The 144,179-nt window shown below is 38.5% G+C and overlaps 1 protein-coding gene, 2 non-coding genes and 1 pseudogene across 10 annotated transcripts; 3 read left to right on the top strand and 1 right to left on the bottom strand.

Moving 5' to 3' along the window:
• The first annotated feature begins 35,509 nt into the window (after window positions 1-35,509).
• Window positions 35,510-35,616, top strand: LOC112312036 (U6 spliceosomal RNA). Its single transcript, XR_002975495.1, has one exon. It is a non-coding gene; the product is annotated as a U6 spliceosomal RNA (small nuclear RNA).
• A 1,035-nt stretch (window positions 35,617-36,651) lies between these two features.
• Window positions 36,652-113,141, top strand: DDHD1 (DDHD domain containing 1). Of its 8 annotated transcripts, none has more exons than XM_024567489.4 (15): window positions 36,656-37,979; window positions 60,861-61,034; window positions 61,650-61,670; window positions 69,536-69,637; window positions 71,502-71,630; window positions 72,894-73,041; window positions 76,486-76,592; window positions 82,067-82,173; window positions 90,101-90,363; window positions 91,752-91,827; window positions 95,188-95,337; window positions 101,130-101,382; window positions 102,363-102,554; window positions 105,306-105,389; window positions 112,207-113,141. In XM_024567489.4, exons 1-15 carry the CDS (start codon window positions 37,142-37,144, stop codon window positions 112,386-112,388), a joined length of 2,826 nt encoding a protein of 941 aa, XP_024423257.1. In that variant the 5' UTR covers window positions 36,656-37,141; the 3' UTR covers window positions 112,389-113,141. The 8 variants fall into 8 exon arrangements, with proteins under 8 accessions (XP_045057359.2, XP_024423257.1, XP_053784010.1 ...); XM_053928035.2 differs by lacking the exon at window positions 112,207-113,141 and adding an exon at window positions 108,774-110,350; XM_024567490.4 differs by lacking the exon at window positions 105,306-105,389.
• A 7,065-nt stretch (window positions 113,142-120,206) lies between these two features.
• LOC112312037 (U6 spliceosomal RNA) lies at window positions 120,207-120,313 on the top strand. The gene has a single exon (XR_002975496.1). It is a non-coding gene; the product is annotated as a U6 spliceosomal RNA (small nuclear RNA).
• A 6,511-nt stretch (window positions 120,314-126,824) lies between these two features.
• On the bottom strand, window positions 126,825-133,201 carry LOC112310986 (NADH-cytochrome b5 reductase 3-like; annotated as a pseudogene).
• Between the last annotated feature and the right edge of the window lie 10,978 nt (window positions 133,202-144,179).

Here is a 144,179-nt window from a genome sequence, read left to right as displayed (position 1 = left end):
CCGTCCATAGACCACAAGTTAAGTTATAGGCCAGAGTTTACAACAGGGGTTCTCAGCCTTGACTGTATATTAGAATCACCTGTGGATTTTTGACAGCATAGTGCTGAATCCATTTCCCAGACCAATTAAGTCAGAATCTTGGGTGTGGGCCCCAGGCATCAGTGTCTTTTAAAAGCATCTCAGTAATTCTAATGCACAAGAAGACTAGAGTACACTTGATATCTAAGTAATCACACATGATACAGTCAAATTACCTTAAAATCCAAATGTGCGTGGTCCAAATTATTGGAGTTTAATATTATTTATAATTTATTGTATTAATGTTGATACTACCAAATATATTATTTTATTCTCTTTAAATCACTTAACATAAACTCATACCCTTATCCAGTAGATATCGTTATCAAAACCCAGCTAGAAAATAATTTTCTGACAGCTTTTAAATAAAGCTTTATTGCCCTGGCTGGTGTGTCTCAGTGGATTGAGGGCTGGCCTGCAAACCAAAATATCGCTAGTTTAATTCCCAGCCAGGGCACATGCCCGGGTTGCAGGCCAGGTCCCCAGTTTGAGACTTGCAAGAGGCAACCAACTGCTGTACCTCTCACACATTGATGTTTCTCTCCCTCTCTTTCTCCCTCCCTTCCTCTCTCTCTAAAAATAAATAAATAAAATCTTTTAAAAAGAATAAAGTTTTACTGAATGTTTACTTAATATTTCTAAAACTACAATATTACAAAATATCAGTAACTATATAATTATAATTATGATATATTTTTCTTGTAAGTAGGGCAATATACCCCTAAATATAAGCTGTCAACATTAATGGATGCCGGATGTCAAATTTCAAGTACCTGGCCCTGAAATGTTGGCTTCCAGAGTAGACCATTGTTTTCACACTCCGTCTCAGAGAAGTGGAGTCAGGCTCTTTTAAAAAGTCCATTTTAAGAAAAATGATCAAGGAAAAAATTCATATTTACACAGATGATACATTAGAGTATCTTTCACAATACAATAGAAAGATCTTAATATATTCTTTCCTATGAAGCTGCCAGAGTCTCTCTTTAAAATGTGATAACATAGACCATTTAATATCTACCAATTTTTCACAAAAATATCTGTGCCACAATATAGGAATGCCTTTACGGTTGACTTTAATCTTGTTGTTTCAAAGACCCACCCAGATAAAACTAAGCCTTCCAGAGCTGAGGTGATCTGTTTTCACATTGCTCTAGAAAGAGGCTGCATAATCCACCCCAGGTCCCTGATTCCTGCACTCCGAGCAGCAGGTTCCAGAGTCACCCTTACCAGAATGCGTGTGTAAATACCAGACACAGGGCGAGATATTTGGCCAATGCTTTAAACTCTAGTGTTCTGCAGCTGACTAGCAGGATGATAAAGGGAAGCTCAGTTGTACATATGAGCAAACCAAAACTAAGTACAGGGAATTAAACCTCTTGCAGGTCTCTCTCTCTCTCTCTTTTTTTTTGTAGGTCTCTTTAAGAATAAAAGATTGAAATGAAAAGCTTTGAAAGACTAGTTGAAACTCTTCATTAGGTACAACTCTTATGATATTCCTTTTCTGATAATATTTAGGCAATGTTAATCATTAAAAACATATTTAAGAAGCATGCCCTACAAAGGACCCATAGACAAAGTCAAAGGGGAGAAGGATTGAGGATGGGAGGTTAGGATGAGTGGGGCAGGGGAAAGTGGTGGCAGGAAAATGGAGACAACTGTACTTGAATAACAATTAATTAAAAGAAAAGAAAAGAGTGACCTGCACATAGGAAAAGGTAAGAATGGTGCCAAGTTCAATAAATTGTGCAGTTATGAAATGACCACCAGAGAGAAAGAAGTACCAAAAATAAGTGTTCTAATGGGCTGAAATTCTTATTCTTAAGGCTGAACTCAAAACAGAAAGAAGCTTTGAACATATTAAGAAAAAGCAGCATGAATCAAAGATCTGGCTTTTATTCCCCTCTAGTTAACTCCACACCTTAAAATCTGGTTTCCAATTTTCTTCCTTTGCTGAAACTTTTCTAAGATCATCATCAATGGCATCCCACAGAAAAGAATGCCAGAAATATGAAGAATACCTTTTTTAGTCCTGATTTTCAACAAAGGGAAGAATACGGATTCCATAAAACCAAAGTGGTGGTAGGTAAGCCCACCATTAATTCTAGGAAAAATTCTAGAATGGGTTATTTAAAATATATTAAAGAGGCAATTGTGATCACTGGGAACTAACCTGAATTCAAAAACACCCACGACAAAATTTTTTTTGTAAGATTAGTTGTGTGGTAGGAATCAGAGAGCAACTATAAATATAAATCTGCACTTCAGCAATCATGGTACCCTTGTGGACGAGACGGATAAATGTCGACTGCTTAAAGGTACAGGTAGAGCCAAACCTGAAGAATGCTGAGTCATGAGTCAAAGTCACCCCAGAGAGATGTCCAAACGCATTCAGCAGAGCTTTATTCTTATCCCTACTAGTTCATGTTTTACAGGCTACTTGGATGAGGGTTTCTGTGGCCTGACGATCAAATTCTCAGACAATCTGAAGGTGGAAAAGAGAAATGATGGTGAATGACTGAATTCGATCACAAAAAGGTCACAACGGTGTGCACCAACAAATCTAACGAGGTTGAATTTACCAGGATAAACATCAAGTTCTTCGGTCCAGCTCATCTAGTGCGTCCTGGACCAGAACTGGAAAGCATGAATCGCTCAGGGCCGACACTTGGGAGAAAACACTGGGCGGGAGAAAACGCCAGGGGAGTGCTCAGCACGGGGCCTGGCACGTAGTAAATGCCCCAAAGTGCTAACTACTGTTGTCATCTTGATTATTCATTATTATTTCTTTTACCTCAGGAGGCGCTTCCAGGAAAATAAATCCACCTTTTAAACACATTTCTAGCAACTGAAAAACAGGCGTGCCCTTTGGTCTGTGCCATGTTTCAGCTCTGGGGAAGGTATAAATGAATGGCCCCTTACCTGCCTTCCCATACTGGAGCGGGGGAGAGGTGTCAGTCATGAACTTTGTATCTGTGTTAAGGTGTTAAATAGCTGGCCTCCCACAGGGTATTTGTATTTTCTGGAACTGCCTGCTATATAATTATTCCTAAGAAAATCTGAAAAACATTTATGATTATAATGGCTACCATTTACTCAGTGTTTCTTGTATATCTAGCACTCAGCTAGGCATTCATAGATTATCTCTAAACCTCACCAAAACCCAGAGGGCTAGTATTATTACTTCCATTTTATGCATGAGGAAACTGAAAGTCTAGGATCTTAGAGACTTATATGTTCAAAGAATTACAGTTCGAGTGCTCGGTCATTTTATTTCCCCTCTGGAAGGCCAGATAATTACCTTCAAATATGTTTGCCACATTAGAATAGGTAGCCCCTATTCTAAGCCCCAAACCATCAGGATTTCCTAACCTTAGATCCCCGGGAGTTCCTAACCTTAGGACAATGCTTCTACAGTCATATTTCACATTTTGTCACCTCAGTGCAAAATGGTCATAGCTTCACCTGATCCCTGAGGATCGCCTGAACCCCAGCTGTAGTGAGACATCCAAGATTCTGAAAGAATTCTTCCTCCGAGCTCCAATTCTCATCTTGCTGGACTCACAAAGTACATTCCTTACTGAGACATACCTCGTCACCAGGGTCACAACAGGGCTTCAGAACTAAGGCCTTCCCTTCCCGTGTCTTCTCTCCCCCAAATATTAAATTCCCCCATATGAGAGTAGGAACTGCTAGCTGAAGACTGTGTTCGAGGCCCCAAACCCACGTCAGTGCAGAAATAACTCCCCTGAGGAATTGATTTAATTGAGTTACACAGAGAGCGTCGTGATAATATGCAGAGCCATTATTCAGCTGAGAGAGCCATTTTCAGCTGAGATTCCGTTTAGGAAGTAATTAAACACGATTGGGAAGACCTCTTCGTCACTGAGTGTCACAGATTGTGTATCCGTGGAGACTAAATCCAAATATGCACAGACATCTCTCGTGAGAGTCAAGAGCTAAAACAGCCAGGATTCCGGGCTGAAAAATTAAAGCTCATGGTTTCCTAAGTCTCCAGCCTTCTGGGTTCACCCTCTGTTTTAACATCCAAATACACTGGCTGAAATCCCCATTCTAAGTACTATAGGCAGTTCAGAATCTCTGGTGCAATTTTTATTCCTTCATTCCAACAACTTTTTATTGCACGACTACTGGATGTCAAGCTCTGTTCTAGGCGCAGAGGTAGAGCATACAATACAGGTAAAAAGAAGTCCTACCCTCAGGGAGCTTCCATTCTCTGTGTGTGTTAGGAGTAGGGAAGTTGGGGAGGGTGTAAACAGTTCTGGTGGGTCCATTCGAAGCCCACTTCCCTGCAGTTCCCCATATCCTGGCATCCTGCTGCCATCTCTCTCTGCCCTGGTGGGAAATACCACCCTCACTTTCTTCCCTCCTGTAGAGCACCACTAACACCAACTGGTGTGTGTAACAAGCTTTTGTAGGAGTAAAGGGTAACAGAAGGAGATCATGGCATAATGAAAAGCAAGAAACAACTTAAAATGGAATACTAAAGATCGCTGACCTAAAAAGCCACTACTCACTCACCCTGGTGGGCAGTTTCTTGCCAGTGGTATTTTCTCCCTGGCACTCTGGCTTGTTGCCATCTTCTCCCATCTTTCCCAGGATCCCTTTCCCAGCCGCTGGTTCTGCAAGTGCCAACCTCTGACCCTCAGTTTCCTTTCACTTTTCTCATGCAAAGCACTTCGCCCACAGCTTCTAGACTATGCCCTGGGGTGAGGTGGGTGGAGAAAAAGGGGCTTCACCTCTCCCATCAAAAATGTCTGCCAAGATATTTTTTAAAACAAAGAGCCATCTTTTCTGTTGTGAATCATGCCACTCCCCTGCAGTCTGTTCTAGTTTCAATAGAATTTTTTTCTCATTGGCCATCAGCCAGCATTTGGAAAACAATATGCAGAATGAATTGCTAAAGACTACCCCGACTGTCAAATTTAAGCACTCTTATTAGCAAAGACTTGGTAAAACAAAGTTAAAGATGCCAAACAAGTAACCAATCAATCCCAGTATACTCAATATTGAACAAGAAGAAAGTGAAAAAATAAAACTGGATTATTACTTCATATATTACATCAAAATGCCTTTCAAATTTATCAAAAAGTCAAACATAAAAAGGGATCATGAAAATAATAGAACTGAGGTTTTTAAAAAATGATATTCTTGGAGTAAAAAAACTTTTTATGTATAACACTGAACCTAGAAAAATACAGGAAAAAAGGAATCTGAAACAATAAAGGAATAAAACAATCTGACTATATATATATGTATTAAACTCTCATAGATAGAAAATCACCACAAACCAAGTTTTAAAAGTGCGAGAAAATATTGTAACACACACAACTAATTAAAAAACAATTTCCTAAATGGACAAAGAGTTCAATTCTCACCAAAATGACCAACAAATTTTTTTAATGGGCAAAGATATGAGCAGGCAGCACACACACACACACACACACACAACTGGTCACTGAAGATATGAAAGTATGTTCAGCTTCACCTCCACCTAAGTAATTAGACTGGCCCAGATCCTGGATTCTTCTAGTTTCCTCAAATATTTGGCTGCAGCTGTCCAAACTAACATTTCTAATTTTCTCCCATCCTTTGACATGGAGTCACTGAGAATTACAATTGTCCTTTTTCCTGCAGCCTTGCAAACAGCCGCTAGATGACTGGATATAAACTTCAGAGAAACTGACGCAAACGATCACACTTAGACAATTTCAGTGGCTGATGATGAGTGAGCTACTAAAAAGTTTGCCTGGAGACCCAATGACATCATCAGAGGCGTTTCAAACTGCAAAAGATTCTTTGAGTCTGACGCCTAGCAATCTTGACTGGCTCTCCTCCAAGCTCAGAAGCTGGTTTATTATTAATCATTAATTTTTGTTTTCCTTTGGTTTCCACAGAAGCGCCTCTTATTAAATACCTGATTGCTTGCTTACACAATACAGACCTAACTTTGGGAGCCTCCCTCCCTGCATCACCACCTCCTGAAATGACACAATGCATTTTAACTGAACTGACCTATTCTTAGGACTGAGTAATTGGTTCAATGAAATATGGAGCAATCTACCAACTTAGAGTCCGAAATGTGAAAATTCTTATTCAAAGTTTCAAAGGCAAGACTAAGGGGAAGCAGAGTTTGCCACCCAAAATATGCCTTTTGGGATATTGACTATTTTAAGCTAGTTATTTTTTTTATAAACAAGACTCAGAACTTTTGTCCCTGTAGTAGCAAACCCAAATACTGTTTCATCTTTGGTGCCTATGAAGTATATTTTCTAGTTGTACTTCTGTGTTCTGTTTTCTTTAGTGTCCCTTTTGGTCAAAACAGCACTTGTTTGTCACCTCCCGGGAAAATCAATAGGAAATCTGAACTGTTAGGCCCCGGGGGCTGACTGAGGTACTCTCCTACATTGCACAAGTCCCCACCCAGGCCCTGGGATTCTGCTCTCACACAGTGTTGGGATGACCTTTTTGTTGTGCTGTGAAGATGAGGTAAGCGCTAAATCTAACCCTTCTATTGGCCCACTGATTAAACTTAGAAAGACGTAACATTTCCAAAGGGAAGATACAATTCTGTTATTAGCTAGAACATGGTTTACCCAGAAGAAAATCCCTTACTCTTGACAGACTATAAAACTATTTAAAATTTCCCAGCCTAGTAATAAATAATTAAGATTTCTGGATTTCACCGGCTCCTGAAAGTGCCATGCCATGATAGGAGGTTAACTAAGTCATAGGTAACCAAACCACTTCCCTGTGAACTTAAACACTAACAGGTGTGGGCTTGCCTAAGTTTCAATCTTTCTACCTTTTTCTTTTTTCTTTTTTTTACTTGAGAAATCTAGATAAGCCCTTCTTGGAATTCATCAAACACTAGCTTCCTACAGTCTCTTGGCCCAGTGGCAAACCCTACTGGCCTCGTCTAAGGGCAGTAACTACAGCACTTACCTCGTGGAGGCTTCTGTGGACCTGGGCTTAAGGTCTGCTTTAATCCTGGGCATCATGCTGTACAATCTTTGTTGCACACTAAAAATTCAGTGTTCTCAGCTAGTAGGGTTATTGCCTATAAAATCCTACTGTGTTCTCCCAATCGTCATGTGGTCCTTTAAATCATGCTACTCTTCAGTTATCTGAACAAAAAGAAACTCATGGCTGATCCACCTCTTTTTTTTTTTTTTTTTGGAATTATTTGTGCCCCAAACAGATTTACTAAAAATCCATTTAGAAAATTCAGACTTAATCTTGTTTTTTGACAGGGCAAACCTTAAAACTGAAACAGGAAAATACCAGGCAAGATATACTCTAACAGATCTCCCATCATCTCCAAAATATGACCCTTTGCCAGAGGCAAAAACCTGCGCCAGTGGCAGAACTCATTACATTCATCAGAGCTTGTCAATTAGCTAGGAATGAGAGAGTCGATACAAATACACATTTGGGATAAGTCCATGCTCTGGAATGCTTTGGGTACAACACAGGTTTTTAACTTTAGTATGAACTTCTGATAAAAAGTGGTCAACAGTTTTAAGAACTGTTGAGTGTCCTGCTGCTTCTTGAGGAAGCAGCTGTTATAAAGGTAGGAGTTCATGTGAGGGGTGAGAACATGGAATCTTGGGGGTTAGGATTTCAACGTATGAATTTGGAGGAGAAACAAACATTTAGACTATAACGCAACCATAGTCAGTGCCATGTAAGAGGCAAATATCAAGGAAGACTATCAAAAAGAAATGAAGAATTTGGAACATAAAAGTAAATTCCCTGAGTTGTTAAATTAGCAAAACTAAATCTTTAACTCACTTGAATTTCAGAGAATTAGTAGGCAAAAACTTACATTTGCATGCTATTTTGAAAGAGTTTTGTTACTTATATATAATGTTAACTTAAAAATAAAAAAGCCCTTTCAAAGTGAGAGGCAAACAAGCATTTATTTGAGATCAATAATAGCTATTTGGGAATCATTGATTCTGGCAGGAGCCCAAATAAAGTTTTGATTAGGAAACAAAGGCAATGAGTATTTGTGAGAAGGGGAAGGGGAATAATTACTTCAATAGAAGGAAGGCATTTCCCTTTGTGCAGGTATCATAACATAGTGATATTAACTCTTAACAATGTTTTCAGCATGCTAGTCATTAGTCCTAACAAATGCTTTCTTCTTATCCTTGCAAACAGTTTTTGGAGAAACAAGTTTGCTTAGATCCAGTCCAAAGGTCATTTTGCCCTGCTTTTAATATTCCAAGGTTTGAGGTATAAGATGTGCAATGCCATTCCCCAGACATGGCAGCTCCCGCTCCACTTTAAAGTGGTCCCATTTATATTATTGCTTGCATTAGCAACCCTTTTAACAGAATGTCAAGGCAGCCTTTCCCCTATAAGAACATATTTTAGTGAGTAGAAATTAGCATATAAACAAGAACTGAGTCAAAGCCCTTATAACACCCTTTTTCAGATACAGGGAAAAAGTAGATACCTAAAAACATAATCTCTATAGTAACACTCATTGTTTAGTTTGATAGCACGGCCCTAACAAAGTACCATCAACCAGGTGGCTGAAACCACAGACATTTATTTTGTCAAGTTTCTGGAGGGTAGAAGTCTGTGATTAAGGTGTCTTCAGGGTTAGTTTCTTCAGAGGCCTCCCTCCTTGGCTCATAGATGGCTGTCTTCTCCCTGTGTCTTCACATGGCCTTCCCTCTGCCCATGACTGTGTCCAAATTTCCTCTTCTTATAAGGACACCAGTCATATTGATTAGGGCTTGCTCTCATTTTATGCCCTCTTTGAAGACCCTACCTCCAAATACAGCCCCACCCTAAGGTACTGAAGGCTACCACTTCAGCATACGAATTTTTGAGGACCACAGCTCAGCTCATAACACTGATAAAATTAAAATAGAAAGATGTTTGTATTGAGAAGGCATAAAATTAAGCTAGATCCCTCTGTAGATGAGCCTCAGAAGACAAGGAAAATAAGGCACAACACAGGTCTCTTTCAAAATCTATTGTAAGTTGTTAACTTTAAAGTACACAGTTAAAACAAAGTTTAAATTCCTTCAATATTTTTTGCCTAAAATTGTACATTGTACCTAGATAATGCTGTTTTGGAAGGGGATTATTTGAGCAACTTCTGAAACTTTGAAGAAGGGAATATTACTGGAGGAAGAGAATGCTTTTTTAAAAGTACCACCTATTTTTTTCTCTTAAAAATAAAGAAAATGGTTAATTTCTAAATATCGATATCTCTCCTGACTTTATATATTTGCAAAAGAAATCGGGCATTTTTAAATCATTTTTTGATTCAAGATGTGTGTTATCTTCTAAAAAGTCATTATCAGTAAGTAACATATCTTTGGTCCTCTAAGCATTAGTGATCCCCAATCTCTAGAGTAGTTGTGTAGACCTCCCTATAATAAAAGGAAATAGCATAACTACTATATCATTGTAGTGAGTCCCTATTTGATTGTCTGCCCTGCCCAACCTCCTTTCTGAGAGTTGCCGTTTCCCCCACTTCACATTGTTATACAGGAAACAATTGCCAATGGTGCTCCATCACCTGAAAAGTGGACACCTGAGCAAACAAAACCAGTGAGGCTCTGGTATCTGGGTCAAAAGTCTATTTAAAAATCAAAAAATAAAAACATAATCCCCAGACTGGAAGAGAAGAATATTTGCAAATCATATATCTCATAGTGGATTTATATATAAAATATATAAAGAACTCTGACACTCAACTAATTATTCCAATTTTTAAAATGGGAAAGGGAATTGAATAGATATTTCTCCAAAGAAGATATACAAATGGCCAAATAAGCACATGAAAAGATGTTAAAAAGCAGTAGTCACCAGAGAAATACAAGTCAAAACCCAAAGAGATACCATTTCGTACCCACTAGGATGGCTGTAATAAGAAAAAAAAACAAGTGTTGGCAAAAATGTGGAGAAATTGGAACCCTCATACACTGCTGGTGGGATTGAAAATGGTGCAGCCACTTTGGAATAAGATGGATGAACCTTGAAAACATTATGCTAAGTGAAAGAACCAAGACACAAAAGGCTGCATATTGTATGATTCTATTTACATGAAATGTTCCAAATAGGCAAATCCATAGAGACAGAAAATAGGTCCGTGGATACCAGGAGCTAGGGAGAGAGGGCAATGGGAATGACTGCTGATGGGTGATTGAAGCATAATTTTGTGACTATACAATAAAGTCTCATTTTTCATGGTAATTATGTTCTATAAAGTTGTCACAAACACTGAATTAATAAATACGGAAGCACTGCTCAGCATTGGGAAATGTAGGATTAGATTCCCGCTAGCTTCTGGTCATAACATTTCTTCAACTACTCATATATAACCTTGTTTTATGTGTGTTTCTATTTAAAGTCAGCTTATTTAATATATGTATTTCTTATAATCAATTATACACAGTATTTCTTTGTCTTGAAACACTGGCCAAAAAGAGTTGAACATTTCCCTCACCCTGGGTAATGTGACAGTAAACTTCATTGGCTTTCAGCCTCATAACAATGCTATCCATTATACTTTATGCCTTTCAGAACAGGCTACCATCTCGTGAGTCCACAAAGTTAGCCGCTTTCCCATCTTCTCCATAGCTTCGTCACATGGCATGGGTGTTACTTTAGCACTTTCCAGAGCAGCCTCGTGGAAAGACTGGCAAACTTTTTCTTCCTTGTCCTGGATGGACTGCATTGTTGATTCATTAACATTGAACACATAGCCAGTAGCACTATAACTCATGCCTGAAACGAGCTTATCTAACACATGTGTTTTTCCATCAGGCACATCACGGCCTTCTTTGCTTGAGAACAAAGCACATCACTGTAGCAGTACACTGGGAGGCCATTTAAAGTAGGAACATCACCGATAAAAAGCACAAAAACACAAAAAATGTGTACCTCATAGACCACAAAAAGGGCAATTATCTTTAGTATGAAAATGTTTCAACATTAGGTAGAAATGTGCATATCCAACAATTTAAACTTTTTACCACTCTGCATGAGTCTGTAAGTAATTAACTGTACAAAAAAAATCACTGAGTTGTTCACTTTTGAAGTGAAGTTTATAGTGTGCAAAGTTTTAATTATATCTCAATAAAGCTGTTATATTTCTAAAACTTAAAAAAAGAAAAATAGCAAGTGTTTCAGTGGGTAGTTCTACATGCAACATGAAACTCATGACTATTTGTGGATTTTTTTCACTCATGTATCCTATGAAACAAAAACACCACTCCGTTCCATGAGAAAAGAATGAGGCTGGCCAGGCAGAGAAAGGCGGGTGGAGAAGAAACCCAGAGAGAGGACCTCCCAGGCTCCGGACCCCAGTTTCCACCCTCTTGAGGCCTGCTTGTCCAGCTCTTCTTTATCAGTCCCACTGTAATCAATACTCCCTTTTTGTTTAAGCTGGCTCAAGTGGGTTTCTATTTCTTACAACCAAAATAGTTCTAACTAATACTGTTAAGGAGAAAACCACAGGCACCAAATGGTGTCCCTTATGCTAAATCTACCAATCTTAGATTTAATACTTGGCCTAATTGCTGTTTTAACCTCTCCCAGAAATATAATCTTAATGACCAATAAGTTACTCTGTCATGTAGGGCCTCTCCATCGCCCCCCAACCCCAACCATACACATAAGAGACGATCTGCATGATAAACAACCCCCACGCCCCGCGCGGCCATTGCCTTCCCCCTAAAAGATGTCCTAATCTAAAAGTAATCCTTTCTTTTCTTTTGTTAAGAACTCCCTTATCCCACCCTTTTTCCTATAAAACCTTCTATTTTGTCCAACTCCTTGGAGGGCCCTTCTAGTTGCTGGGTGGGATACTATCTAATTCATGAGTAGCTTAATTAAGCCAAATAGATCTTCAACTTTACTTGGCTGAATTTGGTTCTTTAGCAATGTAATAGATTTTTAGAGAACTTTCTGGAATCTTTTGATAATAAAATGAATAAGTGTAATCAGTGTTGCCAGTGATGTTGGACCTTGATTCTTGAGTTCCGCAAAGAAAGAATTCAGAGCCAAGGACTCTAACGCAGAAGACAGTTTATTTAGCAAGAAAAGTGAAAGTGCACTGAAAAGAAGAATCAAGCAGGCTGCTCAGATTGCTGCCTTGGCCTTTTAGAAAGAAAGCGAGACAGCTAGGCTGTGTGGACTCAGGAAATAAGTTACAGAGGCAAAAGAAGGTCTTTTGGAGACAGCTGCAAGGGGTTAGCCCGGAACGCGCTACCACCGCCCGCTTCTCCCCTGGTTGCAAGTCTCGTGGGGATCCTAGGAGCTTAGGAGAAATAAAGCAAAAATATACATTTGAAGAAAGAAGGAGTGGGCAAATGAGAGAGAGAGACACAGAGAGAGAGAGAGAGAGACAGAGAGAGAGAGAAAGAGTACACTTGTGTGTGCTGGATCCTTTTTCTTAGGGTTTTTACCTGTTTTCTGAAGGCAGGAATTTTAGGAGAGGTCTCAGGGAGGGATCTCAATAGAATATTCGTCAGCTTTCCAGGTGTGTCCTTTAATACACTGATTCATCAAAATGAGCATGTAGGATCAGGGTCATGGTCTCTAGTGATTGGTTGGCGCTAGTGTAGGGGGTCATTGGTCATTGCATCTGGTCCTGATGTCAGCCATGTCATGGTTATCACAGTTGCTCTGTCTGGTTTTGCTGATTTTGTGACCTTGGGAGTGGTCTTGCAGAGGAAAGGAATGTAAATTAAACATAATCTTAAAAGAGGTCATATGTTAATGATTGTCTTATTGTACTCCTCCTTTGTGGTCATCACAAAAGATAAATGTCAGCTCAGGCTGACTCAGCCCAGTGCATGCAGGTCAAGTCACAGTGTCTAACTAAGCACTATTCCAGCTGAACTGGCAAATCCCTATTAAGATAAGAATTGATAGCCTAAGTGTTATTTTGGTGGAGAGATTTTCAGAGTATTTTTATTTTAATAGGACAAAAAAGGAGAATGAGCTGCATACCCCTCACTACAAACATTCATTTTATCCACTTTCTAGAGCCCAAGGCCCAAGTCATCTGAGCCATTAGTAAGTAGCAATTGGGAGGGTTGGCCTGCAGAAAATTGTAGCCTGAAGCAGAATCACCCTGTAGGGGTTCATTTGAAAATAGACTGCTAGTTCCTGATGTTAGTGGGAAAGCTTTTAGTTTTTGCCCATTGAGTATGATGTTGACTATAGGCTTCTCATATATGGCCTTTATTATGTTGACATATGCTTCCTCTACTCCTACTTTGCTGAGTGTTTTTATCATAAAGAGGTGCTGTACCTTATCAAATGCTTTTGCCACATCTATTGATATGATCATGTGATTTTTGTCTTTCCTTTGTGTGATGTATTACGTTTATTGATTTGTGAATATTGTACCATCCTTGCATCCCTGGGATGAATCCCACTTGGTCATGGTGTATGATTTTTTAACATATTGCTGGGTCTGGTTTTCCAATATTTTGTTGAGGATTTTAGTGTCTACCTTCATCAGTGATATTGGCCTGTAGTTTTCTTTCTTTGTTGTATCTTTATCTGGGTTTTGGGATTAGGATGATGCTGGCCTCATAAAAAGAGTTTGGAAGTCTTCCCTCTTCTTGGATACTTTGGAATAGTCTGAGAAGGATAAGGGTTAGCTCTTCATTAAATGTTTTGTAAAATTCTCCTGCGAAACCATCTGGTCCAGGTCTTTTGTGTGCTGGGAGTTTCCTGATTACTGCTTCAATTTCACTAGCTGTTATTGGTCTTTTCAGGCTTTCTCCTTCTTCTTGATTCAGTTTTGGAAGATTTATTTTTCTAGAAATTTGTCCATTTCACCTAGGTTTTCAAATTTCTTGGCATATAGTTATCTGTAGTAATTTCTTACAATCCTTTATATTTCTGTCTTGTCAGTTGTAATCTCTCCTCTTTCATTTCTGATTTTATTTGGGTCCTTTCTCTATGGAATTTCCTCAAAATAAAAATGGAACTGCCTTTTGACATGGCAATTCCACTGCTGGGATTATACCCTAAGAATCCTGAAACACTAATCCAAAAGAACCTACGCACCCCAGTGTTCATAGCAGCACAATTTATAATAGCCAAGTGGGGGAAACAGCCTAAGTGCCTATCAGCAAGTGAATGCATCAAAAAATTGTGGTACATTTACACAATGGAATTCTATGCAGCAGAGAGGAAGAAGGAACTCCAACCCTTCACAACAGCATGGATAGAACCGGAGAGTATTATGCTAAGTGAAATAAGCCAGGTGGTGAAAGACAAATACCATGTGATCTCACCTATAAAGGTAACCTAATCAGCAAAACAAACAAGCAAGCAAAATATAACCAGAGACATGGAAATAAAGAACAAACTGACAATAACCAGGGGAGAGGAGAGGAGGATAATGGGGCAACGAAGGGGAAGGGTTGTCAAGGAACATGTATAAAGGACCTATGGACAAAGACAACGGAGTGGAGGGGAGGATTGAATGTGGGAGGTGGGTATGGGTAGGGCAGGGGAGAGTAATGGGGAGAAAATGGGGAAAACTGTAATTGAACAACAATTATAAAAAATAAATAAATAAATAAAATTAAAATAGACTGCTAGGCTCCACCTCAGAGTTCCTGACTCAGTAGGTCCCAGAGGGTCTGGCATTTCACATTTCTAGCCACTTTCCAAACAACAGGAACCATTCGCTGTTGGTCAGAACCATACTTTGAGAACCACAGAGGTAGAGAAGCACAAGTTGTTGATACTTAGAATCAGGTTATATTGTCTCTGAGAGGTTGTCACATTGGAATGTTATTGTATCAGAGGTTTCAGGTGAAGAGAGCCTCATAAATGCTTTCATTGTGGCCTTCACCTTTCCTATTTTTAGCTTTCCTAGAGAGGTTGGGAACTTCTCCCAAGAGCTTTCTAAATCATTAGGTGTATCTACTTTCAAAGTCCCATGATATGACATACCAATTGAAAGAAACCTGTTCCCTCTTGAGGCATCTGTCTAATTGCTATGTAATGTGAGAATAGTTCTTTAATGAAACTGAGTACATTGAAGCCTTGCATTAATATTTTATGCCACATCCTTTATCAAGTAGTGACATCCCTCCCCTTAGGTTAATCAGTCTTCTGGCACTCCTTTATGATTGCCTCCTATGCACAAGGTACCAGATCATTAGGGGTAATGGGAAGAGCAGACACTTAAATGCACAGGCCACAGCACATTTACATGGCACTATCGGATTAAGGGTACAAAGTAGAAACTACAAAGATGACCTTAGAAGGGCATGAGCAAAACTGTATCCAACTCTAGAAGGGGTCCATTTTGAGGAGGCGATCATGGATACCTTCATAGCAGGAAGTTTTTTTCTTAAGGTTTTGAGCTTCTGGAAATTTGGCCTGTTCTCACTTGGTATTTAATGCTTCTTATGATACTAGTAATAATTAATGTAACATTAGTGGGATAACATTTTCTCCCTAGGAAATAAAAAGAGAGTTAGCTGCATAGGACAGGAAAAAGTAAGGGACTTGTTGCCAGATGAAAATTTGGAAGCATTAGTAAGGTAACTGGTTGTCCACAGTAGTTCAACAGAGCTCCCTTCTCTCGCTTTTTCTCTTCTCCTTTCATCACACACACACACACACACACACACACACACTCAGGTACTCAGACCTCCACCCGCACTGCCTCTTTTTCAATTTACTCATGGGTTAAGTTAGCTGAGCAATTTACAATTTTAGAAAGAGCAAAGAAGAAGAATATAAAAACAGGTTGCTCACCTTATAATTGTTTTTTAATTTTAGAGAGAGGGAGAGAGAGAGATAGGTCAATTTTTTGTTCCACTTATTTATGCATTCTTTGGTTGATTCTTATATGTGACCAGATTGAACCCACAACTTTGGCATTTTGGGATGACGTTCTAACCAACTGAGCTACCAAGCCAGGGCATTCACCTTATAATTTAAAGCTTTGGAGCTGTTGAAACAAACATACTTGCAATTCCACTGGGACTTGCATATAATTAATATTAGAATAAATAGCACTATGCACACTCTTGAGTATTACAAAGCAGATGTAAGTGAGAATGTGTGAATTCCAAACTGTGACACAACTTTCCATTCAGTATGTATTTAGTTTGATTAAGTACAAGTTTCTGATCATATTTAAAATTGAGATGGAAGGAAAAGTACCTTAAAATTTTAGCAGCAGTTCATGGGGAAAGGTAACTATACTCAAACTATTATATTCTAAATGAAAGTTTCAATGCAATCTCAATACACAATTCTATTTTTTTATCCTCACCTGAGGACATGCTTATTGATTTTAGAGAGAGGAAAGGAGAGAGAAAGAGAGAGAGAGAGAAACATTAATGTGAGAGAGATACATCAATCAGTTGCCTCTCCTATGCACCCCTACCAGGGACGGAACCCACAACCCAGGTATGTGCCCTGACCAGAATCAAACCTGCAACCTTTCAGTATGTGGAATGATGCCCAACCAAGCCACACACTACTTTAAGTATATTTTATTTCAAAAGTCAGAGTAGAACAAAAGAGACTATATTATGGCAAATATAGTTCTGTTTTATAAAACAAGTGAATGATTTTTCAGTATCCTTTTGATTCCAAACTTTAGGAGACCACACCAATATAACCCTATCTTTTATTTAAATGATTGTTTGAGGCATTATTATCATACTTGCTAATTGCTGCTGGTGATCAGGCATACTGGTCCATGAAGAGCCAAGCTTCCCTCTTATTCAAGAATGTTTCCTTCAAAAACATTCAAGAAAAATATTTTTTTAAGTTAGTTAGAGAGCAAAGACTGTGTCATTGAGATTGAGGCCATGGTAATATTAGCAAAAACATGATTATTGATATGATATAATAGAAAGGACAATATTAAGTTTTGTCCCTAGCTGTGAGACTTTGAATAGTTCACTTCAAATCTCTGGGTCTTAGTTTCTTCATCTACAAAATAGAGCAAGTGGACTGGATCAGTGGCTCTGAACTAGAATAGGCATCCGAGTCATTGGAGAACTTAAAACCCTTCGTGCCCAGGCCCTGTCCTCCAGACTATTGCAGCTGAGGCCGGGCAGGGACATTTCTGGAAAAGCTCTCTAGGTCGTTCTGAATGATCTTCTGCATCCTCCCTCCCTACCCCCAACTCTAAAATTCTCTAAAACTATAAAATATATCTTTATTTTTATTCACTTTTTTCTCAAAGTGGAGCCAAGTAAGAGAAGCACTTAAAGCAGTTCAATGAAAACTTGGCTATTCACTAAGCAAAGATGCCTTCCTATCTTATTCTGGTTGAAATCTTAGAGTTTCAAGCTCCCACAGGTTGTCATAAATGTACACTACCCTCAGAGCTCTACAATTAAAACAGGTTTCTATATTCTTTCCAAATTTTCAAATCTTTACTGGTCTCAACACTTGATATGTTTTAACACAGAAATGTCCTTTTTTAAAAACTTTGTCCAAAAAAAAGTATCCTTTCTAGCTTGGCAAGAGTCATTTAATTATAATCAAAATAGCATTTGTTAAGTGACTCTTTTGTGCCTGACACAATGCTAGAAGATACATAAAACAGGGAAAAAAATTGCTGCTGCTCTCTGAAAATACATTCCAAAATCAGTAGCATAAATAGCAAAACTTGAAGGTTTCATGATTCAAGATATAGAATTTTCTCTTGATCCATAATGGATTCTTTATTGTCCAAAGCACCTGAATATTCATTACCTATTTTTATCCACTGGTCAGGCTTTTGAAATATACTCAGAAGGCATTTTTATTCTGATTCAATAAGTAAACTAAAAATCATATTGGATCCCTTGTCTTCTGTGAGCAATTGGAATTTAGAAAATGTGGATGATCTTCGTGGCTGCAATGCCTACCTAGCACACTGCCTGCCATAAAGTAGGTGCTCAATAAATGTTTGGATAAATGAATAAATGGATGTGTTATCTCCTTTCTCTAGCAAAGTCTCCCAGGCAAGGGCAGAGAGAGCTATCCAGGCAAGAGTCTGTCTCAGCTGCTCACCGGCTGCTCACAGCAGGTACTGGGGGGATGAGCATCCACTTTTCCTAGTTTGGGGTTCCTGATTTCTACGGTTTCCTTCCAAGTGGTGATTCAGTGAAAAGCCCAGGTGAGACACTGTGGAAATGCAACCACATGATTTATTATTTTCACTGACTTTGACTTTAGGGATTCTTTTCATTGCCTCCTGGCAAACTCACTTTGCCTTTTGCAGCAGTTGCAGAAGCTACAACTTCTGAATGGTTCACAACTGCTAGAGCTGTGTACACTTACTCATCTTTGTATGCAGGGCATCTATCACAGTGCCTGGGTTTAGAATCTGTGGGGGTTTAATAAATGTTTGTTAAACTGAATTGCAGAGGCTGCTGTGTCTAAAAAATATGGATGCTTAACTCTCACGCTTAGCGATTCTGACTTAATTGGTCTTGAATGAAGCCTTACATTAGAATGTTTTGAAGTTTTTCAGGTGACTCCAAAGAGCACGCAAGGCTCAGAACTATTGGACAGGCTTTACACACACTCCCTTTTATTAAGAGGGAGATGAGTAGCTGGTCAAAACCACAAGGTGTTGAAGAGAGATTAGCACCTAATAGAAGTGTTCCCTTTAAGTAGTCAGAATTCAGTGATTACAAACAGGGGATGCTACAGAGAGAAACAGACACAATTGTCACTCCCTTTATTTGCACTTATCAGGGGCATCCCACTGCTCCTGAGATAAGATGCAAAATCCTTAGCACGGCCTGCAAAGCCTCCACAAGACCCCGACCTGGCTTTCTAACCTCATTGGTGCCACCTCTTCCCTCACCTTCTTTGCAGAAGCAGTTTTTTTAGTTCTGTAGACCACCATACTCCTTCTTACTTCAGACCCTCCCAGCTGTTGAACCCTCTTCCTGGAATAATGCCCACTCCTCACCCTTACTCCCATCCCACCCATGCGCCCATCCCTTTGCCTTGCTCACTTCTACACACTGTGGAGGTTCACAGTTGAATGTCACTTTGTCAGGAAAGAATGTTTTCCTTCACCCCTCAATCAGAGGTTATGTGTTCTGAGCACCTGGCAAGGCACTTGTAACAGCTGTCAGCAATTACACCTTTGATTGATTGTTCATTGTCTATCTTCTCCGTACAGGGCTGGGACGGGATCTATCCTATTCACCCTTCCATGGGACTCTGAGGCTGAATCATTCTGTAAGGTTGGGCATACCATTTAACTTCTCCAAGTTTCAGGTTTCTAATTAGTAAAATGGCAGCATCAATAGTGACCATCTTATAGGACAGACGTAAGAATTAAATGAGATCACTCATGTCAAAGGCTTGTGGCCCAGTGATTTTCTTATAGTAAGTGCAGAGAAAAACATAATATTAAGGATGATTACTCTATAAAAGTTTTTAGCTTAATTGTAGTTCCACCTTGCAATTGTATGATGCCGTATAGTTTTCGATTTTAGAGACTTATAACAGCTCCTTTCTTCCTTTCCAAAATCTGCAACGAAGAAATAAAACACAGGAGATAGAAAAGCTGTTAATTTTATAATAGAAAAAGCTGATTGGATAATGTGACTTTAGATATAAAGCCAAAGGAGCTTGTAACAACACCCTCTCGAATTGAATTCACCCCAGCTCCAAAATAGCAGGCCTCTTCTTAGGGGTAGGGCTGTCTCAGTAGGCAAACCACAGAGAAGAGCAGAGAGGTAGGCATTTTGGACAGATTGGATCTGAAAGATAAACCCAAAAGGCAGAGAGCCAAGCTGATTCATCAATCAGGTAAGTTATTTTACTTCCCTGGAGGAGAAGAGAGTTGGGTTGGGGGGCAGCAAAAGATAAAAGGGATCCTGACAAGCCTACCCTTTCTGTAAAGGAAATGGATGTGCATGCCCGCATAGAAACGATGAAGAATGGGAAATAAGTACTCTCTTTCCCACAATATAGTTTCAATGCCAGGAGAATGATGCTTTTCACAATGTAATTACAAAATTAACTTTGAAAAATATCAATTCATACTGTGCTGTAGGCGGTATGTCTAATAATAGAATGCAAGTAGAAAGAAGTTTGGTGAACGGCTTCTTTGGCTATCTTTTAAACCAGTTGTTGCCTCTTTGTGTATATATGTATAAAGATGTTTGAAGACAACATCAAAGTCTGAATTTGAGGCCCCTCATGAAGCTAAGGCCCAAGCCTACTCCCTCTCACTCTCACTCTCACCAACTGCCTCTGGTACCTTCTTATAGAGCAGGGGTGTCAAACTCATTGTCACCGGGGGCCACATCAGCCTTGCCATTGCCTTCAAAGGGCCGAATGTAATTTTAGGAGTGTATAGATGTAACTACTCCTTAACTAGGGGCAAGGAACTCGGTGCTGCCGCTGGGTAGAAACAAGGTGCCAGGCCGGATAAAACAAGGTGGAGGGCCGGATTTGGCCCGAGGGCCTTGTGTTTGCCACCTGTGTTCTAGAGGTACACTGATGTTCAAATTAGTGCAGGTCTGTGACCAGGTTTTCACCTGTTGCTATCAAAATTTAAAAAATAAGTTGTGTAACAATTTTTATAAGTAAAGTTAAATGTATATAAGACCTTAGTAAGGTTAATCACATAGTTTTGAAAACCATAGACTCTGGAGAAATGAATCTAAACACTACCATTACTAACTGTGTTACATTAGACATAGTACCTCTTGGTACATTAATGTGCTCATCTGTAAAATGGGAATAATAACAGTATCCATCTTACAAGGTTGTATGAGCAAAATGGTACATTCAAACAGCTTAGAATAGCACCTCATGTATATCTTTGATAAATGTTAGCCACTATTACTCAATTTGAAAGACCATTCTTCATTTTGACATTATATTCACCCTTTAATTTTTGTATTCAAATGTCTTTCTTCATGGAATTATTGCAAACATGTATAGTAACTCTCTTTTTTAATTTCCTTACTTGACAAAATTTGCAAAAAAGTTGGCAATCTTATATTAATTCCTCCAATTGTTGTTTTCAAATTTAATTCATAAAAAACGTGTATCTAAAAACCACTGAACTATAGTACGCTACCTCCCACTTTTCTTTTTTTAAGACCTTAACAGTGAAGAGATACCAATATACATTTTATAATTAAATAACTTTTAGAATAATACCAACTCTCCTGCTCCTTTATTTATGTAGTTTGCCTCTCTTGCAAATTAACATCCTATCAAGATCCTGTTGCGGTATTTCACTGGAGTCTGGAGGGCCCTGTGAAATGACCTGTGGGGGACCGTTCCAAGCGTGGGAAATGTGGCTCAGCCCCCACTTGGAAAACCAGTGGGGAGCCAGGTTGGCGGGCAGGACCCATGTCCATGGATAAGTTCTCCAGTGGGAAATCAGGCCTGCATTGTACTTAGACTGCTATGAGACTTGCTCTTGCTAAAAAACTCCCTCACCCTGAATTGAGGAAGCAAATGTTTACTGAGTATCTTTATCTTTACAGAGTCTGGGCTAGACCCTCTAGGTATGGGACAAAGCCTTTTCGACCATTTCTCCTTTTACATTGCAAATGTCCTCCTTTGATGTATTCAGTGACTTCCTCTCCTGTGTCTACAAAGATAACCACCCAAGACAAACCTTTGTATAGTAAAGAGGACCTTTGATGTTAAGGGCCTCAAAAACCTATAAAGGCTGATCACCCCATGGCTCTTGGCCCTCCCCCCTTGAGGGAGTGGCCGAGGCGCTGAGAGGTGCTCTCCTCTTGAGAGAGTGGCGGCGCCGTCCCTTTTCCCCCACAGGTCATCTGTAGTCCGTGTGTATGTGTACTGGAATACTGAAACCTCAACAGCAGATCTTTCAGGCTGAGATCTGCGTCAATGACCTGTGTGTTAAACCGTCGTTCCCAGTGGGCAATTATTTTGCCTATCTGCCTTGCGTTGGCATTGTGCAGTGATGAAATTATGATAAATACTATTCAATAATGACAATATCTGTGGTGATGGCGATTCTAATATTCTCTGTGGCTTGTCTTGAGGAAGTAGAGGCACTGAACGAACAAACCATTCCATGTGGTTGACTGAAAGACAGTGGAAAAGACCAAGTGAAATCCAACCTCATGACCTTATGAAATCACTGTCACTCTGAGGGTCACTAGTGGGAGGTAAACTCGCATTTTGAAATAAGTTGGTAAGGAAATAAGGAAATGAATACTCTTGTAGTAAGGAAGTGAGAATCCATGCAATAACACCCAAAAGTTCTATAAGTTTTATTGAGATGAATTTTAAAAGGCTCAGGATTCCTGTTTGTTCATACTACAGCACTGTAGATTAAAATTGTAATTGATTCTGGCTATAGTCACATAGAAAGTAATAGTTATCAGACAAACGTAGCCTTTGCTTCAAATTGATGTATAAAAGTATCTTTTACTATGAAAATATCTGGACTCCTCCAGCCTGTTCCTCTAAGCTACCTCGGAGTGTCTGGCATCTCTTGTGAGTGAGCAAAGGAGCAACGCCAAAGCGGCAGTTCCTTGTGATCCGACCTCTTGATTTGCCTTCCCTGATAGCCCCGTGTGGAGAGAAACAGCGAGATTAGGGAGATGCCTGGCTTCTGGGAATGTGACAAGTGACAACTTCCATTAGCATTTATCTCTAGATACTTGGCAAAAATAAGAAAGTCTGGAAATGCGCCTTTGTGAAACACGTTGGCAATCACAGACCATCCTGAGCAGGGCCTTCGAATCCGGGAATACACATGTGTTATCCGTCATAACCAGATAAAGAGCCTGCCAGCTGTGAGGGTGACTAGAATATAATCTTCCTTCACTGAATTAAGAGCAATCGTTGAGTGACCAAGACATTTCCCTGCATCATCTTTGATCATCACAATACCTCTCAGATGAGTGTTACTACCCCTGCTTTATGGTTGAAGAAAACCAAAGCTGAGAAAGATTTGGTCACCTCCCACAAGAGCACACAGTTGGTAAATGGAAGAGTTAGGATTCCAACTGGGGCCTTTCTGGCTCCCAAACTCAGGCTCCGGCCCTTGTGATAATTGACCTCTTGCTCTCTGAGTAGCACTGGGTAAGTAAGGTGAGACTGCCCTCTGCAAGACCGGGCTGTGTCTGTGCAACTGTCTCTCTAATTAACCTCTGTCTGGAAATGTTCTCAGAAAGGACCACCCTACTAGGGATTCTTAAGTGTTTGGCTGGCTGATTTGCTCCCATCATTTTCCCAAAATCCAAAGCTAGAAATAGTGTGCGTAGTTGTTTTGGTGCATCAGTTCTGTCTTTGGTCTGAAGTTGACTCATCTTGACGTCACTTCACAGCAGGAAAGGCTTCCAAGCAAGCTGTGTTAACCTTCAGCCAATAACCCCATTTGCTAGTAATTCTTAAGAAGCGCTTGATCCTAAAACTGTGTTCTGCTTGCTTGTCATCTAGGAAAATGGAAGCATAGAAAATTATTTCTCTTACTTTAGTTAACTAACCATCAGTGATGGTAGGTCTACAAACAAACTATAAAAACTAAGAAGTGTTTGTAAAGTTATGTTTAGTATCCAAAATATAGTATCATTTTCTTTTCTAATTTTATTTCCCAATTATAATTTACATTTAATATTATTTTGTACTAGGTACAAATTATTAGGTATCAGCATAGTGGCTAGACAATCATATACTTTTTAAGTATGCATTTGGCACCATACATAGTTATTACAGTATTATTGACTATATTCCTTATGCTGTGCTTTTATATTCCTGTGACTATTTTGAAACTACCAATTTGAACTTCTTAATCCCTTCACCTTTTCCTCTCAGCCCCCGACTTCCATTCACTCTAGCAACCATCAGTCTGTTCTCTGTATCTATAAGTCTATTTCTATTTTTATAGTATTTTTTTCAATAAATAAAGACAAGTAGAGAATCCCTTAGCTTAAATGTCTATATTTGGGCTCTACTCCTACTCCTGACTCCCCACCCTAAAACCTTAACTGAAGTCCTCGTGTCTGGGCAATAATATACCAAAGTGAGGCCCTGGGGTTGGCACATGCATCCAGAATCTGGCCAAGAGCAGAGACTTGCAATCAGGAAGACAGAGGACACAGTGCCAAGTTCAGAATCACAACCAGTCAATCATCTGGAGGGTTGGCCAAGCAGATGCAGATGCAGTGAGGCAAGCTCAGCCTAGCTAAGAGACACGGGATTAGCTGCAGGCGTATCAGGCTAGATAGTAGGTGCCTGAGAATATTCTAGGCCAGGGATGTCAAACTCATTTTTCACGGGGGGCCACATCAGCCTCACAGTTGCCTTCAAAGGTCCAAAACAATTTTAGGACTGTGTAAATGTAACTACTTCTTAACTGTTAAGGAGTTGAAATTACATTCAGCCCTTTGAAGGCAACCGCGAGGCTGATATGGCCCCCCATGAAAATGAGTTTGACACCCCTGTTCTAGGCGATTGCTTTTGGCCCTACTTTGCTGGGCCAAAGGTGGGATGGAAGGATTCCACTATGTTGAAAGATGTTAGAGGTAAGACTGTGTAATAGACTGAATGTTTTTATCTCCCTGAAATCCATATGTTGAGATCTTAACTCCCAACAGTAGTGGGAGGTGGGGCCTTTGGTAGGTGATTAGATCGTGAAGGTGGAACCCTCAGGAATGGGAATAGTGCCCTTATAAAATAAGGCCAACGAGGCTCTCTTTCCCCTTGTGCCACGTGAAGACACAGCAAGAAGATGGCCATCTACGAACCAGGAAGAGGACCCTCACCAGACATTGAATCAATCTGCCAGTGTCTTCAGCTCAGACTTCCCAGAATACAAAATTGTGAGAATAAATTTCTGTCATTAGAAGCCGCCCAGTCTATGGCACTTTTGTTATAGCAGCCCAAATAGACCAACACAGACTTTTTACATCTTTTGTACTGAGATTATAGTTCATAAGAAGATACAGCCGAAAGCCATTATATTAAGATGAACTTGGCTTGGTACTTCAGGAGCATGCCAAATATTTCAATAACTCTTGAAAATAAATTCTGACTGTATTTCAAAATGCAAGAAATAGCACATTTTCATGGTAGGGACTTTCCAAGAACACTAAAGAGAGTATTTCCCTCATCATATCGTCATGACCTCTAACCAGTCTGGCTCTGTTCCTTTCGCCCACTGCACACACCAAGCACTACATAAAGCAAATCTCCTTCCCTGTTCCCTGTTGCAGACCACATCTGGGAAACCTCCAGCCCCTTCCATCCTTCTCAACCTGCCCTAATGGTCCATTGGACCAGCTGGGTTCTGTGCCTGCCTCTAATTGGCTCCTTCTGACAGCAGCCTGCAGTCCTGCCTCTCATGTCCTTGCAGACACTCTCACACATCAGCTCACTCTGCCTGCGGGTGCTCCTTTGAGTTGTTCCTCCCATACCTGATTTGTCCCAGCCACTCAGGGAACGGGGAGAGAGTGCCCATTCCTTTATCCTGAACCATGGAGGGGTTCCTCCCGTAGTGAGAAAAAGTTAAAAAATCTTTCCCCTACAATTTTCTTAAATTCCACTTTAAGTATGTTAAACATTGAGCTATCCCTACCACTTCCTTTTAAAATTTAAATACTCCTATAGCACAAAGACTTTTTACATGAATGAAGTGATCTCAGTTTGCTCCCTGGAACAGAAGAAACCAGGATGATAGAAGCAAGAGAAAGCATCAAAGAGCAGAAAAAAGAGAGAAGGAAAGAAAGGAAAATAGAAGCACCAGGCAACATCACCCCTTTCCAGGTTCACTGTTCATATGGACAACATTGGACTTTTGGAAATGATATCCTATCTCAGCTACATCTTTGGAAGGAAAGAGTCAAAATAGTTTACATGTTTATTATCACTGTCTTGTTCCAAAAATCAAAAATTAAATATCGACTCATTACTATTGGTGCAGTGGGGTAATATTTTGAAATATTAACCTAGAGTTCTCCCCCTTACTCCAATGCCCCTACACCCTTTTCTCTCCAACCCCCCACCTAATACAGTTGATCCTTGAATAACATGTGGGGTAAGGGCACACACATGTGCATGTACACATGCTTAGTTGAAAATCCATGTGTAACTTTTGACTCCCCCCCAAATTTAACTGCAGCTGGCCCTTCACACCCACAAATTCAACCAACATAACAAGTATTTAACTATAAGTAAACCGTATTTATTGAAAAACTCTACACAGAAGTGGACCCATGCAAGACAAACCCATGCTGTTCAGGATCAACTGTGATTCCTAGTATCCCTAACCCCCGCCCTGGACCCCTCAGCTAGGATCTTCTTCATTTTCTCAGGGGAAGACCAAGCCCACTCAGCCTATGGTGCAAGAGTAGAGGTGGCTGCACAATGTCACCCCTTGCCCAGGGGGCCTGACATATCTTCACAGAGTCCGCCACTATGGTGCTCAAGCTGAACAACACCTAACACACAACTGAGCAGGGGCTAGCCGGCATGAAGAGGGCTTGAGATTCGAACAAGCAGACACAGCAGCGACCCCTGGATCAACTATCGAATATATGACAGAAATATAGTCATAGATGCTGAATTTGGGAATATAGAAAACAATCATAAAAGGCCATAACTGGAATTACCCTCAGTTCAAATTTCTCATATTGCAGATGCGAAATGTCAGACCCTGTGAGGGTAAAAGGGTTTCAGAGGTCACATGTCTAGTTAATGACCAACCTGAGTCTAGAATCCAGGTTTCCCAATTTTTTGTCCCATACTTATGCCACTCCTTGATTCTCATATGCTACACATCTTGAAACACAAGTGATTTCCCTGATCTCTGTCAATAGTACTAACTTTTTTTCCTTTCCTTTCTAGGAAAAACACTGTTAAAGACAGCTGGGATCAGCAAGGCCTACTGCACCCACCTACAAAAAAGTAAGGGAAAGTTACTATAGCCCAAACATTCTGGTTTTCCATGCCTAGAGTTTTGCCTGGAAAAGTTCTGAAAAATACTTTCATGCAAGAGCAATGAACAATGAAAACTATTAATTAGCTCTGTAGTCACTCGAGCACAGCGGATGGTCTGGACGGCTGTAGGCCTCAGTTGGAGAAAGGGTAAGCCGCCATTGCACCACCACGTCCTTTGTGAGCCCTAGGGAACACAGTTAAAGCATAGGAAGGAAACAGAAGAAATCTCAGCAGGAAAAGGGGTGGAGGGTTGCTCAATGTTATTGCTAAGTACACAGAATTGTTGCTCAGTTATTTCTTTGAAAGTAGGAAACAATATTTATGTCCATTTAGGGAATGGCATCTTCTAAGAAGGTTGCAGTATTTTAAAAAATATGTATCAGAAAACTCTTTGTCCTTGGAGTAAAGCCAAACTTCAGGAAGCCTCATTACAGTAGGCTACCTTTGCAATGAAGCAGGCCCATTAAAAATGGATGGCATAGCTGTTTTAAGGAGGCTGAGAAAATTGTTCTTCATGGGTCACAGTCACTGAGAAAAAGAGGGGGGAAGGCACTTTCTGTAAATGGAAATCCCCTAATTCTTGATGCTAATGCCTCCTAATTTTTGTGGAAAGACAACGTTTCTTTAAAAGGATGACTGCTCTATTTGAAAAATGAGTTCTGGTCTGTTCTTGTGGGATACCAATTTATATAGAATTTCGTGGTACATTAGCATCACTTATCAGGCAGCAAAGTCTACTGAGAGACAGTATAATGGATGGGAGAAATCAGTGCCTAATTCAATCTTTCCTCAGGGGTTTTTCCAAAGCTAGATCTCCAACAACATTCCTACAAAGATCATTACTGGAACTGTTCCCTCATCTTTACAATTATGGCAAGCTATCTCAGCTTCTTTAATCCATCCTATACTCCATTGACTAATCTGCCTTTTTAAAAACGGGAGGGAGCTGAGATGATGTTACTCTCCTGCTGAAGAAAAATCTGTCAATGTTTTTCTATTATGTACAGAATAAATTCGAGCCTCATGAGCATCACTTGGCAGGAAGTGACATGCACCTATTGTTTTACTATATATATTTTTTATTAATGACAAATGAACCTTTTAGCCTATTCTTTTAACCAGTCTCAAGTTTTCATTTCCTCCTTAGCTAATTTTCTGTCCATAACTCCTGTCCAGGTTTCTGATGGGGGCTTATTAATTTTTCCAATCTATGACTGAGAACTCTACCTATTAAGATTTGTAATCTTATGTCAGTCATATGAATGACAACTTTTTCAGAGTTTGTTGATGATGTTAACTTATGGGTGACTTGGAAAGACAAAATATTTACAGCTTAACTGAGTTTGTCTTCCACACAATTGATGTCTAGAATCTCTTTTTGGAAGACTTTCATCTCACTTCCTGCCTTTCCTGTTTTCCACCAGATTCACAGGGGACTGTCCAGAGTTTTCTAGTTCCAGCTACTTCATACACTGACATTGACTAGTCTTAAGAGTTCTGTGCTTCTACCAATCTGAAAAACTATGGGCAATTTATTGGGTTAATGGAAAACTTCCTTCGTGCCCACATGCCCTAGCTGGGCCTGGGCCTTAAGATTTTTGAAATCTGGGTGAATGAATATAAATAAGGAAGTAGTCATTAAAGAGTTGCAGGTTATTGTTGTACCCAGAAGTAGAGACTCTTTTATTCACGTTTGGAGGAGACTAGTCCTTTCTTCTTGGGAAAAACTATTAAGACGCTTCACTTTGTCAATGTGTTAACTTGACCACAGATGCCAGACGATTTAATGTGATCACATATTGTTCTGTGCTGGTTAACCCCAAACTTTATCTCTGAGGCACTTTGTGATTTTATCTGGGGAAGGGAAGAGGACACAGAGATGAAGAAGGGGAGCTGAGAGTTGACACTGGGGACTGGAAATTGAAGGGAGAGGTTGAAGAGGAAGATTTGTGACTAGGCAGAACAGAGGTGTTCTAGGTTCCAGGTGAAAGGTGTGGCTCAGAGCTGGGAAGAGGGCTGATCTCTCCTTCTCCCAACTCAGACTGACAGTGTTCTGTCTCCTAAATGGTGGAGGCATAGGAGGAGTCAGAAGACAGCGCCTTGGTAAGGCCACCACCAATATAAGGAGGGATCGGCATCATTAGCAAGGCAACAGAAAGATTTCTTCAAGCTACCTGGAGGCCAGAAGGAGCACGTGGGTAGACAATGTGTTGCCAGAGCAGGAGAAAAGGAACAGAGTGGGCAAGGATGATTTTGTAGTGGATTATTGCAGTGGGTGATACTGTAGAGCAGACTGTGAGCTGATGGAAGCCATCCTTTTGGGAACAACAAGAAATAGGACCAGCAATTAAGTCAGTGGGGTGGGGGGAGGCAGATCAAGTTACAATTCGAGCAGAAAACACTTAATATGACCTCATTTATTCTCAGTGAAAAGCCTGGCTGTACCAGTTGCACACGTTTTAAGGATACACCTGAGGACGATGCTCCTACCTTTATCATGCTTCAAATTATGGGTGTACAGGGTGGAGCAAAAGTAGGTTTACCATTGTTCATGTGGAAAATAATGGAATAACTAATAAATAATGGTACAAGAATAAACTCTGTTTTATGTACTCACAACAACGGTAAGCCTCCATTTATCTCACCCTATGTAATCAGACCAGACAGGAGAGGAGGGCCCCCATGGAAGACTATTGAGGAAATATCTTAAAGCAGCTTGAGCTTTGTGATGCCCTTCCTATCAAAAGCAGAACTATAACTTACGGAGCATGTGAGAATGAGGATAATATTGGTACAAGCCACAAAATGAAACAAATACCTGGAACTGCTCTAGTTACGCAATGTAGACCCAGGGGCAAGGCTCTGTGCTCGATGATGCAGGAGCTATCAAAGCGCTGCCAACTGGAGTGATTTAAGGAAGGTCCTGTCTCCAATCGTTGCTAGGGACTTAAGCCCACTATTTAGGTACAATGTGATGTGATCTTCTCAAAGAAGCACACATGAAATAACACCTCTTTTTTTTCTAAATACCTTAGACACCTACAGAATCTATGGTTATTGTTTTATGTTGTTTAGCTTTTCTAATAATCTGTATTTGCTCATCTCTCCCACTCACTCTCTATCTTCTAGTTCTTCAAATTCTTTCTGTGTTCTCTTTCTGACTAGAATTTTCTTTTGCATCCCATTCCACTTCCCTTTTCAGCTACCTTTGATTCGTTTTTCAGGTTCTGCTTTAGGCATCTCTTTGTCTAGGAAAGCTTCTGTGACTGAAAAGCCCCATCCTTGCCCTCCCAGATGGGTGGGGCATCCATCTCACGGCTCCTTTCAACCTGACCACTGCATATTTAACGGTCTGTCCTTCCCACTGGAGTATAAGTTCCGTCCCTAATACAGTGTGTGGCTGACACTTAATAGACATTCCATACATGTTTGTTCATTTGAGTTGATCTTTTGTCAGTTTCCCCTAATAACCTATACCCTTTGAGAGAGAGAGAGGTCATTTCAATTGTCCTTCATTTCACAAGTAGGAAAATATTGCCTGACCATTATTCAAAGAAGCCAAAAGATGCTGCTGAAGATAAATTCTACTTGCATCTCTTTCTTCCCTGAGAATTATAATAACAAATTTGAAGACTACTAAGCCTTCAAATCAGAAAACTCCAAGGAAGTTTCACTTACCTTAAAATTCATTTAGTTCTAACAGGGTTCTCATAGTTTTCATGATATTTGAGGAAGTTTGTAGGTACCAAAGAATCTCGTGAGTCCCTGGACTCCTCAGATTTCAAAGCACATTGAAGAGTGTGTTTAATTTTAGTTCTTAACCCCACAGGCTGTGTCACCAGGGTATTAAGAAAGCCAGCAGTATTAAGTAGGGGAGAGGGCAGACTTGCAACAAGGACTCCATGTCACCTAAAATTCAGGCCAACAGCTTCTCCAAGGAGTTGCACTAGGGTCAAGGGGCCGAAATAGGTTTATGAACAATTCCAGAGAAGACGATATGAGTTACAGGTCCTTTGACAACGTTGAGGCTGAATCCCTTTCCTTGACCTCTGTGTGGATTGGCCAACAGTTCTGAGAACAAAGTTAAATAAGTGAGGAATCACAGGGCTAGTTGAAATGTAAATAAATAAGGTACTTATTATAAATAATGTACTTAACATAAACAAATAAGATGCTAAATACCATTGCTTCTACTTTGTAAGGCTTATGGATAAATAAAAAGAAAGCTAAGGCAAAAAAAAAAGAGAGAAAACTTTTGAAACATAGGAAGGTCTTCTGTCACATAATGTGTTTCCTGCCAGCTATGGCAGGTGATGATAGTGAGAGGCTCCATAAGAGCTTTTGTAAACTTTATTTCATTTTGTCTTAAATAATGCTCACCACATCCGAGTGAGGCAAGTGTTGTCATTATTCTCATGGAACTGATGGTGGGTCTGAGGATCACCTCTCACACAGCTAGTCTTTGACAGAACTGAGAATTGAGCCTAGGTGTTGTCTGCAACTTCTGGGTCACTTCTGTCACTTCTAGGACACCTTTGGACAGTGATTTTATTCAAATGTGCTAATCAACTAGCTTGTTGTGGAAAAGAAAAGCCTCTAATGCAGGTGGGAGTGATCAATGCTAAGCAATATTATCCTCCACTTTATTTTCCTTGTTTTAAAAGTTATTTTTTTAATTATACAAACAACATACAAATGTATCTTAACCACATGAAGTTCAAATAACAGAGAACTTCATTTTTTCCCCATGTTAAGACATAACTAGGTGGGTAATCTGTAGCTTATCCTCTGAAGCTTTTACCATGAATTTATGTAAATGTAAGTGAATACGTACAAAGATATACAAATATGTGTTTATATATATGTGTAGAATGTGTGCTTATTTGTATTTTTAATGTAAAAATAAGATCAAACCACAGATCATTTTTCTGTAACTTGCTATTTTGACTTAACGACTTGGAGAACTTTCTGTGTCATACGTTCTTCTTAACTGCTCTTTGCATAGATGTACGATACGTTATTTAACCATTGTGTTACTTTTATTCCAATGTCAATATTTCCTACTGTGGACTGTTTTTGGTTTTATTATTGTTTTGTTTTCAAAACAGAGATAATGCACAGAGGAAGACACACAAGGAAGGCCGTGTGCTGATTTTGGCAGAGACTGAAGAAACACAGCTGTAAACCAGGGAGCGTGAATGCCAAGGACGGCCAGCAAGCACCAGAAGTCACGAGAGAGGCATGGAACAATTTTTTCCCCAGAGACTCCAGAAGGAGCCAACCCTGACAATACCTTGACATGGACTTCCAATATTCAAACTGTGAGATGATAAATTTTTGTTGTTTTAAACCTCACAGTTTGTGGAAATTTGTTATGGCAGCCCTAGGAAATGAATACAGTGGTCCCCTACACCTTCATTAAAATTATCTCAAGAGCAACTGTGGGTTAGTTTCTAACCTGGAAAAACAGTAATGTGAGTGATCAAGGTTTATCATTTCTAAGTTGAGAAGAAGGGTAATATGAATAATCAGGTGAAGGACTGTTTAGAAGGTATTGATGATTAAGAATTAGTTTGACTCTGAAGTTCTCAACTTATGAAGAAAAATAAGTTATAGATGCAGGGCCACTCTTACTCATTTCTCATATTTAAAATACAGGTTGTTTAGTCTTGAAGATGATTACATTTCTGTAGAACTTTGCTTTTCTACCATCTCGAATTGATTTATTCACAATGTGACCATAATAGCTGTCTAGTATGGTTTAAAAGGCCAACAGGAGACATGTGGAAGGGCCTATGGGCTTTTGGGTCCAGAATCATATATTGTTCAAGCTGAAACCTTACTTTTGAAATACTGACAGTGCAGATAAACACGCTTGCTTAAGCAGCAGTTGCAAAAACAGTTAATAATTTTGCCATTCCGTTCTTTAAAAACAGCAAATTACCCAGAGGTGAACTAGTAGAAATCTCTGTTGAAACATAGCCTTTTTCCTTTCCTTTTTCACTTGTTATATGAAAATTAGAATAAACTACACACATATAAAAGATGCTACTTCTGTCTTTCTCAGAACAATATTATGGTTACATTTGTTGAAGAGCCATATGAGTTATATACTTTGTGACAAATAAAGTTGTACTTTCAATTTGTCTCTGGGGTGAAATAGGAAAAAACCCTGGAGCACAAAAAGGTCATCTACAATGGATGCACAGTGTGAACCTCACAGCAGCCTGTGCTATTGTCTAACTCACTTTTTTTACTAGGAAAGATCAGGAATATAGCCCAAGCTTCTCTTTCTGATAAAAGTAAGCTGATGAGGATTTTGTGGCTGCCTTCATAAAGTATGCATCAATATTGTATGATTGGGGTTTGGGTAAGAACAGTTTTGTGGGCAGAACTCTTACAAATCTTTAAGTAAATACATTTGATAATTCTACATTTTGAGTGATTTCAATTAAACATGACAGCAAAAACAAACCATCATCAAAACAGCAGCAAACAATGAATTTTTGTTGAATGAATAAATAGTAGAAATGACTCTATTCATTATGTATTCCTGTTATCTCCGCTCACCTAGCTACCTTTTGATTGTAATTTGTCTTCCTCTATTGATCTGTCTTTAGCAAAAGAATGACTCCTGTGGTCATTCTGGCATTGCAATTATACCTCATAAGAACTAAAAAATTGGCCTGTTGGGTTTATTTAAAGACACTTCTAGCCTGTGAATGCCTCGCTGTAGAGCTCAGCATGTACCTGAAATTTGGTAGTCACCTAATATGTGTTAATGAAGGTTCCCTCCTTCAGTCTAGGTTACCATTCCATTTAGACTATGTACCAAAGAAGATATTCTCTGCTACGTGTCTTCCTCAAAATTCACATCCAGAAATCCTAATCCCCAAGTGATGGTATTAGAAGCTGGGACCTTTGGAAAGTGACTAGGTCATGAGGGCCCCCAGAAAAGAGGCCTCACAGAGTTCCCTAGTTCCTTCTGACATGTGAAGACCCAGCGAAAGGATGACCATCTGTTAATCAGAAAGCCCTCACCAGACACCAAATCTACTGGAAGAAGCTTCCCAGGCTCCAGCATATGGTATTTTGTAGAGAGGCATAACAGACTAGACACTCTCATTTTAAGAAACTGGATAAATAATAATACTAAAAATAAAAATTAAATTTAAATTTAAAATGTAGTGGATGACTTATCAAACAGGAGACACAACAGATGGGTGTACGGTTATATGACCGCCCTCTTTCTTCATTCTAAATATTCCATTTTGTACTTTAGACAAAGCCATTTCCAGGGCAGGTATGGGTTATTGCCTCAGACTAAATTACATGGCATAAGGCTACTATAGGAGAATAATAGCAGGAAGAATCAGATAAAGAATGACCTTCTAAAGAAGAAAAGAAAGTTGAGAGCAGCTTTGCGGACTTTGCATTGATATGGCTAAGGAATAACAAGGAATATAACACACATAGTTAAGTGATATTACATATTATACTTTCAAGTATCTTTTGCTCACTGTCAGCATGGGGCTGACTACTTGAGTCTGTCCTTCCAGCCCCAGCTCACCAACAGGGGCAGAAGCAACCTCAACTCCCACAAACACTGATTGCCATCTCTCATCGCAAAGATCTACTCCAAAATAGGTCAGGAGAGAATCTGGGGTTCTCTTCTCCTGCCAACTGGATTGTGATTCGTTTGAGTTTTGTTTTTTGTTTCATCATCTTTGAGGATCAACATCTTCAAGACTTTAGGTACACAATGGACCACAAAAGGATAATCTTCTCAATATAACCTAAAAAGCACAACATTTAAACAATGGAAACCTTCATTCGACACAGAGCAGGGAGTAACTTTTTTTTTTATAGAGGATAATATTCATTAATGGGGATTGACTGTACTTAATAGTTAAATTTTGGTGAAAATAATCTGACCAGATAGCAACACAGGTAGGTTATGTTCCATCAAGAAACCTAAAGGGATAGAGGTGTTTTAAACAGCATGATATCCCTTATTTTAAATCCCCTTTATAGTACACTTCCCACTGTATTTCAATGTCTCTGTTCACTTTTCTGCATCTCCCTCTAAGCTCCAAGGTCCGAAAAGAAGGAACTGAGTCTCTCCCATTCTCTTTGTATCAGAAACTAGCAGAGATGCCTGACATATTGGTGACCATCAAAACACTAGAATGAATGCTTTCATCAGTAGTAAGTGGATCACAGCTCACACCCAATTTCATATTCTGCACATTTCCACAGAACAACTAGAGAAGAAATTGATAAGCAAATACTCAGAAAGCGGTATAAATGGAAACTCTGATCTTAGATGCTTTGAGTCAGGGCTGTAGGGTCCAGTTGGCCAGGTTGTTCATTGTACAAGATTATTCAGTCAAGAGCCCAAATTGGGGCACAAATCCAGTCCATGAACACAGCTCTGTATCCGCCCACAGGAAACACCATCTTTTTTCTCAAACTCATACAAAGACACCATACAGTGCTCACTTCAGCAGCACATATACTAAAATTTCAACAATATGGAGAAGATTAGCATGGCCCCTGCGCAAGGATGACATGCAAATTCATGAAGTGGCCAACATTTTTAAAAAGCAAAAAGAACTCATGGACTTAGACAACAGGGTGGTGATTGCTGGGGTGGGGGAGGGCAGTATAAGGGGGCTAAGTAGTAATGGGAAAAGAATATAATAAAGATTAATTAAAAAATAAAGCTGCAGTAGATGAATGTATAAAAGACACTGTACAAGCTTTAAGATACTGCCCTGCTTTAAATAACTATTTAATCTCTGACATGTTAGATCCCAGCAATAAAAACTGTCCTGCAGATCTGACTCCACCTGAACAGGAGGGGGGAAAATTGAATATTGTCTGATCTTGAATTGAGAACACTTTGCTTGGAGATTTTCTCTGGATTCTCAACACAGGGTGATAGGGTTATAAAACTTTTTTTTGCAATACAAAAGAACTGTACAGGGCAGCCTCAGCATTCCACCTGAACCCCAGAAAATGAGCTACAAAATCAGAGATACATAAAGAACAGGAAGAAATCTCAAAGGTCACAGAATTCCATTGCTAAAAGAGACTTTAGAGATCAATCCACTGACTTTATTTTACAGATGAGGAACCCAGAGATCAAGGAAGTAAGTTATTTGCCTCCGGCTAATTAGCAAAAGTAAGTCTAAAACCTAGTTGTTTTCTGGTTTTTAATCAAATAATCTTTGTATCGCAACTGGCTGGACTTGCCATCATTAAAATGAAGTGTGTACCTACTGTGTGGGACAGGTGGACACATACAGACTTTGTCACCATCAAGGGCCTTACACAATGAGGTGGAGAAAACAGGAAACAAATATTGAAAGATAAGCAATCATGTGGGGGTGGCATATGAAGGGAGGTTTAGACTTGGGTTTCTGAGTGGGAGTAGTGACGCCAACCATAGGAATTGGTAGGCATGAGGCGTGGGGCGGAGTGCCCTCTTGTTGGCCGACAATTCTGGAATGACCAGAAGCAGGTGACTGAGAAGGTCCAGCTAGGGCCGCAGGCGGGTCTAAGGTTACAAAACCAGGGTCAGGAGAATCCAACAACCAGAGCCCTCTCGATTCGCATCTTCACTGAACCTTTGTTCTGCCGAACCAGATTGCAAAGATCGGTGTAGGCCTCTCCACACCTGGGTTCTGACCCCCAGGGGGGCGGGGCCTAGGCAGCGGTGCATTCCGCAGAGAAAGGAATCAGAAGAAAATTGAGAAATCAGAGGAGCGGCCGCGCGCCCTGAGCTGACTCCAACCAGCTGCCAGCAAAGGGTAGTACTCGTCCAAGGCGCCTAGGGAGACCGGGCTTCCGGGCGGCGCACGCGCTGGGCGGGGCGGGGCCGGCTCGACCAACGCCTACGTCAGGCTGCGTGACAATGAGGCGGACCGCGGAACGCGGCGGCGGCGGCGGCAGCGGCCCTCGTGGGGGGCGGAGCCACCGCTGCTGCTGCCGCAGCAGCCCGGGTCGGGATTTGAAAGATTAAGAAGCCCCGGCGGAGAGGACGGCGTCCTTGAATGAGTGGCGGAAGCGGTGGGGACCGCGGCTTGGCGCGGGGCCGGGCACCGGGCAGCGTCTCCACAGCATGAATCACTCGGGCCTCGGGTCCCCGCGGAGCCTCGAGCACAACGGCCGGGGCAGCGGCGGCGCCGCCTGGGAGCTGGGCTCGGAGGCAGACCCAGCATTCCGCGGTAGCGTCTGCTGCTTCGACCACCTGCCTAGCGGGGATCCGGGCGACGGGGAAGTGCCCCTGGCCCTGCTGCGCGGGGAACCCGGGCTACACTTGGCGCCGGGCGTGGAGGATCCCAACCACCACCTGGCGCTGGACCCCTGCCTCAGTGACGAGAACTATGACTTCAGCTCCGCGGAGTCCGGCTCCTCGCTACGCTACTACAGCGAGGGCGAAAGCGGCGGCGGCGGCAGCTCCTTGTCCCTGCAGCAGTCGCCGCTGGTGCCGTCGAATTCGGGGGGCGGCGGGGCGGCTGGAGGGGGTCCAGGGGAAAGGAAGCGCCCCCGGCCTGGCGGCGTAGCCGCCCGGCACCGCTACGAGGTGGTGACGGAGCTGGGCCCGGAGGAGGTGCGCTGGTTCTACAAGGAGGACAAGAAGACCTGGAAGCCCTTCATCGGCTACGACTCGCTCCGCATCGAGCTCGCCTTCCGGACCCTGCTGAAGGCCACGGGCGGCGGACCCCAGGACCAGGACCCCGACCATGACCAGGTGTGTGGCCGGGCCTCCATCACGGGCCCGGCCTCCAGCTTCGGGGAGGACGACGAGGAGGACCGCGTCTGTGGCTTCTGCCCGCGCACCGCGAGGCACGAGCCCGAGATGGAGCAGCTGGTGAACATCGAGCGGGTGTGTGTGCGGGGCGGCCTCTACGAGGTGGATGTGACCCAAGGAGAATGCTACCCGGTGTACTGGAACCGTGAGTAGCCGGCCGGGGGAGGGAGCGGGAGGGGCTGCTTCTGCAGGGGCCAGCACGCACCCCGGTGGCTTTGGGACTTGATCTCCACGGAAAAGGAGGCGCGTGAGGCCTGGTGTTTGGTCCGAGCGGTTAGGAGATTCTGTAGGCGGCGCCGGCGGGTGAAGGGTAAACGAGCGGATGACAAAATTCAAGCTGCCTGGGGTCAGGAGAAGAGGAAACCGCCGGGGTAGCACCTCCTCGGTGAGCCGGTGCTGCTGCCATCCCCTGGAGACGATCCAGGAACGGATGCCCTGCCCAAAAGGTTTAATTTCTCGTGATTCTACCTGAGCTTTGTGCACCGGGTATCTGATTTGGTCTCATTTACCCTGAACTGCCTATGATTTAAATAGCAGCCTGTCCTCTGGAGTGGGAATGTTTGAGAGTATCTGCTTGAGAATCAAAAGTTTAGTTACAGACCAGGGAAAAGAAAGTTAATCCCTGGCGGGAGAGGAAAAGAGGTTGTTCCCTCTGGGTGCGTTCGGGAGAGGTGTAAAGCATTTCTGGCAAGTGCGCCCGCCCACTCTATCAAATACTCATTTTTTGTCTCTTAGGCCCTTGTTTACGTATTTTTATTTTTGTCTCTGAAAAATTACAAGGCCTGTGCCCTGATTTCCTCATCTGTAAAATACATGTATCTACCTCATAGGATTGTTGTGGAGATTGAATGAGATGATACACCTAAAGGGCTTGAAACTGCTTGGCACATACGGGTGATAATATGTTGACAGTGGACCCTTATTCATTAGGCGACAACTCAGTTAGGTATATAATTGTAGTAAGGAGGGAGGCTATCAACTATCTGCCATTGCATGTAGCAAAATATGTAGTAGGTGTATGGTAAAAGGAGCTATTGGCCACCAATAATTTGTCATATTGCAGTTTTAATTTTTAGAGCCCAGTGCCCTAACTCACATGTCTTCATCGATTGTCACTAGCCTTAGGTTCTCCATACACACAACATTCTGCTTTGTATTAATTATATATATATAGATGACTTAACTTTCTTTTTGTATGTTTAGCATTTTATGGGCAGAGTCCATCACCTTATTGTTGTACTCTTATAGGGCTTAGTGCAGTAAATATTCAATAAGTAGATACTGAATTGAATAAGTGATTGAGATAATATTAACATTCATATGTTAAGCATGAGTCACTAAAATAGCAATTAAAACATGTATCAAATCCCCAAATAAAGTAAGCATAGCAGGACATTTAATTTCTTGCTACACTTTAAGATGACATAGAAAGTGGGAAAACAGTTCATAGTCTAGTGCAGTCAGTGTCCAAAGAGCGTCTGATCCACTGAAGGGTGAGGGTGTAGGGAAAGCTTCCCGCATAATGTAAGACCAAGTCCTAAAGGGTTGTTTTAATCAGGCAGAAGAAATGGGGAGATGGAAGGAAAGTAACTCCAGCTACAAGGGGTCACATATGCAAGGACACAGAAGCATAAAACTGCATGGCGTTTTAAGAAAATTAGGGCTGCACAGGGTAGGTTTAGGATTTGACCACCACAGAGACAGAGGTGTTAGTTCAGGAACAGGAGGAGCTTATGAAAGGAGCACCTGCCTGAGAATGGCACATTTGGAAGAGAAGCAAGAAAAAGAAAAGGGTGGACCCAGTGCTGAGGAGTCTAGACTTTATCCTGTGAGTAAAGGGGAATCAAACACTTGAAGGTTCTCTGTTATTTAAGTGATTAGTGACAATACAAATGTTGAATTGGAGAGTTGGAGAGTCTCTTAGAATGCTAATATTATAAATCAAGTGAGAAACAGAGGACCTACAAAAGTTAACCTAAAAGGAAACAGTCTTCTTGAATAGCAACACTTATTTTGAAATCATTTTAGCATTTTTTAAATAGCTTTCTGCATGATAAAATCCCGTGGGTGTCCCAGATCTTCATATGAGCTACAGTGAAAATGCAATAGTGCTTTTGGTCCATAATTTCCCACTTGTCACAAAATCCTGTACAACTTTGATCCAATTGATTCTTCAAGTCTCTGTGTATTCTGTTTTTACACCCTCTCAGGAAGGTTCATTCCCAGTCTGGTCTCTTCAGCCTTTCTTGAAATGGAAGGACTCTTAGGATACTTGGCAGCTTTTGACCTCTGTCCTATTTTACTTTTTTTTAAAACCTTCTGGAAACTTCTGAATAGTGGTAATGAAAAGTTTTTTTAAAAAGTCCAACAAGTTCCTACAGAGAATGGTGGAAGCATTCTAGCGGCCATTTAAACTTTTGTGACCTAATGGAGCCCACTGCATCTGGGTGTCAAGGCCAACAAATTATCTATGTCTAGTCTAAAAGAAAGTTGTTGATTTAAATTTATATTTACTTTTCCTTTTGAACTCTTACTAGCAGATAATATTTGAAACAGTTTGGGGGGTGCATGAATCAGAAGGGTACAGAATTCATCTTCTATAGATAGGAAGCAAGTATTATATATGAAAAATATTAATTATGGGAAATTTTGTTTCATTGTCTGTGCAGATATTTTTCTGACTGCATGTGGACATTTTAGATAAAAACTGATCACTGCTGAGTAATGCTTAAGTGAACTCCCTTGTTCCCTGTGTTCTTCCTAAGCTGCTTGTAGCTATCTCATAGGCTTGTTTTGATAATGTGCTTAGAATATGGATCTCAGAAAACTATACCTTATTTGTACATGAAAGTTAATAAGGCTAACCAGAGTAAAATTGTACCTTATCACAGGCAAAACACTATAAAAAATATTAGCAAGAAAGTGGCCAAAGCATTTTAGTAATAGCTCTAGGAAAGCATATGGAAAGGAACATTATAGAGATATTTGAGGAGTTTAAAATAGTGTATAGCAGTTCGGATAGTCATATGTGCAGTGTGCACTGGAGAATATGTAATACCCACTCACTGACTAAGTTTATAAAGTTATTTAATTGACCAAATGTGTAGTTTCCAGAAGCATTCATTAACTATAAGCTTTCTTTCCCTCCCTTTTCCGGTGTATTTATAAGGCCTCTTGCATTATTATGATTCTAAACCATTTTAAGTTCCAGTTCCCTCCCTCTCTCCTCCCTTCCTTCCTTCCTTCCTTCCTTCCTTCCTTCCTTTTTTATTGATTCTAGAGAGAGAGAAAGGGAGGGAGAAAGAGAGGGAGAGAATCATCGATGTGAGGGAGAAACATCAATCAGTTTCCTCCTGACAGCCCAGGCATGTGCCCTGAATTGAACCCGCAACCTTTCCATTTGTGGGATGATGCCCAATCAACTGAGTCACACTGGCCAGGGCAGTTTCAGACACTTTAAAAATTAACTAATATTCATAACATAGGGTGGGGCAAAAGTAGGTTTACAGTTGTGAATTCTTGTACTTTTTCCAACTGTAAACCTACTTTTGCCCCACCTTGTATATTGAAGAGAAAATAATATTCCCAATACAATGAGGTATAAAAATTGGGGTTTTTTTTCATGTAAGTATGCAAATTATGTGATGTTTGGCATAGTGGAAATCATCTCTTAGGTCTTTTTCATTGTAGGGTTAATAACGTTAATGATTAATAACCCTTTATGAGGCACAGGACATCATGGGAAAGTGATGGAGTCCAAGCTTGAAGAAGACATTCTTTCCTGATCAGTTTCTGCCTCCAATAAAGCAGAACGATAGGGAATAGCAACCAGATATTGATATGCTTACTGAAAAAGTGTTAGACACTTTTATCTCTTACTCTTTTTAACTGTATTATCTCCCACTAGCCCAGACTAGAAAGCACTTTTGAATGGCACTAAAATCCTAGCTGCTCAGGTTTGTGGAAGCCTGGCAGTCTTCTGAGAACCCCATTCTACATCAAGCCTGCTTTAGACAGCATTTTTCATTGACCTACTGAAATAGTCCAAAGATATAAATGACTAGTGAGTGACATGTATGGAGCACAGGACTTGGTACTACCTGACCAAGGCTTTACTTTCTCTTTGCAGTGTTTATAAGCTTAAAAACTCATCTAGTATCAGTTACTTGTTTGCGTGTGGCTCAGATGTAGTATTTGTGTCATGCAGGTGCTATATATAAATGTTCAAAGCATTTAGCACAGCTTTCTTTCCTCCATTTGTTCCCCCCTCCTTTCTTTTCTCTCTTACTGGATTGGGTTGTTTGGAATTCTGATTGCCTGACAGGATTCTTCTGTCAGGCAATCAGAAGAATCTGCTGGGCAATAGACAGATGGAAAATCCTTCAGAATGTATGGTAGGTGCCACGTGAGGGTGGACTTGGTTTACATTTGTTTTCAGATCAGCTCTTACCCTACCTCAGCTCAACAGTTTCATCTCTGCCACCCCCATTTCAATTTTTACTAGTGGTTCTAGAGAGGTAGCATTGTGTAATGTTTATGGATGTAAATAACCACTGAAGGTAGACTGTCTTGGCCCAAATTCCAGCCCTGCTGTGTACTATTTGCATAACTTTGGGCAACTTAAATTCTTTGTGCCACAGTTTCTTCTGTAAAATATGGATAACAGCATTTATCCGTATTTTAGGATTGTAACAATAAATGAGTTAAAATATTTCAATATCTTGAAACATCCCCTGATAAATAGTAAGATCTATGTAACAACTTTATATAACTTCTCCATTTTCCTGCTTCTTCTATCCTTTCAAATTTATAACCCAATTTACATTCTTAGCTTTCAACTTTCACATTTCAATTTATTGTCTCTTTACTGACTTAGCATTTTTTTGGCCTTGACTCTTGGCAGTCCACTCTTAATTAGGCAGCCCTAGAACCCCTATAACTGTTGTCTGCTTTTGTGAGAAACTGTGACATTTTTGCCTAGTCTTTCAGGCCTCAGAAAGAGCTGTGCTTTCTTGATTCTTCCTGGCTTGGACCCAGAAGAGTGCACCAATCATTCTTAAAAATCTATTGCCTGTGGGAAAGAAGTTTTTTCCCATAAAAGCATTCTAAATTCTCAAACATCTACTTTTATTGGTATGCAGATCCTGTCACCAGATGTGGGGAGATATCACTTCATCCCCAAATCTCATTTATAGCATCTCTAACCAGCTACCAGGACTTTTGATACAATAGAGAACTTTACAGGTTTCTAAAACACTACTCATTTTTTCAGTAGTGTTCTTGGCTTTCCGCCATGTTGGCAAGACAGAAAAGACCCATAATTCCCCTTACAGTGGAGACTTCGGCATGAAAACTTGGAGAGATTTTTCTTAATTGACCTGCAGTTGAACCAGCAGAGGTAGGGATGACAGTTGGATTCTGGAACCTGGTGCAACATTGAGCTTCAAATATCAATCTACCTTTAGTCCAGGGATTTGAAGCAGTGATTCCTTATCCAGTATTGGCAATAAAAGCCAAGTGGGCTCAGAGAACAGAGCTTTGTTGTTAAATCCCTTAGTTTGAATCCTTGATTTACCACTGTCATATGACTTTGGGTAAGTTATAATCTCTCTGTGGCCCAGTTTCTCTGTTGTAAATGGATAATTCCTGCTTTATGGGGTGGTTATGACTATGTCATTGGAATACACATATGTAAAGCACTTAGTATGGTACCTAGTTCAATAAGTGTTAGCTATTTTATTTAAGCCAGGCTGGTATATTGTCTCTCAGACTAAAAGCCTATCTTCTAGAAATTAAAGTGTGTGGTTGACCAGTTTTATTTGTTAAAAAGAAGAGTAGGAAGCTATGGCTCTAGCAAAATTACTTCAGCCTAAATTTGATGACATATATACACATAACACCATATATAGACACCTATTCCCTCCACCTCACTTCCCCACCTTTGCTCTTTCTTTCCCTTCTCCTCTCCCTTCGTGTGTGTATGTGTGTGTGTGTGTGTGTGTGTGTTTACTTCAACCTGCTTAATCTCACCCCCTGCGAGTTCTGGGAATCACAAAATATCACATTTTGTTCCACTCTGAGGTTGAACAAAATGAAGACCTTTCCAGGTGAGGTGAGGACAATGGAATACTCTTCAGCCTCTGAATTGTCTCTCCTGGGTTCCCTTGCCTGGAGAATGGCATCCTATGTTAGATCAGTACTTTGCAGATTTTACTGAGCCTAACAGTCAAGTGCAAGATGGTTAAGAATGTAGATTCTCAGATCATCTTGGGATATTACATTCAATAGATCTGATCCTGGAGTGTGAGAATCTTCCTCTTTACTAGGTATCTCAAGTAATTCTGATTTCAGGGTTTCATAGACCTCACATTAAAAACAATTCAGCCCTGGCTGGTGTGACTCAGTGTTTTGAGTGCTGGTCTGCCAACATGAAGGTCACAGGTTCGATTCCCAGTCAGGGCAGGTGACTAGATTGCAGGCCAAGTCCCCAGTTGGGGGGATGTGAGAGGCCACCAATAGATAGATATTTCTTTCCCTATCTTTCTCCTTTTCCCTCTCTCTAATAAACAAATAAAATCTTTTTTAAAAAACCAACTTAGTGAACTTAGTTCATTAATTCCTCCAGTCTAAATGGCTCAAAGCTCCTTCATCCTGAGTTGTTTCCACTTATACTCAGAGAATTACCAGTTCAGCTAGTACATGGTTGAATTTGAAGGGGTTTTAGAGGAACTAGCTTTCAACTCAAAAATTGGTATCTTTATTTCATCTCTGTTTTGCTTTTACCTACCTATTTCAGCTCTGTCCTTTCAATTTAAAACTTTCATATCTTTACTGAGTTCCTGTAAACTCATTCTAGCAATTAGTGAGGAGAAGGACGAAGTCCCCTAGTTATAATTGTATGTTTATTTATTTATTCTTTTAGTTCTCTTGGTTTTTATTTTGTGTATTTTGAAGCTGTTTTTAGGCACATATACATTTATGATTGTATATCTTTCTGATGAAACAATGCCTTTATCATTTTGAAATGGCACCCTTTATCTATAGTCTATTTCTTGTATTGAGGTCTACTTTGATACTTATTTAGCTGCTCCCAACATTCTTTAGATTAGTATTTTATGATGTATCTTTTCCTGCCCTTTTACTTTTAAACCTGTATATGCCTTTACCTATCTATTGTTGCTTTTTAAAATCCATTTTGACCATCTCTGCCTTTTATTTTGTGTTTTAGGCCATTTACATTTAATGTGATTAATGCTGTTTGAGTTTAAATTGACCATCTTGCATGTTTTTTATTTATCCCATTCTCTGTTCCTTTTCCCTTCTTTTCTTCTTTTAGACTGAATATGTTATGATTTTTTATCTCTATTATTGCCTTTGAATATTTTTAATTTTTTTAATTGTATTTATTTATTTTTAGACAGAGGGGAAAAGAGGGAGAAAGAGAGGGAGAGAAACATCAATGTGTGGTTGCTTTTCACGTGCCCCCTACTGGGGACCTGGCCTGCAACCTAGGCATATGCCCTGACTGGGAATTGAACCGGCGACCCTTTGCTTCACAGGCCTGTGCTCAATCCACTCAGCCACACCAGCCAGGGCAAATATTGTTAATTTTCTGATGTCATTGTAAATTTTCTGTTGTGTGCATTTTATTCCTTTAATATTGTTGGGCTTTGTTATAGTACACAGTTAAGTTACTTCACATTAGTTTGATCCTATTAAGGCTTTCTTTGAGCTTTATGAGGGTGTTCAAAAGCAGCCTTTAGTTTTGGGATAATTTATCCCTACAGCTGGGACAGTACCTTTCTGAGGACATTACTCAGTGCTCCATGGATTAGGTCTTCTTTTTTTAATTATATTTTATTGATTATGCTATTACAGTTGTCCTGATTTTTCTACCTTACTCCCCCCACACCACCACCCAGCAACCCCTCTCCCTCAGGCAGTCCTCCCTCCTTGTTCATGTCCATGGGTCATGCATGTAAATTCTTTGGCTACTCCATTTCCTATACTGTACTTTACATTCCCATGGCTATTCTGTAACTACCTATTTGTACTTCTTAATCCCCTCACTTCTCACCCATTCTCCCACACCCACCCTCCCATCTCTTTATCTTTAACCTTTGGCATTTTAATTATGATGTGGCTTGGGGTGGGCCTCCTTGTGTCCAACCTGTTTGGGACCCTCTGCTTCCTGGACTTACATGTCTATATCCTTCACCAAATTAGGGAAGATTTCTTTCATTATTTTTTCAAATAGATTTCCAATATCTTGCTCTTTCTCTTCTTCTGGCACCCCTATGATGTGAATGTCAGACTTCTTGAAGTTGCCCTGGAGGCTGCTTATACTATCCTTGTATTTTTTAATTCTTTTTTTTTCTTGTTGTTCTGACTGGTTGTTTTTTGCTTCCTTCTGTTCCAAATCATTGATTTGATTCTTGCCTTTATCCACTGTATTGGTTTTTCCCTGTAAAATTATTCTTTATTTCAATTACTGAATCCTTCATTTGTGGCTGGATCTTTTTTATGCTGTTGAGATCCTCACTAAGTTCCTTGAGCGTCCTTATAACTAGTGTTTCGAACTCCTGAATCTGATAGAATGCTCACCTCCATTTTGTTTAGGTCTTTTTCTAGAGTTGATCTGTTCTTTCATTTGGGCCATGTTTCTTTTGTCTCCTCGTTTTGACAGCCTCCCTGTGTTTGTTTCTATGTATTAGGTAGAGCTGCTTTGACTCCCTGTCTTGGTGGCGTGGCCTAATGTAGTAGGTGTCCTGTAGGATCCAGTGGCACAGCCTCCCCTATCACTCAAGTTGGGTACTCAAGGTTCACCCTTCATGTGGGCTGAGTACACCCTTCTCTTGTAGTTGAGCATGGGTTGCTGTTGGCAGGTCAATGGGAGGGATTTACCCAGGCTAGTCAGCTGCAAGGATTGGCTGTGACCACTGACAACCAACCTCCACCTTCTGTGGTGGACCAGCTGTGCAGGGGCAGGGTGGTGCTCCGACATGGTCTGTGATCTGTCGCTGTCCACTGGGTGTGCTGGCCCCTGGGATTTCCCAGGTGTTTCAGACCAAGAGCAGCCCCCACCACCTGTGTTTTTCCCTGGGGGCCACCCTCCCTGGCTGAGTTATAAAGCAGTCTAATGGCTGCTACTTTTTTTTTTTTTTAATTAATTAATCTTTAGAGAGATGGAAGGAGAAAGAGAAGGAGAGAAACATCAATGTGTGGTTGCCTCTTGCGCACACCCCCTACTGGGGACCGGACCCACAACCCAGGCATATGCCCTGACTGGGAATGGAATAAGTGACCCTTTGGTTTAGCAGATCCACACTCAGTCCACTGAGTTACACCAGCCAGGGCAGATGGCTGCTACTTGTGGTCTTAGAGATTTCCTGTCAAAGCCAACCCGTGAATCTATGCTGCTAGTTCTGTGCCTAGGGCTCTCTGAGGCCAGCTGCTGCTTGTTTGAGAGGACTTAGGAAGTTGTGAAGCATGAGCCAAGACCATTCATGTGGAAAAGCAGAGTGGGTGGGCCTGTAAGTTGGGTGATGGAGTCTCTGGGGATCTACAAGGCAGGTCAAACAGTGTTAGCCAGGTTGATGGAATCTTATGGCACCAGTCTGCATTGTGTGGGGAGGGTTTAGGTAAGGGACAGTGGCCTCTGCTCACCTTGATGCCAGATACCTTTGCCTCTCCCTGCACACCACTGGTGCCCTGCAAGCTGCCACCCCATCGCCAGAGCCCAGACATAGTTAGTCTGAGTAGGTGAGTCTGTGTGTGCGTTCTTTAAGAGGAACTGCTTGGGGTTCCAGAAGTTTCTTCCAACGACTCAATCCCCACTAGTTTTTGCAGCCAGAACTTGTGAGGACTTATCTACCTGGCACTGGAATCCTGGGTTGTGGGGGCCTGGTGTGGGGCTAGGACTGCTCCCTCCTGAGATATTCCTCCCAAGTCTTACCCACTACACATGGATGTGGGACTAGTCCGTTCTGCATCTGTGCCCCTTCTACCAGTCTAGATGGATGTGGTTTCTTTAATTCTGTAGTTGTCAGACTTCAATTCAACTCAGTTTCTGTTGGTTCTGACCAATGGTTGTTCTCTTTGGTTGTAATTTATTTGTGGTTGTGCAAAGAGGCAAGCCATGTCTTTTGTGCCGCCATCTTGACTAGAAGTCCCAGATTAGGTCTTTTTTACTCTGGCTTATTGGAAGTTGAACTATTCCCAGCCTTATAAGAGCTCTGGAGATTGTTTGACCTATTCCTTCTATAGTCATTTTCCCTGCCCTTAGGTAGTTTTCTTCAATGTATGTATAAGTAAGTATTCAACCAAAGACTCAAGGGTATTCCTCCAGAGAGGTCTCAGCATTCTTTCTGTAGAGCCTTTTATTTTGCAGTATTTTACCCCACAGGTTCTAGCTCCCTTGACATCCCTGAATACATCTGATCAAAACTGCTAGACTCTGTCTGGGTTACTCTTCCTGCATGGCAGCCTGGAAACTCTAGACATTAAGCTTGGTCAGCTATAGTCATTCTCTTAGCATTCACTGTCCTTTTCTGCCTGTATATTTTATCTGATTTTTCTAGTTGTTTAAGCTGGGACAGTAAACCCAGTATGTGTTAGTCAGTCATGGCTAGAAGTAGAAGTCTGTCCATCCCATGTAGCAAACTAATTTACTCTCTCCATTCTTGGTGGTCTTGTCTTTGTTTCTCTCTGTTAGGCACAACCCAGTATTCTCATATCCTACAGCCTTCCTGCCTAGGAATGTTGAAATGGACAGTGATAATACCTTTATAGAGCTAATGTTGATCAAATGGCCATTTTGCCACACAGTAGAATTGGGATGTATTCTGCAGCTGCTTTAATGGGTGGTAGGATAGAAACTGTTGTTAGACTTGTACCTCAGAACTCTTTGCTGCTGCCTCTTTTGTTGGCATAATACCTGCGGCCTACCAAACCAATTGCTGCATTTAATTTCTCATGCTTCCTAATTTCCACCTTTCTTTTTCTCTTTATTTCTTACAATTCATTGTAAAAAACCAGACTCTTAAGGATCCCTCTTTTCACATGAAAAGACCCACCTTTTACCACCAAGAAGTAAATCAGGATTAATCTGCTGGTCACAGTGTGTCTATAGTGAGCTCATCTGCAGGTCTTAGCTCATATTTAGTTTTTTATATTCTCAGCCTGCTTCTCCTGTTGTCGAATTGTGAGATCTTCATTTTGGAAGAAATGTTAGGGGAAAAGGGAGTTAGATAAGCCAAATGGATGAGGAAGGCTAGTTTTAGTTTTGATAATGGCCATATTTAACCATTGCATGTAGTTTTAGAAACTTGAAAAGATACTATGTGAAGTAGAATAATGCCATAATTTGGAATAGGATTTTATAGTTTACAAAGTGCTTTCACATACATTATTTTTTAATTCCTAGTATACCCTGCAGTGAGATAGACTATCCTTATATTACAGATGGTAAACTGAGGCCCAGAGAGGTTAAGGGATGGGACTGGAATTAGAGCCTATGCCTTCTGAGTCCTTAACTAACTTCCTTTCTCCTGTGTACGATGTATGAACTCACAGCTTATGCCATCTGAGCAGATATGAAGATTATGTGCCGACAGTACCTAGTACCCTGGATTATTTTACAACCAATAATTCTATGTAATTAATATATAATTAATAATTGTAGTAGTAATTCTATGTAAGAATTGCCTACTTTTACTGCTACCTATTCCTTCTAGTTGGTGATTTTCTAAATATATTCCTCAAATTGGTTTTTTGTGACTTTAGTCTTGGAAAAAATGTTTTCCTCGCTTCTTTTTGCATGTGTTCAAGTTTTTGCGTTATGCTTGCTGGCATTCTGAACTTGAACTATACAATTTTTTTTTCTCCTATTTCCCCCTGTTCCTCTTTTTTACAAAAGATTTTTGTGTTGTGTTTTTTTTTTATTACTCTTAATCCATAAATATCTATGTAGTGTCTACTAGGTAAAAGAAGGGAGTGGACTACCTTGAGTTTACAAAAAGCTTTTCAGAGAAATTTATGCTTGATTTGGGTATTAAGGAAGGGCGTTATTGCCAAAGAGAACGGCATGTCTAAAAGCTTGGAGTGAAGGAGGATGCATGCATTCAGAGGACTCCAGAGATCCTGTTTGGCAGGAGCATTGGGAAAATAGTAGAAAAGGGTAGAAGAAGGAACTGGGTATGTAGAGTCTAGATCAGGATGGGCTTTCATACAGAAAATTTAAATTTTAACCTATGAAAGTGAAATAATTGGAAACTATAAAATGGAAAACTGATCAGATTATATTTTAGGGTTCTCATTCTGGCAACAATGTGGAATGTAAATGGAAAGCTAGAAAGTGATAACATAATCAGGGAGACTTGCAGTATTGCAAGTGAGAAACAGTTGAGGGTCTAGGCCATGCTCTTTGAATGGTTATTGGAAAGATGGAAGTAGATGTCAGGGAAGTAGCATATGTACACTATTGGTACAGTATGAGTAAGTGGAAGGGTAGTCCAGGTTGTCTCTAGTGTTTTAACTTGAGTGGATTGTGGTGGTTTCCCCCCAGGTTCACCTTAGAATGTCTGAGGGATGCTAAATAATAATTTATTTTGACATACTGCATTTAAAGCACCTATTGCATATCCAGCTATAGAAGCACCTAGTGAGTATTTATTTGCAGGTATAGGCATCGAGCTCAGAAGAAAACAGCACTGAAATTAAAGATGCAAAAATCCTCATAATTTAAGCCAATGGTCTCTAAAATGGGTTATGCAAATGCTTTATTGAAGTTGTTACAATGAAAATGTTTGAATTTATATTTACCTTGTATCTCATCCTTTCAGAGCTTTTATTCTGTATGTTTTATAATGTATAAAACATTTTAGAACAGTAATACATATGTGTAGTTTATAAAAATACATATATATGAGAATGTACTTAAAACATTTTTGGAGATTATTGATTTAAACTGAGTAGTCACTTCTGGGCATATGCTTTCCAAAAGCAACATGGTGACACATTTCTGAACCCTATCTCCAGAGACTCCGTGTAATTAAGTATAGAGCAAGGAGTTTGAAAAATCCCTCTTTTATTTAATTCAGATGATTCTGACAATCAGCCAAATTTGAGAACCACAGGTTAAAACCATAGAAAATATGCAGAGTATAGAATGAGAAGCTATGAGAAGATAAGATAGATCCATTCGAATGATACTCTGTTGATTCTAGAATGAGAAGATAGGATAAGATAGGTTTGAATGACACTCCGCTGATTCTAAAAGTTCCAACTAATTCATTTTTTTATTTTAATCTGATAGAATGGCCATAGTCAATATTGCAATTATTATTATTCCACTAAGCTAAAATTAACATTAAAAATTCAAAAGTCTGTTTTAATGTTATGTACTCCATTTTTGGCACAGGTTTCTCTCCCATATCTATGCAGGTTATATGCAACATTTTTTGACTAGCCAAGTACCTAGAGAGAATTTTTTCCTTAAGCTTGTAAAATTCTGTATTGCCTAGAACCACCAAAATATTAAACTCCCAAGGGTAAGGACGAAGGGCCTATGATTTAAAGCGTGTTTTTCGTTGTGAAACATTGCTACCAACATCTAAAATCTGCTTTCTGTGAATTAAAATTTGAGAAAGGATTAAAATGTAATGTGAATGCCAACTTCAATAAAGCATTTGCATAACCCATTTTAGAGACCACTGGCTTAAATTATGAGGATTTTTGCATCTTTAATTTCAGTGCTGTTATGGACTGTGTCCCTTCAGCAGACTCGTCTGTTAAAGCCCTTACTGCCACTTAGACTGTGACTGTATTTGGAGATAGGACCTTTAAAGAGATGATTAAATTTAAATGAAGTCATTGGGTAGGCCCTAATTCAGTCTGACTATTGGCCTTATAAGAAGAGGAAATTTGGACACACACAGAAACACCAGGGATGCACAAACACAGAGAAAAGACTCTGTGAGGCCACAGTGAGAAGGGAAGGGGGTCATCTGCACCCCAAGGAGAGAGGCCTCATAAGAAACCAAACTTGCCAACACCATATTCTTGGACTGCTAGCCTCTAGAACTGTGAGAAAATGAGTTTCCCTTGTTTGAACCGTCCAGAATGTGGTGTTTTCTTATGACATCCCTAGCAAACTAGTGCAAGGACTGTAAGCCACTTATGCAACTTTAGAGTTACACTAATGAACAACTAAGAAACAGATGCAGGTTTTAAAACTCTGTAGCCTTGGCTCTTGAAAGAGAAGAAGCAAACAATATTTAGGGTATAATTACATTGTCCAGAGTTTCTGACCTCTATGAAATTGGTTTAAACTTTGTGAGTTTAGATATTATTTGTGAGTGGTAGATATTATTACCTAAACATAATTTAATATTCTTAGTGTAATTGTTACTTGCAAATATGATCAAATGAGGTGTATATATATATATATATATATATTTCATAAGATAGAATTTTGTGTGATTGCTAACTACTAACTCAATTTTGCAGTTATAACATTGTAGACAGGCTAAATGATGTTGAAGGTAATGATTTATTTTTGTCTTACATTATTCCTCCAGATTATAGTTCCTTTCTAGTGAATAATCAAGTAAGTGTTCAGGTATTCAAATGGAAGATGACATTTTGATATGTAGTTTCTAATTTACTGCCTTTCATTTAATTTACCAATTAAACATTATAATTTTGTGCCTAATGTTTTATCACTCACCTTTTGAGAACTATCAGCTTATTTTTAATTATTGATTTTATTATGAAATATCTCAAGTATAGAACAGTTTCAGGGGTGTCAAACTCATTTTCACCCAGGGCCACATCAGCCTCGTGGTTGCCTTCAAAGGGCCAAGGAGCTCGGTGCAGGGCTAGATAAAACAAGGTGGAGGGCTGGATTCGGCCTTTGGGCCTTGTGTTTGCCACCTGTGGTCTAGATAACATAACCAACCATTGGTAGTACTTCCCCTCACTTAGCCTAAGAAATTAAACGTGACAAATGTAATCAAAATCTCTTGTGACCCCTCCCTCTCCCCTTTCTTCAATCCAAAAGTAACTGCCCTTCTAAATTTGCTGTTTATTCCCATGCATTTTTTAGATTACTAGGTTAATTTGCGCATTGGCTTTATTTTTCTTTTTTGCTTTTTTTGACTTTATACAAATAGTGCCATTCTGTTTGTATCTTTCTGCAGTTTGCTTTCTGGTTCAGGTAAGGTTTTTGAGATTTATTCGTGCTGACACATATAACTCCAGCTATTTGTTTTTGCTCTATATAGTAGTATTCCATTGCATGAATGTGTCACAATTTGTTTTTCTCTTTGGACACTTAGGTTGTTTGCAGTTTTTTGCTATTATAAACATTTCTGTTTACAAAAGAATCTTATACATCTTTTTGTCCAAATGTGCCAGAATTTGTCTAGAGTACATACCTAGGAAAAGAATGGTTTCAAATTCCACCTCTGATGATTACCCATCAATCTTGAGTATATTTCGTGTTACAGGTTAATTGGCTATCTGAGTTTCCTGTCCTGAAAATCTTGTTATATCAGGTAGAGTCCAATGAGGAGACAGAAACCACACAGTAATTTCAACAGAGACGGTGTAACAAAAAGGAATGAAGTAAAAAGGCAAAGAGAACTCTGAAGAATACAAAAGTAACAGATGCAGGTTCCAGCCACTGCTGGTAGGACTGACACAAGCACCCGAGGAAGTGGCCAAATCCTCTCAGAGCTGAGATTCTTGACTTCATTTGAGTGTGTGGCATTCAGTGGTCACAGTGTGTGGGGAAGAGCTCCCCACAAGCTGCCTGAGGGGTTACAGGAATAGACCAAAGAGAGGCGCCCAGCAGGTTACATTCCGCTGTGAATCTGCCTGGGGGGTCGTGGTACTGGGGAAGCTGCCCATAGGAAGCTGCCATTGCTGTCAGCACCTGGGCACTGCTGAAAAGTGAAACTCACATCCTGCAAGAACCCAATAAGGTGACCACACTGGAACCAGGAAGAGAAACCCCTTCCTCTTCATTATAAAGGATGGTTTAGTAGAGATAGTTCATCAATACTTGAGGCACCTATTGGTTTAAGTAGGCCTCTGTGGGGCTGATCCTACAAGTAGTATAGTCAGAGTTCCCAGGTATTAAGTTTACAGCAAACCTTAAAAATGTTTCTGCCTCTTTCTTTTCCATCCTTCTTGTCTCTAATTATGTCCTTCACCTTTTCTTGTGTCTTCTACTTTTCTTATTTCTAATCTTTGCTGATTTCTTTTTCTCCTGAATACCAGTATTTCACCATTCCTATTTTCCCTTACTGTGTGTTTTCCTTCCTAAGTCCTGTGTGGTCAGATACGCTGTTTCTGTTTCACAGTAGTGAATTACAGGCGTGCCTTGGACCCTAAGTGGGTACAGCTGTGGGGATAGCTAAGCTGGAGGAAAAGAGTCAAGATTTTCTCTGTATGCATATATGCACAGTATAATGTGGATTGAAATAGTTCTTGAAAACAGTCATTTAAAAAGCTCATAGTTATTCCCTCTGCTTCCTGGTATAAGTGTAGGTTTTTATACATAAAAATCCTTATTGCCAAATTTCCCCTATCCACATGTAAGAAACCCACTCAGTTTTTTACTTAAATAAAGAAAGTGGTCATAGTGAGAAAATGGACTTCACTGTATTTTCTAGTCAAGAAGAACCCACATTTTTCTTTTGATTCCAGTAAAGTCCTTTCTTTTATCATGATTTGTCCAAGAGTTGTAATTAGGATAATGACTTACGTTATTTTTTGATAGGCAGGTAGTGATGATAAGTGCTAGTCTTTATATTAAGTTTAAATTGACTTTCAGTGAGTATGTTATAAATGAAAAATACTTTGTTAATCCTGTTCCGACATATTTGTTACATCCATTACCCCGTGAAAAGTCTCTCTGATCCCTGTCTGTATAGTCTGTTGTGTGTCATGTGGTGACATTTTAAGTATATATCTATGCAAGCTTATATTCTGCTGTATATGCTTAAAAAGGCAAAATAAGGGGCACCTTCGCCTATGCAGCTTTCCATCCTTTGTAAGTGACTTGATCCAAGAGAGCTTCAGAAGCTCAAGATGCAGGTGGCAGAAAACAGAGGGAAAGGTCGAAGAGATGTACCACCAGTAATTTCTGCAGTATCCTTTTACCCACATTCAATCATAGAGCCAAACCCAGTTGCACAAGGAGACTAGAAAGTCTTTAACAGAGCATATTGCTGCCTTGAATAAGTTATTACTCTGTTACAAGAAATAGAGGGAGAATAGATAGAAGATGGGCATCTAGCAGTTTCTTCCAAAATGTATGATCTTTTATTTTTCCTGAAGGTATTAGGGTTCTCCAGATAATAAAATAGATTATAAGGAATTTGCTCATGTAGTTATGGAGGCTGGCAAGTACAAAATCTGTAGAGGCAATATCCTAGTTTGAGTCCAAAAGTCAACAGGCTGCTGTTAGAACCAGGTAGAGGCAGTGACCCTGTTCAAGGGCCCTCAGGCAGTAGGGTATACGCTCCAAGATTCCCAACGGATGCCTGAAACCACAGATAATACCAAACCCTATGAATACTGGTGTTTTCTTATACTTACATACCTGTGGTAAAGTTTAATTTATAAATTGGGCACACTAAGAGATGAACAACAATAATAATAACACAGAACAATTACAACAATGCACTATGTAAGTGGTATATTCACATAGTATATACTTTAAAAGTTATGTGAATGTGGTCACTCATTTCAGGGGGCCCTTGCTGAAGTCTTTCTATAGACTCAGTGCTTTCTGGCATGACATTGCCATCCATCAGAACACGTTTTCTGTTCATGTCTTCCACCTGCAAACTCAGTGCCTTTTCCATCTTACCTAAGCCTTTACCACACACTGTAGCTGTAACTTTTGCCATTTGAAGTATGACAGCAAAACTAGCCAGAGTTTTTTTCCTTCTTCACAGTTTCACAGATAGAAAATTCATTCTTACCAAAGACGTTAGCAACCTCAGCACACAAATGTTTTTCTTTCTTAAGTCAAGAACTTCCACTTTTTCACTTACAGGAAGCACTTTATGTGTTCTCTTTGGCATATCTCAACTGCCAGCATCACTTCTCTTGAGCTTTGGGGTCATTATTAAGTAAAGTAAGGGTTACTTGAATACAAGCACTTGACACCACAACAGTCAATCTGATGATGACCAAGATGGCTACTAAGTAACTAACGGGCAAGTAGTGTGTGCAGTGTGGATACACATGAGATTTTATCACACTACTCAAAACAGTGTGCAATTTAGAACTTATGAATTGTTCATTTTTAGAATTTTCAATTTAATAGTTTCAGACCATGGTTGACCATGGGTAATTAACTGAAACCAAGGAAAGCAAAACAAGTAGTGCCATGATTTATTTATTTTTCAAAAAATTTTATTATGGGCATCATTCCATGTCAGTAAGTATAGACCTACCTTTTCTGAATGTTATTTCTTTGTGGATGTATTATCCACTTACTCATGTTTGGTTTATTCAGTGAATATTTTTAACACTTGTATACCAAGCAACATATATATTCAATCCTCTATTGGTAGAAATTTAGGTCATTTTATTTGTTTTTATTCTTTTGTTTTGTTATAACAATGCTGAGGTATACACCTTTGTAGTGTACCTTTACACATTTTTTGCAAGATGTCTGTATTTCTAGAATTACTCTGTAAAAAGATAACCAGTGTTTTAGGTTTTAAAAGGTATTTCTAGCCCAGAGTTTCTCAACCTCAGCACTGGTGATGTTTTGGGTCGGATAATTTATTGTTGCTAGGCAGGGTGAGGTGGGGTGGGGGGAGCTGTTCTGTGCATTGTAGGGTGTTTAGCAACATCCCTGGCCTAGATGCAAGTAGCACTACCACTACCACCACCCCCAGTTATGACAGTCAAAAATGTTTTCGAACATTGCCAAATGTCCCCCGGTAGACAAAGTCATCCTGGGTTGAGAACTGTTACACTAGCCTTTCTCTCTTTTTCTCCTCCCATGAAATAGGAATAGTCTGGCATGGAGTTGGGTGAAGAGGTATCCTCATGAAAAGCAGCCTAGCATGGTACATGGGAGGCCAAGTGGGCTGAGTAGAGCAGCACAAAGGATGATGGCCTATTGTGGGATGTCAGAGCTTAAGTGGAGTTAAGAGTGTGTATAGGTATGAGGGCAGCCTGGCATGGGGTATTCTGAGCCTGAGCCAGGGTGAGAAGGATGTTTATATTGGGGAGGCTGGGGCAGTCTTCTCCAGTCCAAAATAGAGAGTTCTTCCTTTATATGACTGAAGGCCTATTTAGGGTGGTTTCCCAGCATTAGAGTTTGGTCCCTGTAGAGATTGGTTATTGATTTGGGGGTTTAATATGTATTATAGCATATAATTAGGGATTTGTTAGCTGATGTGTCTATCATTTACAATTGTTTTCATGGTAGAAGTAGCTAGACCAAGAACATAGCTCACAACTGATAACATAATGCTAAGCCAAAGAAGCCAAATAAAAAGGTAAGTAATATGATTCCACTGTACAAATTATTAAAAAGTAAAACTAATCTGTGGTGCCAAAGGTTATGATTGTTTACCTTTGTGAGGGTTGGGGGTTTAGCACCTGGAAGGGAAATGAGAGAAGGGGGCTTCTAAAGTGTTTACAATGTTCTCTTTTTTTGATCTGGGTGTAGTTAACTTGTCAAAAGCCATTTAGATATATGCTTATGATTTGTGCTCTTTCTGTATGTGTCCTCCTTTAGCAAAATGTTCACCCCCTTCCCCCACAATCCCACTTTTTTATTCTTGGAAAAGAGACTCTTTCCTCTGAATCAGATAATTATCAGAAAATAGAATGTTAATGGATGACACTCTGCAGCATAAACCCACTTAAACAGATAGGCAAGCACCACTCACTGAGGAAGACCCAATTTGGAGTACTAATGATGGTGCTCAGTCTTTCAAACCTACCAGCCAGTGGGGTAATGCAGAATGAGATATATCCTGTGCAACAACTTTCAATATCCTTTTATTGAACTCATACTTTATGGTAGGTACTTATCTTTTAGAAACATTGTACCCACATCCAGGGATCCCACAGAAGTGAAGAAGACTAAACAAAATACAGTAAGATAAACACAGATAAGTATGTGCAGAATTAATTCATTGGAATCACAGAGAAGAGGCAGTGATGAAAGGCTTCTTGAAGGAGAGAAGTATAGAAGTTAGCTAAATGAAGAAAATGGGGAAGAACATCCCAGGTAGAAGGAACAGTATATGCAGGATACAGAGGTACAACTCAACATAAGACATTCAGGGACTTGCACTTGTCAACAATGAAAGCACAGGGACCATCACTGTTATCTTATGTATCCCCAGATCCTGCTCTAGTGCCTGGTTCATGGTAGACATTCAGGTATTAGTTTGAAAATATACCTAAAGTAGCATCGGTATATGAAGAGGTATTCCAAGGAAAGATCATAAAGAGCTTATAAACCATCCTAAGAAACTCAGTTTATCTGGAGGGCAGTGAGAAGTTATAAAAGAATTTAAGTATTAGTATAAGATGACTTGTGGTATTTTAGAAAGGTTCTCTGACAACTCTACAAAAGATGAATTGAATGTCTAAAGAGGAGAGAGTAAGATAGGGGAATCTGTATGTGTATGTATTGCATGTACTTGTATGCATGCTTGTGAGTGGGCATTTGGTAGTGGTGGTGAGAGTTGTACAGCTGAAGCTAGGGAGGGAGTTTCTGAAATAAAACAGGTAGAAATGATAAGAATGTGAACTCAGGCGTTGACTGTAAGCCTGATGAGTAAGGGATTAGAGTGATTTAGAAGATACAATAAACAGTACTTAATGTCCAGTATCTAAGAAGCCTTTGAGCAGGAGGCATCTTGGATGACGTCCAGATTTCTTTCTTGGGTGACTGGCTGAATGCTATCAACATACCATTCCCTATGATAGGGGATACGGGTGGAGTAGCAGGGTTGTGTTTTGTTCTGTTTTGTTTTCTGCCAGAACCTAGTGTCTTCCATAACTATTTGCTGTTTTGGTAACTATTGATTATCTACTAGGAGATGTTTAATTGGCAGTTGAATATTTGGGCCTAGAGTTCAAGTTAAGATAGAGGCCTGAACATCTATCAGAAGAATACATGTTTAGATTAAGCTCAAGCGAAGAAGAGTTGGGAATACAGATGGGAGCTCTAAACTTGTTTTTACTGTTTTTAAAAACTTCCATCATTTTTATGGGGAGGGATGGCTGGCTCCGGTTTTTAAGTCTCATATTAGACTGGCAATATAAAAGTTCCCAAACTATTTATTTTAAAATTACCAACATAACTAAATAGCCTGTTTTTCTTGGGGAGAGGGTTAAAAGGGAACTTTCCCTATTTGAAAATATAGGTTGCATTGTGTAGTAGGAAAAGTTTGAATGAACTTTGGAGTCAGACTTCAGTTGGAATCTTGGTTCTCATGTTACTCAAGTTACTTAGCTGTGTGTGCCTTTGGGCAGTTACTTAGTTTCACTAAGACTCAGCTTACTCATTTGTAAAACTAGGATAATTAAAGCTATCTTTTTAGATTACTGTCAAGATTAAATGTATTAAGTGAGATGAGCTTTTGGGTCTGGAAGATAAAGGCAACTGTCTAAATCTAAATCTCTGCATTCATCTTCCCAAAAAGCTGGAGGAAGACCCAAAAGAACCAAACACACACACATACGGTATTTGCCATGTATAATGCACTCCAGTGTATGATGTGCATCCGTGTTTTTGGCCCAAACTTTCAGGAAAAAAAATATTTTGTTTTAATTTTTTAATTCAATTATTTATTTATAGCTAGATACTTGTTCTTTGTGTTATAAAGGAATTTTAGCATTTATTTTTTAACATTGTGGTACAAGACATTTTATGTAACAAATAATTACAAAACACAAGAACAGATACAAGGTATTTCAGGTACTACCCATGTATAATGCACTCCCTAGTTTTTCCCTAAAAAATTTGGGCAAAAAAGTGCGCATTTTACACAGCAAAATACAGTATTCACACAAACCATACATCACTCACACTTTCAGCATTACTACAGGGTAGACAATACCATGAATTTTAAATTACCTGTGTGTAAAGAAATAGGAAATTACAACAGCTCCTGTTGCTGCTACAAACCCCTGAGTCTGGAGAGTGGGACAAAGAGAGGCTTAATTAAGAGACAGTGAAAAAGAGGAGAGATCAGTGGTTAAAATGAAACACAAACACAATTACCCTCAGAAAGAAAACTTCCCCCACGCAGCTGGCACAGTATGAACACAGGCTTGGGACTTAGAGATTCATAGCACCAGCTGGAGGGAAGGTGTGTGAAAGTGAGAGGGGCCACCAAGTAGCAACATCAGAGAAACATTCCTGTTGGGAGAAAGGATAGAGATAGGGGCAGTGTTTATTTAAATATATAGTAACTAAAAGTCTTAGGCTTATAGAACAGTGTTTAAGCAAAGAATCGTTTAGTTATTCAAGAAAGTTTTTTTCAGTTTTTTCTAAAAGTTGAGGTATTAACTATAATTAAAGGTTTCTGTTATTCTAGTATAGTAACTGGGAGCCTACAACCAACCTCCAAGGTAGCCCTAAAAAGTGCAACACCCGACCGTCACACACATTATTACTAAACTACTCTGGGAGTTCATATCAATACTTTCTAACACATTGAAAAGCAGTCTTGCATGAAACTTGTCTTAACTACTTAGCCTACTAATTGTGGTTACTCAGGACCTCAGTTATATAGATAACTACTCATCTACCTTTCTAATGCCAAAGTAACTTTTATGTGTAATATTTAATACAAGCAAAATTATATGCTGAAAAAAACTATATCCTGTGACTTGAAATCTGAAATTTAAAACTTTAACCATGAAAGTTTGCTTTTGCCACAGCAGTAGCAAAACATGAAATAGTAATTACTATATCTCTTTACAGGAAGTTGGATCCTAAAATATTTTCTGTGATTTCTCTTTTTAGAGTCTGATAAAATACCAGTAATGCGTGGACAGTGGTTTATTGATGGTACTTGGCAGCCTCTAGAAGAAGAAGAAAGTAATTTAATTGAGCAAGAACATCTCAGCTGTTTTAGAGGTCAGCAGATGCAAGAAAGTTTTGATATTGAAATGTCAAAATCCATAGATGGAAAAGACGGTAAGACTAATTAATACATTTAACATTATGTAATACATTATGTAAACCAAATACGTTGTTGATAAAGTTTAGAATTGTTTCTAAGTTTGACATAGTAATTTTAGGAATGTTAGAATTTATAAAACTCATTCTAAACTCATTATGTTCATAATTATTGTAAAACTTAAAATGTCTATGAATTTCTGAACTATCTCAGCTTTTATTTTACTTAATCTGTACGTTTAATGGAATAAACTTGATTTACTATAAATTACAAATTGTTAATGTGCTCTCTGAATTCATTCTTTTCAGTAGTTTTTAGTTATCAAAGAAAAAATTGTCAGTATATCAAAGAGCAGTTTTGTTAATATTTTAAAGTTGGTTTTTTTCCTGAAGTTTAAGAAAAACTTTAATTTCTTTTGTGTGAGTATTGCCTAGATGTCTCCATATATATAACCATATAACTTTTAATTTTAAGTAATTTACATCTCCTTATTCAGCATTTGAATGTGTTTGCAGTAGTTTAAAATATTTCTATAATAGCCAAAATTACTATGTTTTGTTATGTCTGATCTTGAGTAAAATTCTAAATGTGTATTAAATTTAAAAATACTTCTATTGTTCCATTTACTGCAGGCAGTGGAATCAACTATTCTGGTGAGTATAACAGTACAGGTGAATTAGAATTTGTAAATTTCTCTAATCTTTTTTTAAGCATTTCTTCATCCATGCTTACCTTTATTTGGGAAGTTTCTTGGCAAACTCTACGAAACCTAGTGAATTAAGTGATGTTTTTCCTTCCCTCTTAAATATCATCAAAGCAGAAAAACCCAATATTGAAAAAGTAATTCACAGAATGTAGCTTGGAAGAAATGAATTTTGTGGTAGGAAGTAATTGTTTATATAACATAGTTAATGGCAAAACAGTAAGCTTTAAGTTGGCTTATTTTTTTTTTCTTATTGTTAGTAACATCCCAAGTCTTTTCTCGCTCCTGCTATTTTATCTCCCTGAACATACACACACACACACACACAGAGAGAGAGAGAGACAAGGAAACTGTATAATTTAGCTTGTACCAAGTTAAAATGTCTTTTGTATCTAGTTAACTAAAAGTATACATAATTGAGGAAACTTGTGGCCTCTGAATAAATTGGCTATTAAATCTGATGATTATGTATAATAATATTTGTTATGTGCTAGATACCATTCTCTAAGAACTTTAAATATCTCATTTTCCTAATCTACAGAGTTGAGTACGTACTTATTTCAGTATAAAATCCAAGGTCAAGGTTTTTACATATCAGCCTATAAAGAACAGTTCAGTATCTACAGAGCAGAGAGCTATATCTGTATTCCTACAGATTAAGGTAGAGACAGTAACTGACATCATTTGTCAGTTATAGCACAAATAGTAAATTTTATATATCTGTGATTTTCAGTCATTATTTTATTAGTGACTGAAATATTTTGTAGCCTATCACCACCACTACCAAAATAAGCACAAAATTATACTGTACAGTATTTGAAGGACTGACCTGTTTATCATCATTTCATTGCTATTGAGGGTGGCTGAATTCTGGATTTTTCCTTTCTATTAATTCTCCTTAAGTCTTGCCTCAAAAATGGCAATTCACCTTAACAAATCCACTTTACCCATCCAAATTCTTTACTGTTGATGCATGAAAAATAAAACCCAAGAGCTTGAAGAAGAAACAAGGATGAGTATGAATAATAAAAATATAAGTAGATTGTTTCCTTTTCTCAGTCAGTGTTCAAATATTTTTTTCCCACCTGCTAATTTATCCTTTGGAAGTTCATTGTCAGCTCTGTTCCATCTCTAGATTCCATCTACTGGGAATCTTGTTTATATTACAGTAAAAATTAGAATTTTACATGTCCTCTTTACTTCTCCTTATTAATAGCACAATACTTCAATTTTCCTCAAAGTGCCCTAATTTCATGAGCCAATCATTTAAATAAGTCTATAAAGAACGTGGTTTATTTTATGAGTAGATTTTCGTTGTGCCTTTGAGTGTATATGTCAATTCTAGAGTATCAATCTAGGATATTATAATACTCTTTGCTAGCTTTAAGGATATACACAGAGTGGTAAAATTCTAGTTAGTAATAAGAAATTGTTAAACTGTTAAAACACTTTTGCACAGTAATCTTTCAAAATGATGATTCTTTGAAGTTCTTTAAAAGAAAAATGTAGCCCTGGCTGTGTGGCTCAGTTGGTTACAGTGTCTTCCCGATAGGCCGAGGTTGCAGGTTCTATCTCCCGTCAGGGCACATGCAAGAAGGAACAAATAAATAAATGGAAAAACAAATCGATGGCTCTGTCTCTCTCTCTCTCTCTGTCTCTGCCTCTGTGTCTGTCTCTCTCTCCCCCCACTCTAAAATCAATAAAGTAAAAAATTTTATTTTTTATATATTTATTTTTTAAAGATCTTATTTATTTATTTTTAGAGAGGGGAAGGGAGGGAGAAAGAGAGGGAGAGAAACATCAATGTGTGGTTGCCTCTCGCACATCCCCTACTGGGGACCTGGCCCACACCCAGGTATGTGCCCTAGACTGGGAATCAAACCGGCGATGCCTTGGTTCACAGGCCAGCACTCAATCCACTGAGTCATACCAGCCAGGGTAGAAAATGTTATTTTTTAAAATATACTATGGCATATAGGTAAAATATCAGCATGTTATATTATTAGCAAAAATTATAAGTTCAATTAAGTATACATACACACTGTTGTCATAAATTTCCAACCACTTTATTTCTTATTTAGTATTACATAAAACATGCATTTATGTGTTAAGATGTGACATTTACTTTGAAAATCATGGTAAATTTGGTAGTGCATTTGAAAATTATAACTAATCTTAAGGAAAGAACATTTGCTGTCCAAAAAGCTACTATTGTTAGAAAAATAGCTCAAATTTACCGTAACTACGAAGATTTTAAAAAATTACAATCTTTTATTTTGCTTATTTCCAAGTTTCTGAAATTGCATGTTTCATTAATTTGAGGGGCGGGAGACTTTTCCACCTAAATTTTCTCATGTATATATGATAAAGCAAGACTCTTCATATTATCAGAAGATTTTGAATGCTTTCATGTGCAGATAATATGTGTATTGAGCACTTTTATGAAAGAAATAGATAGGGTTTTTACCCTCAAGGAGTTTTAAGCCTGTTGGGGAAAACGGAGGCTACAGATAAGAACAGTTACAAAGAGTTTGTACAAGATAGCACAGCAGATAGTGAATATTACACATTCTGAAAAGAAAAATGGAATGAAGAGAGTTTGTGATTACAGTGTAGTAGATGATTCAGGTGAGGCTTTCTGGGAAAATCCCATTTATTAATTGAAAACACTTATAATATTTAGGAACTACTATTAAGTGCTGTGGAGAATTTCTAAAAAACTAAACAATGTTCTTGCCTTGAGAGACATTAAAGTACTAATTCCTTTTCTTTCTGATCTTATCTGTATTTTGGTTAGGGTAACTATTGCCACAAGTATATTGGATATGTTTAATATTTTCTTCTTAATTAATCTTCCTACTAATCTCCAAGTAAACATTGTATTAAATAGATTGGTAAAGGTTAGCATAACTTTTTTAGCCTACAAATAGAAATTTGTGATTAATCTAAATTTCACTTTTTCTGAGAGTTAAAATAAAAGTGGATCATCTTTTCACCCCACCTCCTAGGCTAAGAGACATTTATCTAACAGCCAAACAAATGAAAGCCTAGAGTTTCACTGGGGATGAATAATACAAATAAAAGCAGGCCTTCAAATAAGTAATTCTATAAATACTTCAACTTAATAACTAGATTAGTGTTTTATTCATTTTATACTTTATCTATAAAAAAACAGGAATTAGTAAAAAAAAAAAAAAAGTTTGAGCTAAAAGGGTTAGTCTACACCTCACTCTGGCCAAAAAATATATGACCTCAGTTTATCTGTGAGAAAACAGATGAATTCAAGTTGAGGGGCATTCTGCAAAATAACTGACTAGTACTCTTCGGAAGGGTTAAGGTCATAATTAACTAGATAGAGGGAACCCTTTCACAATGTAGTCCATCACAGTAGTGTATGCTTTAAATGTTTTATTTGTCAATTATACCCTAAAAAACCAAAATATTTTTTTAATATGTCAAAGTCATGAAAGACCAGGAAAGATTAAGGAATTTGTCACAGTTTAGAGGAGACTATGGAAACGTGACAACAAAATGCACCTTGGTGCCCTGGGTTGAATCCTAGAACCAAAAGGACATTAATAAGAAAACTGGAGAAATCTGAATAAAGTCTATATTTTAGTTGATAATATTATACTAATGTTAATTTCTTAGTTTTCATAATTGTACTGTAGGTATGGTAACATTAGGGGAAGCTGGATGAAGGATATAAGATAACTCTCAGTACTGTTTTTGCAACTTAAGTCTAAAATTATTCCATAATGAAATGTTAAAAAAAAAAACTGTAGAAGAATTAAAATAAAATAGTAAAAAATATTTAGCCCTGGCCTGTGTGCTCAGTTGGTTGGAGCATCGTCCCATAACTGAAGGGTTGCAGGTTCGATTCCTGGCCAGGGCACATACCTAGGTTGTGATTCAATCCCCAGTCCAGGTGCTTACAATCCCAGGTCTGGACACATATGGGAGGCAGCCAATCAGTGTTTCTCTCTTCCTTTCTCCCTTCCTCTCTCTCTAAAAGCAGTGGGAAAAAATGTCCTCAGGTGAGGGTGTGCGTGTGTGTGTGTGTAAAATTAACCCTCCCCTGCAAAAAAAAATCATAGCAAAGGAGAAACAAGAAACAAGTGTAGATGGAACAAAGAGAAAATAAATAGGAAATGATAGACCAAAATTTATCCCTATCAATAACTACAGCAAATACATATAAGTGAACTAACAATCCAACTAAAAGGCAGACATTGACAAGACGTGTTAGAAATGCAGGACCCGACTGTATGTGGTCTATGAGAGCTACACTATCGATATGTCACAGATACACAGAAATGTAAAAAATGGACTTTTTACTGCTCAAGCTAATTTGGGGTGTTATGACAGTACATGTGCTGATAGATCTGTGAGAATTTACAGTATTTAACAATTTGGCATATAAAGTGTATATTCCTAACAGTTGCTGGACAATGATATCCCAAACATCAGTGTAGAATTTCAGAAGTCAAGAAGACTGGGGCAGGAGGAAAGGTGGGGTGGGGAGAGGAGTTAGAGAATTCCCACTGTCTAGTTTTAGTTATTTAATTTTTATAGATTTATCTAAATTTCTCTGGGATCCAAGAAGATTGCTAGGACTTTTCTCATTACATTGGTAGGTTTGAGATGTGCAGGCCTGCTTCTCCTGTATGAGAGGTTATCCAGGTTGCCATTACTGAGTTGTTCTACTCTAGGTATTAGTGTGTCATTAACAATCCCCTTTTTTGATATTCTGTTGCTTTCAAAATTACATATTGAAGAAAGTTTAATAATTTAATTATATAAAGAAATTTATTGGAAATACTATATTTTATACCTGAAATCTTGCATTTCTGTATAGGACTTTATAAATGAAAATTTTTATTAAATGTTCGCATCTAAAAAGCACATTCAGTTGTATTTTGAGTTCATGTATACTTTTGCTAACATGACATAATTCCTAACTGAAACTTTATTTTAGAAAAAGATAAAAAGTAATGCTTTCTGGCATTTGAATTTCCTTTAACAGTGATCCTGTTTGGATCGATAGAAACCCTTTTTGTCTCTCCTGTACTTTTCCATGCTTTGGGTTGAAAAAAATTAAGCTCTATGCTAACAGGATGTTGTGACAAATAGGGCAAATGACTTTCAAGCAAAAATAAGAATTAAATTTGAGAATAAGGTGAACAACTATGTCTATTTAATTTTGTAAAAATGTTTTAAATGAATATGCTTCTGTTTTTAGTGCATTGGGTGTTTGCCCTTTTTTAATTTCTAATTTATACTATTCCTTTAGAAAAGAAAGCCTTTCATTTTTGTATGTTGACTAGCTTTCTGAAAGCATTTGCATAATTTTATTTTTTATAATGTTTTATTGTTTATGCTGTTACAGTTGTCCCAGTTTTTCCGCCTTCATTCCCCTCTACCCTGCCCCCCAATTCCATAGTCACTTCCCACACTATTGTCCATTTCCATGGATCTTTCATTTATGTTCTTTGCATTTGCATAATTTTACTGTGTGGTCAATGGTCCATATATTTCCCATTAATTTTCTTCTTTTTTAAAAAAGATTGTATTTATTTTATTTTTAGAGAGGGGACTGGAGAAAGAGAGGAAGAGAAACATCAGTGTGTAGTTGCCTCTTGAGTGGCCCCTACTGAGGACGTAGCCCGCAACCCAGGCATGTGTCCTGACTGGGAATCAAACTGGCTACCCTTTAGTTCGCAGGCAGGCACTCAATCCACTGAGCCACACCAGCCAGGGCTCCCATTAATTTTCTTTTAGTAAATTTAGTAAATTGATTAGTGTTAGTTTTACTAGTAGATTTAGAAAATTTAGGTTTTGTTTCTTTGAGTAACAAAGTCTCAAGTCTATGCCAGTTTGATCTACTTGAATATGTTAGCTTGTTTCTAATGAATTTTTTTTGTTTAAAAATGTTTTGTACAAGTGGTACATTTATTCCTCAGTAACTAACCAGAAGGCACATGTACAAAGAAACATTTTCAATGAAGAAAATTAAGGTGTCATTTTCTACCCTTCTGTAACAATGAAATGTTTTTATAATCCTGATGTTAACTACCCAGTTCTTAATCCTTGTTTAATTTTTTATAGCCATCTAATTACACATACTTATATGTAGTTTAGTGCCTTGTAAGCATTTCTCAATTGCATTTATTGCACAAATCTTTAAATATAGTTCATTTGTATATATTCTAGTGATTTTTAAGACTATGTCTAGTACTATATGATGGGGGGACCCCTGCAAAAAAAGGAATTATCTTCTGGAGGGCAGGCTCTTTTTAGTACAGGCTTCCCCCGCTAGGTGAGTGTTCTAGGAACCCATCTGTATCAGTGTACCAGTAGGTGTGGTTGTGAGAGGCTGTTTTGGGCTTCCGTGAATTTTTTTTGAAGACTGTGTAAACACGTTTGCCCGTTTCATAATGGGTGATTTGTAGCTCACCTGCCCACACTGCACCGAGTGTTCAGCAGTTTTTAACCAAAGATGGCATGACCCCTGTACTCCACCATCCCTACTCACCTGTTCTTGCCCCAAAAGACTTCTTTGTTTCCCCTGGTGAAAAAAGTCCTCAGGGGGAAACGTTTTGCCAATGTAGAAGAAGTAAAAAAGCGGCAGAAGTACTAAATGGCATCAAAATCGATGAGTTCAAAATATTTCTGAGCAGTGAAAAAAAAAGTCTCAGTAGCTTTATTGTATCGTATGGAGAGTACTGTGAAGGTGACTGAAATTTAAATGTGAGAATAAATATACAATTTTTTTTAATAAATTCCTTTTGTGGGGAGGCTTCTCCCTTGTACGACAGGAAATAAATATTTCGCGTTTGTGCAGTATTTAACCTTTGAATGTCACATCAATGTAGAAGGGAATGAGGATAAAAATCAAATGTATTAGAAAATAAATTTTAACTCAGTCATAAAGGTTCTGTGGTTTATTAACTGAACTATTAAGAAATTGATTTGTAAAGTTCAAGTGTATTTTAAAATAATTGGTTGCTTAAAATATAAAAAAAATATTGACATATAATGAGCATTAGTTGACAGGGGAAATGTCAGCTTTAAGGTTATCTATTGAATTGCCAAATGTCAAGTCTGCGTCTAGCTTTACTCTATAGTCTTTCATGCTTACAAGATATCACAGCATATATTTTTACTAATGCTTCTTTTCTATTCTATCATTAATAACTCAATTAAAAGTAGAGCTTCCAATTTGATTTTTTTTAAGTTTCTTTTTTAAAAGTCTTTTAACAACTTGAACAGAATGGTGAATAGGATATTGTGACTCTGTGGGAGGGCTCCATTGTATGTACTTCAGTAATCGAAAGCATCTAGTGGAATGTATACTGTGGTATCTTCTCAAGAGAGCTGCATTAAATATTTAAAATGTGATTTATTGCATTCTTAATTTGTCTATCAATTGTTAGCTGTCACAGTCACAAATCTGGTGAGAGGAAATAACTTTAGTATGAAAAAGATGGAGATTATAAAACTCTTGAACATTCAAAAGTGCCATGCTCAATTTTTTTATTCTGTTTATGCAGAGACATTAAAAATGGTGATTGCACAGTTGTCTTTGTGACAAATTTAGATACCGTTTGCCTTTTTTCAGTAAAAGTAGAGCATATATTTGATAAACATTAAACTAATTTTACTTCACTGACTTTAATTAGAAATTATAGACATGAAACATTTAGAATAATGTTTGTCAAATACAACTCATGTTTTAGAGTTAGTACAGTGAAAAGGCAAAATAGCAAACCTACTTATAATTTACTTTGAAGCTCAGTGTTTTTGCTTTCTTAGTTGTCTACCACCTCCCTCCCTTCTCCTTCCCTTTTCTGTTCAAATGGAGAGGATATAAGGAGAGTACAGAAGCAGCAGGTCTTAAACGAAAGCGTTCCCAAGGTACAGTAATTGTAGTTTTATTTCTCCATGTAGTTACATTCCTGGCTTATAGCATTTAGTTGTATTTAGAGCATTCAGTTGTATTTAAAGCATAGAAATTATTAGTATTAGTATTTAAAGCATAGGAATGTATAAATTGTGCTGTTTTGTTTAGTGTTAATTATATAGTGGTAATAAACATTTGGAAATGATGTATGTAGTCCGATAAAGGGATATTCGCCAATATTAAGAATGAAATTTTGTTGGCCTAACACGATTCTCTTAATATCTTGATCTTGTAATCTCAGTGTTTTAACCATATGTTGCTCAAAACTATTTCAACAAAAATGTGATTTAGAAACATTAAACAAAAAGGCTTAGAATAGTGGCGTAAATTGGACATAGAATTAGAAAAATAAGTAATTCAACTTGTGCAAAAGATTTTTTTTAATTTATGTAAAGTTCTTTTTTTAAAAAAGTTGAATTCATGTGTTATCTTCTTTGGACCTGAAGATACTATTAATATGTGTTATGTTAATTGCATTTTGGTCTTTTGTTCAATGTTAATAATGTGTCCTGGCAGGTAAGTTAAATATAAACTGGTTTCTCGTAAACTTTTGAATTACATTTGTAATATCACTAAGAAATACATTTTCCTGGAATGGACTTACTTTTCTGTTAATTCTATTAGGAAATAGGTTTACATAAAAATGTCCTAGGATCTTAAATCTTGATCAAGGATATATATCCTTTCATATTTAGCTCGTGGTTATTTTCAGCCCATCTTCAAATCAAAAGAATTAGACTGTGCCAGTAACTAGCTTTGTTTCAAGTCACTTAATCTCTTGCTACCTCTATGTCTTTATATATAATGGGAAATAATATTTTGCTTAAAGAGGATTTTAAGAAAATAAAGTGGGCATGATGACTTGAAGGTGCCTGTTTTCTGAAGATGGGTATGTGAATTTTTCTTACCTCTATACCAGGAATAGAGAGGAAATGTTTAAGTTCTTAAAATATGAGAATTATAAAACTATGAATTGGTGGACATGTTAGGACAATTTTCTCAATTCATTGCTTCCACAAACATTACTAACTTTGTAACACTCATCAGGCACTACATTAGGACACTGTGTTTGGTACTATTGATTCAAAATAATTGAGACATAGTTTCTGCCTCACAGAGCTTACATATTTCTGGAGCACATAGGTTTGATTTTTTTTTCTTTAGCTCATTTTTATCAAGCATACCTCAGTTATAGAAGTACAGTAACCAGACTGATTTGAACATCATAGTAGAAAAATTTTCTTTGATTTCTTATTAAAATATTTTTGACTTTGGATTTCTGTTATGGTGAGTAATGTCCAGTGATAATTGGCTTTAATATCCATTCCAAAATATCTTACATTATAATAAATTAGATTATTTTCATCCCAGTTGAAAGGTATTTTTTTTTTCTGTATGAGTCTTGTTTTATTTTGCACTCAGTGAAATTTTCACAGATCCAAAAATAAAATCAACAGAAGAAATGGAATTTAAGTTTCTGTGTCACAGTTGTTGAGGACTTTCATAAAGGTATTTGTCTCTTCCACCTAAGGAATGGTACATCACCTGGGAGAGTAGTACTTTAATCATCAAAATGTGTTAACTACATGTTAGAGGTTAAAATTATGGTAGTTAAGCCACTTCCATGTTGTTATACAAGTTGTCATACAATAAAGTCCCTATCCATTACTTGCTTTATATCAATATGTGTTTCAATGAAATAGTTTTTTTATTGAACCAAGTTCAAATATGTATTTGAAAATTTGTGTAATATAATTTTTCACACAAATGAAGTGTGTCTTGGAGACCTTCAAATTAGTTTTTCCTTTTTTGCAACAGCTATTCGTAGTTTCAAGTTGAGTCGAAACCACGTGGACTGGCACAGTGTGAATGAAGTGTATCTTTATAGTGATGCAACAACATCTAAAATTGCAAGAACAGTTACCCAAAAACTGGGGTTTTCTAAAGGTAATTGTTAAATATTACTATCATTTGTCAAAATTTGGGGACTCCAACTCGAGAGTTACTGCCCCTTTAAATGAAACTTTTATTAAGATGCTTGAGTTAACATGTATTCATCAGTGAATAATTATATATTCAGAATGATCTGACAAGATTTAAAAATATAATTCTAAAGCATAAAAGCAGTTAAACTGAAGGTACTGGTGTGAGAATAAAACATAGCGATTGAAACATAGTATTAAGGAAGATGAAGACTGAAAATCCTTCATTGGACTTAATGAAGTGGAGTCAGTGGTGACTAGACAGATTGATGGGGCAGAAACCAGCATGGCATGAGTGGAAGCTTTAGTACAAGGTGAAGAAATGGAGACAGGGTTAATAGGCTACTATTTAAAGACACTAGACTAAAAGAGAAAAAGGGAATGGTGCCTGGGGAAGATATGAGAGCATTATCAAAAAATAAATTTAAAAAAATGTCATGTCTAATTTTTTTAGTATCCCATTTTTTAATTTCTTTGGTAACAGGTATGCTTGAATATTTTTATATGTTCATTAGCTGTATTTGTTTTGTGAATAACCTCATACCTTTAGCCTGTTTTGCTACTTGAATGGTTTGTCTTTTCACTTTGATAAGTAAGCTCTCTGTACTGTCTGTCATATTTTGTAACATTTTTTCCAAGTTTGTCATTTATCTTTTCTTTTTGTTTTTTTAAGATTGTATTTATTTTTAGAGAGAGAGGAAGGGAAGGAGAAAGGGAGGGAAACATCAATGTGTGGTTGCCTCTGGCATGCCCCCTACTGGGGAACCTGGCCCACAACTGAGGCATGTGCACTGACTGGGAATTGTACTGGTGACCCTTTGCTTCACAGTCCTACACTCAGTCCACTGAGCCACACCAACCAGGGCTCATCTTTTATTTTTGCTTCATGGTATTTTTTCCTAGAGAAGTTTAAAATTTTTGTGTGTTCTTCTTTCTTCCTTCCTTCCTTCCTTTTTTTTTTCTCATGTTTTTTCCTTCCTTTTCAATACTTTCTTCTTTCCTTCCTTCTTTCCTTCCTTCCTTCCTTCCTTCCTTTTTTTCCCTCATAGTTTCTGGCTTTGGTGTCCTCTTCAATTTAGCACTTTATGTTTGTCATCTTACAAATTTTATCTCTTCCCAACCCAGTAAAATTCTTTTGTAGTATTTTCTTGTCTTCTTTCTGTCAATATATTGTGAGAATGCTGGTTTTGGAATAAACAGTGAACTTAAAATCGTACTTTTTCTGCAGCATCGAGTAGTGGGACCAGACTTCATAGAGGTTATGTGGAAGAAGCCACATTAGAAGACAAGCCATCACAGACTACCCATATTGTATTTGTTGTGCATGGCATTGGGCAGAAGATGGACCAAGGAAGAATTATCAAAAATACGGCCATGTGAGTTATTTGATGAATACATTCTCCATCTAACCTAGAATGCAAACTTTGTTCCTTTCCATCTTTCATCTTTCCCTTATTTTTTTAAAGACTTTGTTTATTTACTTTCTATTAGAGAAAGGAGAAGGAGGGCAAAATGGAGGGAGAGAAACATCAATGTGCGAGAGATACATTGATCAGTTGACTCTCGCACCCCCAACCAGGGACCTGGCCTGCAACCCAGGCATGTGCCCTGACTGGGAACCGACCCTGCGACCTTTCAGTTTGCAGGCTAGCACTTAGTCTACTGAACCACACCAGGCAGGGCTCCCTTATTTTTAAGCGTATGCCAGCTAATTACAACCAAGTGATTTAGTAGACTTACCTGCTTGCCGAATTAGAGACTTATGTCACCATTTGAGAACTATGATAGCAATTCTTGGCGTATAGGATTGTGTAAGTTTACCATAGAAAAGGACAGTATTTTAAGCAAATGTAGTGTTTCTGACTTTGTAACTCAAAATCAGGATTCCTCAATCTCACCACTATTGATATTTTTGACCAGATAATTTTTTGTTATGGGTGGCTGGCCTATGAGTTGTAGGTATTTAGCAACATCCCTGACCTCTCCCCACTAAGTGCAAATAGAACCCCTAGTTGTGACAACTGAAAATGTCTACAGACATTGCCAAGTGTCCTCTGGAGAAATATATTATCCATGGTTGAGAACCACTAGTCTAAATGAACTTTTTGTGTTAATCCTCACCCGAGGATATGCTTTTTATTGATTGTAGAGGGTGTGTGTTGGTGGGGTGGAATTGGGGTGCGGGGTAGAGAAACGTTGATCATTGCCTCCTCTGTGTGCCTTGACCTGGGATCGAACCTGCAACCTTTTGGTGTATGGGACAATGCTCCAAGCAACTGAGCCACTCGGTAAGGGTGAAATGAACTTTTTTTCTTTGCAAATTCAGATGATCACACACATATTAATTTCTAACTACTATATAATAATATAGAACTGTACAGCTATCAAAAATGAATAAGTAGAAAAATAGAAAGCTTAAAATGTTTTTTCTTGTATTTACTTGTTAAAACTGAACATTTGAGAAGACAAAGAAACTTACACAGTGTATCTGTGGCCTTGGTGACTACTGCAAAAAAAAAAAGGAACTTGTAGATTCTATGAGTAATAAAAAAGATCCTACCTTGAAGTCTGAAGTTTTGGCTATCATTTTTATTTTTGGTGAGATAAGGGAAGCAGATTTTTGTCAACTTATAATGTATTTAGACCTTTTTAAATGGCAACTTTGGGGATTTACAATCAATAAAATATTACAGTTGACCCTTGAACAGCGCGGGGCCTGTCGGGCTCTAATGTTCTTTGCAGTCAAAAATCTGTGTATAACTACACTTGGCCCTCCTTGTAGGAAGATTCCCAGCCAACATGGATTTGAACTGTGCAGATCAGTTTTTAAAAATTGCATATAAGAACCAAGCAGTTCAAACTGTTGTTATTCTAAGGTCAAATGTATTATAGTGTAAATAATGCCTTTTAAAATACAAGGTCTGTCCAGAAGGTATCTAGCCACATAATATAAAAAATAGAATTATTGAAGAAGATATGAGAAACACTATACATAGGACAACGATGCCCCAGTCACCTTCAAGGTAGACACCTTGGGACCTCACACATTTCTCCTAGTCACCATCAGCTGCCCTGTCGTATTTTCCTGAATCTCATTGACAGTCTGAAATTGCTTGCCTTTCGAGGGTGATTTCAGTTTTGCGAAAAGCCAGAAGTTACAAGGGTCCAAATCTGGGCTGTAGGGGTCTGAGTCACCTGGGTGATTTGATGGTCCACCAAAAAAACTCTACACAAGACATGATGCATGAGCAAGTACGTTGTCGTGATGAAGCTGCCAATCACCAGTTGCCTATAGCTGCAGCCTTCTGAATCATCCAAATAGTTTTGTGGAGAGGAATGTTCAAGCTTAATGCAAAATTTGACGCAGATTCGTTGCTCTACTCACTCAGTCATTTTGAATGCGACAGCCACACAGTACACATGCTCACTCAACAGCATCTACCACCCCCACTGACTAGTACAGTGAAGTCATCATTTTTCACATGTATGCAATCCAGTCTACTCTCCTCGGCTGCCAGGTTACATCAAGGTCACACAAACCGTTCTCGTTATATATAACAATGACTCTGAATGACAAAAATAAGACTCTGAAAAACTCTACAGGATATTTAAAAAATTACAGGGCAGGAGAAAAGGGATCTGTAGATTAAAAGACATCCACAAGTTACAATGCATGGACCGTATTTGTAGCTAAATTTAAACAAGTATAAAAAAATTATTATCTAACTGGGAAAAAGGGATCACTGAACTACATATATGCCCCCCCAAAAAGAATTATTGTTTTTGGTATAAATAGTACTGAGTAGGTATGTTTTCCTTACATTTTAGAAATAAATACTAAATTACAGATGAAGTAAGGTGATGTCTGGGATTTGCCTTAAATTATTATGGGGGAAAGATGGTACTATAAAGGAGTTTGAGGGAATGATAGAATTATTGTGTGTCTTGATTGTGGTGGTTCTATCCACAAGATTAGTAGACATTTGGTCCTGTCCAAAATGGCCATAGAGCCCTGGCCAGTGTGGCTCAGTTGGTTGGAACATCTTCCAGTACACCAAAAGGTTGTAGGTTCAATTCTTGGTCAGGGCACATGCCTAGATTGCAGGTTAAATTCTCAGTCAGGGCATACATGGGAGGCAACTGATTGATATTTCTCTCTCTCTGTCTCTCTCCCCTCTCCTCTTCCTCCCTCTCTTCCTCTGCCCCTTCCCTTCCTATTTCCTTCCCTCCTTCTCCCCCTTCCTCTCTTAAAAAAAAAAAAAAAAAAGGCAATGAAAAAATTTCCTCAGGTGATGATTTAAAAAAAAATTACGACAAAACATCCATAGAGACATTTAGTCCACACCAAAAAGTCCTTGATATTTGTTCCTGTCCAAAACATCATGGAGACTTTTGGTCCACATTGACCCATCTACCTAACCCTGTATTCCATGAGCAACTAGGCTGCGTAGGCAAGAAAGCATATCATTGTGGCAGGCATATAGCCATAACACAGTTAGTGGACCAATAAAACATGAAAGTATCTATTATGTATTAATCCTTTAAACCAAAAGCATATATAAGTGTTATGGGCTGTTTAAACTCAGCAGCATTTTTTAAGCATGGCCATTTTGGACGTGACCAAATAGGAAGGAGCATTTGGCATGGACAAAATTTGCTTTGAAATGAACTATTGTGTGTTGTAGTGGTAACTGAAACATAATTGGACATAGTATAAGCAAGTTGGAAGTTGTGATAATTAAAGACATTTTATACCATGTAAATACATATGTGAAGTCACTCTGATAAAGTTTAGTTTTGTTTTTCTTTTATTTTTTTAGGATGAGAGAGGCTGCTAGAAAAATAGAAGAAAGGCATTTTTCCAACCATGCAACACATGTTGAATTTCTGCCTGTTGAGTGGCGGTCAAAACTTACTCTTGATGGAGGTACATTATGTTTAAAAATTAAATGATTGAGCTAATAGCAACAAACTGATGCTCATTGGGAACAAAGTCTTTAGTTGTCTTGAGATATATTCATTCTTTGTTACAGATTATTTAAGAAAATAAAATCCTTTGGTTTGTAAAATAATATTGACTTAGGTCATTTTGGAGCACTATATGGATTTCACAGATAGCAGTTTCCGTGTGTGCCCTCTGGATTAAGGGTGGGAGTGAGGGGTATGTGGAGGGAACAGAATGTTTTCTAAAGCTTTTGACAAAGAAAGTAATTTGTTGATACTTTTAGAAGTCCAGTGCACTATCCTTTGTGCTATACAGCCACCTAAATTGTCAGGGCTATGAAAACACCGTTGCCACAGTTCCTTTTGAGCTTAAATTTTCTTCCTAATGCTTTTCCTTCCCTATATTAGAATGATAAAATATCAGATATTTTGTGGTTTTCCTACATTCTCTAGGCTGTTTTGTTTCCTTCCTTGAAGAACTGTTAGCCAAAATATGCATATCTCTACACAAAGTTGTATCCTTTCAATATGAAAACCATTAAAATAGAATGTTTTGGTTATTTACATAATCTGGAAGATGAGAAAGTTGTACTACATACAATAGCAGCTGCCATTTGTGGAGCCTTTGCTGTGTGCCTGGCACTTTGCAGTTCATTTTTTGTGGAATATCTCATTTAGTTTTCTTACAAATCTGTGAAATACATACTTTATTTTCTCTATTTTACTGTTAAGGAAACTGAAACTCAGTAAAAGGTAAATTTAACTAAGAATACATAGCAAGCAGAATCTAGATTCCTATGATGCCAGAGCCCTTACTCATCACGTAGCTAAATTGCCTCCCTGGATGGTTTCCAAGGACTCTTCTAAGTCTGTGATCCTGTCTCTCATAGTCAGGAATGTCAGTTATAGCTATAGACCAAAGTGGCGTCAAAAGTCATCATAATTTCAAAACAAAAATGCTAGGGACGAAAGACTTCCCGGTAGCAACAGCGCATATGTAAATTCTAGTGTAAAAACACTAGCTTTTGGGCTTCTCCCATTCATCCAGATAAGTTTCTTAGGCTGCTTAGGAATGTATGTATGTCTACATGGATTAATTCACTTTTAATAAAACCCAGGAGTTTGCAATTTTCTGGTACATTTAAAATATTAGGATAGAGTCCTTTTTTTAAAAGATTTTATTTATTTATTTTTAGAGAGGGGAAGGGAGGTAGAGAGGGAGAGAAATATCAATGTGTAGTTTCCTCTCACGCGCGCCCTCCTGGGGACCCAGCCTGTAACACAGGCTTGTGCCCTGACTGGGAATTGAACTAGCGACCCTTTGGTTCACAGGCCCACACTCAGTCCACTGAGCCACACCAGCCAGGGCTAAAATATTTGGGTAGAATCTTGAAGGTGGCATTATGCTGAGTGAAAGAAGTTGAAGGAAAATCACCCATTTAGCTCTATTCTCAGTACTTAGGACACCAATGTGGGGGGATTATCCCCATACCACAAATTGTCTAATTCTTGGTGGACATCAGTTCTGACATTACCCAGAGATAGTACAAACAGATTAAGAGCACAGTCCCACAAGACTCCCCCAACTTAAGATGCCAATCACAAGTCATAGATTGTTGCCTACAGTTCTTACTGACTAGCAGTAAATGGGGCGGGGCGGGGGGGGGCATCTTATGATCCCATCCTGAGGTTCAATAATTTACAAGAATGACTTAACAAAATTCAGGGAAACATTTACTTATGTCTATGGGTGTAAAGCACATTACAAAGGATACAGATAAGCAGCCAGGTGAAGAGCCCTGTATAAGCAAGGTATGGGGATTTCATGTCGCCTTTGAGTACATCACTCCTCTAGTATATTCATGTGTTCACCAACCAGAAAGATCTCCAAATCCTGTTGTTTAGGGGTTTTATGGAGGTTCCATTATATAAGCATAATTGATTCAACTATTGGCTGTTGATAATTTCCAGTCCCTCTCCCCTTCTCTGAGGTCAGGGGATAGGGCAGAAAGTTCAACCCACTAATGACATGGCTGGTTCCTCTGGCAACCAACAACATCCTCCAAGAATCACCTCATTGACATAAACTCAGTTATAATTGAAAGAGGCTTATTATGAATGGCAAAAGACATACCTCTCACTCCGGTCACTCAGGAAATTACAAGGTTTTTAGTAATCTTGTGCCAGAAACCAGGGACAAAAATTATAAATATGTGTTTCTTATTATATCACAGTCTCAGAAGCCAATCTCAAAGGTTACATAATTTATGTTGCATTTATGTGACATACTGGGAAATGTAAAACTATAGGGACAGATAACAGATCAGTGGATGGATGCCTTAGTTTATGAGAAAGCAGGAGTTTGAATTAAAAAGGGCAGCATGTCAGAGTTTTTTAGGATGATGGGGCAGTTTTGTACCCTGATCATGGTAATAGGTTTGTAAAACCATATATGCATTAAAACTAAGAGTTAATTTTACTGTTTCTAAATTTTTACATAATGATAAAAGGTACTTGCCTACAGCAAACATCATTATGCTCGGGAAGACATAAGGATGTCACTCTTAACACATATTCCACTTGAAGTCTTAGCTGGTACAAAATAATAAAAAGAAATAATAATTTTAAGATGTTATTTGCAGGTCATATGATTGTCTACACAAAATATATTTAAAGAAAAATTATTAGAATTAATAAAACAGTTTATCAGGGTTGTGAAATAGAAGATCTCTTCAAGGTGGGGCAAAAGTAGGTTTACAGTTGTGAGTACAGAGTAGTGTGGAACAGTTTATTCTTGTATTATTTTTGATTATTGTATTTTACATATGAAAGGCTATAAACTTACTTTTGTCCCACCCTGTTTAAAAATAATTGCATTTTTACATACCAGCACAATTAAAAATACCATAAAAATACAAGGTTCCTAGAAATAAATCTAATAAAATATGTACATTTATATTAAAAATAAAAACATATAAAATATTAAATGCATCGTAAGTATAATTTCTTAGATTGGATAGACTTGATACCCTAGAAATGTTAATTCTCCTAAATTGATTTATAGATTCCATGCAATTCCAATCAAGATCTCAATAGAGTTTTTCATGAAACTTGACAAGCTTATTCTAAAATTATTATAGAAGAGCAAAGGCCCCCAAATAGCCAAGATGTAGAACAAGAGAAGGAGAAGGGGAGTCAAGTTTAGTAGACTATCTTCTTAAGGCAGAAAAACACAACTACAAAGTAACATGGATAAATTTGATTAAAATTAAGAGCTGCTGTTTCTCAATAGACATAGAGTGAAAGACAAACCATAAATTGGGAAAAGATGTTGCAACAGAACAACAGATATAACCACCAAAGGTTTAATATCCAGAATAAAGATAGAAAACTTGAATGGAGAGAGATACATAAACAGTATAATATTCATATATGTGTTTTATATGTTTATATTTTAAATATATTTTATATCATTTATAATGTACATCTCAATAGTTAATAAGGAAATGCAAATTAAAACTATAATAAAATATTGATATTAATCAGTTTGGCAAAAATTTAAGGTGAGGCTCTGCAGCAATGAGGGCGTGTAGCAGTGAGGATTCTCATTCACTATTGGTGAGAATGTAAATTGGTACAATCACTTTGGGAGACCATTTGACATTATCTTGAAAAGTTGAGTGTGTATATGCCCTATGACACAGCAATGAAACTGCTACATATATATATATATATGTATATATATATATACCCTAAAGAAAGTCTAATACACATATACACCAGGAGAATAGTTTATATTAGCAAAAAACTAGAAACAACCCAAATATCTTTCAAAGGAAAAGAGATAAATTGTGACATATGTATAGAGTAAATGAATGGATTACAGCCGTATGCATTAATATCTGTGAATCTCAGAAACACAATATTGGAGGTGAAACAAAGCATGGTCAGTAACTCAATTTACTGGTACATAGTGTTCAAAACAGCCAAAATGAAATAAAATATTTAGTCTCTGGTACCTAATAAATGCCACAGAATTGGCTAAAATTATTAATATTAATGGACATGAAGGAAATCTATAAAGAAAAGCAAGGTGTGATTAATGTCATATTGGGGGTTACTTCTAGGCAGGATGTGATCATTCAGCGGTATACTGTGAATTTCAAAGATACTGACAGTATTGTTGAGCCAGTAGTAAGAACATGTTTTCCTTTTTATAAATCATTCTTTCAGTTGGACATATATATTAAGTATCTTTTTTGTATGTATGTGTATTTCACAGTAAAGTCCTTTTGGAAATTCATTAAAGTGACATTTAAACTTTTTGTATCAGTATGGTAGTCACACCTTTCCCTTTTACAATTTAAAAATGGGTACAGGCTATAATGTTGTGCTATTCATGAATAGTTACGGTATTCTTTTTTAAATCTTTGAAAACTCTTCTCACTTTGCTTGAATAATTGCCTTCCAGTCATTATTATATTGCATAAAAGTGGGAAATAGCTCTGGCTGGTGTAGTTCAGTGCATTGACCACCAGCCTGCAAACCAAAAGGTCGCTGGTTTGATTCCCAATAAGAGCACATGGCTGGGTTGCAGGCCAGGCCCCCAGTAGGGGGCACGTGAGAGGCAACCACACATTGATGTTTCTCTCCCTCTCTCCTTTCCTTCACCTCTCTCTAAAAATAAATAAAATCTTTTTTTTTAAGTGGGAAATAAATAAACTAACTTAAACCAATGCAGTGAAGATAGAAGAAATTATACTAGACTAAAAATATAAGCTTTCTGCTGCCCACCTTGTGCTTTGAAATCATGATGTTTATCCAAGCATAGGACTTCTTTGTATTTTTATAAGAAATGCAAATTTTTTGCATCTCTAATCATCTTACCAGGCATTTAATAGAACAGGCTCCCATGGTAGAATTTCTCTAGGCTAGCTCTAAGTCACAGAAGGCTGCATATGTTTGCAGTGCGTTGCCTATGTTTGCAATGCAGTTCTTTTTTTTTTCAAAAGTAAATTGCACCAACTTTGTCTTGTTTACTGCAGATGCCCATTGCCCACTTACCTGCATTTGTGCATATTTGTAATTTGACAGCTCTTCCTCATAGGGTATTTGGTTCACTATAAATAAATGTAAGTGCAAAGAAACTTTAATTTGTTGCTGGTTTGCTACCAGTGCGTCTAGGCATGCTACATGGGTATTGCCAGGCCCAAGGTGCATAGTCAAGACACAGAGAAGAGAACAGACACAGAGAAGGAGATACAGAAAAAGTAAGATTGTGTCCCTTGACACTTGTTCTAGGACTGGCAAAGATCTGGTTTTGCTCTGGGTTAGTCTTGAATATTGAAATGTTTATTTAAAGAGCCATTATTTCAGGGAATATAATTTTTTGCATAATTTATTTTTTCCCTAAAACAGATATCTTTTAGCTTTGTTTGTTTGTTTCTTTATTTGTAGACACCGTTGATTCCATTACTCCAGACAAAGTACGAGGTTTAAGGGATATGTTGAACAGCAGTGCAATGGACATAATGTATTATACTAGCCCACTTTACAGAGATGAAGTAAGTATCATGATTATCTTGTTGCTGTTAGGTATTTTGTAGAGTGATAGCTTATGTGTCCTGAATTTTAACATTTTATGCTTTTTTTTGTAAGTGAGAAATTGCAGGAATCCATTAATCTATTAGTTGTCTGTATTAATAGTGAATTTGATCATCTTCAAACTACACATTGAGACCCTTAATAAAATGGATGATTCTGGAAGTGGAAGATTGGTTAGGAAACATCTCTGAAAAATACCAGTTTTCATAAATTTGATTAATTATATCTATGATTGTCTTTACAAAAGAGTTTCAGACAGAAAGTTCCTTCAAATTTTTTGTATATAATACACTTGCTTTTATTGTCATTTCTGTAGTGAATTCATATAGTTCTCAAACAGTAATGTTGCTTACGTATCACAAAGACAACCCTAATGGGGATGAGGACTGAAAGTTTATTCAGAGGGATGAGAGAATCTCTACCACTGAATTTTGTCACTATTGGTAAGAGAAAAAGAAGTCTCTTTCATAGGAATAACCTTGTTAATTACCTAACATATATTAACATGTTTAATCCTCCTCAAAACCCTATGAAGTAGATAGGGTTAGTATCTGCATGTGAAGGATGGAGTAATGGGTGCAAGGAGTAATTTACCAGTAGAGCCACTCTGTGCTGCTCCAAGACAATCCATTTCTGATTTTGTTCAGTCGAAGTCACTCCCTGACTTCATCCAGGATATTCTTTACATAGCTACAGAAATATTCTGGTTAGTTGCCACAGAAACTTCCTTCTCTTCTGGCTGCCATCCCCTTAGGCTATTCTTCATTTTTCTTTTCTGTATCCCATCATCTCCATATACCAGTATTGGGCAAGGTCTTCCTTGATCTGATTACAATAGTAAAAGCAGCTACAAGGAGAACTGCTATTCCTGCCTAATTCTAGTCAAGGAAGGCTCAGTTGATGAAGCAGAATACTAATAATTTACATATTTATAGTTCTTTATACTGTCTAGCGGGCATTGTTAGGCCCTAAAGGTTAGAAAATTGGATTATAGTATCGTAAGTGAAATCAGTGAGGGGAGGAAGAAGAGAATGGCTGAAAGTGTATTACTATACACCCCCTCCCCCATATATATGCCTTGCACACACACACACGTCATTGGTAGTACTCCTAAGAAGGTATCCTAACTGTTCAAGGCTTAAACATATTGAAACGTAATGAGGATTTTATATTTCAAGTTAATGTTAATAACAAAAAAACTAGAAAAGAGAAAAGGGTCAGACTCAAAGCTCTGGCCATTGGCTAATGATGACTAAGAAAGTGGTCACTTTTTATTTTGCTCTTATAATGTTTAAAGATAATTATCCTCAAGGCCCTGGCTGGTATGGCTCAGTGGATTGAGTGCCAGCCTGTGAACCAAAGGGTCACCGGTTCAGTTCCCAGTCAGGGCACATGCCTCAGTTGTGGTCCAGGTCCCCAGTAGGGGTCATGTGAGGGGCAGCCACACACTAATGTTTCTCTCCCTCTCTTTTTCCCTCTCTCCCTGCCTCTAAAAATAAATAAATATTTTTTAAACTCATGTATTTAAAAAAAAAGATAATTATCCTCAGAATGGAATTAAATAAAACAGGTAATTTAGTAGAAAGTGGGAAATGGATAAAGAATACCAGTGTTTTAAATTAGTTTTTTGATTCAGTTGAATTTCATGGAAAAGCACTGAGAATTTGTGACTGAGATTCATCACCAGTCTTTAGCAATGTTTCCCAAATATCCGTAATTAGAACAATCACTTGGGATGCTTATTAAAATTGCAGGCATAAAAAGAACCTCATGGGGGAACCTTGGAATTTAGGGTATTAATGTGAATTTATGATTTGAAAATATGTTGGTGTGTATAGATATTATCTATATCTTTAAGTGTATATTGTTTACACATGCATGTATTTCCTACTTCTGTTCATTGAAAGGGCCAGAAAGCAGACACCCCAATTTAATGAGTACAACTAGTACCCAGATCTTTTTCCCTATTGTTCTCCCCTAAGAACTAGAGTTATTTGGAAAAAATGGCTGACTCCAGGGCTCGGGACAGAATAGGTACAAGTCAAAGATAAAATAACTTATTATGAAAAAAAGTAGGAAAAAACTCAGAAGAATGAGCTGCCGCTCACAAGGTCAGAGGTCAGATTAAAAAAGCAGATTCCACTGGCTAGATCTAGAACAACTTGAGCACAAAATAAGCAATTATTATTTCTTATTGTAAGGAATTAGTAGTACTTTTATACAGACTTATAATGAGGACAGTGTAATAAGGGAATTCTAAATCATTGAAAAATTCATAAGTTCATATCAGTTATAAATAGATAAACAAATGGGCGAAGGGAGGTCCTTTGCTTACAGTAGAATGCAAAGGGCTTAGTGGTAAATGTGGGAGGAAGGCTGGAGTGGTAAAATCCTCAATTTGCAGCCGTCATAGTAGGATCAGGTAAGAGACGGGTGGGCAAGAATCATCAATGGATGCAAAATTGAGAGCAAAATTTTGATGAGAAACGAATGGTCTCAGTGTGTATTCTCACACACTGCATACTAGTTAAAAAATGAGAAAAGGTATACAGGCAGCCCTTTTCCTGGTGTTACTAAGGGACTCTCAGAGGACACAGGGCCATTCATGCAGCATTTCAGTCATGAGAGAAAACATCAGACAAACACAAAAGGAGGAAGTTATAATTAAAAAGTAGGTTGAGACTGTGTTCTTTTAAAAGGCCAACATCATGAAAGACAAAGAATGGCTGACCAAAATGTTCCAGATTAAAGGAGGCTGAAGAGACAGGATAGCTAAATACAGCATCTCATCCTGGACTGCATTCTGAAATGGATGGGGTAAAATGCTGCAGAGGATATTATTAGATCAATTAACAGTTTGAAATGTAGACATTTAATTAGATGAAATATTTTATCAAAGTAAATGTATGAAGTCAATAACTACAATATGTTTATGGAAGAGAATATTCCTAGTCTTAGGAAATATACACTGGAGTCTTTAGGGGTAAGAGACCATGGTAGCTATAATATATCCTCAGATATTTTACCAAAAAAAATAGGTGTACATACAGCCCTGACTGGTGTGGCTTAGTGGGTTGGGAGCTGGCCAGTGAACTGAAAGGTCATGGCACATGCCCGGGTTGTGGACCAGGTCCCTGGTTGGGGGCATGCAAGAGGCAACTGATCAGTGATTTCTCTCACATCAGTGTTTCTCTCCATTTCTCCCTCCCTTCCCTTCTCTCTCTAAAAATAAATCTTTAAAAAAAAATGTGTGCGGGTGTATGTAATAGAAACAGAACAAGTAATGAAACATAGGCTAAAATGCTAATAATAGCTAAATCTTGGGTAAAAGGTATATAGATGATCCATGTACTATTTATTTTGCAACATTTTATAAATTTGAAATTATTTTCAAATAAAAAGTTAAGAAGATGATAAAGTTTCTCAGGTTTCTTCTCTGGAGGTTCTGAATCAGTGGGTCTGAGGTAGAGCCTGTGTATTTATGTTTTTAGCAGTTCCACAGGTGATACCATCAGAGAAATGTGGGAAACATCACTAAGGCATTGGGGGGGGGACTTAGAAGTGGGCAAAAATCTTTCTTATTTTTAAAAAGGAAAACTCATTCTGCAAATCAAAGTCCATTTAGTAACAAGGTTGGTTTTTAGGCAGTACCTTACAATAAGTTGTTTTTCAACAGTATATATTTTCTTAAGGAAGTTGGATAAATAGCAGCCAGCAGTTCTTTAGGATTAATTCATGCCTAGTGAACGAACCTTGTTTAGATTGACCGATAGGCATATGAAGAGTCTTTTTCCCCTTCCTGTCACCCTTTGGAGTCAGAGATTCAAAACCTGCTGCTTAACTAGCTATGTGAACTTAGATCTAATTTTTCACTTTCTCAGCTTCCTCACTTATAAAAATGGACCTAAAGTATGTATCAGATAAAGGTTGCCAGGAAGACTAAAGATATACATATGTGTGTATATAAAGTTTCCAGTACAATTCCTTGTCCTTGTATTTTCAACTTGTGATTAAGTGTATATCTGTCTTAATGTATCTCAAGGGCTACCATTTAAAGAAAAGAATAGACTTTTTTTTAACTCTAGAAAGTGAAATAAGTATCAGTGAGTAGAAAATATGGAAAGGAACACATTTGTTTACTAGTGAATAACTGTAATAACTAATGCTGCCTTTAAAAAATAGAGGTATTACAAAACAAAATTATAGTGATGACTTTTAACCAAACTTTATTATGCTAATCATTTTACAATGTATACATATATCAAAACATGTTGTATACCTTAAACTTTTTATATGTTATACATCAATTATATCTCAGTAAAACTAGGAAAACGTTTTAGATAAAGAAGTGACCACTCTAGAGATACTACTACTAGAGGCTGAGGCACTTATCAGGGATACTACTGAAGGGACTCCTTCACAGCAGTGTAAGTTATATTATCTCTGAGGTCCCTTTTCTTTCATGACTTTGAGGTTGCTCATGGAAGAATCCTAACTCATGATTGTGCAAGTAATAACTAAGAAACAAAAAACCATGGTTAGGAAAAAAGTTTTGTGTATAAATCAGTACTTCTCAGGTCACACTTTCTGAAATTTGTTTTTCTATTTTTTTTTAAATAGAACTCATATTCAGACTTTCAGAATATCACCAGAGAGCCCTTGGCCCTTAGTTCAACCCTAAATAAAGTAACATGAAAAATCAGAACTGTTTATCTTGCACACATCTGTTGCAATGGTTTTTAAAAATGAAGAATTACAGTGAAAGTTGTTATGGAAGTATCTTGCCATTGTTATTTCAAATTTATTTAATTGAAGTCTATTGTAATTGATTTTTTTTAAAAAAAGAAAGAAATTGGCCCTGGCTGGTGTGGCTCAGTTGATTGAGTGCCAGCCTGCAAACCAAAGGGTCACTGATTCGATTCCCAGTCTAGGGCACATGCCTGGGTTATGGGCCAGGTCCCCAGTAGGGGGTGCATGAGAGGCAACCACACATTGATGTTTCTCTCCCTCTCTTTCTCCCTCCTTTCCCCTCTCTAAAAGTAAATAAACAAAATCTTTAAAAATAAAAAATTTAAAAAACAAAAAGTATTCTTGATAGGAAAATACTGCTAGGATTTTTGTTGGCAGGGATTGGTTTTCTTCATAAATTTTAACTGTTGAGCCATGTTAGGAGATTTAGAAACTCATAAATTTTTAAAAAGCCAATTCTTACTGTGTAAGAGGTTAGCTGACTTGATTAGATTATATATGGAGCTACTAAAATTAAGATTGCAGGATATATCATTTATCTTGGTCCATGTGTCCCAAATGAATATACTTTGTCACAAAGGGATCCTAGCTAGGAGAATATAATTGGATCAGATAAGAGAGAGGAAAACCTAATTAGGAAAAAAACTAATTTGAGTAGACTTTATGGATAAAACAGAGGTAGATTTCTCCTTTTGCTGCTGAGTGGATGATTTATAAAAGCATTTAGAGGTAGTGCAAAGCCTTTTTAAAAGTTGGCTTTCAAAATCATAATATGTTGACCACAAGTGTTCCTGTATTATGTAAGGTACAGGCAAAGATTAGAAATGCTACCATGCCTAGATACATTCTGATAAGGAAACACAAAGACCATATTTCTATTTAAGTATATAATTATTAAAACAGATGAAAGCATCAGCTCTCCAGAAGCTGTCCATTCTGTATCATTCTATGATGAAATATTTTAATGTCAAGTAGAATTTCTCTGTCTTGAATATTTACCTTTGGGTTTTTTAGCCATATATGATTGATGGACTAAGGAAGTATTGAGTATAGTGAGAGATGATTTAAATATTTAAAATATGCAATAAAGTAATCACTGGTAGAGATATGGGGAGACATTTTTCATTTTTAAATTTTAATTTGGAGGGGTTGGTATTTTAAAAAAACAAATTAAGTACCTTTTCCCAGAGTACTTAAGTATATATCTATCACTGTTTCTAGATTTACATGGTATGAGTCTTAAAACTAGGCCTTCAAAAGTAAAAACTATTAACAAATGTTGCTTTTGAAGGAATTTATTTTATCTAAACATTAGCTTTTTCTACACCTTTAGATTGTAAATCAGGAAAATTACAAAATTTTATGAGTGAGTTGATATTCTTGTCAAAACCAAGTCATACTATCAAAGCCAAAACATGACATTATAGTTCACTTTGGACAGAGCATGTGCTTGAATATCACACTGCTTACTCTTGGAACTATTTGACTAGGATCACCTGCAACCCATTTCTTAGAAGGCTTTTATATGCCTTTGCCCCTAAAGCAATAGTCTCCAAAGTACAGCCCCTAGAGCTGCTGAATCAGAATCAGAAACTCTGGGATGGAGCCTAGTAAGCTGTATTTAACAAGCCCTCCACATGATTCTGATGCACATTGAAAGGTGGAGAACCATTGCATTAAAGCATGGGATTCTTTTGCTTTTCCTCAGGAAAAAAAATTAAAATGTCCAATTAAAGTTAAACTTTTGCTTTCCTCCCCAGAGAAAGGGCAGCTTTATTATCATCCTTCCATATGCTACCAGCTCATCTTGTCCCTCTCTTCCTTCATTGTTTGAATATATTTCATCACCCAACACATGCTTTCAGTAGCTTTGACCAAACCTCCAGTGTTGCATTGTAGAGCTCTGAGATGTCAGCAAAGAGAACACCATGCCTTCATTCATGTCATTGCTAATCCTGCTAAGCATGAATGCTCAAAGGATTCTCAGTTTATGTCAGCAAATAGAGAATGTACAGTAAAATCTGATGGAGTCTAGATGCCCTTGAGACGTAACAGTAAGAATGAAAATAGAAGCGACACATAACTAATATTTGTATGTTGGAGTAACAGCTGGCATATTAAGAACTAGTGAATTGAGAAATTGAATATCAAGCAGGAAATTTACCATTACTTGTAATAGTCAGCAGTGATAGGAAGAGGAGAGAACTGCCTTAAAACTCAGGTCAGGACCCAGTATGTATTGGGGTAACAAAAGAACCTTATTCTTTTGAAATTATGGCATATAACGTTAAAGCTAAATTTCCCACATGACTTCCCACATTACTAACCTCTAAACCTTAAAAAGCCTTGCTTCCCAGCCATATAAAACAACATTTTATTCATATCTATATTACCAACTTTTAGGAGTTTTAAAATATCGAATAGATCAACACTGGCTTTTGCTTTAATCTTACAGTGGCATTTCATTACATCATTCTTATATAAATGCATTGAGTAATAATATATATAATAAGTATACCCGTTATCATAAACTCATTTTTTTTTCCTAAAATTTACTATGGCCTTAAAACTACAAGGTACAAAAATTTACAGTTGCACGTAAGTTGCGATGAAGGAGAAATTTCCAGGGGCTCTTTGAAATCTTAATCTATGGAACTGCTGGCTCATATAGCTGGTTTAAGGACTATGAAAGGATCTATGTGGGTAATATTTGCCTTTATTTTTTAGTAATGATATGGATCACAGGTGGCAAACACAAGGCCAGCAGGCCGAATCCAGCCCTCCACCTTGTTTTATCTGGCCCGGCACCTTGTTTCTACCCGGCAGCAGCGCCGAGCTCCTTGCCCCTAGTTAAGGAGTAGTTACACTTATACAATCCTAAAATTACATTCAGCCCTTTGAAGGCAACCTCGAGGCTCATGTGGCCCCTGGTGAAAATGAGTTTGACACCCCTCATATGGATTATAATAATATATACCTTCATTTTCTGCAAGGTTTTGAAGCACTTGAATTAATTTTAATAACCTAGGTATATTTGGCCAGTAATATATGTTTTTCTTAATGTATTTGAGTTTAGAAATAAAGTTTATAGTAGTCAGTGATTGCTCTAATATGATAATGTTCTCTTATTTCAAACAGCTAGTTAAAGGCCTTCAGCAAGAGCTGAATCGATTATATTCCCTTTTCTGTTCTCGGAATCCAGACTTTGAAGAAAAAGGGGGTAAAGTCTCAATAGTGTCACATTCACTGGGATGTGTAATTACTTATGACATAATGACTGGCTGGAATCCAGTTCGACTCTATGAACAGTTGCTGGAGAAGGAAGAAGAATTGCCTGATGAACGATGGATGAGCTATGAAGAACGACATCTTCTTGATGAACTCTATATAACAAAACGACGGTAAAATACCCTAGCCTCTTAAAATTATTTAAAATGTCTTCACGGAATTACTGGACTTCTTAGAAAACTTGAAGATTTTCATGACAAAGAAAAAAATACATTGTTCAGGGTACAGAGATTATTAATAACATACCCAATCAAGGAGAGACTATTTTCATGCTAATTACATGCATTTTCCTATAGCATAAAGTAAATGGCTTGTCATCTGCTTTTTTTTCCTTCGGTCTGTCCTTCACAATTTATTAGGAGTGAAATCTAAAACTTTTTAAAAGCTGAATCACTATGTGGAATACTTGTTGAAATATTTATCAGTTTGTAATCCTTTATAGTTCTACTAATCTTGGAGATGGGCTCTTACCTTTTTTATTCTGGAAATAATTTTCAAGCCTTTTTTCCTTGGCAAATCAATTTTCGACATATTTTATAATTATCTGAACACTTGTGGCCTCCATACTGTAGTTTGCTACATCCCTATCTTCATGCATAGTTAGTTACATGCTCTTTCTTCTTTGTCCTCTTAATGGCTGTCCAGTCAACTCTTAATAGCACAGTGAAAAGTCACTCATTTTGATAGTGTTGTGTGAAAACAGCTGATTTAGTTGACTAAAATTTTACCCAGGAAGCCTTGAGTTTGTTTTAGTCTAATGGAAGTTGTTTGCAGATTTTTATTTAGAATCTTTATGTACCATAGGCTAGATACATAAAGTTTACAGTGGCAAAATAATTGCTAGCATTGAAAGAAAATGTCATGTTGGCAAGCCTCAAAACAGCATTTTCGATGTAAAACCCAGTAGAAAGATTGTTAAATAGGCTTATAAAATTAACTGCAACCTTTTATTTATTTTTTAACTTAGTTCCAGTGTAAGTAGATATGGAGCATTGTAATGGGAAAAAATTGAAATAACTCAAACATTCACTAGCAGAGAAGGATTAAATTGTAGTTCATTTGTAGGATGGACTGTTACACAGCTATTATAAAGAGTAAAGTAGATCAGGAGGCAATGAAATGAAAAGATGTCTAAGATTCATTATTAAATACAGGGGGGAAAAGACATAGAACAATGTATATGGTACAAATATTTGGTGTGATTTTTTAAGAGATATATATATATATATATACATACTTGCCTCACATTTTATTGAAGGATCCCCCAAAAAACCTACAAACAGCAGGTATTGTGCATAGTTGTACTTTTACTAATCAATTTATAAACTTTTATAGACCTTCTATGCTACAGTAGGTGCATTTATTAAATACTGTCCATAGGAATTAATTCGAGGGATTAGATAACGGGTCATCAATTTCTTCCTTATACTTAGTGAACTAGTGAGCATCTAATAATTGTGAAATTATTAATATGTACACATAATTTTATACTGCTTCCTAGGCTAAGAGAAATAGAAGAACGGCTACATGGATTGAAGGCATCATCTATGACACAAACACCTGCCTTAAAATTTAAGGTAAGGAAATATGAATGAGATTTTCATTATTTACCTCACTCTTTTTCCAAACAGTATTTGAGGCATGACACTAGGATTCAAGTGAAATCTTAATTATTGTTCTTTGAAAGTGGTGTTTATTGAACACATACTGTGTGTTGAATGGACACTGCTAGTTTCTGGGTTCTTCAAAGAAAAAACGAGAGTTCCCCAGCCCTTAGGATACATAACACAGTGTTATTGGTGCTACCAGCAGTATGCAGAATGATGTACGTACAAGAGAGAGGTTTTCATTTTTGGCTAAAAAGATTACAGAGGAATGACATTTGTACTTGTTACCAGTAAATTGGAATGTTTCTAAGGCGAGAAAAGGAAAAATGCTATTCTGTGTAAAAGAAAGAACATAAGGTATAGAGGGATATAACTTTGTATAGTACCTCCAAGAAACACAAAATAATCTTAAGCAGTGAGAAAAGAAAAATAGCTGGGAAATATTTAGCATTTAGAATTAACAAACCTTTGTGCCCAGCTGTTTGTGGGGGGTCAGAAAAATATGTGGAAATATAACAGTGATGATTCTAGGGATGGAACGCTGGCATTTTCGTCAGTGAAAGGTGTGTAACGAAAGCATAAGATGGGACGCAAGTGGTTTATTTGGAGCAGGGTGAACAAACCAGTTAGGCTAATTTATAGAACTCAGGGCAGGGGGGCTGTGGAAGAGCAGGGAAAGCTAGAAATAAAGAACTTATATATGATATGGACAGTGGGAAGCTTTTCAGAGTTTTTGAACATCAGAATGGAGCTGTCAAAAGCAATGGTTTAGAAGAATAAAAGTGGCAGAGAGATGTTGATATTCTCCTCACTGTTGAACACAGCCTCTAGCTGAAAAATAATGTTTCCATTGTTAAATGGAGTATGGCATAAGTTTTCTTATGCTCATTTTCTGCTGACTCTATGCCCATGTTTGGTAAACAATATTTTCTCTTCTTAAATCACAGGAATTTAACACAGATTAAGTAATGCAATGATGCAGAATTTTTTTTTAAAACAGTAAGAATTTGGGAAAACACTTTGCAAAGTGTATAAGCGTATAACCACTAAGCTGTACACCCGAAACAGATACAAAATAATACTGAGTGTAAACTGTAATTGAAAAAAAATAATTAAATAAAACATTCAGAATTTTCTCAGTAGAATCTGTTTCCACAACTTGTAAAGGTTTTTTTTTTAAACTTACACATTTAAAAACTGTAACTAAATTTATAACATATATTTAAAAGCTGTAAGACCATAGTCTTTGGAATCATCCCCACCTGGAATTTGGGTTCCATCTTTATCACAATTATTATATATAATCAATATCAAATACATAGAATTTATCTGGTAAAAAAGTAAACTCTTCTGTTTTATATCCTGGGTTTTTTTTTTTTTTATTGGAGAGTTGAATATGATCCACTAAGACATATTAGGAACTCAAAATTTAGTATCACATTACTAGCAATTATGTACTATAACTGTGGATCACAATACAAAGACATATGTAGTCTAATGCTATTGATTTAAAATTATTAATTACTCATAGAGGAAAACATATAGCAATCTAAAGTTTGAAAAGGAATGTCTGATGAATTGGCAAATTAATATTTAGGACTCCAGAGTTCTAAAAGGAACAGAAATCTTCGGTGCCTGTTAACTGGCAGATGGATTTACTCTCAGAATACAGGTGTTAGCTATGTTGTAGGTGACTACTGAACTTAAAAAAAAAAGGTTGACAGACTTTGGTCTGGAGAATGGGAAACTGATTCTGATCATGAGGCTTTGCCACTAAACACAATACCTCAACCTTGGTACGCACAAAAATAGAATTTACTTAAGAGTTTCCTGTTACAATTAATGGAATCACTAGCCTCCCAGTCAGCCAGAATCTAATCTTATGAATTGCCTCTTACTCATTTCTCATCCCCGTCACCATTCATTCATGTTCATTCCACCCTGTCCACTCATACTTTCATTTCTGAATGGGACAGCTAGTCCTGCCTGGATTCAGGTTATCTTTTGCCTAAACTCAATAATTTCCTACCTTGTCTCCAAGTCACCAGCTTCTTGATTTTCCAATTTATCCACAAGCTACTACCAGTTACAAACCTCTTAAAACATGGATTAAATTGTATTTTCCTTCACCACCTATAAAATAAATTAAGTCTAACTGTCTTAGTCAGTCAAGGTTCTGTAGCATTCTCTCACTCCAAACTACATTTTCCCCATATCCACTTTTTCAACCATGTCAGACTATTTCTGTTCCCTAAATTAAGCCAGGTTCTTTTCCTGCCTCTGCTTTAATTCATGTGGTTCCAGCCCCAATGTCCCAACCCCAACTGTGGAAATTCTTTTCATCTTTTTTTGGCCCATGCAAATGCTTCCTCCTTTACAAAGCCCTCAGAGTTGAAATAAATTATTCCTTTCTCTGTTCTCTCCTTTTAAAAAAAATTTTTGTTTATTGAATTTAGAAAAAGAGAAAAAAAATAGCAATTTGTTGTTCCACTTATTTATGCATTCACTGCTTGCTTTTTGTATGTGCCTTGAACAGAGATCAAACCCAAAACTTTGGCTTATAGGGACGACACTGAAGCCAACTGAGCTACACAGCCAGGGCTTTTTCTCTGTTCTCTTATAGCAACAATTTTCAAATGGTGTGCTGCAAGAATTTTTTAAACATGTAATACCTCACTATTTAGTCAGGGGCACCAACCTCTTTTCCATTAGATTGTCAATTAAAAAAAGACAAGAGTCAACAATAGCCATTCCATGTGAATGAATCAAAATTTTTTGATTCATTTTTTGTCAGATTGGCAAAAAAGATCATTTATTTTTTGGTGTGTCACAGAATTTTAATAATGAGTTTATTTGTGCCATGAGGTGAAAAAGGTTGGAAATCACTATCTTAGAGCATACTTTCCCTATCTTATGCATTTGTTTTATTCTGCCTTCCACAGAAGATTCTAAACTTTGAGTGCAGAAGCTCTGCCTTATTCATCTTTATATCCTCCACAGAATCTAGTATATTACTTCACATAAAATAGTAGCTTAATAAATCTTTGATTAGTATATAGAAACACAATGAAATTACCTTCCTTATCCTTAAGTACTTCTCATTTATTTTCTATTATATTTGAAGTTGTTCCTACAAATAAATTGCATGGAATAATTAATGATTGGCATATAGTTAAATAATGCAAATGGCATCTAGACAAAACTCATAGAAAAACACATATATTTGGAGATAATTTTATTATATGTTTTTACTATATGTTATGTTGTGCCCAAATTCTATTAAAAAACACTTCACCATTTTTAAAATTTTGAATGACTTTATTATTTTAGGTTGAAAATTTCTTCTGCATGGGATCCCCACTGGCAGTTTTTCTGGCATTACGTGGCATTCGCCCAGGAAACACTGGAAGTCAGGACCATATTTTGCCCAGAGAGATTTGTAACCGGTTACTAAATATTTTTCATCCAACAGATCCAGTGGTGAGTTGCATATATAGACATTTTTCTCCATTAAATTGTTCCTAAAAGAATCTTTAAGAAACCCTGCAAGTTACCACTGAATTAATGAGAAAGAGTTCATTTAATGATTTTACTTGGATAGGTTCATCTTTTTAAATATTTGTGTTTTAGGTGATATAGGACTCAGGAAATAAAATATCTTAGGGATGACCTGTTTATGTTGTACTTGTAGTATAAGAATACAATGTAAAAATATTAATACAAAGGACAAGAATCTTCTGGACTTTCAAACCATAACCAGTTGCAATACCCATAACCTAGCAATCATAAATTTTGAGAATCTTACTTTAAATACTTTCTCTCTAAAGCATGTGTTTGGTAGATCCTCTTAGAAATGAAAATATTATGTATTAAACATGAAAAAGTGGAAGAGTTTGTTTTAGCCTGGTGGAATTATAAACTTTCGGGATTTTTACATTTTCTGTTATGTTTGTATTGTACATTTTTTAAAAACGTAAACACTCCAAGGATCTTGCATCCAGGTAAACAGTTTAATGCATCATTTTTTTAGATGAGAAAAATGCTTCCTTAAGTCCTTTGGAGGACAAGCTAGATATAACTAAACTTAAAACAAACTATTTTAAGTAGCATTCTGAAAAATGGCTTTATATAATTGTGTAAAGTCTTTTTAAAAGATTGTTAGCTAGTGCTTAGGACCACAGCTGGAAGACTTTCACTCTTTAAGCCTAACAGAAAGCCTAAAAGGCAGAGGCAGATCTCTGGGAGCTCTGAGACTGTAGCTGACCCTCCCCTGGGCCTAGTGCTGGTAAAAGCTGATCTTGGTGTGCAGCCTGGTTCTTTCTGCACACGCCCAAACCCAGGAGAGGGAACTACATGCTATTGATCTCTGATAGCTCCAAACAGGTTGCCCAGAGCTACCCACAAGCCAGTTTTGACAGATCTACCTAATACATAGAAACAAACACAAAGAGGCAGCCAAAATGGGCAGACAAAGAAATGGGCCCCAAATGAAAGAACAAGAGAAATCTCCAGAACAAGAACTGGATGGAATGGAGACAAGCAATTTATCAGATAGAGAGTTCAGAGTAATGACTACAGGGATACTCAGCAGCATGAAAAAAGACATAGAAACCATAAAAAAGGACCAGTCAGAAATAAAGAATGCAATATTTGAAATAAATAATACACTGGAAGGAATAAACAGTAGATTAGATGAAGCAGAGGATCGAATCAGGAATTTGGAAGACAAGGTAGAAAAAAACACCCAAGTAGAGCAGCAAAAAGAAAAAAGAATTTTTTAAAAAAGAGGAGAGCTTAAGAAACCTTTGGGACAACATGAAGCATAACAACATCTACACCATGGGCATTCCAGAAGGAAAAGAGAGTGAGCATGGGATCAAGAACCTATTTGAAGAAAAAAAATGACCAAAAATTTCCCTAATCTGGTGAAGGAAAAAGACACACAAGTCCAGGAATCTCAGAGAGTCCCAAACAAGTTGGACTCAAAGAGGCCTATACCAAGACACATTATAATCAGAATGGCAAGGCTTAAAGACCAGGAGAGAATCCTAAAAGCTGCATGAGAAAAGCAGATAGTTACATTCAAGGGAGCACCAGTTACTCTGTCAACAGAAACATTTCAGGCCAGAAGGGAGTGGGGTGAAATATTCAAGGTGATGAAAAGCAAGGACCTACAACCAAGGCTAATTTTCCCAGCAAGGCTATCATTTAAAATTGAAGGAGAAATAATGAGCTTTCCAGACAAGAAAAAGCTAAAGGAGTTTGTTAACACCAAACCAATACTGAAACAAATGTTTTAAAGGGCTCGCTTTAAGAAAAAGAAGAAACAGAGAAAGAAAAAAATCAGAGGAAAATAGTCTACCAGTAAAATGGCACTAAATAGGTATCTATCAGTAATCACCTTAAATATAAATGGCTTAAATGCTCCAACCAAAAGACAGGGTAGTTGAATATGGTGCCTCCAGGAGTCCCACCTCAGATCACAAAATACACACAGACTAAAAGTAAAGTGATTGAAAAAGATGTTTCATGCAAATAGAAAGAAAAACAACTGGAGTAGCAATACTTATATCCAACAAAATAGTCTTTAACCAATGCTATAGTAAGAGACAAAAAAGGACACTGCATAATGATAAAGGGAACAATCCAAAAAGAGGATATAACCCTAATAAACATTTATGCACCCAACATAGGAGCACCTAAATATGTAAAGCAAATCTTGATGGATAAGAAGGGGGAAAACTGACAGAAATACAGTCACAGTCAGGAATTTTAATATCCCTTTGACTTCCATGGATAGATCTTCCAGACAGAAAATCAACAAGGAGACGGCAGGCTTAAACGGCGCACTAGATCAAATGGATATCTTGATATCTTCAGAACATTTCACCTAAAACATTCAGCAGAATATAAGGTCTGTCCAGAAAAAGTCCAGCCATTTTGATACAACGAGAACAGTTTGTGCAACATCTATGTAACCTGGCAGCCAAAGAGAGTGGACTGGAATACATATGTGTGAACAATGATGACTTCACTGTACTAATCAGTGGGGGCAATAGACACCATTGAGTGGGCATCTATACTGTGTAGCCATCACATTCAAAATGACTGAGCAAATAGACCAACGAATCTGCGTCAAATTTTGGGTTAAGCTCAAAAATTCCTCCATGGAAACTATTCAGATGATTCAGAAGGACTCAGCTATGGGCAACTGGTGATTGGCAGCATCATCAGGTCAACATGCCGCTCATGCGTTATGTCTCATGCAGTTTCTTGGTGAAACATCAAACCATCCAAGTGACTCAGCCTCCCTACAGCCCAGATTTAGCACCTTGTGACTTCTGACTTTTCCCCAAACTAAAATCACCTTTGAAAGAGAAGAGATTTCAGACCATCAGTGAGATTCAAGGAAATATGATGGGGCAGCTGATAGCAATTGGGAGAACTGTGTGATGTCCCAAGGTGCCTACTTTGAAGGAAACCAAGGCATCATTGTCCTATGCACATTGTTTCTTGTATCTTGTATCTTTTATTTATAAATGTCTCTTTTGCATATTACATGGCTGGGTATCTTCTGGACAGATTTCATATACATACTTCTCAAGTGCACATGGAACATTTTTTGGGATAGACCACATGTTAGGACACAAAACGAGTCTCAATAAATTTAAGAAGATTGAAATCATAGCAGGCATCTCTGACTACAATGCTGTGAAACTAGAAGTCAGTCACAAGAACACTGAAAAACACACATAGATATGGAAGCTAAATAACTTGTTATATGAATGGATCAACAACAAGGTCAAAGAAGAAATCAAAAGATACCTAGAAACAAATGAAAATGAGAACACAACAATCCAAAATCTGTAGAACACAGGGAAAGCAATCCTAAGAGGGAAGTTCATAGCATTACAGGCCTATCGTAAAATAAAGAAAAAGAAAAAACTCAAATAAACACTCTAACTTTACACTTAAATGAACTAGAAAAAGAACAACAAAGCCCAAAGTGAGTAGAAGAAAGGAAGTAACAAAGATCAGAGCAGAAATAAATGAAATAGAGTCTAAAAAAAATGATACAAAAGGTCAATGAATCCAAGAGCTGATTCTTTTTTTTTTTTAATTTTTATTGTTATTCAATTACAGTTGTATGCCTTTTCTCCCCTTCCCTCCCCCCCCATCCAAGAGCTGATTCTTGGGAAAGATAAACAAAATTGACAAAACTTTAACCAGATTCATCAAGAGAAGAAGAGAGAAGACCCACATAAAATCAGAAATGAAGGAGAAATAACTGACACCAAAGAAATACAAAGGACTTTAAAAATATATTATGAATAACTATATGCCAACAAACTGGACAACGTGGATGAAATGGATATAAGTTCCTAGAAACATGCAATTTTCCCAAACAGGAAGAATCATAGAATCTGAATAAACAGATTACACCTAATGAAATTGAAGCAGTAGTCAAAAAGCTCCCAACAAACAAAAGCCGTGGACTGGATGGCTTCACAGGTGAATTTTGCCAAATATTCCGAGAAGAACTAACACCTGTCCTTCTCAAACTATTTCAAAAAATTCAAGAGGATGGAAGCTTCCCAAGCTCATTTTAGGAGGCCAGCATTATCCTAATTTCAAAACCAGATAAGGGCACTACAAAAAAAGAAAATTATAGACCAAAATCCCCAAAGAACATAATTGTTAAAATCCTCAACAAAATAACAGCAAATCAAATATAGCAGTGCATCAAAAAGATCATACACCATGATCAAGTGGGATTTATTATGGGAATGCAGGGTTGGTATAACATTCACAAATCAGTAAATGTGATTCACCATGTAAACAAAATGAAGGATAAAAACTTTATGATCATATCAGTAGATGGAGAAAAAGCACTTAGTCTTATCTGTATGATACAGATGATAATATTTACCTCATGGTTCGTTAGGATAAGTAATATAGAGGGTCTAGCACAAATAATGCACACCCCTTTTTTTTAAGACTTTATTTATTTCTAGAGAGAGGGGAAGGGAGGGAGAAAAACATCAGTGTGTGGTTGCCTCTCATGTGCCCCCAACTAGGGACCTAGCCCACAACCCAGGCCACGTGCCCTGTTTGGGAATTGGACCAGCGACCTTTGGTTCACAGGCCAGCATTCAATCCACTGAGCCACACCAGCCAGGGCCCCCTTTTTTATTCCATTAAAATCTTACATTACAAAATCGTAAGCATGTAATTCTGTAACAAAACAGGGTCGCACTCAAGTACACCACATGACATTTTAGGTAGAATGTTCAAATTGCTGTCCATCTCATGTGAGACATTCACGTACCCTACCAACCACACTCACTGGCGTTACTTCTGCCAGACCTGTATATGTGAAAACATGTAGCTAGATGTTCAGTATTTCATTAATATGCATTAATTTAGCTCATTCGTTTTATAAATTGAAAGTGAACTCTGAGCTTTCAGTGTCCTTTGTATAATGTTAAACTTTGTTGTATTATAAAAGAGGGTTATAGTCTCATTAATATTATTTTTATTCATTTTATAGTTTTCCTGTAATTTAAGTAATGCTTTTTTAATGTTTATGTCAGAACTGTGCTAGGCAGTTTTTACAAATATTATCTGTTCTCTCCAACATACTTGAGAGGGAGTGTTATCCCCTCTCCTACAGCTCAGGAAACTGAGGCTCTAAGACTTTGTGACATGGTATTGTACAGGTCATAAGTGACAGAGGCCAGAATATGAACTCAGGGAATTCTGGTGCCAAGTCCATTGCCACTTCTGCTGTGTCATCTCCACTTCACTTTAGACAAATAGTATAATATCTGCATCTAATTTGTGTGTTACTATGTTAATCTATTTGAAAATAGAGTTTACTAAGAGCTCCTAAGATATTAAGAATTGACCTTATTTGCTGTGTTCCAGTTTACTCTTTACAGCTTCAGCTTTGTTTGTAAGACTAACATAAATCTGCTAAATGATATGAGAACATGATAAAAAAAAGAATTTATTTCTCTGAAAAACTAATTAATGGGTACTATTAACATAAACTAACTCTAATTGTGTTTTTTTTTCATGATTCCATCATTAAGGAACTATTAGACCAATTACATATTATTAAGAGTAAACAAATAGGAATATGTGTTAGAAATAACAGGTTTTTAAAACTCTCCTAAGGTCTGTTGAGCATGCACTAGAATGAGAATATCCAAAGTGTACTAAAATCTGAGCCTTAATGTTGTGTTTCTTTGAATTTTTTTTAAATCAAGGCATATAGATTAGAACCGTTAATACTGAAACACTACAGCAACATTTCACCTGTCCAGATCCACTGGTATAATACTTCCAATCCTGTACCTTATGAGCATATGAAGCCAAGCTTTCTCCACCCAACAAAAGAAGCTACCTCAGTTTCAGAGAATGAAGGCATTTCAACAATACCAAGCCCTGTGACCTCACCTGTCTTGTCCCGCCGACACTATGGAGAATCTATAACAAATATAGGCAAAGCGAGCATATTAGGTAATTTCTCTTCAGTATTCCTTATCAATGAATATAAGCACTTTTATACAGGCATTAAATTTGGAGTATTTGGAAATATTCTGTGTGTTACAAACCATCCAACAGTGAATTCCCGTGTTTAGAATTAACTACCCCCTCACTGTTCATAGCTGAGGACCGAAGCCCTGGAGTTCTCTAAGTAGAACAGATCCTGTAGTTTTACATTATGAATAGCTGGGTGCACAAGAAAAGGTCTGGGGATCAAGTCCCTGATTTTAATCTTGTGAGATCTTAGACAAGTCATAGATTTAAATGCATCCTTATCTGTAAAATGAGGTACTTGAGTGCTAAGGGCAACCATACCACTTAGTTCTCTGATCCATGTCCCAGAAGTCTCTTAAATGGTATTCTTCCTGAGGGCAGCAAGGATATTTAATTTGCCTCTGAATGGTCTCCAGTGCCAGCCACAATGTTTTGGTGTAGCACTGGGGGTTAGATGACAGTTGAATTTGTCCATTGCTTTTGCTTACAAGTTGCCTTAATGTAAAATGCCACAAGATGGCACTATACATAGGCTTTACCTGCTGGTTTAATTTCTGTTTCGCTTCGTCATACAATTGTTTATTGACAGCTTTTTATAACATACCCACTTAACTTCAGTATTGAGCATATGAATAATAAATATATGCCCGTGTCAATGGCATGGTCCTTAAAATTTTTAATCTTACCAAATATTTTAATAAATAATGACCACTTAAATAAAATAGAATCTTTGTTCCTTTGTAAGCTATATTCCTAGAGTTGTACACTCGCATTTTGTTAATACCATTTTTATTTTTAAACCTAAAATATAATTGTGATTTTTTTTAAATGTTCCCACCCTGGAAAAACATGACTAGGGCTTGGTCCCTCTGGCAGTTGGCTGTAATTATGGGTGGTGCTCTTTAGCTTGGTATGTGGTGTAATTCAGCAAAATGACTGCCCTGTTTTGTGAAATGCAGGGGCTGCTAGCATTGGAAAGGGACTTGGAGGAATGTTGTTCTCAAGATTTGGACGTTCATCTACATCACAGTCGTCTGAGACATCAAAAGACTCAATAGAAGATGAAAAGAAGCCAGTTGCCTCGCCTCCTACTACCACTGTGGCAACACAGACCCTCCCACATAGCAGTTCTGGCTTTCTTGATTCTGCATGTTAGTTCATACTGTTCTTTCCTTCAGTTTAAGTACTGTATCTTTTTTAAAATTGAAGAGAACAGAGAGGTTTAAGATGTTAACACTAGCAGTCAACTCTAAAATCTAAAGCTTTTAAATTAAAAATGCACTTTTGCTGCTTACATTTTTAAGACTAATTCCAGGTAAATGGTTGTTTTACTCTCTGCATTGGTGGATTAATAATAATCAGGGCCTTGTGGCCACAGGGGTCCTAAGTATGGAGCATAAAACAAATCTCTCTGAGGTAAGCACCCCCTGGTTTTTATAAAGCAGATTTTTAAAAATATAGTCTCTTCGGCCTTAAAAATTCATGTAGTTGCATCAAACCTATGCTGTATCTACTCTTGATACTTTTTAAAAACTGCTATGCCAAAGCCATCTGCTGCTAATCCCTCTTTCTTTTATTCATCCTCAGTGCTTCAATTAGTATTGGATCCACTCTATGGCCTTTCGTTTTATCCCAGCTACCTAGCATAAAGCAGGTACTCGAGAAATGAGTGAAGGACTTGGCATTAGAATGGAGTTATATTTATTTTCTCTAGTAGACTTATAAGGTTTAAAATCTTAAATTGTTGTGAAACACTAATACACTTAGTATATATTAACTTCCAAGGGTCTAAACTTGACCCTCGCTTATAAGTGTCCAGTAAAATAATACTAAAAGTCAAGTCCAGTTGTTCCACTAAATTATTTAAGGAAATGTAGATTTATTTTATTTATCTGTATTTATTTTTAAAGAGAAGGGAAGGGAGTGAGAAAGTGAGGGAAAGAAACATCAATTGTGGTTGCTTCTCATGTGTCCCCTACTGGGGACCTGGCCCATGACCTAGGCATGTGCCCTGACTGAGAATTGAACCTGCGACACTTTGGTTCGCAGGCTGGTGCTCAATCCACTGAGCTACACCAGCCAGGGTGGAAATGTAGATTCTGAAACAAGCTACTCTTTTCTGTAAATATAGGAAGAGGAAAATTTTTCTTTCTCTAAATATTTTTAAACATTATATTTTCGATACTTAAAGTCTTGTTACTGTGTCTGCTACTCTAAGTTTAAAAATGACCAGCAATCATTGCCATCCATACAACTTACTTAAAAAGGAAGTTCAGTTGTGACAATCCTAGAGGCTGGATCTTTCTCTGTAGTCACCCCCACCCCGGGGTGAATTATCCTGGGCATGCCTGAGTTAGACATTCCTATTTAGGCCCGTAGCTTTATTTTAACTTAATCTTTGTGAGAATGAATATTGAACATTTTATAATTGCAAGCCTTTTGAACACTGCCTAGAAAATTCATTTGAGACTTTGATATTTACAGATTTCATATTTTAGTTTTCTTATAAGAGTTCCTATACTGTCTCTGACTTAAGCTCTCACTTCTAGTTAATATCAGAATTGTGGTTGTGAAAATACAAAATCCTGTTATAACATGCAGATTTCAAAAGAAAACTCTAAACTTCTGAGGAAAAATAATTTCAAAGAATTTTGTAAGATGGTAGGTAAAAAGTCACAATTCCTTAATGCACAGCAAAGATGCTAGTAAATAGTGGGAGTGAATGAGAGAACAAAAGAGCAAGGCAGGTACCCCAAGAGAAAGGGTAATGAAGACATGGAGAATCTATAGATCTGAGGGAGGAAAGCTACTTTTTTAGTGAGTTTGGGTTTGTTTTGTTTGTTTTACTATTTAACATAGTAATTGCAAAATGATAATAGAGAACACTATTTCTTCTTTCAGGACAACAGGAAGTAGAGGTGCTTAGCTATATTGCGTCATTATATTTTGATAGCTTAACAAAATACCTTTGCTGTCATTCTTACATATAAATTCTTTGTTGGTCCTAATTGTAAACTCCTTGTCAACTAGACACTCAACTAAATCTGAGCTAATCTTGAATCTTAATTACATATATTCATCTCTAGATATAGATGTAACTTAAAATTAGGCAACTACTACTACAGTAGAATTCTGCCTTTTAAATGGAATCCTCAAGATTTGCCTTACTAATTCTTTGATTTTGCTTCAATGATACACTCTTCTGTGTAAACCTGATTTAGACAAATTTCTTAAGTCTTAGTTGCTATTTTGGCTATCTCTTGCAAATCATAAAACTTCCTTAAATCTTCTTTCTGGAATTTGGTCTCTCTGATTAGGTAACTCTGGCTTCTTTCCTTCTCTCTGCTCACCTTGATTGCCTCAGTTTTCCCCCACAACCTTTATTCTGAAGTTGCCGACTTTGATTCTCTCTCTGAGGATAAGATGGGTGCAGACTTCGAGTTCATGATTAATCAGGGTTTCAGTCTTTGAAGACGAAGTGCTGTCAGTTGTCATCAGGTTGATGGCACTCACTATTCTTCATTTCTTAAGAAAAAGTCTAGGCTTATTTCCAGTGATTTTACTATTCCATTTCTTATGCTCCCTGGTGTTTGTAACATATTAAAAGGAAAGATCTGTTTCTTTTAGCATAGATTTTGCCTTTGGGTTAGAACCTAAATGAACTATATGCTTTGGGGATATCTAGGTGTTAACAGATTATGACATTGTATTTTAAAATTAATTATGCTTACATTTTCCATGAAAGAACTCTTCACAGAAACCAAAACGTGTCCTTCTTTATGTATGCTAGGTTTAATCAGCTTATTTGGCAGTATTGTTCTAACTTTGGCCACTGCATCATTGAAGGCCATTTGTAACTATCAGCTAACACTTTACAGCATCTTGTGTTTTTTTTTTCACAGATTTCAGACTTCAGGAGTCGTTCTTTAATCTCCCACAACTTCTTTTTCCGGAAAATGTAATGCAGAATAAAGATAATAGCCTCGGTATGGTATATGTCAGGAATAGCATTCAGAATACTATGAAAATGATCTACTAAGAGAGTTCTTCTGCTCATTCAAAAGAAATTAGATCAATTCTTCTGTGAAATCAGCCTGTAGATTACTTTATATGTGCTTTCTTTCTTTATTTTCTATACTTAAATGGTAGTGATCCTGAAACCCAACGGTTGATTAGTGTGTAATGTGCTAAAATATATGATACTCCTTTACACTCCTACAAAGAAGGAACCTTTGAGAGAGGGGACAGAAGCATAAGTCATTTTTTCTTCTCTCTTGTCCTAAAGGCTTCAAAGAGGTTCACTGTACTTCTCATGTGCTATACTAGATATAAAAGGTTTTCATGGTTAAGGGTTAAATCATTCCTAGTTTTTTCAGATATCACCAACACTACCACTTAGGGCTTTTAGGTATGTCATCAGCTAATTATCTGGTTTCAATACAAATATTTAATATTCTTTAGAAGGGTAGGTTTGCTTTAAAAAATTAGCATTATTGAATGTAGGAGATATTTTCAGTGTCTTTATTTTCAGCAGATTCTATACATCACAAAGGATTAGTCTTTGCAGTTTAAATTATTTTCATCAATTAACTTCTTATTCCTTTTTCCATAAATCCTTTTTCCATTTTTAAGAAACAGTGGATTTTATCTTCAACAAAAGATATGTTACAGGTTTTTCTTTGCATATTTTAACCATATCAAATTATATAATATCTGTCTTGCAAATTTTCATACATTTTTCTTTTTCTTTTATTTTTTTATTTTCAAAACAACTCTTGATAAAAGTTTCAAAACAGTGTTCTAGTATAACAAGCTGATTTGGGGGGTTTTCCTCCCTAGCCACAGTTTGTGTTGATCTAACTCAATGAATTCCCCTCCAGAAATGAGCTTCTAACAGTGCTCACTCTGGTTCCTGCTCATGTACTTTTTAGTTACTTCCATAAAGAAATAATTCAGTTTGTGCTTCTTACATATTTAGTTGGAGAACAGAAAATTTATTCATCCATACATTTGTCCTGTGTTCTACCAACCTTACATCCTCTACCTTAAAGCCATACCAACTACCTAAGCCATTACACCACTAATTATAACCACACCAAACTGATTCACTTGGTAATATGTATATGGCTTCTATTTTCTCTTTCCATTTTTATTTATTCTACAATTACTTATTAAATTTTTACCATAAGCAAAGATACCAAGATAGTCTCTAGAAAAGATACCAAGATGAAACAGACTTAAGTACCACCCATAAAAATATTAAATGCCAGTGTGGAAATTTATTTTCCAGAGGGCATATATTCTATAGGGACAGTAGATAACTACTTAAATAATTATAATATATGGTAGAATGTGATGAGACACATAACGGAGGTACAGGTAAAGGATTCTGTCAGTTCTAAGGAGTGAGAAAATGATTTCACCTGGAAAAATCATAAAAGGCTTCCTGGAAGTAGGATTTAGACGTGCAGAGATTAAAAACCATTGCAGGAAGAAGGAACAGGGTAAGCAAAGCACAGGGTGGGAAGCGTGGAGTGTGTAAGGAGCAAGAAGTTCATTTTCTTGAGAAGTACTAGGCGTGAATGGAAGCAAGTTAGTTCTGAATATGATTGGAAAAGTTTCTTACACCAGACTGTAGAGGGTCCAACAAATCTTGCCATCTCCTAGAGGTTTTTTATATTCAAGATTGACCTGTGGAGCTTCTCTATTTACCCGTATAGCCCATCTATTGTCAAATTTAGGTATTTAAATGTGTTTCAGGGTAGGTTAGTGTCGAGAAACTTTTGGCAGAAATTACAACTGATTATAAAACTCATTTTAGAGTTTTTGTTAGTTTTCTCAAATAAAGGGTGGTTGGAGAATATTCCTAAATGTATTTGGAGCTATGGTAGTTCAAAAAATGTAAATATTCTTTGAATGTCAAATACCTAAGCACAGGAAAAATATAGTTGCAGTGAGGCAGCACAAAAATAAGGCATAATTTGCTAACAAGAACTCTGAGCATAGTCTTTCTTATTACAGATGAATCTTTGACCAGACATTTGGAAACAGTTTCCTTTAACTACTTTATTTCTCTTGGTGTCTGCCTGGAGCCAAAATCACACAAATATGACCACAATTATTACTTATAAATAAGATAACTTTTAAAATTCATTAAGTTTTAAAAATACTCTATCTAGGTAAGGTAAGATGCTTCCTTTAAAGAGTAGTAACCTATCCGATTAGTGCAATTATAATACTAAAGTGCTTTCTTTCTATTCACGTTATTTTTTTAATACCTTATCCATGTTGACAAGCCTTATGCACAAGAGAATTCTCTGATGAAAGCACAGTACTGATGACATTTGACCTTCACATGATATAGATTGCAGACATTTGCTTTGGGGAATAGGGAGGGAAATATTCTCATATGTGTGAATCCCCAGAAAAGAAAATCCGTGTTTTAAAACGTATAAGCAAACTGCTGACTGTTAAAAGCCAACATTTTTTTTCTCATTTTTAGTTCTTTTCAGCTGTTCAGGAATCTCATTCTTCTCTTTGTAAATAGAAGAATTCTAGTACTTAGGCACTCAAGAAAGAGAAAGAAGGACAAAGGGATGATTTTATATTCTCCTCCTCTTCGACATAACCCAGTGAGAGAAACTGGGAAAAAGTACCAGCCTACCTGTGTAGTGCTACCCATTCATTCTCTATGTGGTAATCATGAGAAAGGTCCAGGGCAACTCCATGGAGATTTGGGCCCACTTTGGCCAAGAGCACATCTCACAGCACATACAGGGTGGGGCAAAAGTAAATTCATAGTTCATATGGAAAATATTACAGTAATTAATAATAGCAAGAATAAACTCTGTCTTACATACTCAGAATTGTAAACCCACTTTTGCCCCACCCTGTCTAGAATGGTGCTGTCACGTAGAACATCAGACCCTTGGGAAATCTGTGAGCAGCATAAAGAGGAGAGAGAAGCTGAGACATAGGCCCATCTAGTCCTATCCATCCACCTACAAAATCAACACAAATGTGAGGTTAACCGCACCAGCAGTCAGACTGCCTGGGTAAACTTTTAAAGGAGGATGACAGACCAAACAGTTCATCAGGTACAAGTTGGCTACCCAGATCCCATTTTGACAGGGACAAACTAAGATAAATAGAACGGGATAGGGAGGGCCATTTAGTTAGCAACACTTAATAAAGTCCCTGTGGGTTATAAGAATAACAAGTGCATATAATAATTAAATTAGGCAATTTAATGTCTCGTATATGAAAGGCAGTGCTGCATGACAGTAATAGCATATTAAGAATAAATTTTAAGTACATAAAGTTAAAGCAGAGCCAAATAACGCTTATGATGAAAAATGTCACTTTCTAAGTTCCAGCCAAGATGGAGGTGTAGGTAGAAACTCTGCTTCCTCGCACAACCAAAAGGAGGATGAAATCCAATCTAAAACCAGTAAACAACCAGAAATGCCAGAAACTCAAACTTCATGGAACGCCAACGACCAAGGAATTAAAGAAACAAGTCAACCAGACCACTATGGCGGGGGACCATGCAGGCGGGACTGCTGAGAAAAACCTCGGTGAGGCCGAGGACCACACGGGTGGGGCTGACTGAACAGGAAACTTGAGACTCAGAGCTGACTGTAGACTATGGCAGTTGCCGCGGTGGAAGGAGCTCCCCATCTTACGTGAGAGTGCATTCATTGGAAATCAGGGCCAGTGACAAGCAGGTCAGCTGCACTGTTCCCTCTCTGGCCCCTCCCCCACAGGCAGTGCTACAGAGCAGCAAGGAGGGTTGCCCTGCTCTGGTGAATACCTAAGGCCCTACCCCCTTACAACTTAACAGGTGCCCCAAGACAAAGAAACATGACCCAAATGAAAGAACAGAGCAAAACTCCAGAAAGAGAGCTAAGCAAGGAGATAGCCAACCTATCTGATGGAGAGTTCAAAGCCCTGGTAATCAAAATGCTCACAGAACTGATTTATCTTGTTCTCAAAATGAAAGAACAAATGAAAGATACCCAAAATGAAATAAAGCAAAATATTCAGGGAACCAACAGTGACAGATAGGAAACCAGGACTCAAATCAACAATTTGGAACAAAAGGAAGAAATAAACATCCAACTGGAACAGAATGAAGAAACAAGAATTCAAAAAAAAATGAAGAGAGGCTGAGAATCTCTGGGACAACCTAAAATGTTTCAATATCTGAATCATAGGGGGTACCAGAAGGAGAACAGCAGCAAGAAATCAAAAACTTATTTGAACAAATAATGAAGGAAAACTTCCCCAATCTGGTGAAGGAAATAGACTTTCAGGAAGCCCAGAGTGTCCCAAAGAATTTGGACCCAAAGAGGAACACACCAAATCACATCATCATGAAGTTACCCAAGATTAAAGACAAAGAGAATCTTAAAAGCAGCAAGACGAACGGAGACAGTTACCTACAAAGGAGTGCCCATAAGACTATCAGCTGATTTCTCAAAAGAAACCTTACAGGCAAGAAGGGGCTGGAAAGAAGGATTCCAAGTCATGAAAGGCAAGGATCTATATCCAAGATAACTACCCATCAAAGCTATCATTTGGAATGGAAGGGCAGATAAAGTGCTTCCCAGATAAGGTCAAGTTAAAGGAGTTCATCATCACCAAACTATTATTATATGAAATGTTAAAGGGAAAAAAGATAAAAAATATGAACAGTAAAATGACAACAAACTCACAACTATCAACAAATGAACCTAAAAAAAAAAAGGAAAAAAACTATACAACTAGAACAGGGACAGAATCAGAGAAATGGACATCACATGGAGGGTTTTCACTGGGGAGGGGGAAGGGAGGAATGGGGGGGAAGGTACAGGGAAGAAGCATAACTGATAGGCATAAAATAGACAGGGAGAGGTCAAAAATGGTATAGGAAACAGAAAACAACTTATAGGTACAAGCCATGGACATGAACTAAGGGGCCGGGGTGGGGGGTGAATGCTGGAGGGTTGGGAGGTACAGGGTAGAGGGAGGTAAAGGGGGAAAATTGGGAAAACTAATAGCATAATCAATAAAATATACTTAGAAAAATACCACTTTTACTTTAAAACAATTGAAGTTAAGACTGTTGGACTAGTAAAACATTCTGCAGTAGCATTTTAAAGTAAATTCTTAGAAATTATAAATTTGTAGTCTTCACCAGTATATTAATGCGTATGTTTCCCATCCCTTCTGTTCCTCCTCTTGTTTCCCCTTTAGTATTCATAACTACCTTCACCTTGACTCTCTTTCATCATGCTTGAGAATTCCAGTTTCCTCTTTTTTCGTCTTCCTGTCTAGTGTGCCAGAATGTACCCACAGATCTAACAACTGTCCCGTGGAATACAGAAGACGAAAGGTTCAGACATTACTACTCCGCAGCCCACACATGGATTTCAGCTATTCTGACTTAAAGATTAGCTTATCATAATTTAAATGAGGAAAATAACAATTAAAAATATAAGAGCCTGTGTTGACACATCTTACAAATGGTCTAATAACCTCATCAGTACCTGAGAATGTATAGGTAGCTCCATGGACATTTCTCGTCAGAAAAGAACAACTGAATAGAAAAATAACAACTGTGTACACATTTTTAAGTCACCAAATGGAATTGTCACAAAATACGTGTTTAAAATACGTATTAGCTAAACATTGATAGAAATTATTCTCCAACATGGTATAGTTTTCTACATGCAATTACCAAATTCCCAGTGTAAAACAAAACCCAATTTCTCCAACCTCCTTAATTTTTGCCCATTTTTACTTCTCATTTCTGCTGACGTTCTGGACAAAGAATAGACTTTGAGTTTCTGAGTGCAATGATTTGGGTGTTTTTGTTTTCAGGATGGACCTTTCAAAATACCATATGGCTCACTGACAATTTTAAAGGAGTTAGTTCCTGAATATCAAAATAGTATTTTTTCTAAGTGATTTCTAAGGATTTATTAAAATGTATTGATCAAAATTCTCTTGTAGCCTTGATTTGTTCAGGTGATTTTTCCCTTAACAGGCATTGCAAGGACATCCTGTGGGTTTTAGAAAAGATTTGACTGCATTCACTGAATTGAGTGCAGCACTGTTGAATGAAATCCTTCCTCCCAAGGATCAGCACTCTTCTGCCTAGTGTAACTTTCCCTGCCACAACAGACATTTATTGAGCCCATGTACATTCCAGGCACACGTTAGGCCCTGCTGAGTGGATAAAATCTAGGCTGCCTTTGAGGAAGTCAGCCAAGTACAGAGGAGAACATTGTGGGACTGTAAAAAGGTGGTTATCTTCTAGCATGTCCCCACAGAGCCAGTCGACGTATAGGGCCTCCTCAGTGAAAGGGCCTTTAGTGACCTGTTGCATTCCCGCAGGCACTATTGCCTGTAAGCCTGGCCTGTGATTCTGCAAGAGGGCTGCTTTCCTATTTTAAAGACTAGGCACAAATTTTAAATGGGAAAGCCAGGATTTGCCCCAAATACACTCTGTGCTACCAAGTGAAATTTTTTGTCTTCTTTCATTATTATTCCATATTGACCTGTGCACACAAAGGAAAGGACTCACCAAATAGAATCCCAAGGTAATAAGTCTCTGTTGAGTGTTCTTCCCGTACAATTAAGAGTGGAAATTCATTTTAAAATGTATATAAATATATATATATATATATATCAATCATTAGGAGAATCACTTCTATTAACTAAATTTTTATCCTCAAATTTAGTAAGTCTATGTAGAACCTATTTTTGTAATACCTATTCATTTGATTTCTTTCTTTTTCTTTTCTTTTTCTTTTTTAGTGGAATTGGATCACAGAATTGATTTTGAACTCAGAGAAGGACTCGTGGAGAGCCGCTATTGGTCTGCTGTCACATCACATACTGCCTACTGGTCGTCTTTGGATGTTGCCCTCTTTCTTTTAACCTTCATGTACAAACATGAGCACGACAATAATGCAGACCCCCATTTAGATCCAATTTGAACTCTTGAAGGACATTAATGGCCCAATACTGATTTTTTTTTTCCTGTTAAAATGTATGTGTCAAGACAATAGAGATTTCAGGTTTAAGTATATTTCAGTTTAGGGCAAGAAATATTTGAGTTTAAGAGCACTTTATTTTAAAAAACAAAACATTTATTCAGCCCAAAAGAAATTATTTACAGTTTTCATCATTTTAATTATGAGTCGGACAGAACCCCCTACAGAGAATCAAGCAAGACTTTGAAGTAAGGAACATTTGGGTGACTTGCAAGGTTATAAATCATAATCTAATTTCTCCCAAATATAAGGCATATTAATGGGTTGAATCTAATGCATAACCAAAATATGTTATAAATCTAAAATGGTCAATATCTAGTATATTTTACACAAACCAATATCATTGTTTTTGATTTCTATGAAGGCTTTCATTTCCACAATTCCTTTGAAAGAACAGCATAACAGATTTAAGTGTTTTGAATTTAACTTGTTTAGCAAAACTAATGCTAAAAAAGAAACAATATTTGAACTACTGTATTTATAATTTATTACCTCTGACTAATTGCTTTATTTCAATGTATAAAACATTATTTTTTTAATGTTTCCTTTGAACAATTTAAGAACCACATTTAGTGTTAAGACCCTTTTTTCTTTTTGCCCCAGAACTTCACCTTTGTACTCTTCAGATGAATGTATAGACACTGTGGCATACTTTGAGTATTTTTTTTTCATTAAAAACTTGTAGTTTCACACAAATAACACTAGTTGAATTATTTTAAAAAATAGAACTTTTTATTATGTCACATGTACCTCAGAGAAAGCTAAAGTTTTCTAAACACAGAACTCCATAATAATGAGTACATTTCATTAACTGTATTGGAAAATTTAGTAAACTTCTTTGGAATCAGGAGTATAATGACGATTTTAAATACATAAAGATCTCTGTGCCAAACAACACATATAAAGGAATGGTGTGCCACTAACAGACCTTACTTTTAAAGTGTTTAAGAACACACGTTGGAGACATACGGCACAATACATCAGGATCCCAAGGCATTAGAAGAGTTCTCCTCGGCTATAATTATTTCCACAGTGCTTTTCATCTGAGGAGCTCAAAGTGCTATAAAAGTTAATAATCTATGAGGTATCTCCTGGAGGTAAGTAAATGAGTGTTACTCTTAATGTTAACATGTTAATTCCCTAAGGCACCAAAACTTAAAGTGCCTTGAATTAGATTACAGAGCAAATCAGAACAGCTCAGATTGAAGCCAGACCATATACTTTTATATCAGTGACTAATAATTTACTTGTTACCTCTTAGTAGTTTGCAAACAATAATAACAAGTTGCAATTCATAATTTGGAGAAGCGACGGTGAAGCCGGTATTTTACTCTGATTATCTTACACATTCTTGGAAAAGTTACCTAGAAGGGATCAGTAGCCATCTCTGCCCCAACCAATCCTCACTTCTGAGTGGCTGCCACTAGGTTCTGCTCAAGGTGCTGTCTTTGCTTATCATACAAGGACTTTTCTGAGCTTCCCAGTACTCGCTGCCCTGGGTGCACAGGTGGTCAGCTGCACATCTCACCTGCTCTGTTCTTTATGAGGTAGTGGGGTCTGTGGCTTACTTGTAGGTTTTACTCAGCACCGTCAGTCCTCGTCTGTTTTGGCCTTTCATTGAATTTGCACAACATAGAACACCTCTTTTTAGGGTTTAAAAAAGATTCCAAGGTTCCATGACCAAATGTGTGGCCAAGAAACCCTCGCTGTAAAAGGCCTGATGAGATCTTAGCAAAGCTGAAGTAATCTCTTTTAAATTCAGAGATTCCTGTGAACTCAGGTCATTCGCATACGCTGTTTAGGTCTAATTCAGTTCTCAGGAAAATTAAACCGGCATCTCGTATGACTCTTCCTAAATGTACTTGAGCAGACGTTGTTGCCGTGGGTAGGATGACACTCAAATACCGAAGAGCTTTAAGGAATTCATTCCTGACCACTAGAATGGGAAGAGCCCTTGTTACCTGAGAGGAAAGTCTGTCACACCTTTTCATTTACAATGAGTAAAAAGAAAATGACCGGTATTCCCATAGCTATAAGAATATATCTGCTTCCATTTTTCCATATTGAGAAAACAAAATCAAATTTAACCACATGCAATTTGAATTCTTGAAAAGAGCAACAGTCAAAACCCCCTCTTCAAAGTGAGATAGTCTGGACTCCTGGACAGTTTTGTTTTCAGTTCGTTACTTCATCAGTGGGGACGGCAGTTTTGATTCTGTAATACTCTTCTTGTTTCCATGTGTCTGCATGTTATCATGGAATGTACTTTTATATACACAATTAATATACAGAGTATGTGTGATTCTGGCTTGATTTAGAAGCTAAATCAGTTACTGAGTAACATTTTGCAACTTTATTCCAGCAAGTACTAAATTGGCCAAAAAGTTCTGTTTTTGATACCATTAAAATTTTATTCTCTATTTTGTGTACATGTTATCATGATTCTTCTGAGTACTGGTCAGGTCATTCAGTTTCAATCCAGTTAGCTTTCCAAGTTACTTAAACTTAAAATAAGGAAAATGTATTGAATTTAATCTTGCTTCATTTTTACTTTAAAGTGAAACTTTGCTGAAGCCTTTTGTTAGTTCATAACGTTACTTTCAGTAGTAATTATACTTATGTTATAATCCACTGTTACTGTGTTTCAGAACATAATTACATAATATACTCAGTTTTCCAATAACTACTACTTTATATGTGAGTCAAGCCTTAGGAATCCTGGGTTTTATTTCTTTCTGTTAACCAGCATTTACCGGCTTTCAGAAATTCTGAGACTGAACGTGCTCTACAGAAGCCCTCAGACACTACGTGTAAACATTCATCCCCATTCTGTTCCTCTCTGTACTTTTGTTGTGGGCTGAAGCATCCTGGTCTACAAGGCACTTATTTAACATGCCACCACCCAGCTTTGTGTTCCCCCAAAGAACAGACAGAGGAAAAGAAAGAGCAGTACAGTGTCCCGGCCGGTCCTGCCATTCACTCCAGTGGAGCCAGACCAAGCCTAAAGATTTCATTGTGAGCCTATAGTAGGGGGAGAATAATTGAATTGCTTCCTGGTGAGTTAGGTTGGTTAATATTTCTGTCTTTTAAGCTACCAGTAAGGAATTGGGACAATTGAGAAAACTAATTTGAGTGTATGTCTTACTATTGTTTTTGAAAAATCTTTTCTTTGCATGGAAATACGGTGAAGAAGAAGCGTGATGTTGAAGAAGGGTCAGGGCAGAGCTAAAACGAGGATGTGGCAGTCATACACACTGGAGCAGGAACTAGCATTTGACTAAACTATGAGTGTTGGCTGGTTGACTTCTGTCGTGACGCTCAAGTCGTCTCTTTCTTGCTCTGCTGTCGTCCCTGGGCCTCAGCCTCTGCTGGGAATCGGAGGGTACTCTGGCTGAATTTGAGACATTTATTAAATAGTTTGGTGTTTAGGTATGGGCAGAACATATAGTTTCCTAATGTTTTATAATAATTTGCCTACATGAACGTGCTGTGCCTACAAAGAGCACACTTGGGAGGAAGCGTCCCCACTGAACTCTTAACTCTGTTACCTCCAGAGTGGGTCTAGGGAACTCCCACACTGTCTCCCTAACTTCTCCTTCTGTATTAATCAAGGGGAGAAGGAAGTTGCCAAGGAAGTTTCTGTAGTTTCGAGCTTAGAGCAGGCACAGAATGGCAGGATGTACAGTTTCATCTCAAGGTCTCGTTGAGTAAACTTAGTGCTGTGATGGGAACTGCCTGGGTCACATATGTCCTGTTTTATACTTCAATGGATGTTTGTGATGATTTTCAAAAAAAAATCTTAAAATGTAAGTGTTTGTACAAATTTAGAGGTCATCTAGTCCAACCCTGTTTTAGTTCCATGCGAGCTTTTAAACAGCATGAAAGTCGTGAAAAGTAAAGTGAAGGGGCAGCAAGTTAGATTCACCCAAAGATTCAGTGAAAGACCAAATAATACCCAGCAGGAGAGGAGGGAATCGATGGGGTCTCTGAGGGAAAATGTCAGTAACAATAGAATTCAGAGCTGGAAGGTGTTTAGAGATCATTTTCCAAAGCATGGGCTGCAGGTGTTAACTGATGTCGTCTCAGAAAATAAGTTTGGGAAATGCCAAATTTAGAAGATTCCTTTATAGAAGGGCTTTGGGAGCCTTTGAAATACTAAATGCCAAGTGAGTCTGTCTGGTGCTGTGGGAGATGAAGAAAGGGGAGTTTTTCCAAACTTACTTAAACAGACTTTTTAAAAATTAGAATATACGTAGAGAAATGCTGGTTGCATTTAATTCCTTCATTTTACGGAGATTCATCCCTTCATGTGATTACTTCATTTGACAAGTGACTGCTCCCACCCTTTAAGATCACATGACCAGCCAAAGACAGAGACAGAGTTAGAACCTAGTCCCAACTCCCAACTACGCCTACCGCCTTACTGCCTATTTCCTTCCTTTGGTAGAGAGGGAACTCCTAAAGGGTAGAAACCGCCTGTTTGTTTTCCATGCCTTCTCCCCATCCTTTCCCCCAGCCCTCTTTGTAACCTGATGCTTTAGGTGCCACAAACTCCTAGCAAGTATCTCCAGGCTTGAGTTCCCTTGAAAGAGAGCCCTACCTGGTCTAGACAGACTTCCTTTCATGTGTCAGATTCAAAATACCCAGGAAAAAAAAGCAAAAGGATGAAAAAAATTAAAAAACAAAATACACAGGAAACACTTTGTTAGCTTTTCACTCTGGTGACAAACACAAACTTGTTAGGGAAACAAGTTGCATAGTGTAAAATGTTTAATATTCCTTTCATTTCAAAGGTTTACACGTAGCCTTTGATCAATTCATGACAAGCTGGTCCCTTTTAAAATTGTTTCAACATTAGTTAGGTTAACTAATAGAAATTTTAAATTGTAAGTACTATACATTTTGGAAAATGGAAGAAAAGGTTTTCCTGCTTCTGGGTGTGTGTGTGTGTGTGTGTGTGTGTGTTCTCCAAAAATAGTCTCTTGGCAAATAATTAGCATGAACTTTTCCTCTGCCTTTGTGTTGGAAGAAGGGTGGGAGTGTGCTCAGTATTGTCTGTCACCTTATGGTTTTTCGTTTATACTAACAGGGTGCGACGGGCTTCCTCCCCACCCTGCAGTTGTCAGGATATGTTGGCAAGCTGTTCTTTAGGAAGATCGCATCTGGTCTTCTGTTGGAGTGAGACGAAAAACAAGTATATTAATACTTCACCTTTAATACCTTCTCCTGGAGGCATCAGCTATCAATGAGCACCATTCATATTTCCCTTGACTGCACCCACATCCACCTCCATCTCTGCTTGATCTCTGAAAACAGTTGATTCCCTGTGAGCTTTGCATTAGCAGGGTGTAACCACTTTCTGGTTCTGAGGCTGTCATCAAACAAACTGCCATAGGGGTCTGGGGAGTTTTTTGCTATTTGCTCTTAGGTACATTTCTCAGAAGCAGCCAGCACCGTGGCTGTCCTGAGACCCACAGGAGGTTTTCTGTTTCCAGCTTCGATGACCTCTTCGGTTCGAATGGTAGTACTATATGCTGTCAATGACTGCGGAAACAGCGAAAAGTGCCTTTTTCTTTTTCCTTTGTTACCTTTCATTTTCAACAGTCAAGGCAAATTAATTTTCTCATAATCTTCAGTTTTACTGAAGGATTCTCTCTGCAGTGATCCGTTTGGATAGGAAAGAAAGATAACTTTCATTTTAGAATTGTCTAGTTTTTATATTTCCCCTTTGGAACTAAGTACATGCACATTGAATAATTTTAAGGCAATGAGAAGTAAATGTAGTTTTCTGGATTACACTGTTTCTCTAGCTGAATTGAGTCATTTATTATCTCATTCACGAAGAATAATTGTGCCCTATAGTAAACAGTCTCAAAGAATAGACTGTTCTAAGCATTCTTAGGAATGTAATCCTCCTGATCCTGCACAGTTTATGGCGATTCTCCCCCAAAACTCTGAAGAATAAAAGATGTTAAATGTACCTATTCACGAGCTGTGGCCACGGGAGCGCACTGGCTCGCTCAGGAACATCAGAGGATAAAGTACACGTGTAGGAGAAGGTAGGTGTTCCTGTCTTTAAAGAATGTAGTCCATTCACGACTTCTCAGTCCAGGGTTCAAAAGCTGACCCTAGTTCTCGAGCTAATCTGAATACGGGATAACTAGTAAAAAATCAAGCCCAAGAACCCGTGCAGATGGAGGCTCCTCCATTTTCACCTAACTTCCCATTCCCCCACTCTTTGGTTGGTGCCACACTGACTAAAAAGGGGGGTTTAATGTGTGTTGTAAGAATCCAAGAATCTCGGTGCTAGACAAAGTCATTCCCTTTTTAGACAAATGGTATTAGATTGGGGGATAAATGGCTGGGATGTCGGGACTACACACAGAATGGAGGTGGGCCAGGGTGTAGACAGGAGAAAGTACTGGCAAACGCAGGGAAGGAAGGAGACTTGGTGCCTGATCATCGTGGTCTGACAGCTCAGACATTGCAGAAAAGTTGGCACAGAAGCTGTTTCTGAGAAAGGGGAATAGAGTGACATCGGTCTGGTCACAGCATTCCTTCCACTGAAGCCCTTTGACAGCTGCGTTTATCTTCAGAGGTTCCCCACAACCTAGTTCAACTTGACTCCTGCCTGATCTGCCACTGCATTTCTGTCACAGCAAACTGCATGCTATTCGCCTAAGAATAAACTGCACGCATTTTATTTCCTGCAGTGTTTACCTGTTGTTTTTGCCTGCCTAACAAATTATTTATTTGCTGGCCCTGAAATGCAGATAATCTGCGGTGGCTATTAAATATAATCCAGTGGCACATGGTGTCGTGTGAGCATGGAGCCATCTGTGGCCAAACTCCATCCTTCCTCCTGCAACACGGATGGTGTCCATCTGCTGCAGGTGAGAAGGCAGTTTCCACCCATGGGCAGGGGAGAGCTCTGGGGAGCTGAAACAAACACCACCCCTAGGCTTCCCAGTTACACTTTTACTTTTATTAGCTTAAACTATTTTGAAATGGGTTTCTGTTTCTGGGATCCAGAGGAGTTCAAATTAGTAATCATTTGGCCAAAAATAACCTCATGTCCCTGATGGAAATTCTGCCTTTGAGGACAGTGTCTTATGAAGCCTTCCTTCAGTTCCCTCGTTGAAATTAGTAACTGCTTGTGAGCCTCCTGTCCTAGTCCATTCATATAGTCCATTTTGCTATAGCAAAAAGAAGCAAGCTGGGTGGCTTATAACCATTTCTCACAGTTCTGGGGGCTGGGAAGTCCAAGGTCATGGCACCCGCAGATAAGGTGTTTGGGGAGAGCCCCCTGTCTGACTCCAGCTGTCTTCTCACTACAGCCTCAGCTGGCAGAAGGCACAAGGTGTCTGTATAGGGTCCCTTTTTTATAAGGACACTAATCCCACTCATGAGGACTCTACCTTCATGACCTAATCACCTCCAAACTGTGACATTGGGGATTAGGTCTCCACATCTGAATTTGGGGAGACACATTCAGTTCACAGCACCACCACTAACAACGTTTACCTTGACAGTTGCACTGGATTCATTTTGCCTTGATTGGGGCTTGATTACAGGTCTTCTGACTCACTCACTGGCAAATTCTTTAAAGGTAAGGGGCATACCTTAATCATCGTAGGACCTTCCGCAGGGCATCACACTGTAGGTGCATACATTTTTTGAATTGCATATATCTCGACTGGTACTACGATTCTAGGTGCTAGAAATGGTCACGAATTTAAAAATATAAAAATCCTTGCCTTCGTGCTCGCTTTGGCAACACATACACTAAAATTGGAACGATACAGAGAAGATTAGCATGGCCCCTGTGCAAGGATGGCATGCAAGTTCGTGAAGCGTTCCGTAGTTTTTTTTACCTCTAAAGTCCGACTGCCTGCGCTCAAACCCCAGCTCTCCCAAAGGTTAGCTCTTAGTCGTGGGCAAACACGACACACTCCAAGTCTATGGCCTCATCTTTTAAATGGGGTGATTAAGGTAGCCTGGTGCTGGAACAGAATAAAGTCTCAATAAATGGAAATTGCTAGTGGAAACTAAAAAAAAAAAAAATCCGTTTACGGAGTGTTCATTAAGTAGGAAAATCATGTATTCAAAATTCATGGAAATTGCTGAGTTGGGAGAAGCCTTGAGAAAAGACAAACTCTACCTGGAACCAGACAAAAGGGACCTTGCTTTTTCACAACCAAAGAAAGCAAAATTAAAATAGCTCTTAGGATGCAATGGAAGAGTGTGAAGTATGTATCAGGGTGAACTTGAAAAAAGAAATTGGATGTACTATTTTAAAAGACTGAGTGTTGGTTGTATCTGTACCAAGTGAAAATGCCTAACTAGATACTTAGAGTTACAGACACTCCCCGACTTGTGCCCTATAGTAACCCAGATACTTGCTAAAGTATCTCCTTCTTGCCATATGCTCTTCCCTAAACACAACCATGCATTTCACATCTCTACCTTTGCACTTGCTATCCCCTTACCCCGGAATTTGCTCTTTCCTCCCGTCCCATTTACTGACCTTTTACTTTGAAGTAAGTAATCACTGCATTCACAATTGGTGGGCTGAGGTGGGGGGAGTCCCCAGTGCTTTTCCAAGTCCTTCCAACTTGCAGACTATTTTCTCTGTATACCGGACAGTAATTTATGATGTGCCCTCTCTGCAACTGAAACATAGTGGGAAGACACAAAAAGATGGGGTTTGTGCGAAGTAATAGTTGGTCAATTAATTTGCCTTTGAGAGACTATATTTTGTTGTGTTCTGTTTATAAAGAAGGGGATGTATTCTAAGTTTCAAGTAGCCATTAACCCAGGGTCCACAAACTTTTTGGAGGTAGTGTGAGTGGAAAGTTACCTAGGCAACAGGAACAACAGACATCTTGTTTGGGGAACTGTCTGAGCCCACTTTTCAGAGTAATACCAAGTTGAAGGACATTCGTTTCTGACACCATGATTCCTGGGAATTTTTCTCAACGAGCTATAGGGTTGTAAGATTTGCTACTACCACCTGTTTCAAAAGTTTCTCTGCTTATTTTTCCTCCCTCCACTAAAAAGATTTAAGGATACATCTATATACATAAGGATGGAAGCTTACTAGCTTGCCAAATTGATTAAATCTTCAATCGTGGATTTATTAAAATCATTGTTAACATTTACCAGTTTGCTGTCTGTCCAGCAATGCTCTAGATGCTTTAGATATGTGAGGTCCTGTCCTCATTTATTGTGGAAAATATTCTAGTTAAGCCGCCTTTTCAACAAGGCAAACCAAGCAAGACCCAAGTCTAGGTAAACAGACCCTGGTCACCCAGCTGCAAGGTGATGGTGGAGCAGCTGTGTGGGGGCGCTTCAACCCGTGCTCTGCTACCTCCCCCAGCAGTGTGGGGAGGCCTTCTAGGTGGGCCTCAGGACCAGACTCCACGTGAAGATCTCTAGGTAGAGGCCTGAGAATTGTAATTCAGTCAAAACTCTAGCTAATTCCCCTGCCGGGGGTCTCAGTGCTGGGGAGAACCACCACGGTGCTTGCAGAAACAGGCATATTTCATGAGAAGAATAAACCCAAGCGTCACATCCTGGTTTGCCTCCTTCAGGGCTCTGGGCAGAATGGCCGGTGTCTCGAGCGTGAGTTGCCCGATGAATGTGCTGGTAATCTTATCTGTGTTCTTTTCATATAAAGAGCAGCTAAGTATCCGTACCCAGAAGCGAAATAGTCCTGAGAATGGTCAGTCCACATTCTCTAGGTTTAAGAAGGCTGAAAATACCCTGCGTTGTAATCTGCCATAATCACCCTGGAACCGCATTATTAATAGCGCGAAGTCTTTTTCCAGGATTCAGACCCTGAAGAAATGAAATGACCCCAGAGAAATGAAAAATTGTCATCAAGAGAAACTAGAATTCCCTTTAGTTTAAATCATTTTTTACATTTCTCTGAGTGGCTTGTCAGACTCAGCTTTCACTCGTCTGGGATTTGTTGAGTCCTGTGGCCACATAACGTAGTTAACACTCAAGGCAAATTTAAGACTCAGGAGCAGTCATATTTGCAAAAAGTATGCCTCATAGGACTTGGTTGAGACAAATTCTTGTAAGAACCATGAAATTTGTGTTGTATTATTTGTCTAGACTTGAAAATGCCATATGCTTAATTTACTGTAACAATTTGCTCTTGCTACTCATTTTACATCACCTTTCATTAATTTCTCATGTATAAATAGTTAATATTTATAGCTTAAGGTGTTGCCAGTGTAGTGGGAATAAAAAGCAAGTGATATATGACACTGTCGCCATTCTCTGTTCAGAGAGGTCTAATTTTATGATTTTGGCAACACTTACTGCTCGAATGAAGCAGTGAGATCATTGAATCAAATAGCTGTCCTATCGCAGCTCATCTTTGTACTTTAATAGCTAGATTTTACAACTTGGTCTCTGCCTTGATAATTAAATATTTCATCATTCATATGCCTTTAACTTCATTGCTTAAAACTTGCCCCACATTTTTGGTTTTAGCCTTTGTCCCACTTTTTGGTATGTCACTGAACAGGCCGAGCACTCAGTAAACTATGCTGTTCACATTCTTGCATAACATTCTAGTTTAGAACACAGTGGTCTTTTTGTTGCAGAGAAACCAGCTAAAGAATGTTCTCATTTATGTGGTAGTAAAAACCTCAGACATTACCTGTATGACACTGCCATACATTTAAAAATTTTTTTTTACCTAAATGGGCTATTAATTACATGTAGCATTGAGGAGAATAATGTTGACTAAATCAAAATTATGAAAACTATTTGTTTTAGGAAGGTAATCCAAAAATTCACAGGCGTATGTCAACACATACGTTTGTCCTAAGTAATTCAGTAACTAATGCAGGCTCTCTCTCTGGTCTCCTATATTAACTGAACTAGGGTGATGGTAGGAAGTGCCCAGGTTTGTACAGATAATCAACTGCTTATCGAGTCTTGGCTGCCCTTTAGTGAGTGGCCATTTGTCAAGGGTGACATAAAGATAGCTTTTAGATCCATTAGATATTTATTTAAAGACTTGATGATCCTCCAGCTGCAATGCCAGTGTGCCCAGGTATGTAACTCAGTGTTCACGATAGAACATTCTCAAGATCTTTGCCTTCCGTAATCAATTCGCAAACTGCTGTTCCTGTCTGCGCCCTGTGCCAAGGCTTCCTGAGCGCCAGTTCAGTGGCGAACTGCAGTATGTCTAAAAATTCTAGTCCTAAGACCCTTGCGCAGACAAATGCCAGTCATCCCAGTGTCGCATGCAGGAAGTCCCTGGTTCAAGTACCATATTCAGCAAATTCCCAGGCATGACCAAACTTGCTAGAAACCAGAAAGGAATTCTGGGAAATAGGCCAGGATCCTGGGTGTCATTGTCATTCAAGCCAATTCTGGTTTCAAAATTCTTTTGAGATTGTTACTCAATGATCAAAATGCATTCAACAGTGCTTGGCCATGTGTCACAATACAAGAAACACACTGCAGAATTGCGTTTGCATGTTGCTAGCTTTTTGGTTGCATGTTGCTAGCTTTTTGGTATAAGAAAATTTAATCCTTGGTTGAAAAGTTTCTTTTGTTTTTGAATTTACATAAAACCTACTGATGAGGAATATCCAAATAGACATAAAACTAGATTAGGACTTTCTATCAACTATAATCAGCCTAATAATCCCTTATCTCCCATCTTCCCTGTTTCCAAAGATGCCCTGAAGAATTAATAAGAGCATTTTATTTAAGATGTTGTAATAAGCACAAGGAAGACGTGACTCTAAAGATATTGTCAAGAAATGGTAAGCCTTTAATGATAGGCTTTACCAAGTGAGTAATAGTATCCCTCAATAATCTATATGATGTGATCTCAATAAAAATAATCTGCGATGTGGTCTCAATAAAAATGCAACAGGATTTTTTCTAAAGCCAGAAAAACTCTGAAATTCGTATAGAAAAATATAAGAATAGCCGAGAAATTTCTTAGGGGAAAGCGTAAGTGTGATACACCTACTATAGTGTAAAGCTGCTGTGATCAAAAAGTAATAGTGTATGAAAAGACAAGAGAAACTGATGGGAAAAACTGAAAAACCACAAATGCATCAGATAGACAAATTTAGCATATGATGACATGTGAAATCATTCACACTTGCTCTTAGCGAAAAGGCCAAGAAGCGATACATTCTAAATCATTCAGTGAGCAGAGTCTAAAATGAAAGTACAAGACACCACTTTTCACCTCTAAGATTGACAACGTTTGAAAAGCTTGATAACATGCTCTGTTGGTCAAAGTGGTAGGAAATAGGTACTCTCAAATGTTTGCTAGTGGAAACATGAATAGTTACAACCCCTTTGGAGGGCGATTTGGGAACAGCTATTGAAATTGAAAATGCCCATGCCCTTTAACTCAGCAATTCTGCCTTTATAAGTTTATCCTTCAGCTATTCTCACACATGCAAAATGACCTACACATAAAGTAATTCATTGCAGAACTGGTGACAGCAAAGGGTTGTAAGCAATGTAAATGGCTGTTGGTTGGGAATTATTAAATAAATGATGTTACCTCCATAAAGTGGAATGATGTGTGACTTAAAGATTTAAAAAAATTAAAGATAAGGCAGTTCTGTGTGTACAGGTATGGGACAATCCCCAGGCTGTATGATTAAGTGAAAAAATGCAGAACAGTATGTATAGAGTGCAGAGTGTAGCAGAAGCGTCCAACCTGTGGCCCATGGGCCACGTGTGACCCAGGATGGCTATGTATGCAGCCCAACACAAAATCATGCATTTACTTAAAATCTTTTTTTTTTTTTTGCTCATCAGTTTTCATTAGTGTTTGTGTATTTAATGTGCAGCCCAAGACAACTCTGCCTCTTCCAGTGCGGCCCAGAGACACCAAAAATTTGAACACCCCTGGTAGAGTCTCATATATAGAATGTATACTGTTATAGGGGGTGGGGTAATGTAAAATACCTCTGAAAGATAAACTAACCCTTGTGGTTTTCCCTGCAGATGAGAATTAGATAACTGAAGAACAGGAGTGGGGAGGGAGACTCCCTGTTATCTATAGTCTTTTGTGCCTTTTGAATGTCTAATTGGATGCACGGGTTACCTATCCAAAAGTGTCTCTGTGGGTTTTTAAGAAACAACAAACAATACAACCCTGATTAACTTATATTCCACAGTCTAAATACCATGGGATGTAAAAGCTCCTTTTTCTTTTGAGATTATTGAGAGTGTAAGACACAGGGAGACTGTAGACGGTAAGACACAGGGAAGAAGTGTCTTACCTAGACATTCAGAGAAATGAAGGATCGGGGTCTTTAAAAAGTAGGACGATTTAACTGCCCCAGTCTTCTGAAAGAACTTTTAACAGAATTATTGGCCCAGACATAGCTGTAAGTCAATCTAATAACCTATATAACTTGTTTTTAATATTAGCAAAGTTTTATTTCAATGTCTTCTCTGCTCATAAATGACTGAAAAAGCCAATATGCAAAGGAAACCCTCTGCTGTCTAAAGGCAACGTCGAGGCCACTGAGAATGCAGCCAGACAGGAGATCTGCTCCAAATCTCCCTCATGCTTGGGTTCGGGCAGCAAGAGGGATGGGTTTGGGACTGAAGAATATGTAAACATTAGCTCTGCCACCAGGGTTGGTGGCCCAGGACCCTGAAGCAGTTGATGTAACAACCAAGCCGACAGCTTGGAACTCGCAAAGCTGTTGAAAATTTGGGTGTGTTGGGGAAAATGTGGAGGCTTTGGGAGGGCCTGTGTGCCAGCCAGAGGGGCCCTCAGCCAGCCCCTCCCTCCCTGGCCCTAGGGTGGGGACAGCCTCTCACCCCCAGCAGTCCCCGCCAAGAGGACTCTTGGGTGGTACATGTATGCAGTGTCAGGGGCTAAGGCCTGGCCTGGCACTGAGGCAGGTAGTGAGGGGCAGTAGGCAAGGGTCCCAAGGTAGTGGCGGGAGATTCCTTGGCACCTAAAGCTCTGGACTGCCCATATATTTACATTTATTTCCAGACTGTGGTCTGCCCTGGGAGGGGTGAGTGGAACACAATGCTGGTGGCCTTGGTCCAGTAGTGTAGGTGGCGTGGGGATGAGGGAGGGACAGGACCTGGGGCCAAGCATCCCTGGTAAGAACCTACTAAAGGTCAAACAGGAACCTGCCGGGAAGGTGGCTGTGGTGGCCCACTCTAACAGAACCCTGTTCCCAAAGGAGTCCATTGGGGGCCAGCCCAGCAGGGTGGCCACCGAGGCCAGGCATGGGCAGGCCGGGCTGAGCCTGGGGCCCTAGTGTGAGATGGGAGGGAAATGATGTTAAAGATGGAAGGGAGGGAGGGGTGTAGACTGGGCACATGAGGATGCTGGGCAGGCCCTCCCAGCCCTCAGAAGGAAAAGCAGCGCTCCTTGGGGTGACCTACGTGGTCCAGGTTGGGCGGGCCGGGGCCCAACATCATGGGCGGCATCCACACGTCAGTATCAGTGGCTCCGCTGGGAGCCGCAGGTCATCCCTGATCATCTCATTCACAAAGCCCCCGCTGTAGCTCCACACCTCAGGGGCGTTGTCCACCGCGTACCTGAGCTGGAAGTGCGCAAAATGCTAGTTCCCCGGTTCCTCCACCTTGGGCCACGGCACGTTGGCCGCCTCCGACGGGTTGGCAAAGAGCAGGAGGCACACGGGGTGGTCATCTGGGTCCTTCAGGATGACGCAGATCACCTGCAGCTTCAGGGTGACGCCTGTTCCTCCCGTGCTCTCGCCGACACACTGGACCGCGCTGATGGCCGGGGTGGATTTCTTGTCTGGGCGGATGGCAAACATTCCTTTGCCCTCGCAGACCAAAAGCCGGTTCACGCCCCAGAACTCAACGGTGTCTCCAGTCTCCGTGCTTTCCAGGTACCGGGACATCTTCTCTCTGGCGGGAAACCTGGGATGGGTGTCTCTGAAGCAAACCCTGATGACCAGGTCCACGAAGCCTTTGTCGTCATCACTGGAGACGGGCGTGAGGCCGAACGACTGGGTTTCCGTGATTAAAGCCGAGAGGTAGATGTGCTGGCCAACAGGGAGGCCCAGGACATGCCGGGGTCATGGCCGTGCAAAACGGCCTCCTCATCAGTGAGCCACAGCAGGTGCTTCAGGTCCAGGCTCTCGAAGGTGAGGCCCAGGGTGGGGGGTGGGCCCTGGAGCAGCTTCCTAAGCAGGTTGCAGAGGAACCAGACTGGGGACACACCACGTGGGCCAAAGCGCTCAGCTGGGCCCCGGTGGTGGTGCCACGCTGCTCTTGCTCCTGCGAAGCGAGGCAGAGCCTAAATAACTTTTAAAATAGTAACACTTGCCCGTGAGTCCTAGCCTTTGGTCCAAATATTATAGAATTAGCATTTCAATATGCTCAACAGGATTTAAATCAAGCACTTGGGAACTCCTCAATGAGTTCATTGTTTTGTTTTGTTTTACCTTTGAATTGTTTCTTCCTGTAGTGAATAATGTTAGACAAGGGGGGAAGTATACCCCCTCGGCTAGGAAACCTGGTTCTTTCTATGATGGAGAAGAAGCAAATTATGTAAGATCAAAAGTGATGTAGCCACTTCTGCCTTCTAAGGACAATACAATAGTAACTCCTACCAGTGGGGGAGTATATGCTCCCGACTTCACACAAAAGTCAGAGGGAAGTCTTTGCTCCTACTTCACCTTGCAGGCTGGAGATTCACACTCCCTTAGAGGAGCCACTGTTTTTGCAAAACACACTAATGAGTTTGGGGATATGCCAAGGCAGGGCTGGGAAAGATGAAAGGAGCTCTGTATGTAAAAAGAACTGAGCTGAGGAGTAGAGAATCCTAGAGCCCAGGCAAATTTAAGGTTGGGAGACGTGAAAAGGGTCTCCCAGGGACAGGGAAACCAAGCACCCTTCTGTAAGTTTGCCGCACACACAGGTGTGAATGATCATTCAAGAGCAACAGCGGGGAAAGCACTGATATTCCTCACTTGGGACAGACCGATGTACAACAGTAACACCATGTGGTCAGGCAAAACAGTTGATAAACCAAATTAAGTCTCCAAATCCTGAGGTGATTGGAAAATGCCTAAATTACCCACATTTCCCTGAGGAGGGACAGAGCTCAAGCTAACTTCCTTTGAATTTCGAAGGAGAAAGTAATCCTACTGATATCTGGGTTATATACTTCCCTCCACTCAAGGCCTGTACAATAAGATTATGAAACAGGCAATACATTTATGTGCCAACAGAATTAAGGAGGCACATCGGGAGTGCTTGGAATTCTCTGCCCTAAGAGTAAACTTCCAGAGACTTAAACTAACCCAGTCCCCAATTCTTGGTCAAGATATCAGACCCATTGACTTCTCGTTCTCCCAAGACTTTTCTTTAAATACTTGCTTCTTCCAAAGAACTTCTTAAATTTTCTCTCCAAAGAACTTTCTAAGTATTTAATCATAAAAAATCCATGTTTTTTTTCCCTAGTACTTTTACAGTGTGTTTACACTTAAATCTGCTAATCCATTTCAAATTTACATTGGTATATAGGGAGAAGTATTTTTTCACATACTTAGTTAACTGTTCAAACATTTCTTTACTGAATAATCAATCCTTCCCCTATTTAATTAAAATGTCATTTTATCATGCTAAAATTATTCATGTATAAGTCTATACATGAATTTTTTTACAAAATATCTGACCAGTACTCTTCAAAATTATCAAAGACATGAAAAACGAAGGAAGGTTGAGAAGTTGTCACTGAAGGAGACTATGCAGACACGGTGACTGAAGGCAGTGTGGGGCCCTGCGCAGCAAACAAGACAGTGGAAAAACCGGGCACCCCCGATACGGTCGGTAGTTGAATTAATAGTGTTGTGCAAGTATTAGTTTCTTAGTTTTAATAAATATAGCATGGTAATGTAAAATGTTAACTTTATCATTATTCTCCTTTTTTTAAAAAAGTAGGGTTCTCAGTTATTACTTTGAGGGGGTTTTTTCAATAAGAATTTTAAAATCAGTTTTTCTGCTTGTAAAAATTTATCTTGGTGCTTTCAGGGACACTTAAATTTATAGATTAATTGGGAGGTAGTAGGCATCTTTATTGATATTGAAACCTCCTATCTAAGAAAAGAATGTGCTTTTCCACTCAAGTTTTGTTTTGTGTCTGTTAGAGTTTTTAAAAGTTTTATTTGTATAGATTGTGAACATTATTTCATTTTATTGTGAAGTAGTTTGTCTTTTTTGTGACTACAATATATGGTCTCTTTTACCCATTAGGTTTTCTCAGTGGTTGTCATTTGTATGTGTCAGGCTACCCCTCATAAAATGTTCATTTCTGTAAGTCAAAAAAATGGTTAAACATTGGCAATTGTATAGCTTTCCTAATAGGAATACTAATGATTTGTTAATATTTACTTTATTCATAATTACCTTAGTGTTGTCATACTTTGTCGGGTGATTTTCTTGAATTTTTCAGCTTTGTAATTATATTATTTATAAATATATATTTATATTTATATTTAATATAAATATATTTATATAAATATTTATATTATATAAATATTTGTTATATCTTTATAATATAAATTTAATATAATATAATACAAATATAAATATATTTATATAAATATTTATATTATATGAATATTTATATTATATAGATATTTATATTATACGAATATTTATATTATATAGATATTTGTATTATAAAATATTTATATTATATTTATATTATATAGATATTTATATTATGTTTATATAACATAAATTTATATTTATAAATATAATATAAATAATATATAATATATTTGTATTATAAATATAAATATAAATAATATAAATATAAATTATATATATGACTAATCTTAACAGTATCTTTGAAATCCAATTTTCATAGCTCTTATTTATTTTGTTGTCTAATTGGGAGCTGTTACGTCCAGAATGATGATCCTGGTTACAATGGTGATGGTAGACATCCTCGTATTTCCCTGTACAGCATCGACTTTCTGCTTATATCTTGAGCATATGATATAACATATTTATACCTATTTTTATATTAAGCATTTTACTCAAGAATACTTGAAATTTTCAAAATCTTTTTCAGCAGCTGTGGAGATGGTCATATGATCTTTCTCTTTTTAAATACTAACATGGTGAGGTATATAGATGGGTCTCCTAAGACGGAATCATCTTCGAATTTCCTCTGTGACTCTTCACAGATGTACTGTTCTTTTGTGCAACATTGAATCTGCTTGCTAATACACTCTTTGGAGCCTGTACATTCATATTCGTAAGTGCTTTGGTCTGTGATTTATGTTCTGTGTTACCATTGTTGAGTTTTGGTATCAGCTACAGGCTGGCTTCATCCAGAGGCCCTGCAAATTTTTCTTCTTTTCTACATGCTTTTAGAACATTTGGTGTCATCTGTTACTGAAAAGTTGGTAGCATTTACTAGTAAAATTATGGGACTAGGGAATTATTTATTTGCTTATTTTTGGTAGGGAGGTTGACAAAATTCCACAATTTTCTCAGAGTAATTGCTGTGTTTTGATTGTCTGTCTCTTCTGGGGATGACATTGGCAATTAATATTTTATTAGAAAGTCATCCATTTTGTACATTAAAAAATTTTTATTTGCATAGAGTTGAGCAAAATCAGCTTTTAGAAGTCTTTTAATTTTCCTTATGTCTATGGTTATTAATCCATTTCCACCATATTTTTAGTATGTGTGCTTTCTCCATTAAAAAGTCTTAATTATTGATTTTGGTTTTTTTATTTTTTAAAAGAGGCAGAATTAACTTTTAGTGAGGAGAAATGGAATGAAACTCTTAATTATTTTTTAAGTTAAATGTAATTATAAATTTAACTGTCTTGTGGTTTTTGATTTTGGAATTGTTGGCAATTCATTTTTTTCTAAGCAACAAACCTAATTATGACAATTAGAAATAAAAAGATACTGTTTTTATTGCCTTTCTTTAAAATGGCCTTCCTCTGTTTCTTTCTTCTTTTTATTGATAGACTGATTGTTGAGAAGCAGGGGGGAAAGAGAGATTTGTTGTTTCACGTATTTATGCGGTCATTAATCGACTCTTTTATGTGCCCTGACCGGAGGTCAAACCCACAACTTTGATGTATCAGGATGACACGAACCAACTGAGCCACCTGGCGGGGCTATTTCCTTATTTCTTAATTAATTATTATGCAATGGGCCAAACTATAATATGAAGAAGATCAAGGAAAAATACATCCTTAGCTTCTCTCCCTGCCAAAAATTTGCTTTATCTATTAATTTAATTCTTTAGCAACCTAGCAGGTATTCCTTGTTTGTGTGTGGTTTTGATATAATGATGAAGCAGTTAGTTCTACTTCTTTTAATTCAGTTCACTCTAACAGTCTGTTGCTTTGTGCTTGCGACTGTCCTAGGTGCCGGAGAGAGAAAACTTCCCAAAAAGCCAAGCTTCCCTCTCTCCACTGCTCCCAGTCCCCACCCGAAGGAGCTCATGGCCTGTTCTACTGGTACAGGTTGTTCTACTAGCCTCAATCAGACTTTGCAGAAATTTGTGTCACAAAACAGGACAGGGAGAAGGGGGACTGGCTTAATCCAGATTATTTGCCATAACTAAAAGCAAGGAACAAAAGTTAAGCTCGTTAATATGCATGCTCAGTAGTCAGAAGGATTCTCGAAGCAGTATTATTTGTAGAAACCCTCCTGAGTCTGAATGAAGCCCTTGTTTGGCTCTCTAAATTCTGCCTGTTCTGAATTGCCAGATTGTATTTCCCAAGGAGAAGCCTTGGCCCTGCGCGCTCTGCCAAGGAGAGTTGAAGGTGGAGAGGCCTCCATGTCTCTACTGCTCTCAATTCTTGATGCCAGTGGATTCCAGGAATGGCAGAACCAGTTTACAGACAAGCTAGCGAAAGAGTTTAATTACCTTCAGAGGTTTTGCTTTCTCCCAAATGCAAAATATCCTTAATTACTTTAATTCTTACATTCCACATAAAAGGTGGAAGAAACATGCAAGTAACACATGCACAAATGAGATACACCTATCATTTCTTACTTAAAATAGCTAATTCAACATAATCAGTAATCTCCTTAGGGGCATTCTGATGATAGAAGTGGCCTTAGACTCATTATGAAGTTGCAAGGAAAGAGCAGGGTTTGGAGCTTATTACTCATTTGAACCCACTGTAAACCACAAGGCAAAGCAAGAGTACAATTGTACACCTTTGGAATATTTCAGTAAATTTAAATCTTGCATTTCTTCCATAATGGAAATGGTGAGTCATCTGGAGTCTCTGGTACAACTAGTTAGTTTACGAACACTTTGGGGGAAGAAGATACCTGCACCCCTGTCAGTAAAGTGTTTTCTCGTCTGCTTGGAGCCCAGGAAGTGGTCCCTCTGGGATCGTTCTACTGGTGATAGAAGCTGGTGTCCAGACAACACTCATTTCTCATCCTTGTCCCATCTGGAAAATCTCAGCTCTCACTTTCTCTCACTTTTTGTAATACACACTCAGAGCCAAGAACTTGTGTGGGGGACGTTGTTCTATTTTTAAGGCCGTTTGCATCTGTCTTTGTACCATTACCTTTTCATGAAATTATCACAGTGGTAGCATAACTCCAACTGTCCATCTTAATGTGTCCCTGTCTGCATCAAAATAAACCTTTTGACCAGTTAAATATACCCTAATTGTAGTTAACAAGAGCGGGAGAATGACGATGTAGCCTCTGACCTTCTTTGTCCCGCCCTCTGCAGCCACTTCATTGGCACACATTACATCGCAGTGCACTACATTTCCTACGTCTTTTTCACAGTAATTGTCAGTATTCAGGTCTTCTCAGCTGAGTTTTGGATCCTGAACTCAGATATATTGTGTTGATACTTGTTAACCTTCTTGATTGTAAATAACAGCAACCAACTATGGTTCCTTAAGCAGAAATGGAATGTACTAGATGGGTATCTGGTAGTTTCTAGAAGCAAAGAAATGTGGAAATGGATCAGGTAGGACCCAAGGGAGCAAGGCTCAGATGAGCTGTCACCACAGGAGGAGGCTGCTCAGGACGTGCCACACGCTGCAAGGTACCACCCCACAACTGGCATCAGCACCCCTAGATACCCACCACCCCTGTGCTGCGCTTTGCTGTCATTAGGTATGCATCTCGCCCTTCCAGACTCTCCCTGCAGAACCACCCTGAACAGTCCCTAATTGACCTGAGCCCTGTCCTCACCCCCTCGGGATATCGAGTCCCAGGTGGGAGCATTTGATTGGCTGTGCTTAGGTCTTATCCTGGCTCATGCTCCCAGGAAGATAACTGCCCTTTTTCCCTCCATAGTGGAGAGGCCTGCTTCCCTATTATTATGTTAGTGTTCCTCCCAAATACAAAATGCTTTTGGACACTGGGCAACCCAAATTATAAATACTGTATGTAAAATTTCATTTTGTTAATTTAGACTTATCACTTGAGAATAATATCTTTCAAGTAATGATTCTATCATCCAGTTAGTTTTTAAATTTTTATTTATTGATTTCAGAGAGAAACGTTGATTTTGTTGTTCCACTTACTTATGCATTCATTGGTTGGTTCTTGTATGGGCCCTGACCTGGAATCAAACCTGCAACCTTGGCATATCGAGACGATGCTCTAACGAACCGAGCTACCTCACCAGGGCCAGTTAAATAGTTTTCATTCCCAAGTTTCCACTGCTGCACACTTTCTAAACTGGTCTTTCACGTTTCTCTAGACTCAGCCACAGGACTGCACTGCAGAGGGGCAGAAGAAAGCATTGGGACCAGGCTTCCCTCTGGTTTGAGGACCACATGTTAATCTTCAGGAAATGGTTGCCCGAACAGCTATGTCTCTCCTCACTGACTAATTACCCAGTACACACACCTCCATCCTGACACTTACATAACAGATATTAAGGTTTTTATCAGATGCCTTGCAAATATCCAGATATATTAGCTCTCCACCAGTAGCCTTATCTACCAATCTATTAAATCTTTCAATTTTGCTAGTTAACAGGTCCTGTCCGCTGGCCACCAGAAGTATAGAGATAGTAAGATCAGAGAATAAAGATTGGAAACATAAATTTTCTATTCTTCATGTCCCAAAGAGAATAGGAATTAGAAGTAAACTATTGAACTTTGGGAAATAAATATTAACTTCGCAATATTGTTTTTATAATTTTTACTTGTTTTTTACTGGTCTCCATAGGCCAGGGATAATGAAAGAAGAAGGAAGGGGAGCCTCCATGACCCCATCAGGGAGGTGTGCTCCAGGGCACTTCGCTCTCACATGGCTTAGAAAGCTATTCTTGCAATTTTTCTGTAAGTTTGAAATTATTTACTATAAAAATTATCTTTAACATTTAAAAAACAGAGGCCACCAGAGATATACAGGTAAAAAAGGACCCCCCAGTGCCCCATGAAATGAATACACTACTTTTTTAAATAGTAAAACAAATATTTATCACCAGATGCCATGAATTTCAGAACTAATTGCCAAAGAAAGGTTACTAAGCCATCCCTGTGACTTATTATTTCATCCCAGTTTAAATGATTAATCCTGATTGTTAAAAAATTCTAAACTCAAAAATATTCCACCACCCACCCCCAAGAAGAGGATACAACCTCCAACTGGATGGAAGAAAACTGGTACAGGATATTAAATGAAATTTTAGAAAAGCAGAGCCCAAACATTCTGATAGTCTGCGCCCACGGCACAGACGGAAAAGCGCGAAGACGCAGTATGAGCAGTCCTCAAAGTGTGGCGGGGAGAGCGGCACAGGCTGGTTTCCGAAATCTGTAGAGGGAAAGGATCCTGATTCAAAGCAAAGGGAAAGTAGAAAATCCGGATAAAATGTGAACAGTATGAAAAAAATTTTGGAGCAGTTTTACAAGTATGTTTGCTTTTTTAACAATTCAAAGAAAGGAAAAGAGCATAAACATGGTAGATAAAGGGCTCGACTTAGAATAACCATAGAAACAAAGGAATTGCCTACAAATGCTTTATACCACAAAATAATATTTTAAGAACATGAATTAAATAAGAGCTCAAATGCCCCATGATAAAAAAAAAAAAAGTAAAAAAGCAGAATGAGCTGAAAGAAAATGAGGACAAAAGAACATAGTTACAAAACTGATAAAGTAAAAAAAAGCGAGGAAACACTAAAAAGAGCTAAAACTTGTATTACTAACATAGAGCAAAGGTTTGAGTATAATCACAGTAAATAGGTTAAAAAACCCCTAAGAGATGTAGAGTAAGTAGAAGGAAGGAGGTAGGTAATGGAGACTAATGCTTATCTAATATAATCACAAATGGAGTCCCTGAAATATAAAACCCATCAAATTAAACAAAAATATCTGAGAGAATATCCCTGAAACAAAGCAGAGTGAGTCTGCAGAGTTTAAGAACACTTTGTGTTTCAGGAAACTTCACATGGAAGAACACCCAATATGAACCTATCTTGGCCTACCTACTGAAATCCAAAAGTAAAAAAAAAAAGTCAAAAAGATTTCTTCAAGCATTGAGACAAGCAGTATCAAATTGTCTGTAGGGGATGGACTGATCTCAGAGTCCAACGTGAGAAACAGGGGCAATGACTAAGGGAGTGCACCTCAAGAATATCGTCTCCAGGTAGGCTGTCATTCTAACGTATAAGCAAAGCAGACTTTCCCAAATACACAAGACTCAGGAAGCACAGCACCCACGGGTCTCTCTCAAAAAAAAACTACGTGGTGAGATCCTGGCATTTAAGAGAATTCAAGTACGAAAAAAGAGAACACAGAAGCTATATAAAGGGCTTTGGGGGAACACCAAATGCATTTAAATGTAGACCACTACAAACTGTTGGACTGTCACAAAACAGAATGTTAATGTTACAAACTCGTCGATGTAAGAATAATAGTGTAAAAGCTGGGGAGAGAAGAAATGAAGGTGGGAGAGTGTATCACAAAATGTTATCGTCCCCATCTTTTATAGGAGGGGTCAATCAAGGTATGAATTACAACAAACACCCGGTTCAAAAAATGCATAATGACTTTCAAAATCTCTTTTAAAAAAGATCTTTTAGGAGCTGGTATTTCTTATACAGAAGAAGAAATTACTGGAAATTGAGCAATTCTTTATATTTTATTTCAATTTTGTTTTCCATTAATACAGTTGTGTTCTTCTATGAAATCCAAGTGGAAATAATTTAATAGTGTTATTTGTTTGATTGTAAAGGGGTCTTCCTGAAACAACATAGGTGAATACTAAATATTGTTGATCCCCCCTTTAAAAATGTTCACTGATTTCATCGTGTTCATATCTATTAAGCCAGTGGCTTCAAATTATGCCTTATATGAGTGCATACATTTGTCAAAACTCATCAAACTGTATTTTATTATATTTAAATTTATCTTGGTAAAATTTATGTAAAAGACTTTTTAAAAAATTCTGCCCTACTGGAGTCTGCGTAGAGGGACAGGAAAGAAAAGAAGGTGAAGGTGAGTGGGCAGGGCTTCTCCCTCCCTAGTTCCTACCCATCTCTGTTCCTTTAACCTGGGCAGGTTGGCATTTACGTCTCTTACACAAATTCAATATACGGTTCCATTGCTTTAAGGAAGAAAAAAAAAAAAGAACAACTACTGTTTTAAAAGTTGATGTCAATGAATCTGAATGTAAACCTAAATTGTGTACAGCCATAGGTGGCAGGGAGAAGCAATAAGCTAACAAAATAATTCCAGTGAATTAAAGGTTAACTCAATTGGAAACAACATTTCTGAATGAGACACACACGTTTCTGCTTTTCAGAGTAGCTTCAAGCCAGTCCTTCCAGGACGGACAGATGGAGATGGTCTCCAGATGGCGTGCGGTGCTTCTAGATGTATGAATGGGCCTCACTGGGGCTTGGACAAGCCCCTGACTCAGCCTCCACGTGTCCCCCAGCCCTGCTCAAGTTACCAGCAGGCCCAAGCCAGGGAGCGGCTGGCTGGGATCCTGGCGGCACAAAACCTTTTCAGTTTTCTTAACAATTTTTCCCCTCATCTTTGCAATGTTTTGGCAGCTGTGGAGCCTCTTTTTCAACTTGCTTTCAACTTGCCTAATGCTTCAAGCCACAAGGGAGACCCAAAACCCTGCAGAACATCCCGGAATGCAAAGCATTTGCAATGAGTCACAGCTGCAGAGGTGCCAGCAAGGACTATTCCAGACTTAGGAAGGGAACTAGGAAGGAGGGGTCAGTGGCAGCAGCTGCAGAGCCTGTGTCAAAGTTCTAGACCCAGGAAAGAGTGTCAGTGGCATTGGCTGGAATGAGGATAGAAAAAAATGAGGAAAAAGCTGTATGGGGACCACTCCTCTAAGGCATCCAGCCCCACCTGCTTTACATGGGGCCGTCAGCTCTTCTAGCCACATTCTCCAAATCTTAAACATATTCGCAGGGAAAAAACGCCTTCTGAAAAATGGAAGATTGCAGAGTGGCTCTTAGAAAATGATCCCTAACCATCCTCTAACCAACAATCATAAAGGGCTCAGCCCACTGAGCTTTCCAACACTCTATTTTAAGATGCCCTTTAAAAATGCAGTGGGCGTTCTCTCCTTTTATGCCAACAGAGGGGGTATTCACTGGATCTTTCTTGCTGCCTGAAAGTACTCCTCCCTTTAAGTCTGGGAGAGGTCATTTGGTGTCAAAAACCTCTCTTTAACTTTTTAAATTAACCACGAATACAGAATACATTTATAATTTTCATCTAAAGTATTCAAAATCTAGCCCTGGCTGACTGGTTGGGCATCATCCTGCAAACTGAAGGGTCGCAGGTTTCATTCCCAGTCAGGGCACATGCCTGGGCTGCAGGTTCGGTCCCCAGTCAAGGTGCATATGAGAGGCAAACAATTGATGTTTTTCTCTCACATCGATTATTCTCTCCCTGTATTTCTCCCTCCCTTCCCTCTCTCTAAAATCAATAAGCATGTCTTCAGGTGAGGGTAAAAACAATAATAAAATAAAATATTTTTTAAAACTAGAGAATAATAAGTGTCCCTGTCATTTCTGCCCACCTGGCCACCTAGTTCCCCATCCTGGAAGCAAGCTGTTATCTGCTTCATGTGTATTTTTCCAGAAATGTTCTTTGCATGTTCGAGCATGTCTGATGTATGTAAATTCCTGTACCAATAACATATTACATAATGTTCCATTCTCTGTTTTTAACAACCTTGGCAACTGTTTCATATCAGTACAAATAGAACTCCCTCATGTATTTGTTTTCACTCAGTATTTAAACAGTATCCTGTTTATACACATGTTGGTTATTTTCAGCCTTTCCCTGTTACAAACTGTGCTTCGGTGAATGTCTTTGAACATATATCATGTGCAGATATATATGTACGTAAAATTTCTAGAAATGGAATTGCTATAGCATATTTTGATATTTTGATAGATATTTTATCAAATTGTCCTCCATACAGATTATACCAATTTATATTCACATGTATGTGTGCCTGTTTCCCCTATTCCTCAGCTCAGCATTATCCAACTTGTTTATCTTTGTGAATTGATAGGTTCAAAATGGTATCTTGCTGTAATTTTAATTTGGTTTCTTTTTTTTCCTTTTTAATCCTCCTGAAAATATACTTACTGATTTTAGAAAGAGGGGAAGAGGAATGTCGATTGGTTGCCTCTTGTGCCTGCCCCAAAGGGGCAGAACCCACCACATAGGGACGTGCCTGACTAGGATTCGAACCGTGACCTTCCAGCCTATGGGACGACACTAACCAACTGAGCCATGCTTGCGGGGCTAATTTGGTTTCTTCTTACTACAAGTGACACTGAGCATCTTTATCTGTGTTTGGGAGCCACTGGCACTTCTGTTCTGTGAACTATCTTCTCTGCCCATTCTCTGTTGCGTTGTTTGTTCTGCTCCTGTCAGCAGGGTTCAGTTTCTCGTTGGTCGTCAGATAGTGGCCTCTGCTCCTTGCTGGCTGGCTGCTGGGGACCACTGGAAGTCCTTGCCACCTGGCCTCTCCATAGGGCAGCTCTCTTCATCAAAGCCCACAAGGGAGAGAGGCAACAGAGTCCACTAGCAAGATGGAAGTTACAACCTTATCCAATCTTATTCAGTGGGCAGAGGGGACATTCCTTCATCTACACCGTACTCTACCAGTTAGAAGCAAGTCACAGGTCCCACTCCCACTCAAGAAGAGGAGATCACACAGGGAGTGAATACTAGGAGACAGGGATTCACTGGGTCATCCTTGAGTCTGTCCACCCTCGGGCCCTCTATGATTCATGTCCCTCCCACTTGGAAAATGCACCTACCTCATCTCAAGTTCTCCAAAAGTCTCATCCCATTAGTGTCACTTGGAAGTCCAGAATCTCATCATCTAAATCATGCCCTAGCGCGGTTGAGGCTCCTTGGGTAGTTCACCAAGTCCAACAACTACAGCACAACTCACCTGTCTTACACCTAAAACCTACAGTGGTGGGGCAGGCCAAGGAGAGCTGCCCAAGACACTTGCATTCAAAAAGGAAGAAGATGGGAGGTACAAAGGAGTCACTGTCCCTAGTACTTCGCAGGTGTGGGTTTGCTTAAAACCTTCATCGCTGAATAGCAATAGTATTCTGTTTTGTTTTTTCCTGCTGGTTCGTATGTATATATACATTTCCTTTTTTATTATTCCTCTTTTAATCACCACTACCACCATCACATTGTGCTTACTAAGTTCCAAGTACTTCAAGTGCTTCACATATATTAGCTTATTTAACCCTCACAACAGCCTAGGAGGGTAGGTACCATTATTATCTTTATTTTACATAGGAGCAAAACAAAGTACAGAGACATGAAGCAACTCTCCAAGAACATACGGGCAGTACGGGGCAGAAATAGAGATGAGGTCATTAGATGAGCATTCTTGGAAGAGCGTTCCTGGAGGAGGTTAGAGTCAAAGAGGAACTGAAGCGGTGTTCTCAGCGGGCAAAATTCTCCCCGGCTCCTTGTAACACAAAGGGGTGTGTGTGTGTGTGTGTGTGTGTGTGTGTGTGTGTGTGTGATGTTTTAGCCCTGTTTGCACTTCATTCTGCGTCGATCAACAACTGTGGGGCTATTCACGATTCATAGGTAATTTTTCCTGCCCTGCTTCACTGACTGACGGCTTCCTGCAGATACAGCAAGACCATGTGTGTCCACATGTAACCCCACCTCCATTGACACTTCTCGGTGCCCCCTGGGAACTCCCACATCCAAAGCATCCCGTCCCCATCATTTCCAACAAGGGAGCGGTACATTCTCTTTCCTGACATACCTCGTGGGGCACTTGTCTGAAACCTCCCCTGTAGGTCCCTCCTGGTGTCTTTGCCAGCCCCTAGTAATCTTCGCAGCACCTGGCAGCCCTTCTGCCTCATTGTTTGCACAATAGATCAGAGCTTGCAGTCGTCGCTTGTGGTTGCCCACTCTGTGTCCGTTCTCCTTTCCTCCTTTGTGACAGAACCAGAACTTTGTTCAGGCCTCCAACATGCCCACAGGCAGCCCAGGAGATTCAGGGAAACGTGGCTCCAGCCCCTCTGTTCTCATTCAAGGAAGGGACTCGAATTGACCTAAACCAATTTCAGCCATTTCTTGTCCTCCTTTTGCCAGTTTTTGCTTCAGTAACTGAGGTTCATGCCAAACAGCCGGGAGCAGTCCCTGTGGTGACGGTTTCTGATTCAGAGGTGGGCTTGGGAAGTTGGCCCGCCAGGACCTTCATTTGCTCTCTCCCCTGGTGGATGCAAAAAAGAATTGTGTGGCCAAACTGCTATGGACTGCAGCGAAGAGAGGCCGAAAAAACCTGGGGGATGGATGCTACTGCTGACCCTGCCATAGCTTGGAGTCCCTGCTACAGGAGTTACTACATTTCCTTATTAGGTAGTGTGAGTCAGACTGTCTGTCACTTGCAGTCATAAACTCCCTAATGGGTACAGAATTAAAGATGTTGCCTAGTTTGGGAGAAGACACATCTTATCTTTTCACTCCATTAGCTTTCTTTTGGTAACTTTTACGTTCAGTTGGTTACAACCACTTATTTTCAAGGACGTTCACAACTGACTAGTAGTTCTAATTACCTTTATGAACTCTACTAGTTCATCCAGGATTTTAAACCACCAGAAAGTATGGTTAGCTTCAAAACACAGAGCAACTGCATTGCCCGGGGAGGCTCAGCCTTGCAGTAATTGTCATACTCAGGGAGGCAGGGGCATCCCAAGACATCACGTTTGTACACACCTCCTTAGACTTGCCACCCCCTGCCGTATTTCTCTATGTGTCAGTCATCCACCCCAGGGGGGTGTGGGGAGCCTGAGGCAGGGACTAGGTTCTCCTTATCCAACATCTCAGCACAGCACCTACAACTTAAGAATAAGACATGAAATGGGCCAATGTTCATTTCCAAATCTCAGAGTAATTCCAAAGGTCCTATATTTAGGGTGCGCTAGGTATAAAACTGGAATCAGAATGGCACCCTGAATAAATAAGTGGGGGACTGGATGGAGTGAAGACTTCCCTGAATTTTCAAAACTCGTTGCTATGGTGGAGGGCAGGAGGAAATGTGACGTGAGGTGTTTTTCCCCTCAATTACTCACTGTGTCATAGGTGCTAAATTGTTATGTGTTGATTCTGAGTTGAGGGGTCCTTACTATTCTTCTTCTTCTGATGAAATGTAAAGAGTTTTTACACTTCAGGCCCAGCATGGAAGACTGATTTAATGAGTCCAGAGAAGACTAAGATAGAGTCTGGCATTGGAATTAGGCATGTCCCCAAGCATGGGTATTTAGGAAGGGGCAGCTCTTGTAGGTCCTCTGGGAGTGACAAAGATGGGACCCCGTTTGCAGCGTGTCTCAGATAGGGGATTGAAAGGATGCCTGAGTCTCTGGGGATGAATTTCCCCATCAGCAGAGTGGACCACTCCAAAGAGCTACTGAATTGGCCCCAATAAAATTGTCTGAGTGGGTGATCCTGGCGGCCCAACAGTCCACAGCTGCAGCAGTGAGCAAAAAGCGACACATCTACAATGTCCAGAAAATCTCGTTTTATCTCAGTTTGGCTTTTTGCATTTTAAGAACTCCTTCCCTAACCGTGGGTCACAACAATCTATACACTCATATTTTCTACTAGCTTCGTGATAGCTTTGAAAAGAGGTCCATTTAGAGCCAATATTTGTTTATACAGTGGGTGGGGACTCCATTTTATTTTTCCTAATACACTAAGCCAATCTTCCCGTCTGGTATACAGTCCAGCCTTCCCCCCACTTACCTGTGGGACCAGGCTCCGACTGACATGGCTCTGCCTCTGAGCCATTTGTCATCCTGTTCCAGTTGTCCGTCTGCCTGTTCTTGAACTGGGACCATAATGTCTGAGTAAGCTTAGTTGTGTGTCTTCAATGTCTCCTCTTCGCCCTTCCTTCCCAAAGCAGACACAGCTAAATCATGTTGCTCAGAACACAACAAAAAAAGCTGCCATTCTGATAGCGGTTGAATTTAATTTATAGAGAATCTGCATTTTGATACTATTAAACCATTTTATTAATGAGCATGGAAAATCTCCCCATTTATTCAGATCTTCTTTCATGTCATGTAATAGCTTACATTTTTTTCCTTATAAAGCTCTACTGTACTTTGTTAATAGTTTTTTGTTGCTACTATAAAACATATCTTTATCTTTCCATTATATATTTTCTACTTGCATATTACTAGTGTGAAGGGATGAATGCTATCGATTTTTGTCTCATCACTTATTTATACCTTAATGGTAACAAGTTCCATAGTTTCTTTTTATTTTTTATTTTTAGTTTATTTTATTCTCATTTGAGAGAGGGGGGAAAGGGTGGAGAGAGAGAGAGAGACATTGATGTGAGAAACACCAGTTGGCTGCTTTTGCATGCACCATAACCCAGGATCAAGCCTGCAACCCAGGCATGTGCCCTGACTGGGAATTGAACTGGCGACCTTTCACTTAGCAGGACAATGCGCAACCAACTGAGCCACACCAGCCAGGGCCACAGTTGCTTCACTGGTAAGAGGTTTTGGTAGGTAGAAAGGGGGAGATAGATACATGTGTGAGGACAAGAAGCTAAAAGGACAGAAGAGAGAGCTGCCAAGTGCTTTGGAAACCAATTTTATTACTTCATCTTTTCCCCTGAATTGTGATAGAATTATCCTAATTCTAGAATACAGGCCAGGCTCTGCAGAAATGTGCCACTCTTTCCGCCAGCAGGACCTATCTGGAGTCCGGTCGCCTCTCAGCACCATCAGCCTGGTCTCTCTGGTCCAAGCTCTCTCCCCCAAGCCAAGCGGTCACCTCTAACATAACCTTCCAACTGGTCTCCCACATTGGACACTCCCCTGTGCTGTCTGTCCCATCAAGTCTGCCCTTTTTTCCTGCCACTCCTCTACTCAAAACTCTGCCGTCTGGATCCTTCCCTCACTGACATTAGAGGCCAGGGTCTTCCTTGTTGATCACAGCTCTCTGTGAGCTGGTCCCCCATTTGCTCTCCGACATCATCACTTACCAATACTCCTCCTGCTCACGTTGTTCCAGCCACAGTGAGCCCCTTGCTGTTCCTCCAACTTGGCAAGCAGCTGTAATCTCAGGGCCTAAATAAATTATATGTTGCTGCATAACAAATTATCCCAACACTTAGCAGCTTTACAAAACAAAGCTAAAATATTTCTCACAGTTTTTGAGAGTCAGAAAGCCAGGAGTGGCTTAGCTGGTGGTCCTGACTCAAGGCCTCTGACGAGGTTGC

This window comes from Desmodus rotundus, chromosome 7 (assembly GCF_022682495.2).
Source record: "Desmodus rotundus isolate HL8 chromosome 7, HLdesRot8A.1, whole genome shotgun sequence".
NCBI lineage: Eukaryota > Metazoa > Chordata > Mammalia > Chiroptera > Phyllostomidae > Desmodus > Desmodus rotundus.
This window is presented reverse-complemented; position numbering and strand designations above follow the sequence as displayed.

What these genes read in the sequence shown, in the direction of transcription:
- DDHD1 (XM_024567489.4), top strand. Translation starts at nt 37,142, where the DNA reads ATGAATCACTCGGGCCTCGGGTCCCCGCGGAGCCTCGAGCACAACGGC. An exon ending in CTACCCGGTGTACTGGAACC is followed by an intron (nt 37,980 to 60,860) that starts GTGAGTAGCCGG and finishes TTCTCTTTTTAG; the next exon opens with AGTCTGATAAAATACCAGTA. An exon ending in GCCCACTTTACAGAGATGAA is followed by an intron (nt 82,174 to 90,100) that starts GTAAGTATCATG and finishes TATTTCAAACAG; the next exon opens with CTAGTTAAAGGCCTTCAGCA.